Raw genomic sequence first — 115,897 nt, forward strand, 5'->3', positions numbered from 1 at the left:
TGAAGCAAGCGTAGATCACGAGTCTTCAAACAGTCTGATGTATTAATGTTACATATAAGTTCAGTCACACAGGTGATTCCCTCATCCAAAAGCAATGTATATATCGGTGGAACAGAGGCATTCTGTCTCAATTCGTGGGAACAATATTTTAAAATCACAGCTTTTTGTCATCTGCACAACTTGCAAAACTGTTCCAGTGGAGTGTCGTTAAAATATTTCAGAAGCTTGTTTAACCTAGTTAATTTGCATTTGAGGAACATTTTGACGACGTCCTGCAGAAATTCCTGTCAGGACAGAATATCTGCTGCTGCCAAGAAAACATGTCTGGAATATCATTGAAGAGTTAAATGGGACTCAGTTGAGTTTTCCATCATGCACTTGGCTTTCATTTTCAATGCAGTATACCAGACTGTGACTAGGAAAACAGACATTACTATTCTGAGATTGCTACAGAAAATCTGGGATTCAAATATTTCCTAAACACCAACCTTGACATTTAGAGCTAGATAGTTTTATTAATGTTCCAATAAAAGCAAAACTGGTACAAGAGTGGAAAATATGCAAATTCTAACAAGAAAGAAAAAAAGATATTTTATGTGTTGTATGTTAAAACATGCTATTTATTGTATTTTGTATTTTTATCTTTTGATTCAAGCCAGATCATATCTAAAACATTATAGGAAGAAAGATTTTAGAACCATTCAGTCTTTTTTTTTGCGAGACTACCAGCAGAGTCAAACAACCTGTAAGCGGATGAAAAAAGTCTAAAACCCTGCAGTTTTCAGCATGAAAAGACTTCTGTCTGATTTCCGAGACGTTCTATTGCAAGCTTCGCTTTCTCTCCCCCCATCTTCCCCGCAGATACATTGCAGATCAGTGAGCCTGCTGTCTCTTTGAGGCGGCGGTACACCGTTCCCGCTGAATTATTCACATCTTGTGGAGCAAAGGAGCAGAGAGAGGCAGGCTGGATGAAGCCAGGCTAATTAAAGCGGTTGTGTTAAATGTGTGGCTGTGTCTCAACCGAGCGGCGAGGAAAGAGAGATCAGCTGTGATACCTTTCTCCGTCCTCCATCTCTGCCACTCATGGCCCCCGCCTCGTCGTTTCTCTTGCCTCACTTATCCCCCCACCCCACCCCTCTCCCACCCCCGTTCCCTCGGCTTTCTCAGGAAAATTACATCCTGACTGCTCACTTTAATATTTCAGTATCTAAGTGAGTGTGACAGGCTTTACTTTGTCCCCTCGCTCTCCCCTCCTCCTGTCTTCTGCCCCTACCTCCATCCATCCGCCCACCCCTCTCCCTCCCCTATTCCCGACCTCCTCGTGTCATTTGCCTATCGTTCTCCCCGACAGTTCAGCCTTTGCCATGTGACAGGAGAGAGGCTGAGGGAGATGGAAGAAACAAAAACAAATCAGGCTCAAACCGAAGGCCGCTTTTCCTGGCTATCAGACCGTCTCTCTCTCTTGCTCTCCGTGAGCTCCTTGACACTCACACGTTCATGAACCCATGAGGAAGAAGGGGTATCGCTGCGACCCTGATGTATGCCACTCCGCTCGGGCGATGAACTCAGGTGATGTTTCAGACTGACAGGACGGGGAAGTGATCTCATCCACAGAGACAGACGTTGACTCAGAGTGCGGGTGTATGTTTGTGTTGCTGGAAAAGTTATCTTGTGTTCTCGAGCCTCTTCCACTCATGAGATGCTCAACGCACACAATTATTTGGCTGTGCTGCATTAGTACAGAAGTGAAAACATCCTTGTTTAGTCCAACTTAATTGTTTGTCTAGAAAGTTTGAGGAGGTGTGGATGCGTAATTGAACTCTGATGTGAACCAAAAAAAGCAAACTGTGGTCCGCCAAAAAAACCGAGCTTTCGATTCGGTTGAAGAGAACTCTTGCGCGGTTTGAATGCTTGTAGGGAATGTATGGCCTGAAGATAGCTCCAAAAACAGGAAGCAGGGCACGCTGGGTAAAATATGACTGAAACAAACGCACGTGTCTAGCCCTAGTGGGAGAAACGGGTCGTGGTCTTTTGACCAACAACAAAAGAAACGTCCGACGACCGCTAACATCTGACCCCACTCCATTTTTGTTTCAATTTCATGAAGAAGGAAGTAGTGCCATGTGTTTTCTACAAAGGTTTCCATGTTGTTTCCTTCAGTGGTTCTTGGAGTAGCGCCACCACAGGTGAGGGGGAGAACAGGTTTGGTTCATTTGACACTGTGCTTCTCATTTAGGATGGTGTTTTCTGCCTGGCACACACCAACACAGAGCTTGACTCTTTAGACAAGTTTTTTTTAAATTTTGCTTCTGGAGTATTGTTTTCTTCTTCTTCTCTAAATGCGATTGCCTCACCGTGGCTAATGGCACTCTGTTTTCACTGTTTGGTGGCTGGATATTCAAATAAGTCATACTTGCACATAAATGTTTGAGCAGATTAATGTGGCCCCTTTACGCCCCTTGTACCTCCTTCCAACTCAAATGTTGTGAATCAACCTGTGCAAAGCTTACAAGGACATCATCATCTGGCCTTCCCTAAATTCTTTAAAGGCATAGTTAATCTTCTAAAAATATAATAAAATCTCAAGAAAATGTTGGTAATCCTACCGGACCCAAAGCTGGAACAGTTCGGTCTGATTTATCATCAGACACAGAGAGAAGATGGTCATGAGTCTCGTTACGATGTGGATGTCGTATGCGGCTCTGTGAGAGGACTGAAATATGCTCCCGATGACGTATTATACGGATATTTATTATACATGTTGAAGTAGGAGAAGTGCTCTTGTTTGTGAAGCAATGAGAGTGAGTTATCAGAGGTGAATAGCCAAGAAGATAACTGAGTGTGTTGTGTGTTCATGCACACGATGATACACATCAATAATTTAGCTAGTCTCTTCAACTACCCCATTCATTCTATTTTCATCTCTGCCATTTGATATCCCTCTCTGTTTCCACCGTCAAACATAGCATATTATGCCCGAAAGCAAGCACACACACACACACACACACAAAGAAAACACAAAGAGCCTCAGGAAACAAGGCCTTTATTTCAATAAGAATGAAAGCAAACGGTGCAGCGGCAACAATGTGCAGACAAAAGCACCGACTCGAGCGCTGGTATGTCTGCACACAAACACTGAAAGAATCACACACACAAAAAAAGACAGAAACTCTCGAAGTGAGCAGGTACAGACACTGTACACAACATTGATCATATAATTTACTCCTCTATCAAGCTACAAGGCTATTGATCAAATAATTCCACATGTGCGCTTTGGCTACTGCCAAATTGCTAAAATGGGGCTGCTCTACTTAAAGTGTGTCCCGTAATGGGTCTGGCATCGATCGTGACTCCCCCTCACTCATTCGCAATGCAAACAAAACCCATTCAAGCTGAGCTGAAAGCAACTGAGAGGGGATGTGAATAAAGGTAAAAAAAAAAGTAAAAAAAATGATATCCCAAATCACACAAACCAACAGACAAATGAGAGGCTAATACAACGCACCGAGATCGACTCAGAATAAACCCGATGCTGGCAAGTTTGGTTGGGTATTTTTATATATATTTTTTTGAGTTCATCAGATTTTTGAAAGGACCTACTTGTCCTGTCGAGGTGCAACGCGGAGCGGCAGGTGGGTTTTATGAAGGACTGGGAGATTAGAGCCAGTTGAAAGGCCAATTTGACCCCATTTTGTTCCGTGATGGGTCTGCTGACCGATTTCCTGCTGCTGAGGTGCCCAGAAGCTTAGAGGCAGGAGTCACATGGATGCACACAATGCAGCCGGATTGGTAATTCAAGAGTTCAACACAAGTGCGTGCATGCATATATTTATTAAATCTGTGAGCTTCACCGTCGCATTTCCATATACGTACTGAACTACGGCAGACAGCAGGAAGATGGGAGCCGTTGATTCATACTGAAAAAAAAGTGTGAGAAAACGATTTCTATCGTTACAGTATACCAGTAGAGAGAGTTTCACACTCCTCTTTAATCCACTACTTTACTGTCTTATTTAGACTAGTCAACCTGTATTGCTACCTTTTAGTTAGTTAGTCTGAAGTCCAAATTAAGGTCGAGATCAACATCTCCATCAGTGAGCGCATTTCATCTACAGCTGTAAACAGGGTAGGCCCTAACTGAAGATGTGAGATGCTAGAAAGATTAATATTTGAATTGTTTTTCACAGGAAGGTCACCACACATTATTATGTGTGTAGTATGTGCTATTTGGACCATGTGTCATTCATACCCAATAGGTTTCCATTGTCATGAGCTGTTGAATTTTGTTTGCCACTTGAGTTTTTTAGCTCAAGTGACCGTTGTTAGTGGTGATTTTTTTAAATGTTGTTTTTCTTGCATTTCTGGTTGCTACGGAAGGAGTGAGTTACTCCGAAGTGGTGCACAAATCTGTATTCACCCCACATTTGGGTCAGGCACACCAGGACAGTCAAACTAGGGGTCCTCAGAGTTTGCTTTGACAGGTTTTCAGTGTAAAACAAAGATACCTATTGTTCTTCTTCCAGTTGTGATTTGGACTCCTGTTTGCACTGGAGAGTGCAAACAGGATGTCATGTCTGAGCATTTTGACTATGTCATCACCTAGCATTGGAAACCTAGGGTTTGCCAGCTGTTTTTTTTTTTTTTTTTACATTCGTTTGATTATCTCCATGTTCTACGTGGTGATTTTGATTATTTTAATGAGGCAAAACTTTCCAAAAACACAGCAGTCACCAAGCGCTTACCTTTAAGGGTTAATGCTTTCACTCTGTTCAGCTTAAAGAGCTGAAACATTTGAGAAATCTAATGATAACCAGCAAGAGCATGCCTCAGTTAAAGGTTAGTACTAAGCACTTTGTATTGCCTTGTTGCTCAAAATGTGCTATGTAAATAATATTACCTTTACCTCAGTTAAAGGTCAGTCATGTAAAAAACACAGTTAGGTTCAAAGTTCCCCATAAAGTTAACACCTCCAGAAACGTTTTTGAAATATTCTTACAAGGAGGTACAATTCTAAAAAAGAAAAAGAAAAATTACTGGTAGTGAAACCGGGCAAGAAAAGCGATCTGATAAGAATGAAATTTAGGGTAGCAACTTTTTCTTTGTTTCTAAAAAAGTTGGGTAAGAACCAAAAATGACAAAGGTGAAAAAAGACAACACAGGCTCAAATGGAAAAAAATATTAAGCTCATATTTAGCTATAAATTAAGCCAATGAATAAATGGGCTCTCAGTTCTTTGTTGAGCATAAAAGCACCTCCACCTTTGTGTATTATTGTCTGCTGACCCAAAATGTGTGGAAAACCAACATTCAGGAATTCTTTTTTTTTTTTAAAGACCACATTTTATAATAAACAGGAGAATTAAATAAGGAAGGAAGACTGAAAAAACGGATAACATAAAGTAATCACATAGAAAGGAAAGAAACGGAAGACAAAAAAGGTCAAGAGAGATACAGGGTGTGACAGAGAAGGAGAGAGGAGGAGAGTCCAGCTGGTGGCAGAACGAGAGAGATGTAAGGATATGACACCTCCTGTCCCTGCTCTGGCCCTTCACGGGAACATACATGACAACCCCTGTCACACTCATTTACTCTCCTCCCCTCCACCAAAAGATGCATGGAAGGACGGAGAGAACAGCAGGCGAAGAAAAGGCAAATTAAAGAAGAAAGAAAAGCCAAAACACTTGCTCCATTAACCCATCTCAAAGCTCAATGTTCTGTTTTTTTTTCCTTTCTTTCTCTGTTTAATGAAATAAAGCTTCCATTATTGAAGGTTTTTAATTAGCAGATGAGCGGCTGCTCTCACTCAGCAATATTTAAACTGCTATTCCAATATAATTGTTTACATGACAAATAAAAAAAGTGAGATAAACACACTTTTCTTATTCTTTCTGTATTTTTTTATTTTTTTGCGCAAATCAGTTAAAAACACCAAGTTGCCAAAATTGACTGTCGCTAACAAAAGACGGCCTAAACGTATTGCACGAAACAACGTCAAGAGACACAAGAATATAATCGGAGTGCTGACCAGTGAGATTTTACCAGACGACTGTGTTATTCAGAAGTTGACTCAAGTTCAGCTATTCATGAGACAAGGATGCCCTTTTATAAGCCTCATTGTGCTTCTGTCCCTCTGCGTCATTTATGTTTTCTGGTTGTTTGTTCGCTTGTTCAAAAACCGCTGATGAGACGTTTAAGAAGAGTGATGATGAGCGGTTGGCCCGGCTTGAGTAAAAGACAGTGGCCAAAAGTAAACCTTTGTCAGCTGTAATCATGATTGAGGTCAGATTTTTCCAACTCTGACAGAAGCTTTCAAACGTATCCATATCTCACAATGTCTTTGAATGGAGTTTTTCTTTATTTTTTTTTTTACAGATCAAAAAGTTAAAAAGTACGATGTAAATATTTAGTCAGCACTAGATCCAAGTTATCTAAGTGTGTAGATGAGCACTAACAGCTACTGCTGCCTCTGCAGTGAACCCTTCGGAGCTGAACTGAAAACAACACAAATGGCTCTGCACTGCAGCAGAGAGCAAATCTGCAGTTTTTTCTTAGCTAAAAGCAACAATGGAGCTGCACCTGCCATAGTGAGGCAGATAAGAATTACATGATGAGACCTTGTGATTCAGAGAGCATTGTGAAGGCGTTCATGACTGGCTCCTTTCTGCTCAGACTGGAGTTGTTTAATTGATATCTTGTCTCTGTTGGCGTCCATTGCGGTACACTGCGGTCAAAATCCAACAAATTTCAACTTTACCAGAGCAGGTAAGCGCCACCTGAGCGTACTTCCTCTTCGAAATGGGAGCTGAAGTCTACCTAGGCCTGGCTTAGCACAGCGCAAAACAGTTATGGCATGGAGAGACAATCGGAGTTGCTCTTCAGTTAAACAGTTCTCACAGTTCTTGTGAGCCAGTCGCTTGTTGACACCAGCGACCAGAGTCTCTCACACCGGCATGCTTCGGTTAAAAACCAGGTCTCAGAGTGGACCGTTTCTGTAACAGCGTTCTGTAGGGTTTGTTTTACGGGAAGAGAAAAACGACAAAAACAATCGCAGATACTATGGTGCTTTGTTGTGCTACTTAACCAGTTCGGTTTAACACAGTTTCTACATGTGTAACATCAGTACTTTGTTCATGGGAGGCAAAGACGGGTTACTGTTTACATGCTTGTTTGACAACATGCGTGCGCAACAGTCTCCTACCAGCTGAAGAAAAACATCCCCATGATGCTCATGATGCTGCCACATCTTCATCATCATGTTGATGAAGGTGTGTTCAGGGTGACGCGAGGTTCCTTTACTCGACACATGGCTCATTGTAATTTAAGCTAACAAGCTAAGTCATCTGACACGTGTTTTCTGTGTCCCTTCTTGCCATTTTTCCGTGTAGGATTCAAAGTTTGTTGTTGTGACAAAGTAAAACAGTTCAAGGATTATTGATACGCAAACAGCGTATGTTCATATTGCGCCTTCGGGACTCAGTAGCAGGAAAACGGCAACGATTGCATGAGCAATGAAATGAGCCGAGCCAATCAAGGGAACTCGGTGTGTATTTTGTGTGCATGCTTCGCTGGTTAAAACTGAAGAGGAGGGAAGCCACGAGGAAGAAGAAAAAAAAAGAGATCAGTCTGGTGCAGTAGTTAGTTTATGTAAAAGAAGACGGACTGTGAGGGAAAAGCAGAGACTTGGAGGGCCCTGTTGCGGCGCTCAACACAATAATGAATTTAAAATAAGTTATTCACTTGAAGAGTAAGTGGCTGGCACCAACTCCTTACAGCTGGTTTGCTGAGATAATTGATTTTGAAATAGTTTCTAGGACGAGGAATGGGAATGGCGGCTGGCGGTGGGGGTTAGCGAGAGAAGCAGGATGACAGCTACAAGCGGGCTAAGTGTGGACAAGTGCAGAGCAGCGACTTGGGAGTATGTCGGAGTCATTTATGTCGGAGTCAGTTATGTGTGTGTGAGGCATAGGAGATGAGTTCTGATATAATTTTAGGAAAAAAGCTGCATCGGGATAAAGGCCAGGCGTTAGCTTCAATTAGCCTGAAACGGCTCTACAGCCTCTCAGAGCTGCTCATGTGGGAAAGCCGATTTTTTATTTATTTATTTTTTCATTTCAAACGTGTCCGCTTCATCTCCGCCGTCCACGCTCTCTCCTCTAGACTCGGAGCATGTCGGATAGCGGAACTTTGAGCTGCCTTTCCGCCGAGCTGTTAACATGGCGGCCTCCCTCCGCTGGCTGCACCGACGCAGATAACTGAGCATCCGGGATGACGGCGTCGCGCGTTCAATGAGATGCATTAGTGGCAGGATTTGAATTGACAATGTAATTTACCGCATCTTTCACCCACTCCTGACTCCCCCCGCTCTCTATCTGCTCCCGCCACCCTCCTCTCGCTATCTCCCTGTTTATTTTTGCTGCGAGAAAGAGAGAGAGAGAAAGCGAGGTGAAGAAACTCAAGCAGCAGCAGCCGCCGCCGGGGTTTTCCATCATGAATGTATTTAACACATGAAACATCGTACAGTGAGGTGTAGAGATTGAACGACGCACGCTGACCAGCAAAAACAGCTTTTGTTGCCTCGCATAAAAAAAAAAAATTAATAAAAGCATCTCTTTTGAGATAAATAGCCCATTTTGAAACAGCAATTTAAAACAACTCTGAACATAAAGGAGCACCATGTACTTGAAATTACATGTATTGGAGATTTATTTTTTTGATAAATACATCTAATTGAAGGAGTTTGAAGGACAATAAGAAAGAAAAAGAACTCTTAAAGGTATCAAAAACAAGACAAAAAAATCAGCACGCTGTGGTTTAAAACATCGGCGATGCTACAAATTGAAAATGTGATTTCTGAATAAGTAAAAAATTAGTGTGGATCTCAGAAATGCCCTGGAGGGAGGCAGTGAAGGAAGCCATTGAAATTACAGAGCTAAAATGGTGAGCTTACATGATTTTGTGAGAGAAGCCATATTACTTCAAATTCTATAACGTTACACCAACAAACCTAATTATATTTTATTAGGACTTTATGACAGGCCAAAACAAAGCAATACATAACTGTGAAGGGGATGGAAAACAATATATGGTTGCCAAAATATAGAAACATTTCCATTTGCATACTGCCCCTTTACTTTTGCAGTCCTTTAAGTTTTTCTGGCCTCCATGTAAAATTCTATATTTGGCAGAAAAAGCTAGTCTGAAACAACTGGCCAGAGTTGATGGGAAGATGGATGGAGCTAAATACAGAGCAGTAAAGGGGGGAAAAAACAGTTAGAGGCTGCAAAGCACTTGAGACCTGGGTGAAGGTTCAAATTCCAGCTGGAGAACAACCTCAAACAAATAGCCACAGCTACACTGAAATGGTTTCTGTACAACAATATTTCTGTTTCGGAACGGCCCAGTCAAAGTCCAGACCTGAACTCCATTTTGAGGGTTGAAAGTGTAGTTTTTAATCAATTAAATCTGGCTGAGCTTGATCTGCCCAGTAAAGAAAGATGGGATGAAATTAAGTCTTTAGACGTTTAAAGTTGGCAGAGCCAGAAAACACCTGCAAACTTTAGCTGCAAAAGCAAAACGTGGTTCTACAAAGATCGGTCTCGGGTGGGCTGAATTCTAAAAGTGTGTATCCTTACACTTCTAACTAACATATTACTGATTACTTTGTGCTGGTAAATATCATAAACTCCATACAAACCATGCAGAGTAATTTGCACGCAATGTGACAACATTCCAGGGGCATGAATACTTTCTGAAGGCAGCTTGCAATCATCGCACAATTTGAGACAATGTAATGGCAAGAGGAAGAACGAATAAGCTCTGGAACGTAATTTCTTTCAGGGCAGTGAGAGGAATTATTGTATTATAATGATGTTACCAGTTACACTCCATTGTGGGTTTGGCTCCTTTGAAAGCTTTGATTGACATGAGAGTTTTTTGGGGTTTTTTCCACGTGTACAAAGTGTTTGGGTTCTTGTGTAGGTCAGAACAAGTTCAGCGACTTTATTCACAGAAAATAATGTAGCAGAATTCCCACAAACCAGTTCTGGACCAGTGTAGAAACCAGTGTAGCAACAGCAATTATCTTTTCAAAATCTTAAGTGGCTCCTGGTGTCTAGCTCTAACTGATTTTTCTCTTCTTTTTTTTAACTTTCAAAACATGTTGACAATGAACTTTAAAATGCGTTGTCATTGAACCTAATCCAGGGTTTTCACTTGACTCCTCTGATGTCTCCTTTGCGAACACACCTCTGTCTCCGTGTCTCGGATTCTCAGGCAACAGGACAGTTTTGACAGCCGTGGCCTCGGGCCAAGATGCTCATAGAGACCATAATTGTGCTATAAGCTAAAAGGGTAATCGGTATACCCTCTGTTTAACACCTGACTGTCAATCTGTGTCTAACCGGGAGTGCGTTGGTGTGCGGGGGCGTGTGTGTGTGTGCGCTAGCCAAGTTTTGACATTGTGAAAGAGGAGGAGCAAGGAGCGAGCCCTGTGCTGACATGCATGCGTATCTCTGGAGCCAAATTTTCACTTAGGACAGCAAGTGTAGGGCTAAAATCCGACACCCACATAAGCACACCCCGACACACACACACACACACCCCCACATGCTAATTACACGCACTTGAAAGGACACACTCAAAGCACAATAGTTTTTCTTTTTGTTGTGTGTGTATGCATGCATGTGTACATGTGTGGGTTCTTTTTTGATTCAGATTGACAGGATGCTTAGGAGGCTGTGTGCTCACTATAATTACACGCACTTCAGAAATGTCGGCTCTCGATGTTGGCGAAGAGGGTGTAATCAACGCGCGCACGCGCAGCCCCACACGCACACACCTGACATTCTTATAAAGATTAGCGACGCGCGTTTTTTTTTTTTGCCGTGGAATTCAATCTTAGGCTGAGGAAAATAAGTCAGGAAAACACACACGCACACACACTCACAAAGGAAGCATCACTGTCATGGCAGTCATCATCAGTGACAGCTGTTGTCTTATCATCAAATCTGTCACCATCATCACTATCATCATCACATTTATCGCTGCTTGTTGTTGACGGCAATCTTTTTATTCCATTTTTTTTCCCCCTCCCAAAAGCATCTAAAACATAACCCATTTGCATGCAAAGAAAACACACGCACACACCAGTGCGAAACAACACCTTGGGTTGTTGTAGTGGTGAATATTCATCGGCTGCCGCACAAAACTCACATCAGTGTTAAGCAGAGGTATTAAGACAACAGCATGGTAGATTATAGTAGCTGCACAGATTACTGTAAGATGAAGCAAACATTCACACCAAAGTTAAAAATCAAAGTCACTCACCTTTATTAGAAACTATTTCTTGCATCTTCATGAAAAACTGTTTTTTTTTTTTTTATGAAGAGATTCAGATTACAGAAATGACTTATGTCAATTACCAAATACAAAAATTACATTAAAAGTTGCTGTCCAATGAGATGTTGTTTTTCCACTGGTATATGTACCCTGACAAAAAAAAAACCAAACCTACAGCCAATTAGAAAGTTTGGATTTCTACTGTGGGGTTTTATTAAAGAACAATCAAATTGCTCATCTGGTGACTTTTGATAAACTTTAACAAGCCTTGCACAACATATCAAATCTCATACCTATATCAACTTGTGCAACTTGGATGCAATATTTGGTAGGTTCACAGATTTTGACTGCCATGCACTCAGTGTTTACTATCCTGCCTCGTATGCTGGCTTATAGAGATAAGCATGGTAAATGGGTCTAAACATAAACAAATGAAGCAAGTTTAATGGAATATTGAGTCCTTTCATGTAGTCTCATTCCACTGGATGGTACGGCGTGGGTTGGTGTGGATTGGTAATCTGTTTGGTCTGTTTCCATTGTAAAAGCTATCCCCTTACAATCTACTTGTACTCCTCCATTACTGGATCTCCTTCAGTTTTAGGTCTTCAGGACAATGGTACAGTACGATTAGGACGGAGCTACACAGTCCATTGATTGGGGGTGCAGAAAAACCCATGTCGTACGGCTCAATGGAAATGAGGCTTCAGTTTACCCAAACCGCTGCTCTCTTTCAGACTGTAGAGCAATGGGATGTTTTTCTTACTACTTCACCCTGGTATTGACCGTAATGACGGCAGGGTAATGGGATGTCATGTAGGTATGTACATGGTGGAGTGAACCGGTGGCATTGGTCTCATATGTTTGTCTGCCTGGTGAACATTTCTAGTGAAAGCAGAGGGTGACGAAACATTGGTAAGACTTGAAACGAAACCTCATTAAACGGATGGACTAAACAAAATATGTACATTTAATTTGGCTTGAAATACTCGCTGAACATCTTCGGCCATGAAATCTGACCATACCAATTTGTTCTGGTCCTTTTCACAAACCACTTCTGTAATTTACTTGAAATCCATACCGAGTCCCTACATGTAGCTCAAACATTTTCCTATCGCTGCACAGAAATGATTCACATTTTAAGGAGTTTGATTAGATATAGGCAAATAGGAAGTTCTGTCCTCTGAAAGACGCCATCTGTACTCTCCTCTGGACGAGCGTAAATACCACCCACTGGACCAAACAGACTTTTAAATGTGAGTTTTAGTCATTTAGGGATTTTAATAAAGCTTTTGCTCAATTGTTGCCTGTCTTCTATATAAAACCCCCAAAACAAAACAACCTTTACATTCCTTGGATCATATTGTCATTGGAGGCATTGCATTTTGTTTTTGGGATGGTAGATTTTTATCTCAATCAAATAATGGTTTACAGGAAATATTACAGACACATCATAAAGTGTTGTTCTTCACGCGAGGAACTATTTTAGGAACTTCTGTTGTTTTACAGAAATGTCTGGTTGGTAACGCTACGAACAATCGTCTTCCCTCTGATCTCCAAACTTCTTTGTTAAAAAAGCTGCCTGGTCCCTGAGCAAACCTCGGTGTGTTTGTCTTTCTCGTTCCCACTGCGCACCTTAATTACCTCAGGCACCATTTACCAGAGGTTATTAAGGAACAGCTGTCCCCTCCCTATGTTTATGTATGGATGTTCCTCCCCTCCCGGCCTTAGGCTACCAGTCCCGCCTTTTTTGCATAACAAGCATGCACTCTCCAGTCCAGGTTTCCGTGGTCATTATTCTGCACCCTGTGGTCCCTGAATTCCCGACTACTCTCTCTGGTCCCAGGACCGCCTGCAGGGCAGTGCTGAGGGCAACGTTGTTTTCATTAACTTGGTCATTTTCCGCACACTATGATTTAGGTGCGTTCCTTTAAATAGTTTTTAAAAAGCCTGGCCTCCTCACATTAAATACCGCCACAGTAGAACTATTAAGTGGAGGGAAGCAGCCGGACAGACTGTCGCCGTCGAGGCATTTCAATTCCATCGCAATGGGACGGCTTTAACACTCGCACACACACGCCTCCATTAAAAGGTGATTTGCTACATCACCTCGGATGACTTTATGGACAGGTTAAACATTATTATTCATTTAAGAGTTTTTATATTAAAACTACAGACCTATGCACACACGCATGCATACACACAGACACAAACACACACTGTTACTAACCAGCCTCTGTTTTTTCCTTTGCTAAACTTCAAGACGTGCCAATTAATTGTGGAGTCCTTGATCTAGAAACAATTACGATTACAGCAAGGGGTTCTCTGAGAACCTCCGAAAGTCATGGCTGCCTCTCCCAGCATCTTTGATTTGTCATGTTGAAAGATGGCACTACTAGCGTGACACTGCATCTTATCACCGCTGCCATATCAGCTGGAGAAATACCCTTGAATTAATAATTGATAATTACAACATCAAACTGCGGCTGATTTTTTGTTTCCTCTCTCCTTGAGAGGGAGATTCTTGATTCTTCTCTTTGATTCTTTCTATATGTTAGAGATGCACAAATTTGCCTTTTCTGCTCCGATATTCGATTTTTTTCCAAAGATCGACTTCCTGTATGATTGCAGGTGATTACAGTCATACAGGAACATAAAACAGTGTTAAATTTAAATTGTTTCCTCTCGCTTTCCTCCATACGGTCCACCTTTTTTTTTTTCTATTAGTAACGGAAGTTTTGTCATTCTGCTTTTTCACAAAACAAAATTTTGCTGTTATTTTTACTGTTTTAATTTCTTTTGCTATCTACTGTTTTAAATAAGGGCCTAATGATAAAAACATGACAAAAACATGATGATTCTCAATTGTTGACTGGTCTTTTTTTATGACTTTGTATTTTTGTGTTTTTATGATGCAATGCACTTCGAACTGCCTTGTTGCTGAAATGTGCTATACAAATAAACTTGATTGATTGAATGATTGATTGACTGAGTGGATGCTAATGCGTTGTTAGCATCTTAGATGACTTATAATTGCACCCATGAGTAACTATAAGAGAATCTGGAGTCTCTGTATGTATTCCCCAGAAAATGTAGATCCTTACTTTAAGTCTGAGATTTCCAAAAGGTTGTCAGCATTTCCAGTTTATTTAACTTCATAGCAAAATGAGGTTTCAAGTTAAAAAGGACTCCAGTCCTTTATTATGCTATTTTGCCCCCCTTCTGTTTTCTGATGAAAGTGTCTATTGCTCTCACGCAGCACAAATGAGTGAGCCGCAGACGTGTTCGGACACATCATAAAACAATAATGTTTGCTTTAGCTTCTAAACTCGCCGATACTTTGTAACAGACTCCTCACTGAAGAATGATGTTGTTTACGTGACTTCTTCTTGCTATGATGCATTCACTGATTGGAGAAAATTTGGATTTTTGAGTTTGTGGCCAGCCTTTCCCCAATCAGGACTCAGCAAGCTGAAAGTCATCCTCTCTGGGGCACCAGTAAATTTCTCAGTGCGTCACTGCATGTGTGCATATTTACCCCCTTCTTCATGTGCTTGTAAATGACAGGGTGGATAGTAGAGAAACTTGTCCCAGGGGCTTTATTTTAGAAACGAAAGGATGACATGAGCTTCTATTCTCTTCTCATATTTAATGCTAACTCCTGAATTTTAAGTCAGTATGATCAACTTTCCTGGTTTGCTTTACATAAAAAGAGAAAAAGTTTTTCAAGGATAAAAAGAACTATGCAGGACTGATATGGCAACAGATCCAATATCTGTGTCATTCCTTAGACACTGGAAGTAAAGGACGCGTGCAAACCGTGAACTTTAACAAAAAATTCTTTATCTGTAAAAAAATAGCGAAAAATGCAAACAAAAATGACGATACATCAGTTTTACAATTCCTCTTTTTCCTTTTCCAAAACATACACAGCTTACACGGTCAAAAACTGTATTGCTCCGTGTCTTGGTAATCCGTCAATAGTTTTTCTAATACAATATATGGCCCGACAGGAAGCAAGCCTTTCAAAATAAATCTAAATTTCACGATAAAAATGGCCTGAACAAATACCAGTCTTCTTACTAAATATAATAAAATAAAAAACAAACCATCATACAAATAACTTAAATATTTCCTATTTATGGCTCTAACAAGGACTTTGAAAAAATATTCACCTGCCTTATGTAGTTCAACATTTAATTACTTTAAAACTACAAACTTCGACGTACTCTATTTGGATTTTACATGACAGATCAACACAAAGTAGTAGTATGAACTAGAAGGAAAATGTTAGAACGTTTTTAAGCCACTAAACAAAATCAATTTAGGGGTGTGTGATGAAGTCACCTAATGAGTGAACAGAGTCCACTTGGGGAGCAAAAGGTTTAAAATACATTAAGCGTTGTTGGTTGTTATGCCGCCAAAGGTGGAAATGTTCGAGGAGAGTGAAACAATTGCAAAGCGATGTAGTTTGGCCCATAATACACCATTTGTATTTATCTACTTGCACCACCATTTACTCCTCCGACACCAAAATCCAGCCCGACCAGTTCACTTAAGAGAACATCTTTTAGTTTTTTTTTTCTCAAAACAACAGAATCACTGCAGAAGAAAAATAATGATAAAAGAGAAGCAACTTTTCACACATCTTTTTTTTTTTTTTTAAACTGACTAAAAAGACAGATTTGGAACAGCACAATCTCTCGTTTTAAAATGATTTAACTGAACACAGATAAAGGTAGAAATCTTCCCTTCCTCTGAGACAAAGCCTTGTGCTTAAATATGTGTGGGAGGAAAAACAGAGCAAATCTGGTTTCAAGATTAACAGCAACCTGCCTCATCTACTCAATCTGTGTGTTTGCTAATGCAGTCTGGTTTTTTTTTTCCATATAAGCTTTATATGATTTACAGTCAAACTTTTTAAGGCAACTTTGAGTCAAATGTAAAAAATAGGTTACTTTTTTTAATTTATTTTGGTCATGTTTAACCTTTCCATACATAAGTAAAAGAAAAACAAAGAAGAAAAAAAGTAATAAAATTAAACAAATTTGATGTCAATGACGGCACAAAATGTAGACCGAAAAAAGCGTAGGTAGAAGCTTACTACAAGTTTATTGGACCTTTACTTTTTTAGACATAAAAAATTAAGTTTGCATCAACATCAAAATGGTAGAATCTTTTCTGTATATTTCCATACATCATATAAGGAACTGAAACTAAGTTGGTTGTCTTTTAGGTATTTCTTTTTATTGATTGTTTTTGCCATATGTGGGTGTGTTCCTGGTAAATTTCCCTTTCACAATAACCCTTTCCAAAAGAAAATCTCATATGAGGGACAGAAAAGATGCAGTGACATGAACATGGTCGTCGGACCAGAGCGGAGGAAGAGCTGCTTTAGCCACACACACACACACACACACACACACACACACACACACTTCTCTGCTTCCCCTATCATAACTGAGACACACACTCAGCCATGTCCACGTCAACTCTGTCGGTAGAATAGCCAAGTCTGTGGGAGGGCGGTCGTGCTGACACACACATGCTCATGCACACCCGTCCTACATTCTTACACAGAAAAGCACTTGGTGGACAGGCTGTCTGGGGAAAGGTGCGAACAAGATATTTTGTGGCCTTCTTTTCCTGGAGCTGCCGAGCCACGCTAATAGCTCTGCGTGTGTATGCATTGGCGTTTAGCTGTGTTTGTGCTTCGTAGACTTTGAGTATGCACTTGCCCTTTACAGCGAGGTGTGGAACTCGAGCACAACCCTCGAACCTAAACCGAATCCTAACCCCAAACGTCAAACTTCCTTCAAGCAACATTTCGTGTTTCTGAGAGAAAAAAGAGGGGCAGACAAATCGCTTCCAAATATGTCTTCCCTCCTGTGGTCTCCATAAAGATAGGAACGGAAATGTGCACGAACACAACGTCCTGAGATTTAGGTCTTACTCTGCTGCATGGGGGTGAATCCCTGACGGCATCTGTGTTGCACAGTAAGAGACCCCTATTTCTGCCACCCAATGGGAGGGCAAGAGGGACAGGCACCAGCAAGAGTGAGAAAAGACAAAGTTGTCTCTATGTTTTTGCTCCATCTTTCTCTGGTGTGATGCACGTCTTCCGCGTTAAGACCTGCATCTTTATATGGACAAGACGCAAAAAAAATAAAATAAAAAATTTCATTATTTTTCTCAAATGATGTGTGACCCCAAAAGTCATTTTCCCATTCTAACATCTTTGTATGGCTGTCCGTGTTTCCCCTGAATGGAAGAACTGCTTATCAGTACAGGGGCCGGACATTATGAAAGGCCAAAATGTGGAGAGGAAGACAGGGCTGACTTTTTAAAGGATCTGCTCTTCTACAAAAGCAGCTTTGCAAGGCAGCAGGAATAAATGCATGACGAGAACACAAAATCTTACCAAGTATTTTTGATCCTGTTTCTAGTGCGAATGTCTTAGTGCTCACAGGTAACTGTAGCGAGATATAGGAGCTTGTTTTAAGTAAATAACACTTCCTCTGTGCTCCATATTGAATCTGAATTTTCCATGTCTCGTATCATGTTGCTCCAGTAATGTACAGCTCTGGAAAAAATTGTACAGAGCCCCACTGAAAACCTCCTGGTTATTCCACCAAATATTGATTTCTGAACTATTCCTGGGTTAAAACATTAATATTGTTGTATCTAAATGTACATGAACTTATTTTCTTTGCATTATTTGAGGTCTGAAAACACTGCATCTTTTTCTTGTTATTTTGACCATTTTTCTTTTTCTGCAAATAAATACTACATTTTTGCTTAGAATTTCAGAGACATGTCAGTAGTTCATAGAATAAAAGAACAATGTTCATTGTTCTTTGTACTCAAATGTACTATGAAAGGTAAAAAACCTATATATATATATATATATATATATATATATATATATATATATATATATATATATATATATATATATTCACTTCAGAGGCAAACTTAACAAGAAAAATTTAAAAAGTTTACTCAGGAGACTATTGAGCAGGTATTGCATGTACCGCAGATGCAAGTGTTTCGTTCTTATGTACATTTTAAAAAGTCCTGAAGTCCATACATATTTTAATTAATGGATTATATCTAATCAAGTGTTTCAAACACCTTTTAACTTCTAAAAGGTCTTGGAGCCTGAATCTCTTAAAGTGCGTTTTAGTTTTTTTTTTTTAAGCTGTGACATGTTTCAACTGGATGCTATTTGCCCCTCAGCCTGAGTTGTGTGCTGCTGCTGCTGCTGCTGCTGCTGCTGCCTCTGGGGTCTGCTCTATCCCCATTTGCAGCCACCTTTGCACTTTAACTTAACTCGACCTTTTGTCTCCAGTTGTCTGCATGTATACATGCGAGAGCACCCAGACGTACAGTCCCACACATAAAAACTTGTCACGAGCTCGTTTAGTGGTTTCGTACAGTCTAAAATATCATGAAAGCATTGTTTTGTGTGGAATGTCACGCTAAGGTCAAAGCTGTCAATCATCTCCTCTCGGCTTTGTCTCATTAACACCTCTGCTCCTGCCAATATATCCTCATTACTCTCTTCACGTCATCTATCACACATTTCTTTAATCTTCTGCTGGTTCAAAAGCTCAGCCTGGAGAAAAATAACATTACACCCTGCTACCTGATGAACCTTTGACATGTACAGAGATGTTTTTGTGTTGGGATGGTGGCGGGCAAGCCGTGCCTTGGGGGCGTGTGTACCAAACACGCATCACTTTGTGACGCAAATCGTCCTTCGTTTGCGTGTATAAAAAGAAAGACTTTTTTTATGCCAATTTTTGTGAGCTTGCACATGAGGCACGACAGCAGGTGGGTTGACTTGTTGGGCTCCAAGAACCTATCCTTACCGTGACCACGTGCTGCCCCTCCTGTCATGCTAGCTTGGAGCAGCGCTGCGTCAGCATTTCGTTCCACAGAAAAAGCAAACATGTCGTAAAAGAAAGTAAAGAGAGGGGAAAATACCACGTGCTTTTAACAGTTTACAGTTACAGCGACTGCTAAAATGTTGAGTCTTTGTAATTAACTTACACATTACAAGAACATCTGTCAGTCAGCCAGCTGACACCCAGAGGGGAGAACGTAAATCTGTCAGAAAGACATGTCACACCGAGGCTAAGTTTTTATAGCGGCGTTATGAACCAGGGTTTAACGATTACATGGGGTGATTTATTTTGTTCTCTAATATACACTGGCAATAAAAATCGTGATAAAATTTACATTTTCACTGCGTTGTCTTATAAAAATAACCTTCTTTAGGAAGAAAACCTATTAATTCTGCTTTCTGTATATTTAGGTTTATGACATCAGAAGGGGCTCAAGAGTCAAACTTATCTTCTGGAATTAGAAAACACTGAGTAGAATGTCAGTGAACAAGATGAAAAATGTGGAAAAGAACAAACCGATGGGCGCCAAATGAACTCAGATCTGTTGCCTTACGCCTCGTGTTGCCGTCACATTAAGGTAAGAACTATGGCAAAAATGAACTCTGCAGGTAGGAACTTAATATATTTGGCTTCCTAAAACACACTGTACTGCCAGACCTCATGTAATCAAAGCAGTGACGGATATAGAAATGTAGAATGTAGACATTCTTCATAAGAACTGATGGAAGTGGATTTATAGACAACAAAAAAAATCAGAAAAACAAAACAGTTGTAATACATACAGCCAAGAAAAATTATAATTAGTATTTAAAAACAAATAAAAGTATAACCAAGAATCACTTGACTTGTATCCAAGCAAAAATCGATGGGATGATATGACTATGCAAAGAAAGATTTGAAGGCAGTTTGTGTGAAAAAATGTCGAAGATCCCAAGGTTCTCCATGTCTTAAAGGTACCAAAAAAAAAGTTTCCACAAAATATCTAATACACTTCTGCAAGTATGTACAACTTTTATCACATCTTTTATGTTAATTTTAAAGCCATGGATTTTCTGGATTAATTGCAAACATTACAGTTGTTCATTACTTGGGTTATTCCTGACACTGATGAGAATTTTAATTCGTTAAAGTCTTTACAAACAATAAAATATTGACTTTTTGCTATGCTCATTTTATCGCTGTACATAAAGTGAGTGGATTAAATTTACAAAAAAGTTTTAGAAGTAGCTTTAAAGTGCGTTAGAGGAGGTCATTTAAGTCTAAGTGATATAATTACTTTTGAAATCCATTAATGTCATATATCAAACTCTCGCCCATTGGCCAGTGGGGCCCCATCGCGACCCCACGAGGACAATAAGTGTGTTTAAATAATAGATGGACGGCCATTTCAGACTCCCAAAGCAGCAGTCAGCTTTCCCATAATCAAGTTCCCAAGAAATACCTAAAGTGTCACGCACTTCTGGAAATTAACCCTCTTACGCAAAACAAACTCTGCGGGCTGACGGAAAACCTTCCTGCATTCTCTGTTAGCAGTTCCATGATTTGTTTTGGATTTACATTCATTTGGGAGGGGCAGAAAATTTGAAAAGGTATCTGGTAAGCGGCTAAATTAGTACACCATGTCCCAGGGCGTGACCCGGCAGCATTCTTCAGTTTCGACCAAATGTAGCATACAGCAAATGACTTAGCAAATGAACAGTTTGAACGCATACTTGTCGGATTGGCAATCATATAAGCGTTCTCTTCTTTTTGTTATTTCTACTGACTAACATTGCCTGGACGAAAGGAAAGTTCCACATGTTGGCCTGAGGGCACGTTACGTTGTCTTTCACTTCTTACTGGCGACGTTTCAGTTTTGTTCTTACTTTTGGGGAATAAAGCAGCTCCAGTGAGCCTGGGGAAAGGTGTGATAACTGAAGGCGGCGGAAAGAAAGTACTTTGCATGAAAAAAAAAAAAGAGAAACTGCCGTTAATCCTCTGGGTCAGTCCATATTTGGAATAAAACAGCGTCAGCTTTTCGGCACCTCAACACAATTTGCACGTTTGCATAGAAACGTTTGAGTCAAATGGCTCTGATGTCACACAATCAGTGGTCAGTGTTCATATTTGGACAAAAATAAATGAAGCACATTTAATGGACATCTACACACACCTTACATCGGCCTTGATGTTGAGTAGAGATTGTATTGCGCTATGACAACATATTTTTACTCAAGTAAAACGTGCTGTCCAAGAATTTACTCAAGAGTAAAAAAGTATTTGATGAAAAAAGGTCACTCGAGCACTGAGTAACTGATCCGATTACCTGATTTAATATTTAAAAATGATGTAATCAGACAGACAATAAAGTAAAGATATGTACACAATTTAAAGACTAATAGGAAATGAGCAAACTATGAAACTAATATAGTTGGTAAAAATAAATATACTGAAAGAAATCTTACTTTAACTTTAACTGTAGGTGTGTCTGTATCACATGGATTTAGTTTTTTTGTCCTCTTCATTCAGAAAAGTTACTCAAAGTGGGTCAAATATCCAGAAACAACTCGAGTTTGAGTAGTGACACTTTATTTTAAATGTTACTCAAGTACAAGCAAGAAAGTAAAAATGAGGAACATTTTTTGTGTAGAAAAATTACTCCTAAAAATGACTTCATTTCAGCTAAATGTTTAAGTAAACGTAACTGAGTAAATGTAATTATACTGCACACCCCTGCTACTGATTACTGATTACTGGGCACTTTTACCTTCAGAACTGCTTTTATTTGTGGAATAGATTTAAAAAAGGTGTTTGAGATATTGAGATATTTGAGATATTCCTTTGAGAGTCTGGTTCATTTTGACAGCGTGGCGTGAGACAGTTTCTGCAGATTTGTTGTCAGGACATTCATGATGCCAACGGTCCTGGTCCACCACATCCCAGAGGTCTCTGTTGGATTGATATCAGGTGACAGTGAAGGCCATTGGACTAAAGTAAAATCCCAAGTTGGGATCATTTGAAGCTTTGTGGCATGGAGGATTGTTCACTTGGAAGTAGCCATTAAAGTGGTCATTAAAAGATGGACATGGTCAGCAACAACACTCAGGTAAATTGGTGTTTATGTTGATCAGATTGTGCAAAGAAAATCTCACACTACATAACCAGCTGCAGCCTGAACTGTTGTTAAGAATCGGGATGGATTCGTGTTTTCATTTTGTTTGCACTGAATTCTAGGAATACTCTCTGAATGATCCAGCTGAAAGTTGCACTTATCCAACCAGCCTTGTTTTTCAAACCTGTTGCTCAATTGGGGCTTAGAGAAGGTGTCTTGCAATCGAAGGGTTGTAGCGCCAATTCTAGCTACCTCCTGCCACATGTTGATGTGCCCCCGGGGCAAGGCACTTTAACCCCAACTTGCTACCAATTGGTGTATAGATGAGGGTGAATGGGTGTAAAGTGTGGTAGAAAAAGTTCTACCTCAATTTATTGTTTACCTCCTGCTGTGGCGCATCGGCTTCAAAGGGTTGGAGCAAACAGTCGTAGCTCATGGCTATTTAAGCTGCTGTCCTCTCCCAGTCACTTCAAACCAGTCTGCCCATTCTCCTTTGACCTCCGACATCGTCGAGGCATTTTCGTCAGCACACAGCTGCCACTCCCTGAATAGTTTTTTATTTTTCTCACCTCTCTAAAACCAGACACATAATTCTGGGTCCCAAGTCAGCGGCGGACTGGAGTTGAAATTTAGCCCAGGAACTTGGTTTGGAGAGGCTTTTTATCCCATCAAATATGTTAAGTTGTACCCAATATGCTATTAAGTGGAACTTCCACGTTAATTTCCATTACTTAAGTTTCATATTAAGTGGAATCTTAATATGAAAACAAAATAACTTTATTTGCGGCATCACGACACTATGTTTTTTCAGCGATCAAAACTACTGTGTGAATCTAATGATTAAAAAAATAGTCAATAAATGTTTATTAAACAAGCAGCTTAGACAAATCAAAGCTAATATGAGGCAACAAAAACACCTTTCATATCACGAACGCCCTCAACAAAAGGAAACTGTCATAATTTTTATTGACGTGACTATAAACGGATCCTGGCATCTTAATCTCCGAAGACCAGAACAATTTAGATAAAATCTATACTTTTTAACGGCTCCAAATATAAAAAAAATACGATTCATTTTCCCTCTAATGCATAGCAAATTTGTTTTATCCCGAGTGAGCCCTCACGTTTGCGGTCAAAGATGCAGATTAAACTTATTTTGTACCTTGTGCACACAAATTTATGCCATCAGGAAGATGACTGAAATTAATCTCTGTCATCAGGTGAGTGTCCCAAAGATTTGCTCTGAATATCTGTCAGAAGAATTTGATTGAGCAATTGCCTTCAGATGTCAAAAGAGATGAGCTTTATACCACGATACTTCGATTTAGAGGCAATAATAATGATAAAAAAGAAACCGATAAACGATCAACTTTAGAACACATTTTCAAAGAATTTATCGTGCTAGGACAAAAATACAAACGTAATGTGAAAATAGATGGTTGTCTGGACTTGCTTGCCAAAACAAATAAGTTGAAAGTCAAACTTGATTGGCCCTATTGATGGACCCGCATCACCTTTCACATTTAGGACTCAACATTTATCTTTTACGCTCGACTGTATGTCTGTGCTAACTATTGTGTTTTCCTTTGGGTGAGAATCAAATGTCGCTTTGACGTTTTTCTAAAGAATGAAACTTTTTCTTTTTTTCTAAATGCTATCCATAACCATTTGGAGTATGTTGAAACGCCATCACATTCTTTAGAAATTAAATTTTATTATTCTGTGTCAGCAGTCAGGCACTCTAGGGAGTGGCCTGGTCACCAACTCACTCCTCCTTTGGCCGGCTCTGGTTACATGGCTTTGTATATTTCACATAAGCTTGGTCAATTTTTTATATATATATAAGAAAACAGCATAAAAAATGAAAACAAGCCGTGGATTTGTTTGGCTTACGGTTCATGTGTCGGTCAAAATGTAAATTTTCCTTGAGGAAACAGAGACCACTGGCTGCAGGTGAGCATAATAAATCAGCTCCCTTCACTTACACGGAAACCATCTCCTCATAAAGAGGTGTCACGTCCCAGGTGACTGTGGTGCCAAAGAGCTGTGCCTCGGCTGTATGCAATTGGTAACCAAGTGAAAAGATATGCAGCCTACCTGACTGAAAGCAATGAGCGGGGAGGCTGGGATATCCTCCCTCCTTAAAAGCAGTCTTCCCCTTCCATGCCATCCCACTCTCCGATTGGTATAACAGGTAATTAGTGGTGTGTCGTGGCCCGAGGGAGCCGAGGAGCCAGGAAGAGGTGGATGAGTGGCGAGACGGAGAGTAAGAGAGAGAGAGAGATTTCTGATTACCTGACAAGTTAGGGCTGGAAAGGCTACACTTAGCCCATTAAAGATTTTTTCTTCAGCGTGACATTTGAGAGCAGCTGTGAAGCCGCGCGCCACCTTGCCATTTCCCCGTACACTGGGCATCCATTTAGGGACACGGATGGAGGGAGAGGAGGAGAGAGGAGGGGGGCGAGTTAGAGAGAGGGGCCACCGGGCCATCACAGCAGCACAAATGGATTTCATTCACCAAGGTGAACTGTAGTACTCTGATAAATGCACTTCCTTGAATGTCAGCAAATGTCACCGGAGAAGCCATTTGCCACCGTTTTAATAGCTTCCGCGGACTTATGGTGGGAGTGACGGCCGAGGAAGGCGGCGCGAGGCGGGAGAAGGGAAGATGATGAGTCACGCGGAGGAGCGGGCAGGCTGAGAGGGAGTCATGAGCAGGCAACACGGAGGACAAAAAAAATACAGAGGGATTATGTCAAACAAAAGGAGGAACAAGTTGGGCTATCGTCACTTCCACGTGATTAAGCAATTAGCTACTTGATACGTCTCCAACAACAGGAGCACTTCTCCTTCCTCTGCTTCCTCTCTCAGTCACTTTTCCTCCGTTTTGACCTGCAGATGTTCCCTCCTGTGAGATTTACATCATTACCCACGTTGCTTCAGTTTTGCGGCTTCCTCTCTGCACGAAGGCATGTACGTGTAAGACGTAGGCTACACCCCGTCTCACCCGTGTCTGCTGGAGTGAGAGTCGACATCATTAAGTGTAATGCGAGAACCTGCAGGTTCGGTTGAGGCCTCGGCGCCCTGAGAACTGGCACACAACGAAACCGCAAACAAATAACGACTGTTGAACGCGCACAATTGTCTTGACAGTTTTGGTTTGATGAATAAAATAAAGGCAAGGCGGATTCATTACTCCCACAACCATCCTCAAACCTCACTAACCCTTTAGTGAGGTCATCGTCAAACATGGTGACCCTTTCCTTGACTTGTTGCTGCCAGTTTCCTGTTTGTTCTTTTCAAATGTTTCCTCCTGATCTGTTTGTCTGCCTGTTCACTTTGCTTTTGCACTTCAGTATAACACGACGCCTTGTTTTTGTTTCTTATAGCAACTTAGTTTTTTTTTATTGCACCCACTGGGTTTGCATCAGTGTGTGAGTAGGTTGTTTTGACCGCTTGAGGACGATGCTGGCTGCAGCCAATCCTAATCTCCCATTCATTTCCACAAGCAGTTGCTAAGGTTACAAATTACCTTTGGAGCTGGTAAGTGGTTTCTTTTATGACACTGGACGCCCTAATCCTTTTACTGAATACATATTTCATTTAGGATTAGCACAACAACAGATACAGTTGTTTTTTGTTTTTTGTTGTGGGTTTTTTTTTTTGGACTTATTTCGACTCCGGCTCTGCGTTTTGTTCATGCTCGTCAGGCACAGCACTTGCAAATCAACTCTGACTCCCATTTAAAGTAACTAAATAAATGAATAAATAATAGTTTTTGGTAATTTTAGTCTCTCATTTTGTTTTTTTTGTTTTTTTTCTTTCTTTTTCTTCTTCTCATGGCAGAGTGGTGGGAAAACCTGAGGGAAGTGAAACTCAATCAAGCAGCCTCTGTTAGATAAGTAACGACAAGGCTATTATCTGGTAAACAATCGATGAGAGCGCATTATTCTCCTTTTCAGCCTCTGTGGTGTGTTCAGGCTGCCGGTTTTTAGCAGCTGCCAACAATTATGGTGTGTTGTTCTTTAATGTCTTTTTTAGCACAAAAAATAGAAAGGAGCTGGTGTGTTTATCTTTGCCTGAATTTCTCAGTGATGATATGACTACGGTATCTGGTGGCTCTCATTTTGACTGATTTGTGACTTCAACTAGTAAATGAAAGCCCTGGGGGGGGAAAAAAAGAGAAAAACTATTGTATGGTATTCAGGATTATAACTTGTTGGGTTATAGTTTCAGGAATTTTCCTAATAATTCTTAATTATGTTTTGTAGATAACATAGAGTGGCTTGCAACAGTAACCTGAAGCATTTTTGTCTGATTTAAACGTCACCGTGTTTTATTGGGATTTTAAACTGACATAAAGTGGCTCGTAGATAAAACAATTCAAAGTTTGCACATTATTAAACAACAAAAACCTAAAAAGTATGGTTTGCATTTGTATTTAACTCGCCTTTTCCCTCTGATACCCCTAAATATAAGCTATTTAGTGCAACCAGTTTAGAAGTTACCATAGCAGTTTTTAGCTGCTGTGTGAAAACAATAGCAAACAGCATCGTGAACAAACAAGAGAGTCATGAGGGAAGCGTCACCTTAATTTGAGGACAATAACCCCAAAAACAATTGAAGGGTTTTGGTTGAACAACAGGCATGTTTCAGAATGGCACAGTCAAAGTCCAGACCTTAATCCAGAGAATCTGAGGCTAGATATTAAAATTTGCTTCACATTAACTCACCATCCTTTCAGACTTAGCATTTGCTATTTTCAAAAAAACAAGAGCAAAGATGTCGTTCACAATTCATCTCTTCATAATTATGTGCAATGTTGTGTTGGTCCATAACTCAACTATAATCCGTTGAAATTTATAGTTGAGTTTTGACAAATTGTGAGAAAAAGTTTCTGTGGCCTAAATGCTTCAGGAACCACATGGAAATTTTACAACCTATTTTTTTTTTCATATCTAAATCTCATTCACACTTTGAATGATCTTCAGCTGCAGTTCAGGAAGAACAATTTTATTTTCTGACTCTTGCCAGGACTTGAATGCCCCGTTTTCCCCTGCGTACGGAGCCGCTTGCTATTGACCTAACGCGGCTATTGGAATTTTCTGAGCTGACACGAGTTCTGGGAGCCTCAGTGCTTTTAGCGTGCTTTCCTGTTCCACTTTTTTGTCCCCCACTCTTGTTCCTCCTTGTTCCTTTTGGTCTGTCTGAGTTGACATATTTAGCTATCAAACTCCTGAATTTATCTGAGACGATATGATCTCCTTCACCATTTACCCACCTGTCCAACTTGCTGAAAAACTTCATTCGTGACACACTGATTCTCATGGATGTGAAAGCTTTGGACGTGTTACGTGATGAGATCATCGTCAGGATCATTGTTGGCAAACACAACAAAAGCCTGATGGGAAGAAGCTCTCTCTGTATGTGTGTGTGTATAAGTGCGGGTGTGGGCGTGTGTGTGTGTGTGTGTGCACTTGATGGCTTCATTCCCATATCAGCAGTGTTCTCTCTTTGGATGAGTCAGGAGTCTTAGATTGGACCCATCCTCTCTCATCTTTCTCTATCGTCCTGCACACAACAAATCAAACAATCTTACACACACACACACACACAGAAAGAGAGAGAGAAGGTGGGTTCTGGGGTGAAGTGGTGCTCAAAATGACTGAACCTGGGGTCAGGTTGAAGTGAGAGACAAGGCACGGACGAGTCATGCTTCCTTTTGGACGTGATGCGTTTCATTTGGTTGCTTCTGCTGAGATTTTAAAACCTTTAGTATCATCTCCAAACTTTTTTTTACAAACTCTTTTACAATTGTATCATAGCTCTGCGTTTTCCAAAAGCTGACTCCCATCCTCTGTCTTGAAGCACGAAGCAGGAGATAAAGAGAGCAACACACGGCGGCCGAGGAGTGCCAGAATGAGCCGAGCTCCTCAGTAAAAACCCGGGGGAAGGGATTTGGCGTTACACCCGGCTGTCTACCTGTCTGTCTGACTGAGGGGAAGTGGGGTTTTCATTGTAACGCCGAGCCAGGGTTCTCCTCCTCGGTGGCGACTGGAAGTGTGGGTCTTTTTGTGTGTGTGTGTGTGTGTGTGTGGGTGTGTGTGTGTGTGTGTGTGCGTGGGCCTGCGTGTGTGCGCGAGTGTGTGTGTTTTCCTTGCTTGCTTGGTCTCAGAGGCATCATGGTGAGGAAGAGATAGGCTGACAACCAAAATTTCTCTGCAGTATAGATGTCTGCGCAAACACGATGCAAAACAGAGAGGATGGGTGATGCAGAGGAGAGAGGCAACGGGGGGGAAATGTAACAATAAAACTAAATTTCACTGAATTTTGCTGAATTGCTTCATGCCGATGGGGGGAAAAGAAAAACCCTTCACCTCTGTTACTCACTCTTCTTGTGTGTTTTGATCATTTTCTTTTAATCCTGCTGTATGAATGTCAGTCACTCTATGTCAGACTATTCTTTCTTTATTTCTTAATTCTTTCTCCTTATTCTTTTGATCATTTCCACCCTTTATCTATCCAGTTATCTTTTCTCTCAGCCCATTTCCTCCTTGATATGAACTGTCGTTTTGTTTCTTGGTAAAAGTTGTTCTTAGGGGTTCTGCAAATTTACAGTCACTCCAAAGAAAAGAATCGTCCTCCATCATGGAAAACGTCTGAGAGAGACCAGGACTGCTTTTTAAACCTTAACACATCTCTATGGTCCACATTTCCGACAGCAAGTGAGAGTATACAGTATGTGCCTCTGTTTGCCAGCAAATTGTTTTTTATAAAACTGCTAATTTGGCTACACAGCACTTTGACCTGCAAAATAGCCACACAGTAAAGAAATAAAATAAAATAAATGACGCGGTGTGTTTTGTTTGCAATTTTTTTTTATGCAGCAACAATATTTTCTTACACTACAATAAACTGTTAGGTGAGCACGTGAAACAGAGCAGCTCATTTTCAACAAAGCACAAATAAGGAAATGCAAACCCAAATTTATAAGTTCAAACTTTTAGGCTCCCGTTTTGCCACATAATCAGAAAGAGGTTCGTTACAGACCGGAAAATTTTTATGGGGTAATTGATGCAGAAAATGTAAAAAAAAAAATAAAAAATTTGTAGATTAATAGGCATGAAGATATGTAGATAATACAAAACATATATCCATAGGGACAATAGATTGTTCATGTTGTGACATGATTCTGAATGTAAAGTGACATTGGTTGTAGAAAAGACTAGTTATTATCAAAAATGTTTCCAATGTCAACTTTATAAAAGCATAAAATTCCACACACATGCACTTTTCTTTATCCTTGTACAGAAAACTCAATGTTTATAAACTGAAACTGACACAAAGTCGGTTTTGAAGCAGGTTTAATTAATCTCTTTATTAACAAATACATGCTTAAAAATGAGAGGAACGTATTTACAAAGGAGATGTCCCGTTTCAATTCCAGCTCAACAGAGATAAAGCTTTAAGAAAAAAAAAAAAACGGCCTTTGCAAAGTATCTCTCGTACATAAAAATACAGTGAAGCTTTAATAATTATTTCACCTGGTTTCCTAAAAAAATCCATATTACACAGACTTTCCACATATATTCTCATTTCATTAGAGAGAGAGAGAGAAAAAAAAAATACTATAAATTGGGTCAAAAGCTTGAAGATTAATGCAGTGGCAATTAAATTGGTTGATAACACCTGACCTCCAAGCAGTTATCCATAATGAGATAATAGTAATCTCTGCTCCAAAAGGGGGGGAAAAAATGACTCTCTGTAAGTCTGTTTCCTTTCAGACACTTACATTAATGTCACAGCTAAAATATGATTTATTCTGTGGATTAATCAAGAAACTTAATGCAGGAGGACTTCAGTGGGAGTGGGTGAGAGGTTTTAATAGCATTTGGATAATTTTTCATTTAAATTAAAGAGCAGAGGCAAAAAAAAAAGAAGACATGTCAAGGTTTACATTAATTGTTTGAACAGTTACTCAAATTATTATTATTTTTTTTACTTTTTGTTTTTCTTTTTCCCTTGAACCTTGAGGGATTTTTTATTTCTTTTTTTTTTTTTTTGTCAGAAACCTTCTTGAGGATATAAATAGTCTACAGACTTTTCAAGTCCAAACACAGGCAGGTTTCTCATGGAGCAGAGCGGCGGGGACGCTGAGCACCCCCAGCAGCCGGTGACGTGGTGAAGTCGGTGGGTTTTCCTGCCGGGGGAAGATTTAATAAACGCAGAAAAACAAACAGAGTGCGCACAGTGACGGGGTGAGGAGGGTGGCACTCTGGACACATCCTTCTCTAGGAAGGATGTTGAGTTTTGGAGAGAGAGAGAAAAAAAATACAGAAATATCAACAACAAAAAAAAAAAAAGCTACGGATGACTGTCTTTAACCCCGCCGTGAACCCCCGACCTTACCTTCCGACTACTTCCCATTACCTCTGCACGAGATTTCGGGCCGCATTCCGCATCGCGCGCACGCGCACACGCGGCATTGTGCGGCTGTGTTTTGGCAGAGGCCGCGCGGGAGCAGAGAGAGGGCGGCGGCGGCGGCGGCGTGCTGTTCACGGAGGGGTCAGAAGAATGAACACCGCCGCGTTCACAGGGCACTTTACAAAGAGACACGGATGGTCTGTGCAGCCGCAGTCAAATGGAAATGCTGAAGCCGAGGCGCGGGGACTGCTGGTTCCTAAAGCCCGGATGAAAACAGCCGTGTTTACCGGGAGAAAACCGGAAAAGTGACATTCCCTCTTTTTTTTTCTTCTTTTTTTTTTTTGTGGCTGTAGGTGGCGGATTAAAGGTGTTCACAGCCACAGAAGACAAAAACATCACTGTAAACTGGAGAAAAGTTGGGAGAAAAAGTTTCTTTTCTGTTTGAAGCGAAAGAAAGAGGGAGACAGAGACAGAGAGAGAGAGAGAGAGACGCCAAAAATAAATATAGCTATAATCATGTGTAGTAATTATCCCTATTTTAATTAGGCTTATTATAAATGTTAAAAAAACAACTCAGATGTGTAATTTAAATAATAAATCGAGATTAATATAGTAATTTAAAAATAAACACACCCGTTCAGTGAAAGCATAACTTTGAAGTTTCGTCACGGGTCCTCGTGTTATTTAGTCGAGATAAAAACGTGCTCTGGATTTTAAAGTTCTAAGTATCTAAAGTTATCCTCATCAGAGACGCGGAAGTCTGGCTTAGCCAAGTTGATCCACCCGAACCAACTTTAGCCACATTTAAATATCGACACGCGTCTTTTCAGCTTCAACTTTTTAACTTGCTCATTTCAACATACAGACTTTTCGATAAAAGATCATTCCTTTAAAAGTCATAATTAGGGAAATAAATGTGATTGTGATGTTGAACCTTTAGAAAGTTGAATTTTGTTACCGCCCTTACGACACGCAAGTTAATTAAGTTAATTATGCCGAGCGACGTGATACATTTAGGATGATGTCATTGATAATAAAATGTGTAAAATTTGAATTTTTGTGCAGCACAAAAAAGAAAAAAAAACATAGCTTGAATATTATTTACTTATTAAATGCATAGAAAAAGGGCTGAATTTCACTATGACGTAACAGACCTTCGATCTCATCACTCGCTCAAAATTTCATATTTTTCATTTGGTAAAAACATTTTTTTTTTTTTTTTAAAAACGTAAATGTAAGAACGTAAGTTGCCATGTATTTTATTTCATGTGTCATACTGATGACTGTTTTTAATCATCAGGAACAAGTGGGGCCGTCTTTTTTTTAACGCTATACGATAACACCGAGGGGAAAGGTCACCGCAGCTTAAGCAGCGAAGGGAAGCTGCCTCGTGAGAGCAGAGGACGGAGGGCAGGGCCACAAACTACAGCTGCCACATGAATGTTTGATAAGCGGCTGGGATAATGGCTCCTTCAGTCGGTCGAACATCAACATCTCCATCGCGCTCTGACATCTGCCATCTGATAGCTAATAATCCGAAGATGAATAATGAATGAAAGTCAATAACCAAGCTGAGATGGGATATGGGTCAAATTCTAACCCGAGAGCGATTGGTTAAGTACTTCATGTGGTCCGAGATTCATTTGTTTCTCTTTTAGGTTGTTTGTGTGTTTAACGAGGGAGTTTCAGCTGCAGGGGGATGAGCTGTGCTATATATGGTGAGCTGGACAAGAAACCCCTCTGATACCAGACTGACCAGTTAGTGAGACGGTGACGGAAATCACCCAATCAGTCAGGAAAAGTTTCACTCCGGTCTTTTCATGGACCCAAATCAAGTCTAAATAATAATAATAATATCATTATTATTATTATTATTATTATTATTATTATTATTATTATTATTATTATTATTATTATTATTATTATTATTTAATAATACTATAATATAATAATCATAATAATAATAAGAATAATAAGACTAATTATTATTATTAATAATAATAGTAATAGGCTAATGGTACTTATTATTATTATTATTGTTATTATTTAATACTACTACTACTACTAATAATAATAATAATAAAAATAATAATAAAGAGTTCAATGGCTCATCCTTCCTAATGAGTGACCTGTTGCACCTTTGCTTCCCTCCTGTCCCTGCACTCCACCCTTCTCGGTTCTCTCAGACATCAGTTATTGATCCAATATACCGACCATAATCAGATCGGACGGCCTCTGCTCAGCCGTAAATAAGTAGACTTGTCTATAGTTTCCAGTTACGGGACAGTTGATTTCGGACAACACCTCTGATTGGCTGGTGAGTCCAAGCCGCTCGATGAAAACATACACACCTGAGACCCCATAATGTAAAGGATACAGTGTTAACCTATTGCCTATAGCAACCACGTGAGAGCTAGGTAAATGTCTGATTAATCACTAAAACGGTGACGTTAATTTTAGGTCAGTGAGACTTATTTTATTTGTACACAACAAACATGTGTAGTCTACTACTTAGCTGTAATAGTACACTTCAGAGTTGACTTACGTCAATAGACTGGAAAATAAATTTCCCTAAAACTGCAAACATCAAATTCTTACAATGTACTTAAATTAATTGTATTGTTATCGCTTCGGTACAATATGAATAAAAGCATTCCGATTCTGATCTCAATGTTTTAGAGATTCAATTTGTTTCTGCTGAAAGATTCAAGATAATTAATTTTCAGTCAACATGGAGTTCAAAATAACAACTCTCTCTCTAGTACAACAGATCCATCCATTAAATGTTTAAGTTCACATAAAAATTGAATAAATTGTACCCATTAATATTTGTAGATTTTGGTCACCTATATTAGTTTATTTAAGCAATGTAAAATTGTGGTTGAATTACACAGATATTGTGTTACTTTAATAAAATTTCTACTTAAACATTTGAGAAAAACGGAAGTGAAGATGTTGAGTCAGTCAAACTTTATTCTACTCCTTATACACCCACATTAAAGATATATATATATATATGATATGAAGATCTTAAAATTAACCATTACCTGGAGATTTTTGGTTAAAATAGTGCACTGCAACAACAATTTAAGTTTGTATCCATCTTGAAGTAGTTTAGCAACAAAGCTAAAGCTACTGTTGAACATGCTAACGTGCAGATAAACCATGAAGAAATAAGTGGCATAACTTTGTTGGTAGGGAAAATCTTGTTAGAAAAGATTTACTAAATTGTATCAGTAACATTTCATTCTTTAAACACAAAAAATAGTTTTTTGTTCTTCTTTCCCACCGTGGAGGACAAATAAGGAAAAGAACCGTGCTAACTAGTTAACTAGCTGAGTAACTAATCTACATGCTGACTGTCGAGCTTAAATCATTCAACTCAGAAAGCCTCGAAAGTGAATATATGCAAAGTGCTTCATCAATTGTACGTATTCAACTCTAATATTTTGTTTTATCAGTGTAGAATAGATAATATATAAGTGTTTCAATATGTTAATATGCATTATATTATACTGAAATTACCTTTGTGTCCAGGAAGGAGAGGGAAATGTTACTCAAGTTTTGCAAATTTGATGGTGGAATTTTGTCTATGAACAAATGTGGCTTAAAAACAAACAAGCAAGCAAAAAATGTGCTTGTGGTATAATCACACTGCCACTGCTGATGAGGAAAAACCTGTGAACAAATCGTTTCATTAGCCCCAGTTCTCCACCATTCTCCTCACTTTTCCCTGCCTGCTCTGAGCAAGAATTGTTCTCCCTGAACAATGATCACCGCCGTGCATGCCAACAATCCCATGCACACTGAGCGGATATGACATGGCCCACCTCTTTTACACTTCATGCCCGCCTCAAACTTGACTCGGGGGTAAACGGGCAATCGAGTGGAGTAATGTCAAAAGCTGCAGTCAAGGAGGAGAAGGAGAGAAACGCGGAGACAGGCAGAGAGAAAGAGAGAGAGAGAGAAGAAGAACTTGCTGGTCATGCAAAAGCAACAATCAAAATGTGAGACGATGGTATTTGGATCACTGCGACAAATACTACATACAGAGTAGAAGGGACACTTCAGCTATGGATCACTCATGTTGGTTGATTGGAGACTTTAGAAGCTTTAACGGAGTCTTTGTGCTTCGGGAGGCGCAACTTCTGCATCCTGGGAGAGGAATAAATGAGAGTGACAAGCAGCTAGTGTGGGTTTTAAACTGGAATCGGGTGACAGTTTGCGTCATGGGAAAATCTAATGGAATTTGTCAAATCAGAGACAGGAAGAAACTTTCACACCTCAGTGGGATATAATGCTTATAGCCCACTTTTATACTAATCCAAACTCTAAAGTTTGAAATGCTAAAAAGAACAGCCTTTGTACTGATATGTATAGGTGATTATTGTTTATTGGTGCTAGAGGTGTTAGCAAAAAACAATGGTATAACAATGCATTCACTCCAAAAACAAAGATGACATGTTCAAACGTTTTTCAAGAAAAGTACCTCAAATCTGAAAGCATTTGACTAAATAGTTTTTACTTTATGACGACCTGTTTCTGTCTTGATTGAAGTTAAGGTTTGGTTTTAAGTACATAACTAGTGCACTTTAAAAAAATTATTTTGTAGGATATTACGTATTAGCCATATAATGTTTAACTTAAGCTGGTTGCAATGTGTTGACCAGTAATGGTTGAATTCTTACAACTCTCACTAGTTTATGTCAGAAAGAAATCTCACCCAAACTTTTGGACTAGATTTATCTGAATATGTTGTTGATATTTACTCTGTACAGAGTACAGATGCTAATGCTAAGGCAATGCTAAGGCTCCTCTGTCTAGATGGGTTTTATTATTAGTGAATATGCAAACTGAGTTAAGAGCTTCCATAAAGTATCTGGTTTAGAGAGTCTTTGTATAGGAGCAATAATTGAAGTTCATATCCAGTTTCAACTAGATTAGTGACAGAGCTAATGCTAAAGGCAACCATGCTAGCAAGCTGAGCTTTTTAGCCGTGAGGCAAAACTCAGTATTAAAAGATCTATTTCTGTTTTAGTCCGAATTTAGTTATTTTATTTTGTTTCTATTTAACAAACAAACAAAAAAACAACAACAGGTGATCAAAACAATAATAATCAGATTTTAATTTATTCAATTGGGTAAGTAGTTTTTAAAAATGATTTAATGGTATTTTAGCTGTCAAGCTTACTGAAAGACTTCTATGCAAATGACACCAGTTTCTCCATATAAGATTTTTTAAAAAGTCTTGTACATTACATGTAAATAGTTCATTTGCTTTATCATTTACCCTTAGCTGAAAAAGTGTTTTCTTTTTATTTGACAGATGAAAATTTCATTTTTATACATTTTATTTTGTTATAAGTCATTCACATTTTTAAGTAAACATTTGTGTGTTTCACAGCTGGAACAACCTGAACGCATTGTTTCAAATCTCACGGCTTTCTTTTAAAAGAGTTTCCCCCCTAGTTATCAAGATCACCTACCATCGCTTTTGTATCCTCTATCAAGAATCAATAAATAATAACAACAATACCTTTTTTTTGACATACAAACACGTTGTGTTCTAGAGGTCACTGTTCGTTGGCAATCATTTCCTCATGGTTCAGCTCCCCTTACTGCTTTCAAACTAGCGTTAGCACTGATGGGTAACAAGCTAAAACTGGGTCCAAACTTAAGCACAGAAACTTCCTCAGTCAAATGTTTCTATGTAGTTCTCATTTTTTGCTAAGTTAATATAGTCATGTATGAGTATTAGTTTACTGACTGAATCAATTCCTTAAACTGTATTCCAGCCAACTGATTAACAAAACTAATAATAATAATAATAATTTTCTGAGTAATAGTTAATCTCCGAAATTCCTTTTTTATAGTGTATGTTCTTTCAAAACCGAGCAGACTAGCTCTCTGTTGTCCTGCGTTTACATACAGTCTCATGATGCTCCGCGCCATATCTTCATCTGCTGAATAAGCGGCTGTTTTACTGGTGAAAGGCGTCACGCAGGGCCGCGTTTAAAATGGGACTCCTTGGCCGCAGAGCTGCCTCTCGCTGTACAGTGTGCGAGAAATTGTCTGCGGTTTCCACATCTCTCACATTAGTGAGCTTTGGGGTTGGACGTGTCAGCCGCAGTAATTGCATCTTGTCAGCTCCTGTGACACCGGGCTAAAGGGCCATCTCCACAGCTCCCATCTAACATGCTGGAGCCCCGGCCGGTTAATCAGCCAGGACACACGAATCCGAAACAGAATATGTTTTTTTTGGGAAGACCCTGGCTGGCCATTGGGTTGGCCTCATTCATGCCTGAGAGCACCTTTTTCCTCCACACAAGCAGCTTAATGACTTATGCACACGCTTTATTTAGGGACTGGAAGGAGAAATGGACTGATTGCGCTGAAAAAGTGACTTTTTTTTTTTTTTTTTATCTGTGAGAGAGTCATTGGGGAAAGTTAAGGTGCGCATCATGTGTAAAGCTTGGGGCAACGCATCTGATATGCGCCCGTTATATTTATTTCTCCCTATTCATGAATCGACCCATCTACCTGGAAGAATGAACACCCGGCCTCCTCCGGCGCTGCCCCTCTCTGTCACATTGCTGCACCAGGCGGCTGATGTAAAAAAAAAAAAAAAAAAAGACACAAAAAAATGTATTCTATAAAAAAACCAACAACTTATTGAGGTTGCGGGACTTTGTAAACACACCAAGCACCGAGATCTGCAAGTATTTTATAGCAGTTTGTCAGCTGCTGGTTGCTGGTGGATGTATTTGCTTGTGAAAGAGTAAATCTCATTATGGTGCGCAAATATGTTGAGTAACACCTCTTCACTCTGAAGGGCTCAGTTTGAACAGGCGAAAGGAAAACGTTTCTTCACAACATCTTATACTCAGAGTGGTCAAAATATGTCGGGTTTGGGACTCATTACACTGAAAAAACGAATTTCCTAGTTAATTAATGATTTCAATGTGAAACAGCCATTTTGGTTTGTAATTGTAGTAGCTTCTGGTGGGTAAATTCTATTAACTGTGGACACAATACATATTTGCATCGCAATTTAGCTAAAGGCATTGGTTCAGTCAATCATTGGGTATTCTTGTCCTTTGTGTGTCCAGCCAAAGTGGAATTGTTGTTGAAAGTATTACATCAGTAAAGTTAAAAGATCTTATTAGACTTGTGGTGGAGAAAGTCTCTGTGTTGGAGCAAGACATTAAGTTTGTAAACAGCTTTAAAAAGTTAGCTTACTGTATGTGACAGCATTGGTATGGTCTCCTTGTCATAACGCTGTGGGCTTTCTAGAAACCAATGAAGTTCTCACTGTGGTTGATGGCTAACAGCTAGCCAGCTGGCCAACATTAGATGTCTATCAACGTAGAACAACTCAAAATGAAAATACTCTTATCCATAGGAAACAGTGCTGTGTTAGCAGAAAACAGCTGAATACAATTTCCCCACAAATCGTTACTACATAGGGAACTGTGTTGTAAAGCCAAAGAGAGTTCTTGTTTTTATGTAATGTTAAGGCAGTAGATAAGCTGTTAACTGGTAATGAAATCTAGGTTTGTGAAGAACGGAGTAAACGTTTTGGGTTTTGAGTCGCCTGTGCAGTAGCATCAAATATTGTGTAATACAAAGTTTCCGGGGTTCATGGTTGTTTGAAAGTTATCCCGACAGGGGAGCTGATGCGGTGGATTCATATAGCATACCACTAGCTTCTTAGTGTTCACCACATTCAAGTATTCAAATCATTTTCCAAGAAGATACTGCTACAGGTCAGGGGACTATTTCTGATAATAGCTCTAGATAACGTTATCTTTGACTAGCTTAGCGACAGCGGTAATGCTAAAAATCAAACTTGGTGACAAGCCAACAGACTTCTGTGTTGAACGGAGAGCAACCCCAAAGTGACCCCAGCAATGTATATGGAAGTAATAATGGATAAAACTGTCTATGGACTAATCTTAAAGTTGTTGAGAAATGAGAGCTGACAGTCTCATCTTGCTAGCTTCCGTCGTCTTTCTATGAAGGATGATGATGATGCTAAGAGCAGTCTGGATGCGTAGTCGGAACCACGAGTGGTGAGACTCTGACATGATGACACGTAATTACAATATATTTAAAATATTTGAAATTAACTCACAAACATTTTTTTGCTTCTTATTTGAAGAGATTTTTTTTTAAAAAGAAAAAAAAGATCCGTTCGTGACAATGCTAATGCTAAAGTCAAACTTACTAGCTAGCGAAACGTGTTGTTCCCAGAGGCACTTGGAACAATATTTCTGGGTTGTGGTTACCAGGGAACCAGCTTGCAAGTGACATAATGTAACATATTTAAAAAGTTTAGAGGTTTATATACCTTGACCACAAAGTGGAGAGGTGAATTGAGAAGAAATTGCTTCAAATATATCATAAATGAAACACACATAAATCGTTGCATCAGTTTCATTGATAAAATGCTAAATGTTTGTTTCCACTGTAATCAAAGCTGGTAATAAATCCTAAATATTCATAGTTTGGTCCTGTGGAACTCACCTGTTTTTGTTTTGTTTTTTTTGTTTGGTTTTGTTTTTTCCTAATGATGACTGGTGCAGGCAGAGGGCCAGACAAGGCTAATTGATTTTTAAGTGTTTCTGTGGTTTAGAAAGAGTGGGAGGGAAATCCACTTTTAGTCATCTGCCAAACTCCTCCAGTTTGTACCTGAATTCATGGGCAGTGATGTGTTGCTGATGCGGCTCAACAAGCCACACTGGGGGCCAGATGAGGGATGGACACAGGGGCCAGAGGCTGATCTGCGCTTGGGGATGGGGAGAAAACCTGGGGTGGGGAGGTGTAGTGGAGTGGGGGGAGGGGAATAAATGAACTTCTTTTCTGCAGAGGCAATAAGTTGACATGTCAAGCCTCATTCAGCAAACAATGGCAGACGCACTGAGTTTGTGATAGAGGCATGCAAACACTCCCTCCAGCTTCTCTGTCATAGTTTGTGTTTGACTTATCCATGTTCTCTAAAAATCCCCAGAGTGGAATTAGCTAACTTACAGCCCAACGCTTGCAAACTACGTTTGGCGCTGTTAATCCATGTGCTGTTGTGACATAAAGAGCAGACAGGCACCACACAAAACATGCATGCATCATAAGGCTGGGTGTGCAAGAGGGGGTAAAAAAAAAAAAAAAAAAAGCCACTCTGTGAGCGGAAAAAAAAAAAGGGGATGTGGGGGAGAGAAGGGAGCCCGGCTTGCAGCTCCACTCTTCCAGTCCCACACACACAAGATCCGGGCGCGGGGCTCCATTGACTACGAAGGAGGCTTTTTCAGGGGGGTTCATTAGAAGTAACGAGTTGACACAAGGTAAATCTTAATGTTGAGGCGCCTTTTCTCTACCGGCCCGGGGAGGAGCCCTCATTAACTGTCGCTAACAACCCGTGTAAATACACTGATTGGACAGCTCCGATACAAGCTCCCAGTCCTGCCAGGAAGTCCCCCTAATGAGACCACACAATAAAAACAATAAGAGAAAAACAGAGGGAGGGAGAAAGAGGAGGGAGAGAGATGTTAAGAGAAAAAAGAGAGAGAGAGAACTTTTGTACTAGCTATGTGCTGTTAAAGTTGGCGCCACATTAACCGATCATTGTGACAACAACCATTTTTATGCCTGCATTTTTTATTTTTAAATTCATTATTTCCACAACTTCGTGGAGTCTTCTATGAGAACACACACCAAGCACTAGTTGAGCGACACAGTGTAAAGGCGCTGCTATTCTTTAAGCAACAATGTTAAACTATTTCGCTAGATAAAACTGCAGTACGAACAACTAATTAAATCAAAGAAACTTGACGCAAAGTTAATCCACACCTTTCTTATATATATATATATATATATATATATATATATATATATATATATATATATATATATATATATATATATATATATATATATATAAATTCAAATGAGTTACGTAAAAAATCTGGGACGATACCTTAAAAAAACATTCATCGTTTGAAATAATATTTTTTCCTCAAACTGACATTTTTTACAGTGTAGGCTCATTATTTGCTCTCGGTTCGCCGCAGTGGTCAGCATGGGGAGAAGAGGATTGTGCGCCCCGTCCCGACAGGATCATTCATCGCTCAGCAGAGGCACAGATTCAATCAGTGCTTAGTCTATTCAAATATATTTTTTATAAAATGTGGGGAAACCTTCATTTAAATGCATTTAAAGCGGAAAAAGAAGCTCACAGGCGAATTATAGCTAATTTTGTATTTTTTATTTTATTTTTTTTTTTTTAAACAAAAAAATAATAATCGAGAAAAAAAAAACAACAAAAAAAAAAAACAGGTTGTTAACGATTCCAAGGGGAAAAACTTACAAGAGTTGCAGCTGAATTTTCACCGAATTAGCGCGGAGCCTGTGCCGCCTCCAACCAGGCTTAAATCTTGACAGTTTTTGGAAGACTGCAAAGAGATTTTAAAAAAAAAAGAAGAAGAAGAAAAAGAAAACCAGTAAGAGGCAATTACTAATATATAATTCTTTCATAAAATAAAATGCAAACAGTAATAAAAACATTTCTTTAAGACGCCTGTTGTTAGGGCTCTGTACAACAATCCCAAAAGAAGGAGTCGCTTTTAAAATAATAGCTATAATAATAATAATAATATTTGTCGTATGGTTGTTTGGTTCCTACCCGTGATCAATCCAGGATCCCGTCCTGTGTAGATGAGGTGAATCCCGGTTGCAGCAGCAGCAGCAGCAGCACCGGGCGCCTCTCTCCTGTGTTTGCCAGTGAGCAGTGCTGTGCTGCTGCCTTCCTCTCTCCAAACAGAAGGTCAACGAGGGAGCAGGGGGAGAAAAATAAAGAAATAAATAACTGAAATAATAAAGATCCTTACTTTCGTGCCTTCTTTCTCTTTCCTTGTTATGCCTTTTTCAGCCAACACCTTTTTTTATTTCATTCTCTCATCCACTGCCCATCTCTCTCTCTCTCTCTCTCTTTCTCTCTCACCCCCTCACATGACGTAACATCATCTTTGTTTATTTGCTTTCCTCATTGGGACAGACTGATAAGGACAAACAGACAGTAAGCAGTGAACAATCAGGGATGGCGAATAACGCCTCGGATCCAATGGGTGTCTCTGTATCGACTGCCAAAATAAACATTTATTTATTTATTTATTTATTTATTTATTTATTTATTTATTTTTCAGAAACTTATTTTCTTAAACAGAGTTCCTCACAAATAATAGAACACCTCCAAGAAGACATGTGTGTGTGTGTGTGTGTGTGCGTGTGTGTGTGTGTGTGGGGGTGTGTGTTTGTGGGCGTGTGTGTGTGAGCAGCTGCCTGACCAGCCGCTTTAGTGCTCCGGCGCGGCAGACTCTTGTTTGTGTTTGTTGTTGTTCCTTAAGGAGTTTTTTTTGTTGTTTTTTTTTTTAAGGCTGTTAGCAAACGGAGAACTCACCAGATTCTCTCCGCGCATTCAGAGCTCCCGTCACCCCCCCGCTGTTAGGAACATTCAGCGATAAACACACAATTACGCCAGGTGAATAAACTTGTTAGGGAGGAGTGGGGGGGTGGGGGTGTTAATTACACGCTTAACGTAAACAAAAGCCATGTAAAAGAATGTGAATTACCACAGGCTTTCCTCTCTTTCTCTCTCTCTCTCTCTCTCTCTCAAATCCCCATTCATTCAGGTTTTACATTTCACAATCTAGTCTCCTTCTTAGATTTTGGAGTGATTTCCGAATTGCCTGCGAGGTTCAACTCCACAAATGGGACTCCCCTGAAAACAGGAAGAAGAAAAACAACAAAAAGCCGAACGACGTAATGCGGGGTAATACCTGGAGCCTCGGCTTGAGTTGTGATCAACCAATTCGGTGCGCCCAGTCAGGTGTGGGAGGCTTTGCATATTCCTGAGGTAGTCTTGCTAAGCCAAACATTCACAACCTGGGGTTGTGCATGAGCGTGTGCGTGCGCGCGCGCGCGCGTGTGTGTGTGCGTAAGAGAGAAGGCGAGGGAGAGAAAGAGAGAGAGAGAGAGAGCGAGCGAGAGAGGGGTTATAGGCTAGAAGGTTGGTTTTAACACCAGCATGAAAATACCAGCCTTTACTTCCAGTCCACAGAGCTTTGCAATGGGGCCAATTCAAGTGCCACTTGGAATTAGTCCTCCTGGGTTTCGTGCAAGCAGCACAGTGGACAGGTTTGATCCAACATGCTGCCCCACCTCCACCTCCCACCCACTACACACACGCGCGCGCGCGCGCACCCACACACGAAGCGCCAAGTTAAGGCACAAACAAAACAAAACAACAACAACAACAACAACAACAACAAAAAAGCGCCTAAACAAAGATCATCACACAAGCCCCGGCTCCGCGGCGTGCACACTTTCCACACGCAAGACACCTGAGCGGCTCCAAGGCGCTCCGTGCGTAAAAGCGCGCAAATTCGCGCCGCAGCGCCGACTTTGAGTGCGTTAAGTGCCAAAACAGGTGTTGGTCACGCATGCAGCATAGGGAGCTGTTGCATACTCACTATTCCTTCAGAAAGCTCCAAGCTTGAGGTTGGCGGTCAGTCGGTCCAGATCCGGAGAGAATGTGCAAATCGCAGAGAGAGAGAGAGAGAGAGAGAGAGAGAGAGAGAGAGAGAGAGAGAAGGAAAAAGTTTTGAATCCCTGAATGAATTTGTAGAAAGGCGGCTTAGGATCATTATGTCAGCTTTATTGAGGAAGGATTAAGCAGAGTCTAGATGCTACGCCTTATACTCGGCTCTTTCACAATGTGGGCACTGTTCGTTTTAGGGGTGAACTCACACTATTTTAACACCCTCATAAGCCCTGTCTAAATATGAAGTGGTTTTAGTCATAAACATGAAAATCACACCACCCCGGTCACCGCCGTAAGCCGAGTCCCATGACTGGATGCGGACATTGATCGTGTCCTTTAGCCGCCAGATCAAATGCAACGAAAAGTGCTTTTATGTCTCCGAGAAGCTTTCAAGTTGGCACTGGGTTGTAGTTCCAACACTGGACTAATGGTTTTAATAAGGGGTACTGGAGTAATAAAAAAAAGAAGTAAATAATCTTTTTTTTTTAAAAAAAAAGGGTAAGAAGTCAATGGCAAGTGAGTTTCTCCCCCCATCCCTCCTCCTCCTGCCCCCCAAAATATAAGGAGAGAAGGCGGCGGGGAGATGAGGGAGGCAGAGTTGTGCACTCTGAGTCCCAGAGGCCGAGCGAGAATAAAAGTCACGACCAGGATAAAGTGGGAAAAATAGGCAAAAATCGCTGCCAAAAAAACCCAAAACACTATTTTATTGTATATGAGGTAAAAAGAAAATAAAAAAAATATATATACATAAAAAGTTACCACTGTCTTAAAAAAACAACAACAACAAAAAATCCAAAATAATGTGCAAATTGGCTCGCTTCTATTCAAAACGTGTATTCCCGGGATGCAGTCATTGGTTGTCCATTTGTCCCCCATTTAAAGCTCCCTCCCTGCACTCTCTTTCTCTCTCTCTCTCTCTCCCTGCACTCTCTCTCTCTCTCTCTTTCTCTCTCTCTCTCTTTCTCTCTCCCCGTCTCTGCTAAGCATCTCCAGTCTACATATCTGCTTTAGCTTTAACGAGCCTCGTTAAGATCGCAATAATATTCCACCCTCTAATTGCTCATTCCATTCAGCAGATAGGCGAGCATTGGCTCGCGCCCGATGCGCGCGGTGCAGTGGGAGGGTTGCTGTGGAGATCCGAGACTCTGATAACCCCCCGTGCGCGCTGCACAAGTGGTGAAAGCCTCGCGCTACGTACTGGCTAATGATTGGCACGCTTGACAGTGATTGGCAGGGCTGCCATGACAACGCCACAACGACACCAAGAAGACCAATAGAAAAGGGAAACAAAATGTTTCAATGCTACACTCAACGGCGGATTTAGGGGGGAGATATTATGAGGCTGGTGTCATTAGGCGATAGCCATTGAATCATTCAAGCTTTTTTTACTAGCCGTATTTTTCGGGTTTTTTCCCCCCTTTTTCTCGGTAATTTTCTTTCTCTCTCAGGTCATTTCCATGGTTTTCAGATCCCCTTTAGAGCTTTATCCCTCCCATTTCTTCCTGCCTAACTTCGCTGATCGCCCACTACTGCTGGCGAACAGCGCTCCCGCCGCCAGGTCTCCAGAAGACTTGTCCATGTTTCAGCTACCGACCCTCAACTTCTCCCCGGAGCAGGTGGCGAGCGTCTGCGAGACGCTGGAGGAGACCGGGGACATCGAGCGGCTGGGCCGCTTCCTCTGGTCCTTGCCGGTGGCTCCGGGAGCGTGCGAGGCGATCAACAAGCACGAGTCCATCCTGCGCGCCCGCGCCGTGGTGGCGTTCCACACGGGGAACTTCAGAGACCTCTACCACATCCTGGAGAACCACAAGTTCACCAAGGACTCGCACGGCAAGCTGCAGGCCATGTGGCTGGAGGCGCACTATCAGGAGGCCGAGAAGCTGCGCGGTCGTCCCCTCGGACCTGTCGACAAGTACCGGGTGCGGAAGAAGTTTCCGCTGCCTCGGACCATCTGGGACGGGGAGCAGAAGACGCACTGTTTCAAAGAGCGGACGCGGAGCCTGTTGCGGGAGTGGTACCTACAGGACCCGTATCCGAACCCGAGCAAGAAAAGGGAACTGGCTCAAGCCACTGGACTCACTCCTACACAGGTCGGGAACTGGTTTAAAAACCGGAGGCAAAGAGACAGAGCAGCGGCGGCCAAAAACAGGTTGGCGATTTTTGATTTTTTATTTTTTTCCCCCTGCTTTATCAAAATCACTAAAAATGCGCACTTATGTACGGGGGGAAACGCTTTTTCTTTGATATAAGGAAATAAATGTTACTTCGCTTCCGGAGAAACTATCCAAGAAAAGAGACAGGGCAAGGCTGGAAGTCAGGTAAAGGGAGTGAGCTGCGGCGACATGTTTGCTGTGGAGTGAAATCCGGGGCAAACACTGGAACTATTTTTTCTCTCTTTCACGTTAAATTACAGCCTTTGAAAATTAAATATGACAGAGACGTGTTGATCAACGTCAAAATCTGAAATGAATGCACGACTAATAATTTAAGAGCAATTTAAGAAAAAAATACAATAAAAATATGTGAATAAAATAAAATAATGGACTTAAGAACGACATTGTTTAAATTTGAAGTTTTAGTTTAACGTGGATTTAAAAAAAAATACTGTTAATTCAATTTTGTAATATTTATTTAATGTCTGAATTCATCTTTTTATTATTATTATTATTATTATTTTTCTTTCTTTTCTTTTTTTAATTTTTTTTTTTTACATAAAACCACGTGTTTATTTTCTCCGTAGAGGAATCATATATCTAACAAGTATGCTCGGAGTATTAGTAAACAACCGCAAATATATATCAATCTTCTATTGTATGAAGAAATTGTTGTTAAATTGTTGTTAAATGAAACACGTTTTCATTGAGCATGACGCAATTTGTAAACAGCATTGAATTAATATGGTTTGGTAAATCTTTAATCCTTTCATTAATTATTGTAAAAACGCATTTGTGTTTTTTTTTTCTAAAATAATTCTATTTTTCTTCCTATCTAAAAAAAAATTATTTCTGATTTATTTAGGTGAAATTAAAAAGTATAGTATAATAATATAGTGTCTACATTTAGCTTCTTCTTTTTTTGCCCCCGTCTCATTTTAACGTAAAACTGTGATGGAAATGAAGATTATCTAAAAGGATAATGGACACATTACTGATATTAGTCCACTAAAAAAAAAAAAAAAGAGCATGCATAAAAGCCTCAGTCTGTATTCATAACATTACGTGTGATATCATTTCATTGAAATGCTATAATTGATTAGAAAATGCCCCCAAGAGTATTACTAAGCCATATGAGCTCTGTCTTAATCTCTTGGATAAATGAATAGATATATTTCCGCGCTGACATTATCCTTCCGCGATGGAGTTATTACTATTATTATTATTATTGTTGTTGTCATTATTATTATCGTGAGTGGACAGCAGAGAAACATGCAGGGTTATTGGTGCAGCCTGGATCTCCACGTCATTCATTCATGCACCTCCATGCTGCTGCAGCACAAAACCTCCGTTAGGCTCTCTATATGTTTTATTTCTCACTTAACTACCAACATTGATTTTTATTCATTAAATGTTTTTTTTTTTTTTTTCTGGAGTTCACAGAGGCTGGAAAGCACAGCAGTAGATATAAAAACAACAACGAAAACAAAACAAATAGTTTACGTCCCAAGATTTTGTTTTGCTTTGTTGTTTTGTTGTTTTTTTTTTTTTGTGCTGCTACTGTTTAGACTATTCCACCTTGCATTGCGCGTTGGTTTTGTAGCAAATCCTCCCAGCGTTAGTTGGTCTAAACTGTCTAAATAGTGCTGCGTTTTTTTGTCCCTTGAAAGCTGGCTGCTTGATAAAAGCACGCATGCATGGCTGGGGCCAGCACAGGGAAAGAAAGGAGAGTTTTGAACCCCTATTTTGCACCAGGATGAGGAGCAAGAGGAGGAGGAGGAGGAGAGGGGGTGAACATTCTCAGGTCTAATTGCCATTTCTCTCATTCTCTCCCTCCCCTCCTCCTTTTTCTCTCTCTCTCTCTCTCTCTATTTCCCCCCCCCCCCTCTAACCTCTTTCTCCAGGCTCCAGCACCAAGCAATAGGACCGGCCGGCATGAGGTCCCTCTCGGAGGCCGGACTCACCCCTCACAGCTCGGCCGAGTCGCCCTCGACCGCGGCCAGCCCCACTACCAGCGTTTCCAGTATGACAGAGCGAGTCGACACTGGGACGTCCATCCTGTCCGTCACATCCAGCGACTCGGAGTGCGACGTATGATACGGCGAGGAGGAGGAGGAGGAGGAGGGGGGGGGAGGTGGTGGAGGAGTGCGGGTTGGGAGGTCAAAACAAGAAGAAGACAAAAAAAAAGGAAAAAAAAAGAGAGAAATATTTACAGGGGAAAACGGACCCGAGAAGATGAAAAAAAAAAAAAGACTCATGAGAAAAGGACCGATTGATATAAATATTAAAATAAAAAGAGATAAAAGCACGTCTTTTTTTTATTAAAGCGCTTTCAAAGGACCCACGCCTACCCCTCCTCTTCATCCCCCCTCCACACCAACATCAACACTAGACTACTTGCATGATTTTTTTTTATTATTATTATTATTCTTTTCCATTTTTGTAATCAGGGAAATCAACCTGAATGCAAGATTTTTTTTTCTCCACCCCCCCCTCCTCCCCCCATCAGGAACCAGAGGGAATAAAAACAGATCGTCTTTTTTTTTCAATTTTATTATTTTATTTTATTTTATTTGTTTGTTTTATTTTTCTCCATCCAAATGACGACGGTGAGGAAGCAGCCGTGCAAACCAGATGCAATCCTGTTTTCATTTTTCTTCTTCTTCTCTTTTTTTTGTTTACTTTGTGTTCATCAGACAATCATTTTTAAGTCGTAAGCACCTTTGTTTCTTAACTGCATTTCTGTCACTGCCTGTGTGTGTATGCGCGTGTGCGCTGCGGGTGTGTGTGTGGGCGCGTGTGTGTGTGTGTGTGTGTGTGTGTGGGATATAAACCTGGTCGGAAAGAGGGGGAAAAAAAGAAAGAAAAAAAATATTAATGATAATAATAATAATAATAATAATAATGTGTCGAACGGATCCGTTTATGACTGTATCAGATTTTTATTTTTTATTTTCAAAAAAAAAAGTTTATATTGAATTATGTATATCTGAAATAATGCGATCATTCTCCCGCTCTGTAATATACGTGTAGAAATATGCTTGTACATAATTATTGCTCTGCCCCCCCCCCCCCCCACCCCCACCCCCCCCACCCCCACCCCTCCACCCCGACCCTCTTCCTCCTCCTCCTCCTCCTCCCCTGCGAGTGTCATCCTCTTTTCTATCCCCCTTCCTCACTTTTCTTGACTTGGTGTTCCTACATAAAATATTTGTCAAAACTTACACCTCGAGTGCTGCAGGCGTTTTTGTTGCGATTTTTTTTTTTTTTTTTTTTTTTTATGTGTTGGTGGCTTACTAATCTTCATATATTTGGTCTGTGTGGCTAGTAAATGTGTTGACCCCTCGCTAAAAGCCGTATCCATCTTGTTTGTTTTTTGGGGTTTTTTTTTTTTTTTAGTTGTTTGTTTATTATTAGCGTGTAATTCAAATGAAACGTTGAGTTTGCCTCGCCTCTGTGCATGCTGTCCGTCTTTCCATCCGATTACGGATAAGGGCGGTCATAAGTGGCTAAACACATGCTCATATTGGCTCATTATTGGATTGTTGGAGCATTACCGCTCATCCTCGCTTATGATCCCCCTGCTTGGTGGAAGGTTATGCAGTCAGGTGGCTAAACATGCGCGATTTTTTACTTATTTATTTTTTATTTTTTTTTGCGATTAGAACACTGTAAAAAAAAAAGAAAGAGAGAGAAAACAAAACGAGTGCTACAAGAACTTTGTCAAAACTTGTATTTTCAGTTCGTTGAAAACTATACAAGAAAGAAAAAATTTGCTTTTGATAGATTTACACAAAATGTCAATGTAAAAAAAACAAAAAACAAAACAAAACAAAAAAGATGTGAGTGCTATTTCCACCTTTGTGCATTCGTCGCTGGTGAATACAGAAATTAAGTAAACGCGCCATTAAATGGGCTAATCACGATGGGGACTCCTCCTCTGTCCCAATCTCCCATTGTGGCTCCTGAAAAGAGCTTTTCTTCCTCGGAGGAGAACCATTTCCCCCCCATCCACCAAAAAAAAAAAAAAAAAAAAAAAAAACTCTTTTCGCCTCCCCCTGCAGTCCATTTCCAACCAAAATCCCCAACCAATTATTATGCCGAGACTGGGGCGCAAATATTCAACTACAGGACACTGTTGCACGAACATTTTTATTATTATTATTATTATTATTATTAGTGGTAGAGACACTTTCTCAAACATAGGCAATAAGTGCTGTAGTTGACAGAAAGCGGGATACGGGAGCTGTTTGCTGTTTAAGAGATGTAGAAAACTGCAGCCTGCAGGGCGAACATCCACAGTACTTTGATCTTGCCAGATTTTCAGCGTTATTTTATTTTTTTATTTTTTGCTTGTTTGTTTTGCTTGACATTTTTAACTGTTTTTTTTTTCTTCCCGTATATTGTGTCGAAACAAACACTTGGGGGGCCCTGTGTGGCTTCAGAGAAAGGGGGGAAAAGTTTCGAATTGATTGAGGACGTCAACTTTGTAGCGGATCCTGAAGTGCTGAAGTTTGTTTGCGCACACGCACGCGGTGGACACGACACCAAGTGTGACGTCAAACGAATTTTATGCAAAACATTTAGAGTCGCGAAGAGGATGTGGGTACAGATCATTTACTTTTTAAAAGCTCAAGAATTGTTATTTTACGGAAAAACTGCGCAGAAAATGCGATTCTAAATCACGTAATCGTGCAGGTTTTTTTTTTTTGTTTTTTGTTTTTGACCCATGAGCTTGAGCAAGCAAGTAGGTGAAAATTTATGTATACCGCGTCTTTTTGCTTATGAATACGGAAAGTGCTGAGAAAAACAAAAGTCAAGTACGTTTTAAGAAAATGATTGAAAATGAATAAACATGAAGCGACTTTAAATCTGTAAATAATGTTTGACCATAACAACAACCACACACACACACACACACACACCCACACACACCCACACACACACACACACACACACGCCAACACACACACGCACACACACACCCCAACAAAGTGCGTCCAGAGCAGGTGGCCCAACTGACGCGAGATTGTCAAAAAAAAAAAAAAAGGACCACTAAGACGGTCAAAGCTCATCTGTTAGGTTAAAGCAAACCTTCCCCACCGCCTGCCATTTGCAGATGAACTAAATCTGGTTCATATTTGAAATCTCCAATCAGTCTGCCAGAGACAGATAGGCCCTATCAAGAGCACCAAGAGTCCGTGGCTTATTACACCCCCCCACACACACACACACGCACCCAAACACGCCCCCACCCACACCTACACAACCTCCCCACTCCGCTTCTCCATTTACGCACTCCACAAGTTTTATTGGCCGCGACAAGTCCCGGCTCTGATTGAGATGAAATTAATCGTGAACTGAAGAGCATTTTTATTATTATTGCTGCTACCATTATTATTGTCGGCAAAGAAGGACACGAGGATTAGGACTACATCTGAGAGATGGAGCCGCGGATATTGGCGCTCATGAATGCAACAAGCAAGCGGCGAACTGGCTGTATTTGCGCAACGTTGTGCGCACAGGGCGAAAGTGGTGTTGCAGAAAAGTGCAAAAAGAAAAGCACACAAACTCTTAGAATAGATTCCCACCTCTTCTAAAGTGGAAAATACGAATAAGGCGAAGCAGCGAGACACCGTAGAAAGTTAAGAGTGAGATCTAATAACGATTTTGCCCATTGTGAGTATGCGTGACTGTGCAAATGAGATGCATGGTAAGAGCTACAAGGATTGTTCTCGGTGTAAACATACAGTATGTAGGCCAGAGTTGCCGCAGCAGCAGCAGCAGGGGCAAAAAGCGCTGCAAAGTGTGAGCCTATCTGTTGCTGGCCGGGGTCATTAACGGCGGGGGAGCTGTTGTTCGTGATCTGTCAACTCAAATATGGATCACAAGACAAAAGGAACTTAGCGGAGAGTAATCTCTGTGTGTGATACTTACACCAGAGCAAACGAGAATGTGAGAGAAGTGCGGCACTTGCATGTTCTTTCCTCCACCTCTCCCCTCCGCAGCCTCTCTGCATCTTTTGCGCTCTCTGAGGTTGTTTTTAAAAAAAAAAAAAAAAATTTCAAGCTGAAAGTCAACAACCTTAAAAAATACGATGCTTCCCTAGTTTTAAAAGAGAGAGAGCGGGAGAGAGAAAAGCTCAACTGAGAGCTTTTCTGGGTGTTTATATTGACGTGTGTCTGCTTGGTGGTGATCCGCTTAAAGGTCAAAGCTCCCCCCCCCCCCCCCCCCCCCCCCCACACACACACACACTGTTCTCTTCATTTCCCACATAAAAAAAAACAAACCAAAAAAAAAAACAAAAAAAAACAGCGCACCAAATTTAGTCCGATTCCAAGAAGCGTCGACGGAGTGATAAACAAAGTGTTGTTTCGACCAACAACAACGTCGAAAATAAAGTGGAGAAATTGGAATATTTATTCCAGACGTTACAGAAAGTTGTTAGTGAAATTAAAAAATCGGGGGGAAACCATTAGATTTTCCAACCCACCAGCAGATCAGAAGCTTTTCTCTTGATCGACTTGGAAAGATTTCCCCGCTTTATTCTCCTGACCTCTACATTCTGCTCTTTAAGATGAACAGAAACATCTTCTCCTGTCGAAAAATATTTGCAGCAATAAGCCAATCCTCATAAAGGCCAAAAAAAAAAAAAAAAAAAGACAGGAAAAAAGCAGCTTTGCCTTAATTGCACATTTATATTTTCACCCATTAAATCCCGGCTCTTCTTCGTCACCTTTTAGAAAATGACAGTGAACAGCTCCTGCTTTCCTGCGACAATTACGTTGAGATTAAACGGGTTATAGGGTACAGCAAGCAAAAAATAAAATTAAATTTAAAAATTCAACAAAGAAAGTTGCAATCATTTTTATGGTTGCTCTGCAGGGGTAAAGTGAGTATGTTTATGATGTGAACCTTTACCTAGGCTCAATCATAAGTTGAGTTTAGGTAAAGTATTATTTCCCCAGTAAAAGACACAGTAATAAAAGTTGACAGGGGAACTTTGTGGACCCCCCCCCCCCCCCACTACTTGGATCCTATTTGGGTGGCACATATTTTGGTGGGACCCATGTGGGTCTCTCGGTTTGAATAGTTTCCTATCAGTAAAAGTTGAATATTATCAACTCAAGTGGGCCCCACTGTATGACACCTCGTCCACGCCTGCTAGTTTGAGGCCCCAAAAAACAGAAAGCATGTGCTCACGTTCAATATCGAAAAACCTGTCAAGCTTGTTTCTTGTTAACCATAGCTATTTATAAGTAACTCAACAGTTGGTGGAACATTTAGAAGTTTTTTTCTGTGAAGAAATCAAACTTTTAGGATGGGGTTACATGGCCCCCCCGAAATGCAAATCTGATTTTGGGCCTCATTCAACCTGGACACGCCTCTGTGAAATACCGCAATGAAAGAGAACAAATCGAAGAAAAGGCGACTTGCTGGTCGCCCAGTCACTGATGTTATTCTTTTTTTATGGGGCAGCTGGGATCATACTCTCTCTTTCAGGTCATGATGTGTGTGTGTTGTGTGTTTCTCTCGGCGTGGGCGTGTGTGTGTGGGTGTGTGTGTGTGTGTGTGTGTGTGCGAGCGTTTGTTTCTAATACCTTATGGGGACCATTTTCCTGACATATACTACGTTGTGGGGACACACTGCTCCTTGTGGGGACCGAAGCCTGGTCCCCACAAGGGGAAACGCTGTTTTTGGGTCAGGGGTCATGTTTAGGACTGAAGTGTGAATTGAGTTTTGGTTAGGGTTAGGGTTAGGTATGCAATGGTTAGGGGTAGAAGTAGGGTTAGGTTTAGGCTGTAGAAATGAATGGAAGTCAATGGAAAGTCCCCGCAAAGATAGCTGCGCAAACGTGTGTGAGAGTGTGTGTGCTCGCATAAGAGAGAGATGGAGGGTGTTTGTCAAGACTTATTTCAGTCTAATGCCTATTAGTTTGGACTACCAACTCACAAGCTTAATTTTTTGTAAAACAAGCATAACATGAAAGCAAACAAAATTTCGCTTACTCAAGCAAACAGGACCAGCTCTCCACACACACATATACAGAGGAACACGGGTTTTCCACATGCATACGTGCACACGAGCAACCTTGCTCACACAGCACATATGGAGCTTGTGTGTGTGTTGGAGTGGAGGTGGGGGTGCAGGCTGTGATCTCTCGCTTTGTGCACAACGAGTGGACAGAGTCGCTGAGCAGCTTAAACAGAGCCGCAGCACCTGTGATTTCTGTGACCGTTCTCAGGCCCGCTTAGTTTGGCACGGCACGGCACGGCACGGCACGGCACGGGTCCACTGAGGGCTTCTGCTGACCATGCAGAGAGCATCAAAGACAACAATGTCTTTTTTTTTATTATCATTGTTTAAAAAAAAAAGTCTGTCAAGTTCTATGATGGAGAGCATTTCAAATGTCCAATCCTCTGAATCCTCCGATCAAGTAGTCTTGTGCTTATGAAAATTTTCCTTAAAGTGAATGAAAAATAATTACAATTACGCGCTTTGAGTGGTCAAAATGACTGGAAAAGCGCAATATAAGTTCAGTCCATTTACCATTTACCATTTACAAATATATATAGTTGTCATACAATGTATTTATTCATGAAGTTACATAAATGTTTTTCTACCCACATTATTATTATTATTATTATTATTATTATTATTATTATTATTATTTTATTATTATTATATTGTTTTATTAATGAACCAATAAACTGACCTCAGCTCACATCTTGCACTAACATTTTGGTGACACCCCCACCCCACCCTTTTTTTTTTCTTTTTAACCCACTAAAGGTTGATCACTTCCTGGTCAGCTGCTGAAGGCTATTGTCTGTCAGCTGGAGCTGCTGCCTGTTCTGCTGCTGAAAACCTTCAATAAACCCATCCTGGACAGAGACACCCAGTTCACTTCTTCTTTTACCCAATTTAAAAATAATTTAAAAATGGATGTTTTTAATTTGTCTACCTGCACAAACGCAAACATATAAGCTGTCCAAAGGCCCTCCAATGTCTTATGCTTTCAAGATACTATCCAGGGAGGATCTCCCCCGCCCCCCCCCAACCCCTTTTACTAACAAATATATACAGATTAAAAGGATGAAACAAACTCTGATGTGTTGTCTTATACCTTATGTGATGTCACCAAAGGTTTGAGCTCGTGAAAACTTGTTTTTTTTGGGATGTCAGATTTTTTTATCTCGATTAATTAAACAATAATAAATAAATAAAAAAAAAATCTAAGAGAAGAATTAACCATGACATATTTGCTTTGTAGCAAATATGCGTTCGATTAATCGACGTTAGAGTCCGATTAGGAGTGTAGGTTGGCATCTTTTGCGGACTTAAATCCAAACAAATGCTGTAAAAAAAAAAAAGAAAAAAAAAAAGCCCAATATAAAAAAGTTCACAGGAAAATAGTTTATAATTAAAGATGAACTCAAAGTGTATGCATTTAAAAGAAAATGTGTTTTCACGATTTTATTACTGATACGGGAATGTGCTGTGGTAAGCCCACACGTTTAAAGTGGAGCCTTCTAAAAAAATAAAATAAAATAAAATAAAAAATACTTATTGCATTAAAGGCTTTAGCATACATCACAGTGTATGTGTGACAGCTCTTTTATGAACAGCTTGCCTCCTTTCCGAACCTCTGTGCACCGAACAAAACGTCGGGGACTGACCGAGGTCCGGGTGTCCTTATCAATTTAACCTCCATTTACAAACCGATGGGATGGTTTACCCTGAGCGCCAGCCGCATCTCCACCACAGACAGCGGAGGTCAGCAGACCGGAGCGAAGACCAAACGCGCTCTTCGACTGCCATCTAGAGGACGCAAGTGGAATTAAACGGAGGGTCGCTTGAAAAACGGTGCACCTTTCTGTCAGGGCTCAGCAGAATTAGCAGGTACACATTTGCAGGTGTAAATAGAGTTGAAAGACTAGATTGTGGCAATGCAAGAAACAAACGAGGTGTCACATAAATATTCACTGTGATCATTTAAACGCAACTGTTGCAGCGTTTGCGAGTCATTGCCTGATTCTTAAATTGCTGGTTAATCAGCACAGCCACTGCCTCCATTACAGAGGTATTTCCAGTGTCTGTACCCCACCAGTATTGGACCTGTACCTGTCAAATCCAAACTATGATCCAACTGAAACAGCTTTGAAACTTTTCTGTTCTTTGTGTTCGGTACAAGCGCAGACATACAGAGACAGACGTGCACCACAGGGACATCTGAAGGCCAGCGAAGTTGTCCTGGCTGCACACGTACATTTATTACATACACGTACATTTATGCTTTATACTCACTTGCAGGAGTAAGTTGGAGGGGATGAGGGGGGCATATCTATTAAAGTTTCATCACATGAAAGTCAAATGATGTCGGCACGGTGAAACAGCTTCCCCATTTAGTGCAAGATCAAGGAGAGTGTAATGGAACCCCGGATCCTTGGTTAATTTTTTAAAACTGATATCCAGAGTTTTTGCAGTGTCCGCCAAGGCGCCAAGGGACTGACAGCCATGTGTGTGTGGGGGTGGGTGTGTGTGTGTATGTGTGCGAAAGAGAGAGAGAGCGAGAGAGAGAGATGGTGGTGGTAGTAGCGACCTAAGGGGGTGTTGCTAATGGTTTCTGCTGGAGCGCGGCCTTTTAGAGGTTTAACTCCTCTGTTGTGGAGAGCAGTGGCAGAGGGGAGGAGAAGGACAGAGAGCAGGCAATGGAGAAGGTTTGCTGTAAATGGACAGTAAAACACTCGAGGCGACTCGGCCCGAATCCACCATTAAAGGAAGGGGGAGGTCATAGTAGCAGGTTACCTTCCATGCGCTGTTACTTTTGTGCTTCTCCATTTTGCACTCACTCTCATGTCCTTAAGCAGCTTTAGCCTGATTTTAGACTCTCGTGTGTGTGTGTGTGTGTGTACAGGCGATCCTTTATCTTGGGTCACTGGAGCCGATTTGTAGTTTAAGGATTTAGATGGGGATGAATCTGATATCAGTGGACGCGCAGTCCCCCTCGAAACGTCTACGTAAATGTGTGATATTGAGATTGTATGCAGGAGACCAACATAAAGAAGTTCACAACATTAACGGGAAAGTAAAATACGCTGGTGTCTGACATAAACACAAATCTGAAAAGTGCGACCTGCGTTTTTTTCATTCGGACAACAAAAATTTGACCATCTATCTTTGCAGAAACAATTCAAAGACAAACTGTGATTTCAGGAGAGCACCAGTGTTGTGCATGTCATATGGATTTGGACTTTGTCTGATTATCCTCCAGTTGCTATTGTTTGTGTATTGTTATTGCCTATTTCTTTATTCATAGATCTTTTTTTTTTAACCTACAAATTTACTATCTCCTCTATTTTCTTTTTTCAACCATACCTTACGTCTTGTTAGTCCTCCATCAAGGTTTCATTTATTTTGGCTTAAATACAAAATGCCTGCTATATTTCAGACTACTACTGGTGAAAAAAAAAGAAATCCCTGAACAGTATGTACTGATTTTCTTCAGTACATAGTGAAAGGTTTGAAGTTGGTAACCAAGTTGGCAACTTGGTTTGAAGTTGCACTTCAAACCAAGTTGCCAACTTTTTCCTGGTCTAATACGACGCAATGAAGTCAATGAACAGACATCAGGAAAAAAGAATACTGACCTTTTTCAGTATGTCTTGAACATGCAGTATCTATTTAAGCAAAGTTGAGTGTAATATGAATAATTTTATGTTAGGCAACCAGATGCATTCCATCCGTTCTTGTGGAGTTTTTTGTTTTTTTCCTTCCTTTGCCTTCCACCTTGAACATTCATTCACCTCTTTGATTCATCTAATAGGTTTTGCTTGTCCATGCTCCTCTTAGATGGAGGTTAACCGCCTGGAAAGCAGAAACCTTCATCCAATTTTCTTTCAAATTCGCCCCTTGCTATTTAATGTCTATTAGAGCATCTGAACGTAACATGTTCAGTGCTGGTTAGCAACCAGCTCAGGGCTCTAGAGGCCCGCAGCTGAGTCTAGTGCTTTTGTCCGACCACTTGTTCTATTTTTAATAGATTCCTGTACATGAGTCGGATGTCTGAAGCTGCCCTGTTTAAAAAAAAAAAAACGGCCTCTGTCCCGAGCTGGCCTCACCGATGCATGCATTATTGATGCAAATGCCGACCTTGTCCTCTGCACTCCCTCTAAGTCAGCCCGGTTCAGAGGAAGTCAGCAGCTGTGCGAGAGAGGAAGAGAGAGAGCACAGAGCAAAGAGTTGAGAGAGCTCAAAGAACAGATCGACGTCTTTTGAAGCAAGCTGAGGACGACAGGAAGGCCGGAAAACAGATCGCGTCGGCAGAAATGAATCAAAACCTCACATTGTTACTGAGTAGATAGCAAAGGACGGTAAGTGATTGATTGGGAAAGATGAAAACCACACAATATATAATTAAATTCATAGATCACATTGAATTTAGTAGGGTGTTTTCTGGGTTTCACACACACGCACACACACGCCACATTAAATGTGAACAGTCAGGGAGAGGTTGAGAGCTGGGTCTGTTGTCAATTGGCTTAACTCTAGTTGTCTGTTCTTGGTGTGACTGTGTCAGCAGGCAATGTGCAAATGTGTTCTCTTTTGATTTCCATCTTGTAATCCTCTCCAGCACAGTGGCGGCCTGTAAGGCAAAGAGATGTGAGCGTGGGCCGTGTTTGTTCTGGGATTAAGTTGCACCTCCTCACACACGCACGCCGGACACCAGCCTGTGTGTGAACGCAGTTTGAACATCTTAAACCTGTATCATCCTGTTCCCCCTTCTTTGTTTTTTTTTCTGCATTTGTAAGTTCTTACTAATTCAAGGAAGAGACCTTTAATGCTACACTGCCATCTAGTGATCCTCCTCCACAGTGAAGATATTTTACACAGAGAACAAATTTAACACACACTGTTAAATTGTGAAGCTCTATATTGAAACGAGGGTCTCTACTTTTTCCTCTAGCAATTTGTGTACATTTTATTTCAAATAAGGGCATTTACAGTGTGTGTGGGGGCGTGCGTGTGTGTGTGTGTGTGGTAACACTATATTTGAACGAGTGTGCATAAGACTGACATTATACTGTCATAAATGTAACACTTGTTATGATCATGCAGGAGTCTTTATGACTGTGCTGTCATAAATTCATTCGGTAAATAACACTTTTAATGCAAAGTTGCATTAAAAATCCATTAAAAGTGTCAACTTTGCATTAAATGTGTCTTTTTTTTTTTTTTTTTTTACCAAATGACACTTCATGACAACAGTCATAACCATTCATGAAGACTCCTTGATGTTCATGACAGGTGATGTATCAAGCTTATGTGAGTCTTATGTTCACCCCTTCAAACAAAGTGTTACCTAAAGTGTTTCCCCTCTTCCTGGTTGGCATTCTGTCAGACGACCATTAAACTCCTGATGCTTTACCTCACTGGAAAAGCTTGATTTTGAGTTGCTAGGGTTTGGGCAATCACTTTTGCACGCAGATCCATGTAAGGTTTTTTTCCTCCCTAAATAATACAGTAAACACCTTCGTTCAAAAACTCTATTTTATGTTTTAATTTTGTTGTCTCTGACTAATATTTAAATTGATCTGTTTGCAGGGTTTTTTTTCACTGAAATGTGGAAAACATGCAAAAAAAAAAAAAAAAGAAGGAAACTCAGGAGGAGGCCAAGCACTTTTCACAACACAGTGCAAGCAAAACAATCACATCAGTCTGTGACTTAAATGAATAATGAGTTTAAATGGTGTTTAAAGTAAGTCGTAAACAGGTTTCGAAGCTCAAATCTCCCATCTTGTGCTGATACACTGTAAGTAAATATCTTGCTTCTAGTGTCTGTTTTATAAAACAGATGCCCCGCCATATCCACAAGGGGTCACTCTGAGTTCCTCTGTTTGAGACCAAACAACAGAAAGGGTGGGAAAGGAGCAGCGTTCTTTCTGAAAGCGTTCTCAGGCCCCAGAACCGTTCCAGCATACCGTCCATGTGCGCATCGAGTCAAGCGTGGAGCAAATGACAAACAGGGGGTACGCAGAAGCTCTAAGGTCAATGACACAAGCCTCTCCTCCCCCAGTGCCTACCTCTTGTTGTGTGTTGAAATTACACCCGTGGCATGTTTTCATCTGTTCTGCACTTCAAATAATAATCATCATCATAATAATAATTGCTTTGGCTGAAACCCAGGAGCGCTTAACACGGAGCAGCGAAGCTAATCAAGCAGGAAGTCGATGGCAAGAAAAAGGCAAGAGGGAAGTTGAAGAAGCAGCTGCCACCGCTGGGGGTGAACGAAAACATAAACAACACGAGGAGGAGTGCGCAGTTTGGAAACCAGCCAGGAGTGAGTTAATGGGAAGAAAGAAAAAAAGATGATGTGTTTTTTTTTTTTCTTCTTCTTCTTCTTCTCTTTTTCTAGTGACTTTGTGGAGCATAAATTAAGCAAATGTGCATTTGAATTGAAACTGTTAACTGATGCTATCTCTAAAAATATACCTTATGTTTGCAGGCTAATTGTTGCATACACAGACAGTTTTCAAATTGTGAAGCTTTTTAAATAAGTTTTATTTTGGTGTGAGCTGGAGTTCTCTGGAACCAATATGAGCAGCTACTATCTTCAGTGCAACACACGCTCTCTGTGAAAAGCACTGGCTATATAGAATTATATAGTTTTTTTTACTTAGACTAATTGGTCTATTGAAAGCAGAATTTTCATTCATTCGATTTTTTCTTCTTCCTCGCTCTTTCTTTGAACAACTTACCGCCCATATCTGGGAAAAACCCTCAAAGACAAAAAGTATGCTCCTAATTAACCAAATAGTTATGTAGCACTTTGAGATCAGAAAGATTGACATGCAGGGGTTTACGCCAGTAGCTAAGTGCAGATCTCTAACACTGATAAGCTTGCTGCATGGGCCAACATACCAGTACAGTTTTCTTTGTATTTGTCTACCAGTTTAATTTGATTTTGTTCTAATTACTATACTAATAAGAAAACTGTTGTAATTTTGAAAGAAAATGCCTGTTATCTATTTATTTTTGTCACAATTTATCTTTTATTTCATGTCAGCGCAGCTGCTGGAGAGTCAGGTCATCTGTATTTTCTTTATTTCAATGCAGTTACATATTTTCACCACTAGATGGTGCCAGTATTCGGGGTCTAAAAATGATCAAGCAAACCCAAAGGCGTCTTGTCATCACTCCTGTTGGTGTTTTAAAAGTCCTTTCAACCAGTCTACACATTACTACTCCTCACTTGACATACAGTCGTTGCCTTCTAATGCAGTTGAAACAAAAATATTTACATACCATGTAAATAAAGGCAAACAGTCCTCTATTAATTTCTTTTTTTTTCCCCCCATTATTTTTTTTTAGAACAGTTTCTAAAAAATGGTACATAATGTGTACATTGTGTGCGCATATAAGTCCTTAGTGTTTGGTAAAATTTTCTTGAAATTGTATGAGCTGGATCAAATGCTGTATGAGCAAAAGTCAACAGTTTGCTTGAATTTTTGTCCATTTCTGATGTGAGTCAAATTCAAATCGAGTCCAAATCAAACCGAGCTCCTCTTTAGCTGAGTTTGTCTTGGGACTGAGAAGACACTGACTTTGCGATGGCCACTCCAAAAAAAGTACTTTTTTTAAAAAAAGTCATTTTGTAACTAATGTGACAGTATGATAAGGGTCGTTACCCATTTTAATACCCACTTCTAAACTTTAACTGCTGGCTGAGATCTTGACATTCTGCTTCAATAATTCCAGATGAAGTTCTTTCCCCATAAACCCGTCTATTTTACAAAGTCCACCAGTCCTTTCTGCAGCCAAACAACTCACAGTATGATGCTGCTTCACCCCCTTTTTCCTCCAAATGGTATGTTCAAACACTTTAATTTTGATTTCGTCAGACAACAGAACATGTCTACAAAAATTAAGAACTTATTGTCCCTGATGTGCAAGATGTAATAAAACATTTTCTCTTCCTTTTGGAGTGTTGACTTCTTCTTCACTGAGTGGCCTTTCAGTCGACCATGTTCAACCAGAACCGCTGAGCTCCATAATTCTCTACCTGATGTACTTGATGTTTTCTGTTTGTTTGTTTGTTTTTTGTTTTACCCAAGATGCTACTGAAAGAAACAATGTTTTCTTGATGTTGCCTGTAGATAAATTGTCATAAGCTGCCACAGTCTTACAATGAAACAATGTTTTGCTCTGGGTTTTTCAGGGTTCTTTGAAAAATGATATAGCAATCGTAATCTATGTAAACATCTGACTTTGACAAATAAAATTACACACTTGGCAAAGAAATCTCATTATTGGTGCATTTTGCAATTAAAAGTAGCCTGGTAAACACAACTGATCTTAAAAAGGAAAGTTTAGAGTGATTTAATGTCCTGCAGTTAGAAAAACAACTAAATTATGCCATGCATATGGATATCTGATTTCAACTCTACCTGAAATTGTAGGTTCCTGTCCCTGCGCCAATGCAAAATTCATTGTTAGACGTTAATAAAGCTGCTTTCTATCATTTTCTGTATTTTTGTACATCAAAGCTCACTTATTTCCCGTGCATTTCCATCGCTGCAGCTACCTCGCACACACTTTGTGCCGATGACACGGTCTGGCAGGTTGAACCCGTTGGAGTGTTCAGCTGGAAACAAACAAACCTGGGCTGCACACACTCTGACACACAGCCTGGCATGCACATGTGCACTTAATTCTGATTGAGCTCCTATTCTGCAGAATTTCCCACTGCTTTCCTGGCAAAGGCAGGTCCAGAACCAAAATGAAAATGAATTGCATAACAATTAGTTCCTTAAATAAACAAAGATTTTGAAAGAAGAAGGAGAAGAAGAAAAAAAAAAAAAACAAGATCCTAATCTCATCTTATTTTGCTTGCTCTCGTCAATGTCATCATGCTGCTTTTACGGAAACGGGAATCTGTCTGAATTTCAGCATGAACGGCCTGCCACCTAGAAGAAGCTGAAAAGAGGAATCAGGATATGCATACTGTCACACATGGGGTAATATTGGTGAATCTCACTAACAAGATGGACAAAGAGGTCTCAATACTTACAAAATACTTTTGTGTTGCAACAGTGTTTTCGCTGCTTCGCATTTTACAACAACAGATTTGTTTATATTTTATAGTCTTGTCTGTGCTAGACCAACACGAATTTGCACATAATTGTCTAGTGAAAGGAAAAACACTGTTTCCAGCTTCCCCCCTTCTCCCCCCCAGAGTAGGAATATTTTGTAGAATCACCTTTTACAACAACTACAGCTGCAAGCCTTTGTCTTGCTCAGCTTTGCTCGTATAACGTCTGAATTTGTTGCCCATTATTTGCAAAAATCTCAGTCGACTGGGACCTTCTGTATATCCCATTGTAGCTCTGCCTGTCTCTTTTGGGTTGCTGTCTGAATGTGAAACTTTGCAGCCCATAGCAGGATTCCTTTAATGACTGACTTTATTTACTTCCAAACTTCTCCAGGTTTTGGTCAGCTTTTCTGTCCCTGCCAAAGGAAAGCATTCCAACTGCCATCACCTTGTGCCCCCGTGGAGATGTGCAGGGTTAACTTTCTGCACAGTCATTGCTTTTTTACATGTAGACCATAAAATTCCAGCTTTGTCTCAACCAGAGCATCTTCTACCCCTGGCTTGTGGCAAATTTTACACTTTGTTTTACCCACGACTCTCCTCTCGCTACCCTTTCCGTCAAGGTCAGATTTGTGGAGTCTAGAAAAAGTTTCCTTGCCAACAGATTTTTCCACTGGAGATGTAGACCTTTGCAACTCCTCCAGATTTATCGTTGGCTGCTTCTCTAATTAAACCCCTCTTCACGCAGCCTGCTGAGTCAAGGTAGACGGCCATGTCTTGGTATGTTTGCAAGTCAGTAGCGATCTGTGAGATGTTGAAAGACGAAAATGTGGCATTAACAAATATGTAAAAATATATACATTTTCTAAAAAGCTACATACTGCAGCTTTAAAGCTGGGTAGGCAAAAAAAAATACAAAAAGCTCTGAAAACTGTACATGATTTTACCTGCCCTCTGGCATTCAGAGTGAACACCCAGCGAAAGCATAAAGCCTCCTGCAGTTAATCTTCTAGCTGGACAGCTTTAATGGAACGGTGTCAAGTGACAATATCTGGAAAAGCCATCGGAGTGAATCTAATGTGATCAGAAGAACCATGTTTCTGTCTCCGAGTAAAAAAAAATAATAATAAAAATAATAAAAAAATACAGTAAGGAGAGAGAGAGAGAGAGAGAGAGAGAGAGAGAGAGAGAGAGAGAGAAGCCCCAGGTGAGCCACAGCCAACTATGTGAACCCACATACATTAAAATGCCTAATCTCTGTCAGTTGCTTCGGTTTTATTTCTCTACAGAGAAGTTTCAATGCAACATGTTTCTCTTTGCATAAGTTTGGCGTTTCTGTTACTTAGAGATTCATACCAGAAACTATTTTTCGCCAAGCGAAGCCATCGGCCCTTTAAAATGTTTTGATAAAGCTGTCAGAAAATGGCCATCCATGACATACACAAGATAGTTTATAGTTTTTCTACGAAAAAAAGGTTAAATGTGAGGTGTTATTTATAATTATTACTATTAGCAATTCAACTCACAGTGTTTTGTTTTAATGTTCTTGAAAATAGATGCTGTGATAAGGTTGAAAATGCATTATGAAGAAAACCTCATGCTTAACTTAAGAAACTGACAACAATTACCAGAAACTACAAAGGTTTCGCACAAAATGATGTTAACGACCAACTGCTCAAAAACTTCCTGTTAGACGTTACAGACAAGTTTTCACTGAGTCTATTTTTCAATTTGAAAGAGGATCTGTGGAGGAAACCAAAGATTGGGAAGATCGACAAAAATAAACCAATCAGAAGACGCAAAAAGCTGATCAGCAATTATAAAACGTGTTTCATTGCTGTAGCGCCAATGAAGATTGTTTCACTGGTTATCAAGAAAGGCATAAAACAGTTTCTTTGTTTGTTTTTTTTTCATAAAATGTCAAAAATTTGAAACAATTTTTCGCTCTGAATTGTTTTGCCTTTTGAGAGACGTCTCTCTCATTTCCCATGAGAAACAAAGACATGTCTTATAGCTTGCAGTTGTGAAATAAAAACGTGATGTTTTCTTTCTGCTTCTGCTCGTAGAGCTTATCTGCCACAATGACGCTGCATGGCAACCAGACCCGCCACGTCCTTCCAGTTCAGACCCCTCATCTCCAAGCTGGCTGGAAAAAAATGCACAAAACACAACAAACCGACAAAAAAACAAACAAACAAAATAAAAAACAGCTAACATTTTGTTTCGGTATTCTCATTATACTCTTGAAGACACTGATTTATGATTCTCGTGAAGACGTGAGAATCACAAATTTACTCAGTTGAACTTGATTTTAAGGTTTAAAAACAGCTAGATAATTTTGCATGCTCACTTAAGAACTTCCGTGCAGGCGACACTTCCATTATTGTGTTTTAAAAGCTACTTATTCAATGGTTTTTCATGTTATATTTTGAGGGTTTGCATTTTTCCTGTCATTTACACGCATGATTCTTAGAGTCTCAGGACTCAGGTTGGAAAGCTGAACGCCGTCTGCCAGGTGACCTTCTTCACTGGAGCACCGAGCCCCCGCAGTGCACTCATATGTGTGTGTGATCCACTGAAGGGGTGTGCATGTGTGTGTGTGTTTGTTTTATTGCAGCTCCTGTCCTACACACAGGGAGTGCATTAATGCCCTCCCTCCTGTGGCCCTCTCTCTCTGTCCAGGTGGAAAGAAAGCCCACACCACACACCCTCAGCCTCTTCCTCATCATTCTCCCTTCCAAGACCCCCTACAGGTTTATCCATGCTTCATGGGACACACCTTATCCACCACAAAAGCCAAAAAAAGAGAAAAAAAGAAAGAAAATAGAAGAGAGGATGAATTCTGGTGTCGTCACAAAAAATACGCTGTGACAAAACACGGGTTAGCATTGTTATTCTGATTAAGATTTCAACATTTGATTCATTTCATGATGGAAATCCAGCGGACTCATTAAAATATGTTTGTAACTATTACAAATTGCATAGCTTCTTTTTAATAATAAAGAGCTTGTGATTGCAGACGCGTGGCATTTTGAGGCATTTGAACAAATTCAAATCGACCGTGCAGCTTCTCCGTGTCCCGTCAACGGAGGACATGAGGGTGGGTCTCCGTGTGAAACGTGTCCAGTCCCGTTTCAAGTTGATAAAATAAAAAGTAGCAAAAAACTTGATGTGTTCTGCTTGCACTGGTAAAACAAAACAAAACAAAACGTAACGTTTAACTGAGTGGATGTTTCAGATCCAGGAGGATGAACTAATCAGATGGCGTCGTGCTCGAACTCAGACTAGACATCTTAAGTGTTTTTTTTTTTATTTCAATGGCTTGACATAAAGCTTTAATGAAGTGTAACACACCTTCTACTTGTTCTGTGTATGCCTGAAGCAATATTCCTCTCTGAGAAAAAAAAAAAAAAAATCAGTGTTAGGACTGGTTTCACAGTTCACACCTATGACCTCATGTTCCTCAGAAATATGTGTCATCCTCTGTGCCATCATTCCAGACCTACGCAACGTGTTTTTACACATTTAAGTGTAACTGGAGCTGATGTAGTCACTTGTTGTGCGTTTCGTCTGCAAGGTTCTGCAAGCTTTCCTCAGAGCAGTGCGCTCCGTCTTTAAATGAGAGCGTTGGTTTGACAAACGCCAAGGTGGGGGGACAGGCTCATGTTTAAGCCTCAGCTGGAGGGAATCCTTTTTCCAGCTTCTGAGTCTGCTGCTATAAAGGTTTGACCTCTGACCTCTCTGAAACAGAGAGAAGGAGGGTGAAGGAGGACGGTGTGTGTGTGTGTGGGTGGGGGGGTTAAGTGAAAGGAGATTTTCTCCACTGGGGCCATTAATGTGTCCAGGCACAAGCGAGCATCACTGTACCTGACGTTTCTGTAAAGAGTGTTAACATCGCTGGATAAAAATGTGGGTTAAGACTTAAGAGTGTGTAAAAGTGCTGCGTCAGACCTGCTCTGCTTGGAGCACATGACACACTTCAGTCATTTTAAAACAGCCAACAAAGCACTTACAGCTTGGTTTGTATTTTTTTTATTTTTTTATTTATTTATTAATCACCTGTCAAACTAATTTTGGCAATATGATGATAGCACTAACATCACAAAACTAGTAATTAATTTTATAGTCATTTCCATAATGTCGGAAAATGAATTCTAATTTATTTAATCATGTATTCATAAAAAAGCTAAGTGTGATTATGTGATTATTATTATTATTATTATTATTATTAGAATAGCTTCAATATATTTTTGATTTATTTACTTATTTATTTTATATGGCGTTGTTGTTTAGCTTGAAAACGAGCTTCAGAATATTTTTTTTCCCCCCCAGCTGTAGGATTTTGTTTTGTTTTTTAAATACATTATTAACAATTTTGCTTGTTTTCTGGGCTTTGCCAGCAGTTCGTTGACAAATGCGGCCTTGAAGACGAACCGAGTCATGAACCGGGGACCGTCCACCTGCCCGCTTATGCTTCCTGACAGTGGCATTGTGAAAACCTACACATAAAATTCATTTAAAGCAAACTTTTAGCTCATGAAAACAACAACAAAATGAAAGGAGAAAAAAAAAGTTCTCACATTGTGGATGCTTATTAAGAAGTTTTCAAACTAAATCAGATTTGAATTTCTCTGCTATGTTCAATTCAAAACAAAGACTAAAACTGACCTCTGATTGACGGCTGCTCCCATTTTTAGGCATTCTGGGGGTTTTCCTTTAAACGATCTGTTTTTTTTTGTTTGTTTTGTTTTGTTTTTTGTATTACAGTAATACAGTAGTCCCATCAACATCATGACTTTGTGACCAAGCACACCGAACTGCAACATCCTCCCACTGCGGTTTTTTTTTTTATTGACGGGCGATTAAAGCGCCAGTAGAAATCGAGGACTATAGTTCCCACCTGTCCGGTGATTGTTTTCTGCCGCTTTATCGAGAGCTCGTTATTCCCATAAAAGCAGCTTCCCAGCGTTAGATCTGCGTTTGTTGGGGCCCCGTTTTGTTTCACCACTGGTGGGTTTCTGTTTCTTTTTTCTTCTTTTCCTCTAAAATATCCCAGCCAAAACAACATTTAACAGCCTCGCCTTTCCTCGGTGCCAGTTCCCATTTCGAACTAATGGGAACAAAACGAAGGGGTGAGCGCGAAGCGGAGACGAGAATCGCAGCTATATTTGTGGCTGGTTTGGTGCGAGGCCAGATATCCCGTCAGGATTTAGGGCACGTCTCCACGCGAGCCTCTTTTACGGCCTTGTTTTCAATAGAAAATCCTCGTTAATTGGAGACGCTTTGAGCTGCGTGGGTAATTGACCTTCGTGCGGGCAGAACGCGGTGTGAACGATCAGTCACATTAACAGACAGGAAGGAGACGTTGAAACCTCTGAGCACACTCTTTGTGTAAACACTTTTCATATTCTAGCCGGGCCTTCGTGGGAAATGAATAACGGACAGGATGTTTGCTGTTGTCTCGCCTATAAAGACGACTATCTGCACAAATATGTCGGCAGACGATTAAGAAGTGGATGATAAATATTGATTGTGCGCAGTTGTAAAAAAAAAAAGAAAAGAAAAAGAAAGGCGTTTCAGTTGGGCTGAAAACTTGAAAAGGAACATGTGTCTCGAAAAAGACGTTTATTGGTGTCTAAATGTGGCTTGAAATTAAAAACTTCAAGAGACTCAAAACAGAAAAAAAAAAAAAAAAACGTTAGAGACGACTCATTTGAAAAGCGAAAAAGTAAATAAATAAAATAAAATAACGTCCACGAGCAGATGCACGCCGATGTGTAAACGGCGTGGCGGCTTGGAAAAGACGTTTACGAAGAAAAAAAGAAAAGAAAAGAAAAGAAAAAGATGCATTCTGCGGTCTATACGTGCAGGCGAGAGGCGAAACGACGTCTGCGAAAAGAGACGTAGCCACAGCTGTCTAAAAATGTGGTCGAAAATACACAAACAAAAACCAAAAAGCTTTACTGTCGACATGCGGATAGAGAGCGAAGCAAACACACCCACATGCAGAAAAAGTGAAAAGACGTGAACAATGACGACCGCTGGTGTCAAAAGGCATAAAAACTGGAAACTCAGAAGATCTCCGTAAAATTGTACTTACGTCTTAGGGAGAGGTGTAAAAAAAAAAAAAAAAAAGATTGACAACAACAACAAAGAAAAAAAATCTATCGGTGACTAAATATGGCTGAAAAGTGAAAAGATTTCCGTAAAATCGTCTACAAGTGTCTAAATATGTTGAAACGGGGAAAAGACAAACACAGCAACACGCCATTTAAAAAAAAAATTGTGGGTACCTCCAATGGGCCACCTACTTTATCTAATATTTTATATAAGCCGCATTTGAGCTCGATCTATTTGGCTTAAAAATGACTATTTTCAACCTACATCTCCAGTTCATCCGACCGTGAGCAGAAATCGAGTGTTTTAGATCTGCAACCTACGAATCTACAAGAATCTGCAATATATATATATATATATTAATATATATATATTTTGGTTTTTGTTGTTTTTTTTACACATGAGAGGAGACGTTTGCTTTGCTATCCGCGAAACATCTCGGGCTGCAGACTGACTGACGGAGCGGGAGCTGAAGGTGTTTCACGGTCGAGGCTGTTCAAACAAAGTGTCTTCTTTCAACGCCAGTTTCCAGTTCTGTTTTTTTTTTTCTTTTTCTTTCCATCGACAAGAAAAAAAAAGAAGAAAAAAAAAAATCTCCACCACGGCACTTCTGTTCCCCTCAACTGAGCGAGCGAGGAAAGATAAGGTGTCATCACTCCGACATGAAGATGAAGGTCTCCCCTGTTTGGAAATGCGCGTCTGGATTCTGCCCGCCAGATGCCACCACATGTTCCGGCCTCTTGACTTGTGTTGCTTTTACTAAGTGCTCGATTGAGTGTCTCTTTTTTTTTTTCCCTCTCTTCCTCGTTTTTGTCGCGTCAACATCATTTCTGGGATGAACCTTGACTTGGATCTTGTTGGAATTATTATTATTATTATTTTTACTATTCTGACTAAAATACGAAATTGTTGTTTATTGTTTTTCATTTCAACGCTAAAATAAAACACAATATTTGTTCCCCCCCCCCCCCCTCCCCCCCTCCCAACTCATTTTCTTGCATTTTCGAATCAACATTCCTTGAGAGTTAATATCCATGTCCGAAAATGCACCTATCTTGTTTTAAAGTAAAAACGGCAAAAAAGAGAGAGAAAAAAATAAAATAAAAAAAATATATATAATTAAAAATAATAATCTGATGTATTTTCATGGTTGCACCTTTGGTTATAAAGCAATAAAATATCTAAAAGTTACATAAAGGTTTACTATACATTAGGGGGCAACTGTATAGATAATGATTCAGAATCACAGGAATAAATCGTGGATGTTCTTTTACTTTTATTGGAAAGTTTATATGAAACTATACGAGTCGCTTCATTATTCCTCCGTTAAGCGCAGAGCTTACATGCAGTCTCTTTCCAAATAAAAATGTAAATACTACTCATCATCATCGTCATCATCATCATCATCATCATCATCATCGTCGTCGTCGTCGTCATATAATATTGTCAGGAGGTTAAGATACTTCACGTCGTCGCGGCTCTTATTAGACACTTGAACATATCAGTCCAACCTCCTTCGAAACAACGAAACCGAATTAAGAAAGAAAAGCAAAAAAAAAAACAAACAGAACAGAAAGACTGCATATGGCTCTCTTGGAAAACCCCAATGTAAACAATACAGGCAGGGGGAAACCGAGTCTCCTACAATAACAACGGTACAGGAATTAAGACACGTTTTATTCTTATTGTTTTCAACAATATAAGATAATATGTAATTACATTCAGAAATACGTCTCTCTGTCTTTTCTTTTTCCCTTCCCCTTTTCTCCTAAATCTATCAGTTCTCTCTTCGAGCGCAGCGAAACCAAAGTGGCGTGAGAGCCTGACGTCTGCTTGATCAGTTGCTGTCATTTAAGTGCTTTTAAGCCTAAAATTGTGGTTCTTACAAAACTTCCCCCGAACGTTTCAATTGGAGATCAGAGGAGGTGGCGGGGAAAACGTCTCTGTTTTTAAAATAAAAAACAAAACAAAACAAAAAAATTCTTTTACTTGCGTGTAGACCAAAAGGTTTGTTATGGTGGCTGTTCTCGCAGATTCCCAGTCTTTCTTGCCGCAAGTGCTTGAAGCTTCGCTCGCACCACCATGTAAGTTCTCCAGAAAAAAACAAGAAAAGAAAAAAAAAAGGAAAAAGTTTTTGTTGTTTTTTTTTTTTTTTGTCCCCTCTCAGTGTCCTTTTTTTTTTTTCTTCTTCTAAGAGCCGAGGTCCACGAGGTTAGAAGACATAGAGTTTAGTATAGTGTCATGGTGCACCGAGTGGTGATGGTGCACCGAGTCTGCGCCGCCGGGCACCGGGATCGCGCTGGGTCCCGGAGGGGGCGCGAGGCCGTGCAGGGACGGTAAGCCGGCGTTCGAGCCCAAGAGCAGGGCCGGGCTCGGTGACGTGTGATCCGGTGTCCCCGAAGGCGTTTTGTCGTCGTCCGAGCTCCCCAAAAGAGTTTTATTTCCGTTCATGGAAGAAGATAGTGGGTTGTGACTGTTGCTGTTGGAGTTCTCGCTGTTTTCCCTGAAAGGAAAAGGACATTCAGTTTGAATTGGCTGCAAACTCATTCAACAGGCATTTCGCAACATTCACATGTAAATATAAAAAAAGCAAGGAGAGCTAAATTTGCAACTCATATTTTTGTATGACTGAGACGTCATTTAGAAAGAAAAAAAACACACACTGTCAAACAGCTTTTCAACAGCGAGACATTTTTCCCTTTTCAGATTTTCCAATCATGCATATCAATTAGTGTATGTAGTATTCAGTGGTTAAATTCTTCAAACATTGTTTCTTGTATTATTATACGACACAAAACCTGAAAACTTGAAATTGAAATGTTCTCAGTCAACTGTTATTTTAATTGTTATTGCGGTGCAGAGAATGGTACACAAAAAAATATATTTTGGGGAAGTCTCCAATTTTAGACATTTAATTTATTTTTTAAAAATATATCAAGAAATTTTTTTAGTTAATGTGACGTTCAAAAAAAAATCTTCCATGCTAACAATGCTAGCTAATTAATTTGTGTAACAAATCCTTCGTGAACATTCAAATTAAAGTTTAACTGGGAATGATGGTTCAGTCAACTAATATTGAGCAAAGAATGGGAAGGTGTATATGTTTACTTTATAACTATAATGACTATATGAGCTTAGAAAAGGTTAAAAACAGTCATACTAGCAAGAGTTTAGGTTTGTAAACAAACAGTGTTAGCTAGTTTAGTGATGTCAAGCTTGCTAGCAAGACGACCTTAGCCCTGAATCAGTTGTTGACAATGACAGGCACTTCTTAGCTGTTGCTACCAGGTGAATAGTTCACATGCTGCCTTTTCTGAAAAGATTTACACCTTCTGTAACTGGTTCAAGAACTTGTTCTGCTTTAGCTAAAGTCAAACCTCTGACGCAGTGCCTGTGTGTGTAATTCCCCATTTTTATTTCTCCCCTGAAGGAGTCGGTCGGTGCCAATGAGCGGCACATCTCAGCCATGGTAGTTGAGGAAAAATTTGAACATTTCGCCCGCAACAGAATGTATTTTTAGAAGAGTCTAGTATTTCATTGCCATTTTGTGCTTGTTCCGGAGACAGCTAGGTGTATTAGCGCTGAGGTTTAAGAACTGTGTTGCAAATATAGAAACATTTTATGCCTTCATCAAAAGCAAGTTTGTGTGTCTTGTTTCTCTTTAATGTGGAAAGGAAAAATTAATAAAGTGGTTAGAATTTCAGTAAATCTGTTGAGTATGGATATTTTAAAAAAGGCGCTTGAATTTAACCGCAAGCATGTAAGTCATGTGTCTACCTGCTCCTGTTTATATACACTGTAAGTTATTATCAGAGATATTATTTGAAGTCTGCACCATGCAAGTTAAGGAAAATTGCTACAACAGTTCGTTTTGTTAGTGCAGACGCACGATAGCGATTGATTTATAGCATATTTACCACTGCTGTTTTGTGGAAAGGCTCATGTATGTATCTCTCAATACACACATGAGAGATCATGTACTAACGCAGCAACCAGCAATCCATTCGTGCATACCTGATCATTAAAGAGTCCGTGAAATAATAAGACTGTCGTTTGGCTGCAGCACAGGCTTAAAAACAACGACAGGCGGCCATAAATCCCGACCTTCCCAAAAGTCATTAGAGCTTATTAGCTAAATCAATCGCTGTGTCGAAACATTTGTAATTTAGGGTTACAGGTGGCATAGTTTATATATGTGAGCGCTGAGCCTTTTCTCTGCACGAGCACATGATTTACGTGGAGCTTTCAGCCCGAATTAGTGGCCAGAGGCTGAAAGAAGACACCAGCTGGGGCGCACACCTCTCTGCAGCGCCTGCGTGTGTAATTCCCCCCAACCCCCCCCAAAAAACCTTCAAATGTAGCCTAAACGCTAAATGGAAGCATGGACTGTAAAAAATAAAAAAAAAAACTTAAAAAAAAAAAAGCATCTTTCTATAGACATGTTCTCAGATGCTTCTGCTCACTCCAGGGTTGTTTGGGTTAACAACATATTTGTGTGTGTGTGTGTGTGTGTGTTTTAGCTTTTTTTTCTGATGTGGATATGAAAGTAAAACCTCGGGTGATAATAAATGTAATTACCACGGCATAAAAGGAGAGGTAAGTGTACGCTTATATGTCCTTGTAATTTGCCTAACAGCAGACCTTTTAATTTCCTGCTTTCCAAACTTTTGCACTCGTACTCCAACACTTTTCACAGACGCCCAAAAGAAGAAGAAAAGCTAACCTGCAGATGGAGTGGACTGTTTTAATATGATTTAATTTAATAAATAAATACATGTGGTAAAAGAGACAGAATAAACAGCAAGAGACGGGATTGTTTTGGACATATTTTCAGATGTAGGTCAGCACGTCAAAGTGCTTGTGACTCAGCACCATTTTGTTTTAACATGACTCTGCTTTTTTGTTTTTGTTTTGTTTTGTTTTGGGGTGTTTTTTTTTTTGTTTTTTTTACCCCCTTTCCACCATGTTCGTAGTTTTATCTGCAGACGCTCCTACCTCTCCTTCGCCTCCGCCGCCCGGTCTCTCTGCCGCCGGTTCTTGAACCAGTTGCTGACCTGCGTGGTGGTGAGTCCCGTGGCCTCGGCCAGCTCCCTCTTTTCCCGCGGGGACGGGTACGGGTTGTGGGTGTACCACTCCCGCAGCACGCTCCGGCTCTTCTCCTTGAAGCAGTAGCTCGTCTCCTCTCCGTCCCAGATGGAGCGGGGCAGCGGGAACTTTCTCCGGACGCGGTACTTCCCCACGGCCCCTAGCGGGCGGCCCCGCAGCTTCTCCGCCTCGATGTAGTGCGCCTTGAGCCACAGCTGCTGCAGCTTCGGGTGGTTGTGCGGCGAGAACTGGTGACTCTCCAGGATCTTGTAGAGCTCTCGGAAGTTGCCCCGGTGGAAGGCGACCACGGCTTTCGCCTTGAGGACGCTCTCGTTCTTGTGGAGGTGCTCGCAGGCCGGCAGGGACCAGAGGAAGCGCCCCAGCCGCTCGATGTTCCCCCCTTGCTGGAGGACCTCGCAGACACACGCGACTTGCTCCTGCGTGAAACCAAACGTCGGGAGCATGGACATGGCGACAGCCCCAGGACCAGCGCAGATTAGATTGTGCCTCACTTCCACGTCTCTTGTCTCAGTCTCTCATTAATGCGACACGCAGTAAGTCCACAAGTGTCAGGAAAGGGGAAAAAAAAAAAAAAAAAAACTGTCCCAGAAGAGCAACCTATACGACTCAAGGGTTAGGGGGAAATATCCAGCTTCAGTGCCCACTGAGCCATGCAGATCCCCGGGCGACAGTTCCTCGTGAAAGTTGCGGCGAAATACAGAGAGAGAGCGCGACAGAGAAATGTGGAACTCCTTCCTTCGTCCGCCTCCACCTTTTCTGCGCCGTTTCTACATAAACTACTCCCGGAGAGCAGACTCGCTGGCTCGTTTTAATAATATTATTCTAAGCTGGCAAGACAAGCGATTATATGAACTCTGATTGGTCGGTTATCTGACCCGGGGATGGCGAGGATAAGACAATAGCCCCAGTCAAATTATTTGCCATGGTTACGCTGTCACTCAGCGTAACCCGATACCCTTTGAGGTGGCTCCTTGGCAAAGTCGAGCCGATTGTTCTCTGCGTGTCCAGCCCGCCCTCCCAATAGAAATATTGCTCAGATTTTTTCTTCTCCCCTCTCACTCCCCCCCCCCCCCCCCCCCCCCCCCACTCCCTCTCTTAAACGCTGTTATTACTCTTCTCTTCTCTTCTTTTTTCTTTTTTTTTTTTTTTTTTTTTTTGACGGACACGCCGGGCAGCCAAAGAGCGCGCAGCAGCGAGGAGGCGCGGGGCCGGAGGGGAGAAGGAGAGCCACGCTGTTCTCGCGGCTGGAGGGAGGATGGCGCCAGAGCGCGCAGGGCAGGGATCACCGCGCAGGAGCGGCGCGTCTTCAGTGCGCCTGGAGGAAGCGCTCTGAAACGAGCCCGAGACCTGTCACTCTGAGATAGAAAAATAAAAAATAAAGTTGGTTCCTTTGCTGATTTGAAACGAAAACTCTGCACGTTTTGAATGTCAGCAAGCAAAAAAAAAAACAACAACAAATCAACACGTCTAACAATAACTAAAACATGACAAAAACAACTCTTCATGAATATCTAAAGATGAATGGTATTCAGAAGGAAGATTGTTATTTTCTCCAGGAAGTCAGACATGGATATTTTCGGTAGAAGCAGTTGCTTGAAAAGTCTCAAACTAAGTGAGTCTCCGTCGTTTAAAGTTAAAAGAAATGCTGCATGTAAAAAAGTGCTTGGGACGGGAATAAACATTCATATTTCCCTTGAATAAATATGTTTACCTATACAGATTTAGCTTTTATGTTTTTATTCTTAGGCCTCTTGTTTAAAAAGATGTGGTATGTTTTTTTTTCCTTCTTTTTTGAGGGGGTGATTACATTAAACCCATTTTAATATGTGTATTTCAACTTGATTCATTTGGGGGAGAAAACAAATACAATCTAAACGTGATTTTTTTTAAAAATAAACCGGATAGCGTTTCTTCCCCCTTTTTTTTGTAAAGCATTTGTCCCTTTTCTAAGTCTTGTCAGAGCTATTTTTTTTTGTAAGATCCGACCGCACACGACAGCACAGAAGATGGATATTTAAATTAGAGGTGAGACAGGGAGTGGAGGTGTTGCAGCCGCCGGTTCTGATGGAGAAAGCAGCTCCGCTCTGCAGCCCAGAACCCAGAACCGAGGAAGCCAGGAGGAGAATCTGAGAAAAGCCGAGAGGAGGAAAAGAAAAAAGAAAAAAAGAAAGAACGGTATCAGTCACTGGTGAGAGAAGATTTGTTTTGCTCGAAAGGCACGAGATTATAGGAAGTCAGAGAGGACCACAGGAGGGATTGCAGGGTAAGATCTCAGTTCTTCTCCAATAGAGTTATTATTAATACAAATACCTCTCCTAAAAACTACTCGTATTAATAATAACTATTATAATAATGGTAATAGATAACGATGAAGGAGCGAGTAATTTGAATGCAGAGAGAGCAGGTTAAATTTGGTATAAATAATTGATCAAAAAGAGAGAGCGGAAAAACCTGTTTACTGTGAAAAGTGTGACTCACTTATTTTAGGCTTTAAGACGCACGCGTGTCCACGCAGGCGGACGTTCAGGCGTGTTGGTGACGGCGGGGCCAAAGACTTGACCAGCTGCTAGATTTCTATCGTCTCACCGTGGGACCTCTTTATTAGAGATACTATTGTCAGCAACACTGGCGAACGGTATCACGTCACTCCACACAGTTGCTCCAAACCACACACACACACACACACCCACGCACCCGCACGTCCCCACACACCCCACACGCTGACACACACTCTTTCCTCTGCTTTTTGTTGCTCTTGATGGCCTAATGGCACTGAATTAATAGATCAACTTATAAACTGGAGATCTTCTGACACTGCTAAACACGTCTAGCTACCAAATCGTATTATTTTTCATTTTAAAAAGTAAGAAGTTTGGTGCTTGGGAATAAAAAAACAAATCAAAAAAAACATATGTTCACATTAAATATGAAGCTCTCAGAAGAAGCATTCAGTGCTAACATAAAGATTATAATTCCCCCCTCTGTTCACCTTCAAAATGACCGATTGAACAACTTATGCTGTGGTCTCTGTAATAAATCAATACAATATATACAAATATATTTTCTTTTTTTTTTGCTGTTGTTTGTTTTCCTTTTCGATGCTCACACGAGCCAAGGGGACGCTGCGTTTCATCTGAGCCGCAGCTGCTTAAAAAAGAAATTATTAGCGTAATTACGACGCGCGTTTATTACCTGTGACGAAGAGCGCTGTAAGGAGAGCCTGGTCCCTGCGTCCGCACCCGGTCTTCTCCCTCTGTTTAATAAATTGACTTGGGTTTCGCCTGAAGCGCACTTCTCGGGGTATTACGGAATTAGGCTGATTAATGGGAATCGCCAAGGGACCGTGCGTCGCATGGGAAAAGACAGTGGGGGATTGAGGGGAAAAAAAATATCACGAAAATGACTTTAATTTCTAAGTAAACTAATATATAGATGCATAAATACATACATAAATGGATAAATGGTCTTCAATAAAAATAAAAGTTTTAATTATTAATATATTATTATTATTATTATTATTATTATTATTATTATTATTATTATTATTATTATTATTATTATTATTATTATTATTTCAAGCGGTGTACGAGGACCCTGAATTGCAAATAATAGCGGCTCCGAACACTGTTTTGACAGACAAGAAATTTTAAACTGATTGCAGATATAAAAATAAGTAAATAAATAAATAAATAAATAAAAAATGATCATCCCCGCACATCTAACCGCTCTGACACGGTCCGAAACACACCAAAGGCTCTCAGTGGTGAAAGAGGTGCCGAAATTACTCTAGGAAGAGCGCTGCATGGAGAGCTGTTGAAGTGCATGTATCAGTTTTACGCTTACTGTATGAAAAGCACATTGAAATGACTAATGCGGTGTATTTTTATTATTATTATTATTATTTTACTTATTTGCATGGTTCTTCACTCAAAACTCTCCTTGTGCGCCTTTGTTTACAACTGAAGGATATGAGTCCTGGATTTTATTTAAATTTCTCAAATTATTTATTGACGTTTTGGTAAAGGACATGCTCTTCTTCAGCTGATGTGTCTTTCATCCTTTTAACATTTCTTGGATGATGTTGAAAACAACACCCAGGTCCCGTTTTAGCACCTGCTGAGGTTTGTGTTGTTGTTGTTATTTTTGGTGTTTTCCATTGTTACTTGTGATAAATAGTTGGGTTTTTTTTTTCTCTCCAACCAACTTTCTCTGTCCTGCAGAATGCTTCAGTTGTTGTACAGGTTACAACACAAAGTTTGGTTTTGATTGGTTTCTTTTTTTTTCTCTCTCTCAGATCTTTTGTGAACTGATGCATTCTCTCTGAACCACAGTGCATCTAAGAAAAGGCTAACGGTGAAGCACTACAGCATAAAGAAAGATGTCGGATATCAAACGATATAAATACAAAGTGTCTTCATTGTGTTGGTTTGTTCACAATCAGCAGTGGGTGTGAGGGGGCCGGCAGGGACCGGGGTCCCATGTCTGTCCCCTGACAGTGTTTGTAAACCCCTTGTTTCCACAGATCAGACTGATCAGAGGGCTCCGGCTCTGAAACGGTAACTATTCCAGCCGCTGATGAATGAAGATCACGTTTCTCCTAATAGCCAGCCCTTTATTTTCACAACCTCCCACCGCTCACTTCAGCCACTCTGGACCACGTCCTCCAACTAATTGAGCTGATTATTGCAAGATGTGCATGTTTGGGTGTGCACGTGTGTGTGTGTGTGTGTTGCACACAGACCAAGTGTTGATTTAAGTCCTTCAGGACTCTGATTTGAACTTTATTCTATAAAACTATCGCAACTCCCGGTTAGATTGATGATCATAAGGGAGGCAGACATGACAGAGAGAGATTAGTAAATCTAGAATCTTTGTGACAGTCCTGGTTTGGGTGGTTATCAATGAGGATCTATTCAGTAATTGTCTTGTTTACATCTATCTTGTTACACCAGAGGCCAGGTAAAGATTTCAGTAAACCATGCAGCTAAGCAAGCATGAAGGCACAGCGGACAGAGGGTAGGTAGGTGTGCCTGTGTGAGGGTTTGTTTCACGAAGGTTCTGACCAGACGGCAAGTTCATCAGATTGGGGGGTTCGGATTCCAGCTCCACTCTAAAATATACAGCCTCGCCGTTTAAAGGCAGTTAAAAGGTGAGAAAAGATCACATTCACCTGATGAGGATGATATAACAAACACAGCCACATTAAGCAGGGCTGCATCCAAGGGTCAGGGGCCATGCAGAGGTCAAGTCCAAGAAAAGGGGAATGTAAGTGTGTCCAGCTAGCATGAGGTCTGCAAAACTTTATGTACAGTTTAGCAAAAACCCGTTGGAAAAGTTGAACACAACTTTATGTTGAAAAGGGCCCCTTCATCCCTTTTCTTATTTCCTTGTATTTGCTACATAAAGCATAAACATGTTAGTTTCAAATTTCTACTCTTCTTAAAGAGTGAAGCCACCATTGACAGGACAAAACGTCATGGGCTCATCTGGCCCTGGATCCACCCACAGTGTGGATGAAATCTTAAATATTTTCATTTGTTTCCCAAATTTATGAATATTTCTGAAAACAACAACAACAACAATAACCCTTTTATTGTATTCGTGTCCATAAATGTAGGATGACATTATTCTTCCAAATTTAAGTTTGTTTTGAAATCTGGACTATGTTTATTTCATCCATGTGTTGCTGAAGGTGGTGACCGCATGTCAGGTTTTCGCACACCAATAAACTGAACCACAATAATGTCAAAAGTAGCTAGTTTTCTAAAAGCGTGATGTGGCTCTTCACCCTGGGCGTCAAGGTGTTAAGGGTGGCACGAGTGCTTAAGAAGTTTGTGTCTAAACTGATGCTAAATCAAAGTGTTATTTTAGCTAATTCTTTAAGGAATATGGACTGCATTTGATCAGCTCTGGTTGAAATTCAAAAAGGTCTAAAAAAAAGTATTTGTTTTTTTTTGGCATCAAGATAGACTTAGATTGGCAAAAAGGCTAAAAAAAACGCAATGCTTGGATGAATCAGATGTGGACTGAATGACTCTTTAAGAGTCGTCATGAATAGATTTCTACATACAATGCCTTAGAAAAAAGTTAATGTTTTGCTTTGAGGTTGGAAATAATTTCAAATTGAAGATCGTTTGTTTGGAAAGTTTCAAAGACAGGAGGCCTAAAACGATTATTCATGTCCACGAAATAACATTTCTGAATTTGATATGCCATTATAATTTGGCGTACCTGAAACACTGAAACACTTGTCAACATCAGCACTTAAGACATGCACAAGTTACTAAAAAGTGACTATTTGTGCAGATCTGAAAGACAAAATGACAAAAATAAACATACATATTACTAACCTTCAAACAAAAGCATCAGCTAGTTAAATCTGTACTCCTAGACGATACTAACAATCCAATCTTGTACTTTATTTTATGAAAAAATTGAACATGAACTGAAATGAACCAAGAACTATTTAAACAGTCAAACAGTACCAGACAAGTAATTCAAATAAAAAAAAAAACCTACATAGTTTGTGGATGCTAATTAAAATCAGAGAGTGAAATCCCACGAGAGGTTTGTCAAGCAGCGGCCAAAAAACCGTCACCATCCCACTCACCCCACTCACCCCACCGTGGAGGTGTGGACAAAACTCCCATGCCAAATGCAGATGGCCTGAACACAGCAGCAAAACGGCAACAAGTGTCTGTTTTTCTAGCAGGCTGGCCGTCATGGCTGATGAGTAGCTGTGTCTGTTTACAGGGAGCGGGGAAGGGGAAGGTGAGGGGAGTTGGGGGGGTGGAGGGGGGCTGCTGGGTGGTGAGTGAGAGCAAAAGAGAGAGCGTGGCGCTTTCGCTGCTGCCCTTAATTTATTCGATCAATCACTCCATTTGATTCTTGTTTATTTTCAGGAGTTGCACGGTCATTTCAGCTGCACACTGAGCCCTTTATGGACCGGCCAAGGCGTTTCCCCCCCTCCACCGCCGGGACTGTATACCATGCATTAGGCTATAATTTGAAAGGAAGAGTGGTTCCAGCACTTCTCAGGTATTTCACGGTTCCTAACCTTTATGGTGGAACGGCCAGAGTCCTGTCTCTCGTCAAGCTGGCAATGTGCAGACGTGTGGGGCTTCAGTCCCACTCTGATTTATATCAACGCCGTGGGTTTCCCATTAATGACTTCAAACACACATCGGTGTTGAATTACAAAATCCATAATTTGGCGAGTGGAATCGAGACAAAAGCAGGGATATTTAATGTGATTTCTTTGGTAGAAGGCCTAAAATTACAGCTATTGTGAATTCACCAACTGATTTTTGTATTTTTTATTTTTTTTGCACGTCTTTCACGGATCTAAATATTGTACAGATACACTTGTTATAGATTGCAAAGCAGTTGTTGTAGATCAGAATGCTCTGACCTGCCAACCTTAGCCGGAGGTTAGCTTGCTTTTGCTAATGTTGTTATGGCACGCAAGTAAGAAACCATCTTGGGACCAATATCCAGGATCAGATAAACTCCGACCTGCTCTGCATCAAAGTGGCACAAAGGCAGGGCTGTATAATTGGATCGTGATTACCAGCTTACATTTTAAACAGTGAACAGATTGAAGACTCAAAATTTGAGGCTTCCATGTTTTCTTTTTCTTGTTTTTTTTTTTTTTTTCAGGATGTATAAACCCAAACATGGGAGAAGAACTTTGGAAACTTGAATCCTATTGATCTCAGAATAGTTTGTTTTTACTCACAGCTCAGACCGTCCGCTCGTGCTGTCCTGCAACATTCTCTCATTTGTTTTTTTGCTCATGCAGCAGTCCGCTGGACGACGTGCGGCCAGAAATTTGTAAAAAAAAAAAAAAAATTAAAAAGCGACTGCAGTAATTAGCAACGTGCTAATGCTTGAATTTGTATCCATTCCTGTGTGCAAGCTTTTTACAACCCTTTGTGGTTTCACATGAAATACAAGACTTGACCCAGTGTCAGTGGCCATATGGGCAGTAAATGCCTCTCCGATAGAGTCAGTGGTTGTGCTGATACTGTAAAAGAGAGGCAGCCTTATGATACATCACAAGATGGTGTTTCAAGAGCAAGATGATGATGGGCTTTGGTGAGATAGATGTTCTGGTTTGGAGAGATTTTTGTTGTTGTTGTTCTCTGTGGTCTAAAGCGAATACAGAAGCAGCATTGGCCACTTTAGCATTACTGCTGGCATTAACAAACTGAAAATGATGCAAAACGATCCAAAAGAAATATCACAAAACGGCATCACAGATCAGACTGGGTATGTTTTCTAACCATAAAAGGTTGAACAACAGGACGGGCTTTTGTTTTGTCAGCAAGCAATGAGAAAATTTGTTGTTTAGTTATACTGAAATCTAAAGGTTTGCAGGGTTGCTTAAAGACTGTGGTTTTTAAACTGGTCAGAAGTACGTCAGATAGTGATCTGAGTGGGACTGAGGGGAAATGGAGGCATAAGGTGAATGCAACCAAGTTCCCAAACACCCGAGGAGCCACCCAACCTCATCGATCGCTGAGAACTCTGAGAAGAAACTTAAGCAGAAGTCCATGGCTCCTTATGCCGTTATCCTTTGACCTCTGATCTGGGGACGCTGTCCAACCAAGCTTGATTGTCATGGTTCCAATTTTGAAATGCAGTGGGTCTGGTATGCTACCATGCTAACCATAGATAGTGTTGGATTTGGTCTTTTACAAACCTAGATGGTTTATCTTTTTGCTAGATTGTGTGTTTTTATTCAGAGTAGTCAGACGTGGAAGGGGCGGAGACAGAGAGAAGACATGCAGCACACACAGAGAGGTGAGGAGTTGACCTGCACAGTTACTGTATGTCAATCATACCTGGTCTCTGTGTATGGTGTGCTTGCTCTATCACTATGCTATGCAATGCCTCAAAAAAGTTGTCATCTAAATAAATCAAACCCACAATTCAATTGCATCCTTCAACTTATTTAGAGTCAAATGAGAAGAAATCTCGTTTCTTTGTTTTAAACATATCTCAAAGACGGACAAAGTCCATTTCCTGCTGTTTTAAAGTGTCTGACAGTAAAATGGTTCTTCAAAAACTTTAGTACTTGTTCAAAAATGTGAGGACCGTAATTTTGAAGGCTTCTGCTGACTTTGTTTATATAAGTGATTAGCTGCAAAAAAAAAGAGACTCATGGCACAAAAACTGGTCATATCTTTAATTTTGGACAACATTATGACATCCAGCAGTTCAAATTTTCCTGTTTAAAATCGCGGCGTCATAAATAAAAGGCTATGTGTAGTTGTTTCGAAAACAACAGACCAAATTTTTGTTCCAGTCTGTGGATCTCATCCTCTCTGCTGTAATAATAGACTGAGTTTTTTTTTTTGTTGTTTTTTTTTTTAAACTTTGAAGTTGCTTCTTTGAAATGTCCAGATTCTTCCTCTTGGCCCCAAGTTACGCATCGATGAGTTCATCCTTTTCTTGTTGCTTTTCATTTTCGCTGCAGAGAGTCACTGTATGAAAGCAGGTTCGGCAGATTTTACACAAACTGTGCTTTGATATGTATCCAGAAACATAACTTTACAAACACATAAAGCGTTCAACGTCAACCAAAGATAGGAACAAGAAAAAGAAAATCCCCACAATACGAGATAGAGCTGCCAGAGGAATCTCTTAACACTGATAAAAGGTAAAATTAAATAAAACAAGTCTTTAGATTCTTCTTTTGTTTTAGCCTGATTTATGCTTCCAAGGAAATTCAACTTTTCCCTGTAAAATAACACTTCCCCCTCATGTCACTGGATGATTATCTGTTTCTTTAAAATTTCTATTTTGGATCAAAGTTCATATTTTCATACATGCAGAGCGACAATGACTTGAAATCTCCAGACCTCTTTTTTTTTCTTTTTACCGTGAAGTCTTTTAGAAAACTCGCTAATAACGTTCTGCTTCCAACAGACTTCCGTAACATTAAAGGAAAACATCCATCAAACCTTTTGTTGTGTTAAGCTCAGTCTTGGACATAAAACGAGACACTTTGAAGATGAAGGCGAGTGTTTACTTTGTGAATTCAAGTGTGACCCCAGGCATTTTTTTAATTTTTTTTTTTTATGTGGAAGCATTGTATTTCATAATGGCTTTTTAATTCCGCCTGCAGGATATCTTAAATGCCTGCAAACCGCCACACACTTTGTTCAGGAAACTTAACAAACCGTGCCGAGCAAGCCGCAGCCACAGAAATGTGAAAGAAACGTTTGGGAAATAGGTCCGAGAGCTACCTCTGTACGTTTTACACAGATCTTTTCAAGTTGAATCCCAAAGGTTAAAGTTACACTAGTATGAACATGTTAGTTACATCCCTCTGTATCTTAAACATTGTCACAAAATTCGGAATGTTTTGAGAATAAAGCATTTATCTATTCCAAAAATAATGAAACAACACGAGGCACAAATTGACCGTTTAAGTTCATTCAATAGAGTGGTTAGCTGATTTTTATTCTCTGTTGCCATCTGGAATAACGTAGCACATCTATATCCTCAAGATCTACACACTTAGAAAAAAAAACCCAACAGAAAATGAGCTGTGATTCTTGTAAAAATTCAAGGCAAAAAATGAAGAAATATGTCGTGTAAACTTACTTAGGTTTCTTTTATCTTGTAGATGACAGAATAAACGATAAATTATGAAGCTTTAAACCTTTTTTTTTTTCCCCTTGCTCAGTTTTCTGTTTCCATATAAATGTTCACACCTGGGAAATAATAAAAGCAAAACTGATTGTTTTATAGACTCTGTGAGAGCCTCTGAAGACACAGTGCAGGTGTTTTTGTGGCTTTTGACTGAAAATGTTTGGTGAAATAACAGGACATGAGCAGGATAGTAATGTTTTTAATGGACCTCATAGACTCATAGATTAGGGTGATAATTGCTGGGTCTATGGAAACCTCACAGAGATTTCTGATGTCAGTCCCTCGGTCCGATTTATCATTGAACAGGTTTTGCGAACGGAAGAGGACGTTTCTAGATTTGTCGATAACTTTCTTCCCTTTTAAATGAGTGAAAACCTGAGGTGGTACAAGTGAAAGAGGAATATAGCGAAACTGCAAAAGTAATTGCTTTAAAACAAAAAAGCAGATTCTTCCTACCACTAACTTAAAGAACCAGTTCCTTTTTGTGCCTGTTTGTGTAAAACTGTCCTAAAAGGTGGAGTTACAGCTAAGCTGCAGGTTTTATTGCAGCTGTTTTTTTTTGTGAACAGTAGCGAAGTGGAAGGACAGAAACACATGGGCTCCACATGTTTCACACGTTCAGATCTGAAAACGCCGGACCCCTTTACTCTGATGCCTCTAAATAATTGTCAGTTGCAATTAATTTGCGGTCCACGGATTGCTAGTTGCACGCAACTAGTTACATTGGCTCAATTACATTTACTTGAGTAACTTTCTTGAAAAAATGTACCTTTAGGAATATTTTTTACTACGCTGTACTCTCTACTTTTACCTGAGTAATATTTTGGGATTCTCTACCCACAGTAAGTAACTTCACTGAAAGAAAAACACGTTTTAACCAAACATTCTCCAGACACAGACACACACCTGCAGTTTTTGGAAAGGTTTTGCCAGCTTTATATTGAAAGGAGGTCATTTGGAAAAAAGAATTGCCTGATTTTGTTATGTTTTGTTGCTTATATTGCCATTTTCATCCTTAACATTCCAAATTTCCACTTATATTTTGGTCCGTCTGATTGATAATTTGATCAGTTACTCAGTATTTGAGTAACCTTTTTTCTTTTTTTTTACCAAATCCTTTTTTTACTCTTACTTGAGCCATCTCTTGGATGGCTACTTTTTACTTTTACTTGAGTAAAGATATGTTGAAGGTGTGCTACTCTTACTTGAATACATTTGTTGGGTACTCCGCTCACCTCTGATGCTACTGGTCCTCAAAGAAAACATCCTCAACATGCCAAATGCATGCTACAAAAGACTTGGGATGAGCGACGCACCTTCCAGCAATCTAAAAACATAGAGCTACAATATACACAACGCATATTCATGAATCAGAGTGGTCTAGTCAAACTCCAGACCCAAATCTAACAACAGGTGGTCCCTCAAAGTCTACGCCAAACATCTCATATTCTTTTTCATAAAAAAAAAATTGTTTTGAAAACTTATAATGCGCCACTTAGTGTTGACCTGTCGCGTAAAATCCAAATGAAACTTTAGAGGTTTGAACATGAGATCATGTAAAAAGTTTCAAGGACTACAAACACATGTGAGTGAGAGTGCACCTTACAGCCAAGATATGAAGCTCTAGATGAGCTGATAATGATACAGCTCAAGCGCTCTCAAAAGTCTGGAGGTCATCTCCAGTGAAGAAGTGCCTGCCGGAGGACCGGGGGGTTTAGGGGGTTGATGATGTGCTTCTGCACAAGCGAGAAAGGGGGGGAGGATTACCATCAATTGCTCCCAATTTGCAATGATACCCTCAACGGGGCCACCCACACATGTGCTGAGAGACAAGTGATAAATTGCTACATATGTCCATTCCACAGTGGCAGCTCCCGATACCGGCACACAGCTCTCAGTGAGCTCCAGTTGGCGCTGCGTTAACTGTGGGAGGCATTGAAAATGCGAGGAGCGCCGAAACGGAGCGACGGCGGCCGGAAAACAGAGAGTCCGTTTCAGGCGGGGGGCTCAAATTCTGTCAACATTTTTCGTAAACATCTGCCTGTGAATCGCCAGCTTCTCCCTGGCCAACCAAAACAGCAGAACTCTGGAAGACGCAGCCGCTTGATGAATCTAATGCGATACTCCAACGTAAACCGTGTGTTTGTTTCGCAATATTTCCTTTTGAAATCACAAAGTGTGTCTATCGGCCCGAAACGAGGGCGCCGTGTCGCGTTTTGAAACCAGATCCGTCAGGTTGGGTCTCGTATTTGGATCTGGAGCAATTAGCTCTATGCGCATCATTCCTCTGCCGAAAGAGGCGAGCAGATGGCTAATCCAAGCCTGCTATCTAATCAGAGGAGTCATTCTAATGAGAGAGTAATTTCATAAGAGGTCTTTGTCCCCCTGAATATTCAGGCAGCACCAATGGAGGGCTATTTATCATCTGTGCAGATTGAGAAGAGTCCCTAATAAACCACACATTTGTTTCCTGTCTGTGTGTGTCAGAGGAACCGCAGAATGTGACGCATATGGCGCTACAGTGGGCGTGCGTGTGTGTGTGTGTGCGTGTGGATGGAGGGGTAACTTGGAGTGTGTGTGGGTGGACAGCAGCTGCACGGCGCTTCTCTGGTGTGTGTTGTAGCCTTATAGTAGGACAAATAGACGAGGCATTAGTGTAGAATTTACACCTCCGGGGTCAGGGCAGCAAAAAGCGGCGCATGCATACGCAAGTGCAGCTGCAGGGTCAAAACGTGCGTCCCCGTCCACTCTCACAAACCGACGCAGGACTTTTAGTGCTCTCTGTAAGTCCCGTTTGCTTTATTTTCCTGGCAAAAAAAAAAAAAAAAAAAAAAAAAAGACATGATGACCCTAAAATAACATGTGGCTGTAAAAACTCAGGCCTTCTCCTTTGCACCACATGGAGACATCAACCTGTGAAAAGACGTTTTATTTACAGCACAGACAGAAGGGGCAGTGGGGGGGTGGGGGGGGGGGGGGGTGAAGGCAGGATCTTCTTTTAGCCAACTTTAAAGCACGGGGCTGTTTATCAGGATGGATCTCAGCTTCTTCTCCCCCCACCTCCCGTTTCCTTCAAGCCGCATAAAGCCGGATGCTGTGCCTCTACCTTGGGAAAGAAATGAAAATGAAAATGACACACGCTGACTTACACACTGCTGCAGATCCATGGGCTCAGCTTTGTGCCGGCGTCCACAGAGGGGGGGCAAGAAAGCGAGCGGGGGGCTTGTCGGAGCCAGAATCGTATTTACATCAGGCTGTGTGATGTTATCAATAAAAGCCAGGCGGACAGCAGCTCGCCGTAACTCACAACATGCAGGGAGCGGCGCAGCTGCTTGGGGCTTCAGCTTCCTCTGAAGCTCCAGATGAACAGGAGAGCTGCTACAATGAACATGAAAACATTAAGGAAGGCAACTGCAGATGCTTACATATGTGATACTTTCAAATAAATAAATAAAAAAGTGAACGAAGGATTCTGCAGCATTATCAAGCTTCATATTTTAGATGATGCAGACCAAACTGTAAAAGCAGTTCCAATAGGAGCTTTGATTTTTATTGATTACTCTGTTAGTTTTCCAAGTAAAAGCCTCATTGAGACAGATTTAGATTTAAAATAATTGTTATTTTCATTTCATTTCAAAGCATTTTGTTTTGTTGCAATGAGACAGGGAGCTCTCGAAAGACAATTAAGCAGTGAAAGGCGAGTTTAGACTGTGAGAGAGAAAAAAACATCTCTCAGTTCATATTTACTTTATAAAAACGCGGTGAGTTGAAACTTTTTGCACCTTTCACAATAATCAGAGCAAGAACGTTTAAAACCGTCTGATTACTGCTGAGCATGTTTTATTCATGGTTCCAGTCGTGTTTTTGACAACTTATCCTTAATGATTGAGCTCCAGGTCTTTGAGTTTGACACGCCTCCTTCCCATCACCATAATCTTTAGCTGCCTACACAAATTCTCCATCACATTCAGACAAAAAAAAAAAAAAAAAAAAGACGTGACATTAAATGATTACTTTTAACCTAAATAGCCAGTGATAAAAATAGGATTAAATGTAAATAAAAATCACATTAAAGTTAGGTCAGTGAGTTACATGCTGATTTAATTTTTCTTATTTTATTGTGATACTTTACATCTATTAAATCGTAAAGTTCTGTTCCTCAGATATTTCAGAAATGCATAAAGACTTACACAAACGATACACAGACGTCCATAAACATAAACTTAATGTTATAAATCAGCTTGTATTTCCATTTCTGCATATATTGCAGATCTGCTTTACATACTCATACAAGTTTGTCATCATACCTATTAACAATTTATTTAAAAAAAGTTTTAATGTTCCTTATGTTGCAGTAGGATAATAAGTCAATTACTGTTTTTTTATACTGAGACTTTATTAATTGAGAAAAAAAGATCCCATGTAAGGAACTACTGGCACAATTATTACTAAACCCAGCAAATCCATTAAAACAGATGTAAACAAAGAATATCTAAAGATTTTAGGCTTTCCATTTTTAAGTTACTCAGAATTTATAGAAACTGTCAAATGCTTATTTCTGTGTTTTTTTGGGGGAAAGAGGGTGTAAATGTGTCGCATCACAAAGACCATTTTAGTCATGTTCCACAAAAGTGGACAATAACTCTCACTCATCCTCCATGTACAGAGAGCTGGATGGCAAGGAAGAAAATAGATATGTTCAGATCTCAGATTCAGAAAACTGCAACAAAGAAGGACACCTGGAGGCCCGTCAAGTATCCATAGCAACCATTAGACATCTTCTACATGTCCACCGGATGATTGGAAGAAAACCTTTAAAAAGACAAAAAAAAAACACTGTACTTTGCTCAGATGAGACTAAGATAAAAAAGAAAAGAAAATCCAGTGGGAAACTAATAATTGATGTTTTCAAAATAACAAGCCACTGTGATGGTTTGGGAATGTTACAATGTATGAATACTCAGGAATACCTGGACATTGAATAAAAATGTGGTGGATCTCTTAGCAAAAATGGGTCATATTTAACAAGATACTTAATAAAACATCTGACAAAAAAATGACAGTAAATCTTCTTCCATGACCGTCTCTGTCTTCGGATCGAAATCCTGTAAAATATGTTGGAGCCGAGCAGAGAAAAGCAAATGAGAGGAGATTGTGCAAAGAGGAATGAAAGTCTGCGCCAAACTTGTGAAATGTTATGGGAGATCTAATGCTTTCTTACTGGCAAAAGGGAGATTGCACTACAAAGTATTTGTAGCAGCGGTGCCAATAACTGCGCCATCAATGATATATAAAAAACATGTTTCCCAAGATAGATTAAGTATTTTCTTCCTTCTGACTTTGAAGGCTGGATTTCTAACTGTTTCCTTTCTCTTCCATGCTAACCAAAAGAGCATTTTTGACTTAAGGCTTTTTGTTCCCCCCCCTAGCTTTACCAGAGATTGCAAGAATTGCGCCGGTCCAGTTTTTACAAATCAATTCCCTCTCGCTCTCATGGATTTCCCAACCTGCTCTCTCTCTTCTTCATCTTCTCGTATTTTCACGAAATCAGGTGTCACGTCTCATTTTGCTGCGATGCTCCACTTAATCAGCGGCCTTCTCGGTTTCACTAAAGACGCGGGGCTGACCCCGCAAACTGACCCCACCAATCACGGATCAAAGCCGCGCTGCTTTCCGCCCGGCGAGCTCAATCAGGGGACCACCCCGGAGGGCCAATCAGGTAACGTCTTGCCCTGGGCTTAGAGGAAAAATCGGGCTGCTCCTGACGCGCAACTGTCTGCCTTTGCTGCGGCTGTGTGCACGCTGAAGCCGAGCGCATTAGGCGGATCTGTTCAAGCGGATCCGGTGTTTGGATTCCAATTACATTTGTCATTAGTTATTTGGATTTCCCTAATAAGGGCTTTAAAAGACAACGTTATGCGTGGGGGGAAAAAAAAGAAAAAAAGTAGTAGAAGTAAATGCCATCAGAGGTTCATAAACTCAGTATTGGAAAGCTTTTATGGTTGCTAATACTTCAGATGAAATGACTTGGCGAGTTGGAAATGTTTTCTTACCCCTTGAACTTTTCAGTGCGTTGCCTTTATTAAAAATGCAAACATCTACAGGTTTTTTTTTTTAGTTTTCTTCCCTTTTTGCTGATTTATTTTGAGAGAGCAACAAATAGCAGTCCAGAATTGGGAAATGAAATGAAAGTAGAAATAGATTTTTTTTTTAAATTACTATTTTTATTTTTAACAAATAACATTGCTAAAGGAGTGACGTACATTTGTATTTATCTAAAAGTGGAAACCTCAGCAGAAAACCTTTGCCAATTCCTCTTTTTAAAATACCCGAAGCTCAGACCTACTGGATGGAGGCCATTTGTGAACGAAAATGCTGTAGACCCTGAACACACCATCCCTGCTAGTAAACATGGTGGCATTATGATGCGGGAATGTGTTTCTTAAGCGAGGAAAAGTCAGAGTTGATGTTGAAGACGGATAGAGCCGGATTCAGGGATCACCAACAAACAGCCAGGACTCCAAAAGAATATTCGTGTGTTAGAGCGGCCCAGTCAAAGTCCAGAGCTACTGTAAATCCAATTGAAAGTCTGCAACAACCCTTTCAAACTGATGTTCACAGATTGGAGCTGTTTGGCAAAAGAGAATGAATAAAACAAAAAACAAGTCACTCAGTAGATGGGAAAAGCCAAAGACAGTCACCAAAAACTCATAAATAAATGGATGGTAAACTTCTCAGGTTTTAAAAACAATAACAAAAAAAGGAAAATGACCTTCATACTCCCTCTACTTCTGAATGATGAGACAGTTTTTGCTCTTTCATACAGAATCCAAAAAAAGTTTGAGGTTATAATGTGACTAAACGTGAAGAGTCCAAGGGGCGCGAGTTAGCAGAGCGCTGCAAATCCAAATATATTGCTTGAGATGAACGTTCCCGAAGAAACATTTAAAGCCGAGATTCGGTAAACATTGAACATTAGGTGTGAGAGCATCCATACATGTAGATGTTTGTGTTGCTAAGAATGGAGGGCTTGTATCACTTGCCCCCATTTGAGGGGAAGTGACATGAGATACTTAAAGACCAAAATTGCTTCACTTAGCCAAACAAACTGGTTCTCCTAACACTCACACACACACACGTACACCCCCCCCATTAGACACGCATACACACACACACACCTACATGCACATCTTAAGTTCTCTAATGGCCAATAAACTCAGGATGTTCATTCCTCCTCTCAGGCTCACAAAAACCGAACAGCGAAATTATTGAGAGAAAACGGATTCCACTGTAGCTCTGCCTAATGACCACACACGCATACACACACACGCAGGGTCAGCGGAGGCTGAGGCAGATAGGATATACTTAATAACCCTAACATGGATTTTATAAGCCCTCGGTTCTCCAGAAATGACTTCAGCGGGCAGAAAAGCCAGGCCCGCTTATAAAAATACTGAGCATTCTGGAGCGAGACTTTCAAGTTTTTATTTTCTGCTTTTACTGCAACTTTTAACTGAGGACACTCTCTGGGACATGTGTCTACCAAACATTACTAGTGAGTAAGAGCACACGGATAATCAAAGTAGCATGTTGCACGGTGGGGGATAGTTCCAACACACCGGCGATGCTCCCAAGATCCTTTGCACACAGATAGCCCGCAACTTTTGCTCCTATTCGAAGACCGACATCGCTCGAAAAGATTTACTTCCTCCGCAAACCTTCCCAGCTCGCCCCGCCTGTGCGTTATTGCCCTGTCCCAGCTGCTAAATTAGCTCTCCACTTTCTTTTGGGACGTTCATCATCCATCATCTGCGACCGTCTCTGGGCGCGGGTGAGAAAGACAGACCTCTGCAGTACCTCTAATGGTTTGTTTGGGGACCAGGAGTCGTTGGCGTCAGGACCGCAGCAGCATGGCCTCTACAGTTACAGTTGAGCTCAGAAGGTGGGAGGTGGAGGGCATCAGGTTTGGGGGCCGGGAGGCGCTCTTGGAGAAGCAGATTTCACAGTATTGCCTTACCATCAGTAAATCTGGGTGCATGCTATAGTGCTGACATAAATTAGCCCGTGCGCTCAGTGCAGCCATCTAAAACCCTCACTGCTACTTTCACCTTTTCTTAAACCCGCACATTCATAGCTGCCCCCAATTCGGCCCTGCCCAGCGCCTGGCAGCAACCGCGTGATCAGAATCACAAACTTTGACGGACTTTATTGAGATTTTATGCTACAGACCCACAGAATTGTGAAGGGGGGTTGGGGGGGTGAAATCATGTGGCTTTTAAGACTTTTCTGTAAATGAGAATCTCAAAAATGTGGGGCATACATGTGAATAAGCCTCCCTGAGTGAATGCTACCGTTGCAAGCACAGCTACAGCTACAAATGATCCCAGCTTCTGACATCTAGAAGCTGAAATATTAGCCAATATTTTATTGCTAAGTAGCTCCAGCTCGAAAAAATTGGATGGAAAACATCTGTGGAACCGGCACTTTCAGTCTCAATTGTGTTTTGGTACAGGCATTTGATTTGGTCATTCTAACACAGTGCTGCGCATCCAGCCTTGGTAGCTCAGGCTGTAAGTTTAGAGTCGTCCTCCTACCTACAGGGAGAGTTTCCAGCGTAGGCAAGATTTTTGCAGCCTCTAGCGTAGCACCTCTGCAGCACATCTTGAATCGGTTCAACCCTACTCGTCGCAGTTCGGGTGGAGTAACAGCTCTAGTGGTTGGGGTTGTCATGCGGTGGGCTGCCCCAGACTTTGAAAAGTAACCCAATGTGAGCTGCACACAACACAAACAACGCAACAATGGAGGACACGTGGGAGATGTGGTAAACAACCTGCTCACGCTGTGGCTTTTTGTCCCACAAGACAAAGACAAAAAGGTTGTGGACAGAGAAGTAGAGGAGTGTGTGAGAGTCACTCTTGTGACTCCAACCCCTGACCAATCAGTGGCCACCGGCCCTCTGACTTCACCTTTTGAGCTTGACTCGACCCTAGCAAAGTAGGTTTTAAAAAGAGTAGATGGTGCAGCGTGACTTGTGGAAAATGCCAAAAGTTCAGTTTCGGTCATCAAGACCAGAGAACCTTCTTCTACTTTTGCTATGTGACCTAAATGGCTTGTTGGAAACTGTAAATAAGGCTTTTTAAAAAAAAATTGTTTAGTTTTTTGTTTTTGTTTTGGATTTAATGATGTCACTCCTTCATCAACACCCAATTTTTTCAGTGTCCCGCTGTGGCTGCTTCTATGATTTCTCATGCCGAGTTTCGGTGGACGTGTCCTGGTAGCCCCTTGATGCATTTTTTCCATCCAAACAAACCTCTGGGGCCGTCGCAGAAAAAGCTGCATTTAAATTAAATTAGACACAGGTGGACCTCATTTACTCTTCCGATGGTCTCTGAAGGCAATCGCTTTGGGTTTTATTTAGGTGTTTCAGGCTAAAAGGGGGAAGGGTGGGGAAATACGTATGCTCAAGCAATTATTATTATTATTACAATTTTTCAAAACCTCGATTGATATTCAAACTTTTTTTTTTCCCATTTCCTCAAATGCAACTCTTCCTCCCGCGATGCGGCAATACTTTGCGCTGTCGTAAAATCCCCAAGGAATCCATTAAATCTGTGGCTGGAACGCGACAAAAAGTGAAACGGTTCCGACAAAATGGCATCTGCAGCTAAAATTCATGCTGCCATCCACACAGTCAGCACACCCACAGCGTTTTGAGTGATCAGTCTCTTTTCTCTGTGGTGAATATGTTTCCCCTTCAGGGTCACCGACACCACAATGCTTGTTAAACTTTATATTCTCTGGTGGGCAGGGGGAAGAAGAAAAAAAAAGAAAAGAGAAAGGACACTCATTAACTCAGTGCTTGGTGTTTTTGCGTGTATCCACATTTAATGTGCACTTTGTTGACGTCTGAGGGGGATTTGCCCGTTCCCGCTAATTCCTTATGCGCTTTGACTCGGTCTCGGAAAGAGCTGAAAGGCATGAGTTGCTCCTCACTGTCTCATAGGATGCTTTACTTTAAACTGTCCGAGAGACTGAAAACAATTACTGGAGGCAAGGCAAATGAGTCAAACATGGAGAAAGATAAAATTTAATTGTAGCAACTACTCATAACGACTTTTGAGCTTATTAGTTGCCGGACAGATGGAGCTGTCGAGCTGAAATGCCACACATGCTCCCACCCAGAGGTTTTCAGTAACAGCAATCAGCTTAATTAGAAAAGAAGCTTTTATGGCCATTTATCTCCCTGCGCTGAGTGATGCAAAAAAAAAACCTTCAATACATAAAATCTATAAAATGCGAGAAATGTGCATTTATTTGTTCTTTTTTCAATTTTGTTTTTTTTTGTTTTTTTTGGATCCAGGCTTTCTGCGGATATCACAAATGATCCCAGAGCAATACTTTTCCTGTTTTTTAAATTTCTTTTTAGAGGTTTTCTGTTGGATGGTTATTGCTTTGACATGCCTTTTCAGTGGAGAAGATAAAACTTAACTCAAAGGATGGAGCAGGGTCGAGTCTACACGTCACAACTGAGCAAGGAAATCCTTTCTTAATTGGATCTTTAGGAACTTTTCATCACTGTCTGCCATAATCAATCAGCTGAAGCAATAAAACAACCGATGATAGCTCGGTCTCAACTACAACACAGAGAAGAAATCACCTCTGGCCAGGTGATTTCTAAAAAGCTAATGGCTGAAAACCTACTGTCCATGGAAAGCTGGGGGATGATGTATTTATCAGGGAAAATATCAAATTTCAGCTGAATTTTTTTTCCTGTCTCCTTAAAAACAACTTTGAGATAAAAAAAAATAACCAGCTCCAAATAGCATTTAAGATTTGGCAATCTTATTTTCTCCTATTCTTTTTCACTTGTTTCATATTGTTTACACAATAGACTGCATATCCTTTTGAGAATTATTTAGGTGAGATACCTGCACTGCCTACAATTCAGGATTTTTAGTGACCAATAAACATAGGAAACGAGACAACGGTGAAGAGTGTTTCATCCTACATGTAAATATTTTACATTTGTCACTCGCTATTGTCGTTAAAACAACTATAAGATGCATCAAAATCCAATTTTAAAATAACGCAGACTCTTTTGCACTCGACACGCCGAGTATAATTTTCCTGTTTACGCAAAGGATGTGGGAGATTTCTTCTTTTTTTTTTTAGCGAGTCAGCAAAAAAAAAAAAAAAAAAAAAAAAAGCTGCTACGAGCCCACTTTGACGTTTTAAAACACACACACTTTTGTTGAATCAAAGACATTTTCAGATAGCTCTGAAAGCTAATCCTGGGCACCTCAGCACATTCTGAGGCTTTTTTTTTTTTTTCCACGGGCAATCATTTTAGGTGATTTAATAAATTCCCAAGGCTCTGTGTGGAATTAGAAGAAGCTGGACTCTGGTCAGAAGAGAGCTTTTAAGGAAACCAGCAAACGCCCATGAGAGGCACAGCAGTCGATGGTAATTTGATGAACGTTTACATTTACCTGCCTCTCACCTTTTCCTGGGTATTTGCCCACGATCTAAACAGCCTTTGCTAATCGGCCCCATTTTGTTTTCATAAATACCCAGCATTGCCTTTTCTTTATTTTCCTGTCATATCTCGCACCCTTATTGTTCAAAGTGAAATATTTGGTGTTTTAGCGGGGCGAGCAAGCTGTGGTTAACTTGTGTGTGTGCGCGTGTGTGTTTGGAGATGATGTTGCAGATTGCCGTATACGGGACGCCAGAACTTGCACTTCTGGTTGGAAAAAAGGAGTCTGAATTTTCGTCAGACGTGTTGCGCAGACAGACGAGGCGAAGGGAAGGCTTTTTGAAAGCGGATTCCAAGATCAACAGAAAACTCTCTCTGTTGACCGTGTGGTTAAAAATGGGGATGGAGGGAGAGGCTGCATCTGGCACAAGGCCTCAACTGAAGGGGGAGCAAACATCCAGAGTGGCTCAGCGAAAGGCTCAAATGCTGCAGGGCCCAGCAGTGGCTTCTTCAGTTCTCAAAAAAACATCCATTTTAACCAAAATAGACCGTTAGAAGACAGTTACTACATGCAGCAATAAGGTGATAAAACGTGAGCAAACTCTTCAGTTTAAGTTCAAGAGAAAAGGTCTTCGTTTCAGTCTGAGTCAGGCCTCAATTCTTAACGTTTCCTTAGCGACAAATGTCTAGTGAACAAATAGAGAGCCGTTATCCACGAATGGAGAAAACACAGAACAGCGGTGAACATTCGCTGTTGTTTTCAGCTGAGCAAAATTACTCCAAGAGTGCATCAAAGGCTCATCTGCCCTAGAACAATGATTTAAAGAAAATTCACCTCTGACTGGCAACAAAGAAAACCAAGCGAAGGCTTTTTTCAGTGGCCTCGTCTGAGCCTGGACTAAAATCAAATCGAGACACTGTGACATGACCTAAAAAACCCACCAATGTGGCTCGATTTAAGCAAATCTGAAAAGAGGCACCAATGCAAAAGACTAATCCAGGTTTGCCAAATGCTTTTAGCAGTTGTTACAGCCAAAAGTGGCACAAGCAGTCATTTGGTGGTTCACATTCTCCACCTGAAAGCCTCATTTTGTGCCGACTCCAATAATCTTTGTAAGTTGCTAATATGTTCTGATTATCTGAAACACTTAAGGATGAAAAACAAATCCAAAAATAGAAGCAATCTGAAAGCAGGGCTACATTTTTTTCCATTCTACACTATCTGAATAACAACAATGACACTACCAAGTAATGGTTTAGCTGAAATTTGGTATAAATGAGACGATTAACTGAAGGATGTTGAAGATCTCAAATCCTATACGTCAGATCTTTTTTTTTAATTTGTGAAACAAATACCTTTCAGAAACTGTTCATCTTGTGGTTTGGTTTTACACTTTTTGTTTTTGTGGACAGAAAACTTGTAAAAAGTCTGGCTTTTTTGGTGGAAAAGTGCAAATAACATTAATGAACATTAATGGTGGGATAAAGGTTGAACAGGTGTGTCTTCATGCATTTTTTAAATTTTGATAATTAAAAAAAAAATCACCAATGTTTCACTGTTGCTGCCTCTCAGTAGGAGTTGAATTTAATCCCAGGTCAAGAGGTCACTGTGAGTGTGTTTGCGTGTGTGTGTGTGTGTGTGTGTGCGGTTAGTGCAAGAACATTTGGGGGGTTTTGATTGCCACTTCTGTTTTTTGTTTCATACTGTCTGAACCTCTTTCCAAAGAATTATGTCTGTATCCATCACGGCGTGTGAACATGCAAATGATGCTGCTGGTTTTGCATGAGCTGAACCCTTGACTGCGACAATGTGTTTTTCTGTCTGGCTGTGTGCGTAGAGATGAATGGATGAAGGCAGAGGAAACGGGCCGGGATGGCAGGGAAAAGACAGGGAGACGGAGTCGTGTTTATCAGCCTGGAGGAGGACGATACTGAGAAGCATGGAGGCGTATCATGAACAAGGTCAGAAAGACATTGCTCTGCAAAACAGGAAATGATACGGGATATGTCCTCTCTTGCTCTCCCTGCCTGTGCGCTCCGGCGCTCGCCTGTAAGTGACAGCGCTGCAGAGGGAAGTTGACATTGCCGAGGTATAAATTTCAGCCATCCGTGTTCTGCGGAAATCAAGAAATCGAGGCTGTCTGTCTGGATCAGGGGCCGGGCCCATGACCCTTGAGTGACCCTTCTAGAGCAGACAGCCAGAACCTAATGGTCAGTCAAATTCATTTTATTGAAAAGAATATGATTAGCGTTTTTCACAACTGTTCACGGATTGTTAGTTTTAAATCCACGCTCTTTGTCTGCCAGTTGGTTAATGACGTGGATCGTGTTTCAAAAATATCAGTCCCTGTTAAATTCTTCAACATTTGTTTACCTCAGAACCACAAACTTTTATGTGTTTTATTGGGGTTTCGTGTAACAGAGCAACACAAAGCCATGCATCACTTTCCAAGTCTTTCCACTGGTCCGCAGTTGGATTTCAGGACTGGACTTTGAATTGTTTTGTTCTAACATGAACATACTTCAACCTGAACCTTTTCCGTTGCATCTCTGGTTGTTTGCTTACGGTCGTTGTCCTGCAGGAACCTCAACTCTTTTCAGCCTCTAACGGGCTTTCTTCCAGGTTTACCAAGTACTTTACACCATCCATCTTTCCATCCACACCAACCAGTCACTGATGGCAAAAACCATCCCAAAGTCACAGTGTTTCACAATGGTCGTGGCTTCTTAAGGGTAATTTTCTGTGTCAGGTTCCTTGCATCGATGTTGCAGGCTGGCCAAAAAGTACGTTGTTCGTCTTTCATCTGACCAGAGCAGCATCTTCTCTGACCCCCTCACGGCCCGTGTTACCAACAAACAGGACTTCCTGCCACTCTTCCATAAAGGAACATTTGATCCTTGTCATGTTAGCAGATTCTCCCATCATTTTTGGAAGTTTATGAGAAAAATAAAACTATTGAAAACAGATAGATTTCCTGATGCAGATCAGAATGGCAATAAAACGCACTCCAGTTTGTGGTTGCAATGAAACAGAATGGGTAAGAATACAACCTGGTGTGAAAAAGGACATACTACCTTGTTATTATTTTAGCATCAGTGTGTAGTTGCAATTCTGCAGGGGGGGAAAAAAAAAGTCAGATTACATATCAATAACTGATTCCCAGGGAGGTAACAATGGCCGCCTGTTTCAACAAAGAAATGGACGCATCAAACATGATACAACCTCCGACAAGATAAGGACATGAAAACGTGCAGCTTTCCTCAAGCAGAATGAGATCTTAATCTGAAAAGAACAAAACAAACAAAAAAAAAACCTAGATGCTGTTACACACCTGGGTACACATCAGTATAGATATGTATGTTAACAGTCACATTGGGTAGCAGGTTATAGGATACGAGTTGTGGAGTAAAATGAGCCCTCTCTGTAATCAAAAGAAGTCGGGTGTGACAATAAAGAACGTTTAGAAATAACCGGTTCGTTGGAATGAGGAAGAGAAAGAGAGAAAAATAAAAGACACAGAGTTGTGTTTTACCAGAAGAATGTTTCTAGTTTGAGTAAAACCAGAGCATCAGAGGAGCAGCTGGCTTTGCAAAGTGTTAACATCTCATTACTGATCATCCTTTGTCTTTCTCTTTTCTCCCCCATTCCTTTTGTCCCCTTTTCTCTCCTGATGCTGCAGGTTGCACAGTTTGTGGGTCTCTCGGTCAACATCCATTAGACGAAACGGAGAGAAGCTGTGCGCCGGCAAAACCAGGGCAGCACATATTCCCTTTCCAAAACCCACAGAAACATCAGTCTGGAATCAATCTGCTATCACAGCGAGAGCACACACGTTTTAATCTTTAACCCCCGGTGAGACCCGAGTCCGGGCTATTTTTCATATCTGTGAGTCAGCGTGTCGTAATGCTGTGTCAGATTTGGAGTATGGCCCTCTGTCATGTCTCCGAGTTCACCTGCACCTAAAGCTCTTTACCAGAGCACTGGGAATTAACGGCTGCCATAAATAGTGAGCAGAGTGTGTGCAGAGAGCTGCAGAAAAGCACCGGGCAAGGATATATCTGACAGGAAAGGAGCAAATCTTCTCCCCATGCTACCTGCTGTAAAAAAAAGTCACATTTCAGGGCTTCACATCAGAGAGCAGTTAGATTTTTCTTTTCTTTTTTTTTTTGTTTCTCTATAGGAGCAGGGAGACAGCATGCGAGTTGTTTTTAGAAGACTTAGCTTGATTTTTCAAGCGTTAACTTGAAGATAGATTATTCACCTTTTCTTTTCCAATCATGCGTTACATTTAGATATCTAGAGGTGACGAAGACGACTTGCTAAAGTTCAAACTGTGCAAGAAAGAAAGCCTCTGACCTGCTGCCTTCCTGGCATATGTTTCTATTGGCTTGATGGCAGAGTGTCTGCTGCTTGACAGCTACATATAGGAACAGTTACGGCCAGAGCTGGAAATCAACTTTGACGTCTTCAAATGTCCTCAAAAAGCGCCACGGCCTGCTCTTTAGGATGTTCAGTTCTTTGTATTTGACAAAATGTAACGTTTATTGCTTGTTTCATGATTGGTTTCTACGGTATAAATCCCTTTGAAATGCCTTGTTGATGAAATGTGCTGTACAAATAAACTTCACTTGACATTCATTTACTTAGTAAACCCCCGTCCTACTGGTAAACCTTTCTTATCGTCTCATGATCACATCTGTACACTTACTGAATTGGCTTATGTGTGCATGTGTTGATGTGTGTGTGTGTTACACAGGAGCTGTACTACAATGGTCAATGCGATAACATTTGGTGGACCACCTGTCGGGAAGCTCAGTTTGCTCAGTACAAAGTCTCATCTAACCAATCACTGTCTGTGTGTGCGAATGGTTTGCGTGTGTGTGTGAGGGCGTGCGCGTGGTAGGGGTTTACCTGAACGGCTGAGGTGGAGAAGTATTTGATTACTGATAATGTTACAGGGCAAGAACCATATGAGGAAGAACAGCAAAACAACCCCAACGGAGACGTTATATCAGTAAAAGTTGATCAAAGAGACATGCGTGTGCGCGCTCATCATCTGCTGGCAAATGGGTCCTCAGCTTTCCGACTGTTACGCCACAGAGGAAACTATAGTTCAAAGAGACAGGCTTACAAATGTCCATCTTAACTGCTGTCCATTAAAATGTCTCTAAACGGGGCCTATGACAGGAACACACATCCCCATTTCACCTTCACTTATCATTAGTCCAGCGCCAAAGGCAAAAGGTCAGCGTTGGAGCAGACATTAACAAGTTCAACAAACAGCCCATTGCCTGATAACTCGCAGCGGAGAGGTGTCTACATCATTAGCCCCAACTTGCGGCTAATTGCAACTTGCAGGGTGAGTCATGCATGTGTACCGAGGGTCGCTGATGAGACGGAGAGAAACAACAATTCACGTGTTCTGCATTTCTATTTCAAATTCCACGCTTCTTCTACGCCCCAAAGTCCCGGGTCTCCAACTGTTTTAAGACACTCTGAACATTTCAGTGTGAGAACATTTACCTCATTTGCTTTCATAGTTTGGGACATGCAAGACCTTTATTTTATTTGCAAAAATGAAAAGAGAGAAATAGTCCCATTTTAATTGTGCATTTATTTATGATTTCTACTGACAAAACTAAAGCAGTAAATAGCTATAGCTATACAAATATGTAAAGATCCTATGCAGTGTTGCAATGTACTGTACATGACTGATTAAATATGGATTACAACTGCAGTACTTCACAAAAATTAAATTTAACAAATGCACAAAAGCCAGTTTTGCACGAGATCGATGATGTCAGAAAGAGGCAAACAAATCCTGCCGATCAGCTGGCAGTAAATATCTGAGTCACTATTGTCTGGTTCATGAGGTTTTTGGTTCCTTACATGTTTTTTGTGATGTTCTGGTTCCCTTGTTGATGCACTTGTTTCTACAGGTCTGCCATTGGCCAGGCTGGGGTTTGGCTGTGGAAATTACTCAGCTTTCCCAAAGATGTGCTTAATCACTGTCATGTGGAAGGAAGTGATTTTTTAATTTTTTATATGAATCAATAGATTTGCACGTTTAAAGTTAGTTGGATTGAATTTGTAAAAACACGGTAGCCTTGAGCTGTGATGTGAAAGGACATGAAAGATAAAGAACTTTGTCTAAATACTCAATAAATCATAGTGAAATGTCATTTTTCATCTTAATTTTGTGATTTTAGAACATAATGTCTAATAAAGTCTTGAAACTCACTCAGTGTTTTGTCCAATTACCTTTGTGGACTTTTCAAACTGAGTACGAAACCAGTCAAGTAAGACCAAACCATGCTAAATTTAACAAAGTATATATTTACATCTTTTGGAAAACAAACGTAAAGTAAATAAAAACTATGTTTTCGTGTACATACATTTGTATTATTGAGTAATTTTGAGCTTGACAGCCAGAGGAATTTTAATTATCCGAGACAAAGAGCGATTAAATTTTTTTTGTTTCCCCACTGCATCTATCTTTTACCCTTTGACTCTTTTGCTTTTTCTTCCACCCTCCTTTCTTCCATGAAACAATAAAATCGTCTGGACTCTTAAGTTATGGAGGTCTTTTGAAGTAGCTGGAGGAGCCAGTAAATTTAGCGGGCACCTTTGGGAGTCAGTTCAGTGGCGCGGTGGCTGTACCTATATTTCATGCGTGCATGCGCGCGTGTCTCTTGTGGCTTTTTGTGTGTTTGCATGAATATCCGCGCTGTGGCTGCCTGTCTCTCTCTTTCTCTCTCTGTCTGTGACACAAACGTGCTCAGATTGGGTGTGTGCTCCCGAATGTGCGTGTGGAAATGTTCGCGTTGCTCCCCGTTTCATAGTCACGCTGATTTGTGGTCGTCTACATCAAGTTTCCCAGGACTCTATAAATCTGGCTGGACAAACCGCATTAGAGATAGACATGCATGTGAGTGGCTGAATAAAATAGCATGAGGTCTGCGTAGTGTACGGTCACATACTGGTCATCTTTGGCCATCTGTGGCCGACCATTGCCTGTTGTTTTTGCAGTATATCATTACAGAGGCTGTTCGGCTCAGTTGTTCTGGTGAAGGAACAGCCATTAAAATGTTTTGGGTTTTTTTTTTTTTGCTAACTTTTGAAAAGTTTTCCTTCGTCGATCCATGTAAATCATTGCATCTCACTGCATAAATGTTGATAACTGCATTTAAATAGAAACTTCTTTTTTTAAATGTACTCACAAACTACATTTATAACGCCTTAAAAACACAAGCAGAGGTAGACGCCTAAGAAATTAGGTGTCGCTTTGGCTGATGTATAGACCAAATCCACATACAAAATTCAGAAGGCAAACATAGCAATTTGTCAAAGACAGAGTGTGGAAAAATGTTTGATTATTATTCATGCTCAGGAAGATTTGCCCTTTTTCAATTTGTTCATTTTCTATTGTTAAGTCAGAAATATGAGCTGAATACTGCAGAGAAACTGATTTGTTACACTTCTTCATTTATGGCCCTCACATCAAGAAGCTACTGATTATTAAATAAAAGGGACACTTTTTTCTTTTGCTAAGCTACTGGTGTTGATGTGTACAACAGTGCAAGAGGTAATGTTACAAATGAGAGACAGCGGAAATGTTTTGACCAAACACACTCAAAAACCTGCTAGCAGCAACATCCAGCTTACAAAATGAAAAATCATGCAAAGTAGAAGTATGATGAGCCAAAAGAGATCAGAAATTCATAAAGTCAATCTTCAGTAAATCCACATATTTCTGTTGTGTAGCAGCTGGTTAAAGTATTGGTCAATGCTAGCTTGTTTTCTCTGATTTTTTTATGACTTGTTGATAATTTGACTTGTATCTTACATCATAGTAGTTCCTGGCAACGGTTTGCAGACAAAGCTTAAGGAAAGGTTTCTGATTTAAATGACTTTGAATTATTCACAAGTATTTCAGCTGTGACTGTCTGAACACAGAGCTCAGAACTGGCAACAGTGACTGGAAATTGCCGGAGTCTCATTCATCACCAGCATCACCGTAAAGATCAAAAAGTGACAGGATTTTTACAGAAACACTGGACCTGTTAGATCACCAACAGAATGCGGATAGTCTACAATCCACTTCTGCATGCTTTCAAAATGAAATACATTGGGACTTTTTACAAAAAATTCCTGTTCAAACTGCAGCTATGTGGCTCTCATGGGACAGAGACGACTGACATTCATGCACCGTAGAACACCAAGAACAGGAATCGGAAGTTGACAATACCATTCTAATTGTTAAAAATCCCCTGAGTGGTACTCTAATCCAATCGCATACTGGGAAATAGGAATATTTTATTTTTAAATTTTACATAACTTTCATAAGAACAAGGATTTTGCAACTGCTTGGCCTATCAACTACTATCTTAAGTCTTTTACTACAGCGCGAGCAAAATGTTGCAGTTTCCGCGGATGGGTCCCATCAATCCCCATCAGGTTTTCTGTTGTGCAAAATTCACTTTATGCCCATTTTTGTACCTTCATTTGGGTCTCTAGTCGCTTAAAGACACACCAGACATTTTTTTGGCAATAAGTTAGTTTTTGTGGTGTCTGGAAAAATGAGCCATTTCAAAAACTTCCTGATTGTTAAGTCACAATACGATTCCCTTCACCAAGGAACTCAAGTGGAGCTGCAGCACATTTGGTCAGCGCTGTATGCCCTGTACAATGGCTACTGGAAAAGATGAGTGATTGGTTGTTGACTTACTGCATTCTTGATGGTTGTGGAGGAGGGGGGTCAAAGGTGTATACAATAGAGCATCTCTTTGCAAACATTTTCACATTTATAAATTGCGAGTGAGTTGGGGGGGGGGGGGCGTGGCCAGCAGCATCTTATTTGGATTTAAAATGACAAGAGGTTCTAAAGCAGCTCATTCTGAAAAAAGCTCAAAACAGACAGAACTAAGAACAATTGCATTATCACAATAATATGTTTTAAATCCCTTTCTCTGTCAGTTATGTGTTTTTCACTTCTTAAACTGAATAAAAACATTTTAGAGAGCAACAATAAGGGAGGAAATGTAAAATCACAAAGACAGATGTGACTTGAATATGACTTCCAATCAGAGAAAACGCATCTCTTTGCCATAAAAATGTTCTCAGTTTGTTTTTTTTCTTTTACCAGTTTCTGCTTGTCATTTTCTCCCCTCACCTCTGCCTCCCCGTCTTTTTTCTTTTCTGCTCTCTCAGTTTTCCTAGACACCTGTGCAGCTCTAGAGTTTCAGCCGAGTCCCTGAAAAATAAATGCGGCGCTCCAATCTCTTAATCCACTCGGCTCCACACAGCCACGTCACATGACACCGCCATGGTCGTCCTGACGCCCAGACGGCACTGGAGGGGGAATGATTGCTCGGTGTGCTCGTGCGTTTCGGAGTCGAGTCCATCGCGCTGAGGAGAAGCAGTAAACAGAAACTGTTCTCTGGCAATGCGACGATGTACGCTGACATGTGCTTGGGTTCTAATGCAGCACATGCTCCTTGTTATAATGTTCAGTGCATGTTTTATGAACATGTTTGGGTTGGGTGAGTGGATACTCCATTTTTAATCTAGTGGCTGGAGAGCGAGAAGCATCATTTCTCATTCAAATCTTTGTTCTCTGTGAATGCTGTGTGTGTCTGCGTGTACGTTTTGGGATGATACCCTATCCACAGCAATCAGTCTGACCTCCACTCTGAAGCGAACCATTCTCAATGATTAATGGATCTGCCTCCATGCTCGGTCGCTAAGGCAACAAGAAACCCGATAGCCCTCAGGAATTCGCTAGCTCGCCCTCAAAGTTTGGCTGTGTGTGCCAGTGTGTGAGTGTTGTTGGAGTTGTGGGTGGGAGATGTGGAAGGATGGAGTTGGCTGTGGTTAAGGTGACTGAGGATGTCCAATCCAGTCAATAGGGGATTCCTGTTCATACTTTATTCTCTTAAATTATGCTACGCACCCTTAAAGGAACCTGGCAAGTCAGTCTGAGGATTTGTTTCCAATGTATGAATTATTTTAGCATGTAAAATCACACCAGAGTTATGGGCCGCTCCTCACCGAGTCATCCACATCTGCGTCTTTCTTTGAGGCGGAGCATGATCGTTACTGCTTCTGTCCCTCTTTATGGTTGTAGATGCTGGGGTGACAACCTTATCTCCATTTGAAGCAGGTGATGAGTAAAATCTATGTTAACAAGATGGCAGCTCTTCAGTGGAAGTGCTTGTGGACGGGTCAACTTAACACCACGTCATTATTTTCTATGAGCCACTTAACAGTTTATTGATCTAGAGACTACCAGGGCTCATTAGGCAAACACTCGGGCATTTCAAAGCGTGTACATAGTGCCATGTATAACGCCGCGTGTCGGTGCAAAAATGAGTGAAACACTTGTTAGTTGGCTAACGGCGATGACAAAAAAAATATTTTTCAAAGCGATCGTTGTCTCACTGTGAGTGGAAATGGATGAATTGTTGGTGGACTGGATTGCTCCTGTTGAGTCAGAAAATGAAGAAAATAAACAACCAAATAAACTATATCTGAACTATGAAAGAGTTTTTGTCCTCACGATCAACACAAGTCGTTCAACATTTCGCATTTGATGACAAACCCATGCGAATACGACCATGTGATCTCCTCCAACAAGATATATATGTATATAAATATATATATATGAAGATGTGAAGTAAAAAAAACATCTAAAACCAGCCAACAACTTAATGCTGTATGATCACATTTATTTATATAAACATGAGAATAATCATAAACATTTCTCTCATTTTCTGATGTAGTTACTGACATATTTCTCTAACAGTGTTGACATTGAATGTAAGCGTACAAGAGAACAAGTATTGTGTGAGTATGTTTGTATAATATTATGAGAGATAATCTGTGTGTGCGCTGAGTGACAGACACAGCGGGGGTATCTATGACTGAGTGTAGACTCTGCTTGACCCGATATGATGTGACTCTCCTGGTCTTTCAGTGCATATACACGCCTACACACACGTATGAGATGAAGATATTATTCTCTTGCTAGAAGCTCAGAAACAGGAAGTGTTGAGGAAACTCATGAGAACTATTGCAAATGACAAATTTCGAGATGAAACTTTTTTTCTCCCCACTAAATAACAGATGAAAAATGTATTTTTCTAAGATTTTGTCTTTTAGAAATACTTGCAGCTGGACACTGTTTAGATTTAAAATGTGAAGTTTGCAAAAAGTCAGAATCTGCATCCTGTTTTTTGGGGGGTTATTAAAGATAAAAGTCAGATGTCCAGTTTTATTTTGCACCCATTTTGAATTGGGATGACTGCAAGTTGGAAATGTGCAGTGATGTATTTGGGCTTGTCCGGGCTGACACTGCCCTTTAAAGAGCCTCAACTTATGTTTACTTGTTTAATTTTGGTCACCTTCCAATAAGTTAATTACTTTTATGCGCTATGGAAACCCTATAGTTATGCATAGCCATAAGGAAATAACGCAGCACTGCCCATAACCAGACAGGAAGCTGACTGCTGGTGAATTATCCCAGTTTTTGCTTGGGCTTCACACCTAACAGGCACAGCAGAGTTCCACCTTTGCATTTTGTTATACGCTAAAGATTAGCATTTAAAACACACTCAAAAATCCAGATTGTCACACTAATTTAAACTCTTAGATATTTAAAGTTTTGCTACTTTTTTATAGGGATTGTTAGCAAGAGGACGATCATGATGATGCAACTTTTTTTTTTTGCTGCCAAAGCATGAAGATTAAACCTGTGCATTGACTTTCTTTTCAAAGTAGGAACAGTTCTTTTTATATCTTGGTATTTTTTTTACAAATGTCAAATGTTTTATGTCATTTAATGTGTGTGTTTGTACTGCGATTGACAACACGGCTAAATAGTGCTTTGTGTAAAGATGAGGACATTAATATGTAGGCGTCGTCAGTTTAAAGGTGTAAGAGTTTTGATTCTAGGATGTTTCTTAAAGGTTTTTCCACACCAATATATCAATTTGGGTGATCAAGCCCATTTGGGCAGGGGACAGTGAACAACGTCACACTTTGGCTTGATTGATTTTGACACTGCACTTTCCAAAACAGGCCAAATCACCTGCCGTCATGTGCTTATATCAGCTGCACAATTGAGACACTGTCCCTAGAAGCTGAATTGTTTTAAGGCATTCGCTCTTTTCTCTCCAAGCCACATGTCATTTCCTCCCTTTGGTTCACTTTCTTACCTTGGTTCACAGAGTATACGTTTGGTGCGGATGTGTGCTCTCACCACTTCAGCTAAAGCGGACAATCGGAGGAACGCAGGTTCTGGTCTGTTTAAAGCAGACAAATTCAAAAAAAAAAAAAAAAGGTCTGAACTGCTGATTCTGACATAATTTCACTGAAATATTTCAAGTGTTATAAGTTGGCAATACACCTTCAATGTAACAATCCTATTTTACTGAAAAACACTGAACAATATCCGTAAAATAATACACACTTGTTTTAACGCAGAGCAGAAGAGCCCAGCGGCTGACTGCTAACTGTGCACGCCCACAAACTTGAGTGGGAGGTTTTAATGTATTTTTATCGATATGCGTCTACATATTTGCCATTAATGCGAATGACACACGGGACACCTGACATGGTATTGTTTTTCTTTGTAATAATCCATGTCCATTATCAGCTCTTAAATATCCTTTTTGTTATTTTTTTGTGCAAATAAAATCCCACCAAATCCAAAGTGATTAGAACGACATGAAGACGACAGAACGATTCACAATTAGATTTGGGTCTGCATTTATTTTTTGCACTAATAAATGCAAAAAATAAATAAAAAAAGTCCCAATGTTTTATAAATTATCAAGAAAAATTGTTTGAGGAAATAAGCGCTGAAAATGCTTGGAGGCTTCTAAAATCTGACTTTTTTTTTCTCTTCAACAAAAAGGCTGGTAGGCCTATGATCAATAATATGCTTAATTGAGCATTAACAGAACCGGTCCAATTAATAAGCAAACTAAGCCACAAACGATGGAGCAACAGAGGGTTTGATTTCTGACACACTGTGTGACTCAGAACTGTTTTTTTTCTTCTTGTTGTTGTTAGGCAAATCGAGGAGGTAATGTTTAAATTCACTCAATATGTCTTCAAAAAACGTTGTAAATATTTTCAACTAATTCAGAAAGATAAAACCACATTTAAATTCATGATGAATTGACAAATATGCAAATCAGAGTTAGATGATTGGAATAATTTAATGTAATTAAGGCAGTTCAGCTTCTGCCTGAACTGATGTTGCATATTATGGACCCTAAATAAAAATTAAATTTTTTCACGTCTGTCAGCACTGTTAAACTTGGCCCTTCTCTCCGACCCCACTGATCCTGTACTGAAAATGTTGAAGCCCGGACATCACTGTGAGAGCAAAAGTTTGAGAAATCTAACCCCCTCAAAAACTAAAAAAATCACGAGTGCCTTTAATTCAGTAAATGATGCAAGCTGACTGACATGGTCAGTAAACATCTATATGAGGAGCTCACTGTAAATACACCGTAAATATTACGGCTCGTCTAAGCTCCAGCTTTCCCATATGCATGCCTCAGCCATCCAGGGTTACATTAATTTCAGCTAATATTCCTGCGCTAATGCACACATTGGTCTGCGCTGTGACTGAGGAGAAATGAAAGGCGGTGAGCGGAGCAGTGCACCCCAGACCTCCAACCCTAATCAGATTACATGATTAATGAGGGGGGGAAATGGGTTCATGTTGTATTAAGAAAATGTGTGTTTGAACCCAAAGCGGCGCGCATCAGCAGTCTAATGCATCAGCCATCGACTGGACACCTGAGATCCAGGGTCTGATCTGCTGTTAGCTCCGTCCCAGCGGAGACGCGCTCGCATCGATTCTCCTTAAACTTGCACTCGCTCACTCACTTTCTTCATGCTTCTCCTTTTTTTTTTTCCTGGTCCATCTTCTATCCTTTGTTTCCTTCTAGATGTTTCTTGCATTTCTTTCACACCTCCTGGGTGTAATACCCAGTAACTCACCTCATTTTTCTGCCCCTGTGTCTGTCCTTCTCTTCTCCTCTTACCGGCTTTCTCCACTTCTCTAACAGGTTTTTTTGGGGGGGTTGTTTTGCCCTCATGGCACAATAGTAACAGTGTTTTTCTATCTGTTATTTAGCTTCTGGATGATTTAGGTTCATTTCTGGCACCTTGGTGACGGCCAGCAGTCAGCATTTTCAGCTGAGATGTTGTAACACGATTTAATCTCCGACATTCGCTGTAATATATCGGCTTATCCTGCCCCATCCAATAAAAGTGTCTAAGTTCAGGAGCCATACTGTAAAAGCAACACAACCAGGTTTCCATAGCAAGACAGTAGTTATTTGTTAGTCATGTCCTCGTTTTTTTTCCCCCCCGACTGAATATTTTTACAAGAATAAATGATTTGAAAAATGAAGCTTATTCTTTGACCATCAGAGAAGGCTCAGTTGAAACCTCAGAGAAGTCTTCATTTTAGCCTTGATGCTGGGAGTCCATTAACCAGTCTTCCCTGGAGCTGGTTGCATCTCGACACTCTCCGGGGAGCCGAGTTGTTATCGGCGCAGTAAATGCAACAAATGCACACAGAGCAGGGGTGTCAAATTCATTTTCATTTTCATATCACGATCATTATGTTCTCGAAGGGCCCGTTGTGGCAGAATGTATTGATAAAACCCATTAACAAACTTTAAACATGAATAAAGAGCCGTCTCTGCATACGATGAGTACTTCTTAAAATTAATTAACATTGAACATCTTTTCACATTGATTTAATTTGGTAGATGTAACCCACTTTCACGTGATTGATGAAATAATATTTAAGCACCCAATTGTTATCTCGAAGGCTCTATTTAGGAGGACATTTAGAGTCCAGAGGGCCACATAAAAAGCTGTGGCGGATTGACACGTGGAGTAACTAATGAGTGATTAGTCTTAAACACAAAACAACCATAGATTCACGCTCTTACCAACAACAACCACTGTGATCCACTAAGTTGTAACGAAAGAGGAATTAATTTTAACATCAAATATTACCAGGCTAGGTTTGGTTAAGCTAATGGAAAAAGAGGTGAAAGTTAACAGTGATGCTGAATTATTTATTGCCAGAATTTATTTATTTTTTTCACATGTCTCATTGAAACCACAGTCCGCAGTCTCCTTCATTAGGCTTTTATACAATAGACTAACGTCACCCTGTGCAGAGCACGCCAGTATTCAAACATGGTGGTAGCTGTATTATGCTGAAGAGATGCTTTTGCTCTAAACAGAAATTTAGAATAAATGAGCGAGCCTGGAAAAGAAAAAACAATTCCTGTTAGAAGCTGCGAAATACTTGACGCATAAGAATTTTTATTTTTAAAAAATGGAAAATCTCGACTCTGGACTTTGCGTTGGTTTGTCGTCGATAGAAAACATGTAGGAGATTTAAGGGGGTGTGAATAGTTTTGAAAGGCACAGTAGTGTTCCTCCGTGCATCCAGTAACAGAAGCTCATCTGAAAGCAGAACATGTAGAAACAGCCAACGTACAGACTGGACGTTTTGTGGTGTAATTTGCTCCAGACTGAATCCCTAGGTCATGCGAATACGCCAGATTTATGAATAATCAGAGAGCACTCAGTGTTTGCTCTCCTCAACTCAACCATCATCTCCAATGAGAAAGTTTACTCTGAGAAGTTTAGTTACTGATTCTAAGAAAGGAGACGTATGAGACGGCCATTACATCCAAATAACCCCGGGCTTAGAGAATCAAAGCAATAAAGCACACTGGATAAATAAATAAATGAATGAAATGAAAATTATAGAGTCAAATCAGAGCAGTGTGAGGGAGACCACAGAAAAACCCCGAGATATGGAAACTAACCTGCAATATGTAGACAAACAATTACCGCAGCATTTCATCAGTAGAGATGATTCACCGTTGCAGCATGCTGAGGTACACACGTGTACGCACACGCGCAAAGTGCACGTAAACCCAAACAGCAAACACAAGCAGACACAGACTCGCTGTGAATCCTGAGGAAAGTATCAGTGCTTTGGAAGTATTACCGGTTATATTTTCATATTTCTTCTCCTCCCCCCCCACGCTCCCCTCCTGCTGCTATAATTTTCTCCGCTGTCAAACAAATCAAAACGCCAAGACCAAACGGAGGCTCAGATTTTCCACTGTCAGGTTCAAAAACGCGGCGCTCTTACAAAAAGTGCTCTGTGCGAGAAGACGGGACCTGTGTGTGCTTAAAGTAGTTTCAGCGAATGTTTGTCCAGATGACCTTCCAAGTCTGGGAAAGCACCTCGACTCTGTGTCGTCGTCCCCCCAACCCCCCAGCTCCATTATCTAATATTAGTGTTTTAAAAGTTACTTCTTTTCCGAAGCAAGTCAAAGCACAATGGATGGTTCATTGAGCTAACTTTAATGCTAAGCTTAAATTAAACACAAATGTACTCTCGGGAGGTTTTGGTGTTATTGAAGTAAACAGAGGGACATTTCAGTCTCTTACATCAACGCTGGTCCTCAGGTAGCTCTGCTCTGCTCTGCATGGTTTAGATGAGCCTCTGTTCCAGCACACCTGATCCAAATGATTGCCTGATGACCTCCCACAGCCATCAAGTGCTTCAGAAGCCATTTGAGTCAGGTGTGTGGAAGCAAAGAGACACCTGAACCACTGTTCTATGAGGCTGCTGCTTTTCTAATTTGGTTCCCTGCCACATCACATCACGGATCCTCAATTAGATTCTCAACGTTTGACAAACTCGTGGGCCATTCTAAGTTGTCTGCTTCAATCAAACTCTAGTTTGTTTATCTGTAAAGCCTGGCTCGTTTGGGGACGTGTGAAAGCGCAATTGAACTCACATCTGTGACCGTACCAAAAACAGGAAGCAAACTATAGCGCAGTGCATTCTGGGTAAATAGAACCAAAACAAATGTTCTGCTGGTCTTCTTCATTTGTTTTCGTTTCATTTCCTTCAGTAGTTCTTGGTGTAGCGCCACCGCAGGGGAGGAGGTGAACAGGTTTTTCAACTAGCTTGGATTGTTAGGTGCGGTGCAGCGGGAAAGTAACCAGCTGAAAATGTAGCAAATGTTGCAATTTTGAACAGGATGTCCTGGACCGCCAGGTGTGAAAACACCCAAACGTTATGCTTTAAGCGTCGGATTGTTGGAAGTTGACTACCATCCCAGTCTGAAGGGGTTTTTTTTGTCACCTGTGACAGGTTTTCTTCCATGATTAATTTTTATTTAGCTCCATGCATCTTTCAATTCAGCTTACAAAGTCTAAGCCAAGGAAAAGTGTCACCTTGGGTGTTCAGGCATTTGGCCAAGTATTTGTAGTTTTGTTTATTGTGTCATACTTAGTGGCTCGGTGGGTAGAGACGTTATCTTACAATCATAAGGTTGTAGGTTTAAAACCCGTGGGCACAAGTTGCCTCCCGATTTGCATAATTGTTGTGTAAATTGTCAATTTGCCTCAGTGTGCTGTCATGCACTTTGAGTGGTCTGTATGATTGGAAGTATGCTATATTAGTATAATCCATTTTCAGGCGATGATTTTACTTGGGGATATCAGAAGACAGGGGAAGGAAAACATTTGTACACCCCACTCTCCAGATTTATGTGTGTAAAAACTTATTCTCTTCCTTTTCACAATCACACACTACTTTTTGGCATTGTGACGACAAAGAAAAGAAAAAGATGAAGCAAGGGTCCACTTCATTCCTCCAACAGGATGGCCAGGCTCTCCGCTGCCATCTGATTACGTTTCCCTCAAGAGTGCCATCCGTCATCAAGGGGTCAGAGGTCAGGAGATTCATCAAAACAGTTTGTGCAACGGGAGGTACACAAAGGAACCTCTCAGGATTAGAGGCAGCTCGATGTGTTTATGGCCGCCTGCATTAAGGTCCAGGCCGTCGACACCTGCCGAGGCCCGGTCGGCGTGAACTCGCCAACCGTTCTGATGAGCTGAAACGGCAGACAATCACAGAAAATGCCTCTTTTAATTCCCGTTGCTGATCCTAGCACGTTGATCTAGAGGAGCTGGAGTTACAGTTTTGTAGCTTTTCCCCAGGCTACTGATTCGATTTTACTACAGAATAAAAGCTTGCTTGACAAATTAGAGGGAAGCGGGTAAATTTTATGGCCATAAGTGAGTTTATAAGCTGTGAAATGTGATTAAAATGTGCAACTTCTTTCGCCAAGCTTGCAAAGATACTTACATTGGCGTTTATAGTGTGGATACTGTGCGAATTAAAACCTGTAGAAGTATATATTCAATGAATAAAATGCATTCAAAAATCATGGGAGTCTCTGTGATTGCCGTCATCGTTTGTTGTATTTTTCTGCACTGACGTTAGCGGTGTCTGAGCTTTGGACAGCGCAGAAAGACCACAGCGCGTGCTGCTTATCCACATGCTATGAGTGAAGTCTATTGTGTTTGACACGCGTTGATTGCCAGACAGCTGGCGTTGAGGATAAACTTCCCTCAAGCATCTAAATTCCCTGTTTGGCAGATTATTTTGGCTTTTTATGATTTCCTTAATACGGTGCCCTTCTAGGTTTGTCTGCAAACCCCAGCCAGATGTATGTTTAGCATGAATTTGCCACAGAGTTTGGTTTATATGCTGCTCAGCAAGGACTGATGCTCAACTGACAAAACGTCTGTCCGCCCGAAGATCGCACTGGATCCATTAGCTGGTGTTTGGACACCTGTAGGGGCCGGGGCTCGATGGGGACGGCTGTCAACAAGGGGCTTCGGTACTTCGAGAGATTATCCAAACAGTGGGACCCTGGCTAATAAAAACAAGCCCCCCTGTTTAATGCATTAGCGCTGGATTAGTATGAAGAATGGGGACCTGAAGGTCTGACTGATGCACCCTCCAGAGCTGTTTAAAGGGATCTTCTGTAAATAATTAGTGATTTATTGCAGTCTGTATTTATCAGATTGGAAACTGCAGAGTTTCCACCACTTAGAGGAGGAGAGGAAGGGAAGTAGCTTTAGCATACACAGTAAGACGGCTTTAGTCGTATGCAGAAGATGAATCACACACATTGAGGGAAAATATTAATGTTTCTATGTCTGTGTAGTGAAGAATAGAACAGAATAGAATAGAATAGAACATTGGAATTTTCTTTGTTATCTCAATGGAGGAAAATTAGGTGTGCCAGCAGCAAGGTAACATGCAAATGGAAGCATACATTTTCACACGACATAAAATATAACTATGAAAAATTTAATATACACTAAAAAAATACATTGTTATTAGAAAAGGCATTCTCAGATTTAAAGAAATATGCAGCTAAGTAGAATCAGTTAGGTCTTCTGAGTTTTGCGTCCTCTTTATGAAAAACGTTAATTTTTCATTTAATTTAGTAAGTGAAACAGTTTTGTAGATTAATTAACCACAGAGTGGTGTTTTCAAGCCTTTATTTCTCTTAATTATAATGATTTTCCACATAACACTAATGAAAACATGACATTTAAGATTAGAAAATTACATCAGACCAACAGAAATGCAAAAATGTCAGCTCAATATAAAGTTTGTTTAGTACCTGCTTTTAAAAAAAATGCTTTTAAAACACTTTTTTTCAATTTACTGAGATTTACGTGAACATGTTTTGTACTTGTAATTGCAGGTTTATTTTTAGATAATTTTCCAACATGACTGGAATTGAAATGTCAAAGAAAAAAACATCATTTGCATAAACCATTCATAGTGTTTTTGACTTTCAAGATGTTTTAAGAGAATAGAAGTCCAGCTTGGTCTTGGCTATTTTTGGATTATGCTTTAGGTTCGGCCTCCAAAAGCCAACTAATCTGTATAAATACTAAATGAAGACAGCTTACAGGAGAGACCTAACTCCTGTGAGCTAGATATTACTCTCTTATAACCTGCAGTAGAAAACTGCAGATAAAACATCCTTTCAATCTTCCACTT

General features: G+C 40.5%; 2 protein-coding genes and 3 long non-coding RNA genes across 7 annotated transcripts; 3 read left to right on the forward strand and 2 right to left on the reverse strand.

Annotated features, from left to right (window-relative positions):
* Positions 1-32,767: 32,767 nt before the first annotated feature.
* On the reverse strand, positions 32,768-41,678 carry LOC116713508 (uncharacterized). Of its 3 annotated transcripts, none has more exons than XR_004337883.1 (4): positions 41,434-41,678; positions 41,119-41,203; positions 34,809-37,364; positions 32,768-34,662 (listed from the first exon to the last, which is right to left on the reverse strand). It is a non-coding gene; the product is annotated as an uncharacterized LOC116713508 (long non-coding RNA). The 3 variants fall into 3 exon arrangements; XR_004337882.1 differs by having other exon boundaries at positions 32,776-34,913; positions 37,299-37,364; positions 41,434-41,676; XR_004337881.1 differs by having other exon boundaries at positions 32,777-34,913; positions 41,434-41,666.
* A 1,439-nt stretch (positions 41,679-43,117) lies between these two features.
* LOC116713509 (uncharacterized) lies at positions 43,118-50,374 on the forward strand. Its single transcript, XR_004337884.1, has 2 exons — positions 43,118-43,407; positions 49,198-50,374. It is a non-coding gene; the product is annotated as an uncharacterized LOC116713509 (long non-coding RNA).
* six3a (SIX homeobox 3a) lies at positions 44,654-48,008 on the forward strand. Its single transcript, XM_032553682.1, has 2 exons — positions 44,654-45,499; positions 47,408-48,008. The coding sequence occupies exons 1-2, from the start codon at positions 44,808-44,810 to the stop codon at positions 47,598-47,600; spliced, it is 885 nt and encodes a 294-aa protein (XP_032409573.1). The 5' UTR covers positions 44,654-44,807; the 3' UTR covers positions 47,601-48,008.
* Positions 50,375-69,974: 19,600 nt separating the features above from the next.
* On the reverse strand, positions 69,975-74,816 carry six2a (SIX homeobox 2a). Its single transcript, XM_032553997.1, has 2 exons — positions 73,709-74,816; positions 69,975-71,216 (listed from the first exon to the last, which is right to left on the reverse strand). Exons 1-2 carry the CDS (start codon positions 74,266-74,268, stop codon positions 70,904-70,906), a joined length of 873 nt encoding a protein of 290 aa, XP_032409888.1. The 5' UTR covers positions 74,269-74,816; the 3' UTR covers positions 69,975-70,903.
* Positions 74,817-74,948: 132 nt separating this feature from the next.
* On the forward strand, positions 74,949-101,510 carry LOC116713765 (uncharacterized). The gene is made up of 3 exons (XR_004337916.1): positions 74,949-76,082; positions 97,796-97,919; positions 99,638-101,510. It is a non-coding gene; the product is annotated as an uncharacterized LOC116713765 (long non-coding RNA).
* The last annotated feature ends 14,387 nt before the right edge of the window (positions 101,511-115,897 follow it).

This window comes from Xiphophorus hellerii, chromosome 22, assembly GCF_003331165.1.
Source record: "Xiphophorus hellerii strain 12219 chromosome 22, Xiphophorus_hellerii-4.1, whole genome shotgun sequence".
Lineage (NCBI taxonomy): Eukaryota > Metazoa > Chordata > Actinopteri > Cyprinodontiformes > Poeciliidae > Xiphophorus > Xiphophorus hellerii.

What these genes read in the sequence shown, in the direction of transcription:
- six3a (XM_032553682.1), top strand. Translation starts at nt 44,808, where the DNA reads ATGGTTTTCAGATCCCCTTTAGAGCTTTATCCCTCCCATTTCTTCCTG. An exon ending in GCAGCGGCGGCCAAAAACAG is followed by an intron (nt 45,500 to 47,407) that starts GTTGGCGATTTT and finishes CTCTTTCTCCAG; the next exon opens with GCTCCAGCACCAAGCAATAG.
- six2a (XM_032553997.1), bottom strand. Translation starts at nt 74,268, where the DNA reads ATGTCCATGCTCCCGACGTTTGGTTTCACGCAGGAGCAAGTCGCGTGT. An exon ending in GCGGCGGAGGCGAAGGAGAG is followed by an intron (nt 71,217 to 73,708) that starts GTAGGAGCGTCT and finishes TTTTCCTTTCAG; the next exon opens with GGAAAACAGCGAGAACTCCA.